Raw genomic sequence first — 144,179 nt, forward strand, 5'->3', positions numbered from 1 at the left:
CTGGCAGCTTTAACATTAAAAGACTGGAGGGCTTGGAATATATTATTCTGGAAGTAAAAGTTTTCCAAAACATTGAAGTGGTGGGTTGGCAGCAGAGTTGGGGGCGGGATAGAAGGGAGGGGAAATTTACATTGTTGTTTAGTTTCAGTCACGTATGACTCTTTGTGACCCCATTTGAGGTTTTCTTGGCAGAGATACTAAAGTGGTTTGCCATTTCCTCTCTGAGGCTGGATTCGAACTCCAGAAAGAGGAGTGTTCCTGACTCGAGGCCCTGTGCTGTATCCACTGTGCCACCTAGCTGCTCTACACAGTTTGCTTGATTTGCAAAAATTCACAGAGCCTTACTCTAGTGAAAGGAATTGTAGAAAACTGCTAGAAGAATTACTGAGTGATTTTGACATTAACAGGAAGGAAGCCATGAGCAATTTCAGTTAAATATAACTGAGAAGAGATTGCATCAAGTGATGTAGATTTCAAGTCTTTGCAGCTTTCTTTATGGGTCTTTTCCCCCAATTTCTGGAAAGTTCTTCCTGGTTCTCTTTCAAAAGGATCACCTTAGATTGCCTTATTGCTTCCATACTTTATTCTTACCCTTATGGGCCTCATGCCCTTGGTCCTACCATCCCAGCCTTTACTAGGGTGTATGGTCTCTACTGTGGTGACATTTCTGTAAAGTGGACTAAGGACCGAAATCAGACTTGGCCAGTCAAATGTCAGAAAACTGCAGGGTGAGCAAAAACTGGAAGTCCATGTGGATGTACTCTCTCCTATAGGCTCAGGGAAACAAAATATGGAATTGAGCTAAGGGGTATATTTGGCTCCAGAACACCAGCCAAGGTTTTGGGTTTATGAAAGAAACAATCATAAAGGTCTTAGCTTGCAAAGACTGTTTCAGTTCCCAAATACTACTGAGTTCACTAAGGTTTGGATATAGCTGCTTCAGTTGAGCTAGCCTGTTGGGTCCTTGGAATTTTCTAGAATGTAATCAGGAAATATTTATGAAACCCTGTACAGGAAAGGTGCAAGGTATCTCTTGTGTCTTAGGGTTCTTAAATTCATAGGAGCTGCAAATATTATTTTGCAGGTTTTAAGATTGTACATGCTTTTAATTTGGGATTAACTACAACACACTTATGTCCACTCACTATCACCTCCACCCACATCTCTAGGCTAAGCACCTGTGAGGACCATGCACCCACTGAACAGAATCATAGAGGGAAAAATGTTTTCACAGGAGTACTTGGTTTCATATGTCCTTCTCTCTACTACTTCTTGTGGGTCCTCTGTTGCCCTGTTGATCTCTTCCACTTCCCAGTCATCTTGTTGGCAAGGGTCTCATAAGCTAATTCATGGAAAGGTGAAAATGGTTAATAAGGTTTAATGTATTAGGCATCTGGTTTAGTCTTGTGGAAGTAACCTAGAGAATGACCTCGTCCAATCGCTTCATTTTACAGATGAAGAAACTAAGACCCAGAAAAGGTAACTGAGCCCAAAGTCACAGAGGTAGTGAGTAATCAACCTGGAATTTGAACTCAGGTCTTGTGACTCCCACTTTTCTTCCCACTCCAACAGGCTGCCAAGGTGTAACGACATTTTAGTAGAAGTAAATACTGTTGGACTTTCAGGTACTGTCTAATACATATTGGTAACTGCCCTCCAGAACCTTAAAATCTAGTTGTGGGAGGGGTGAGAAGACCAGACAGGATAGATATGAAAATATAAATAATGCACGAGATGCCTTAAGGCAATAAATGATTGAATGCCAAATGAGGATAAAATTTCGCAGCTCGAAGGACTGTTTTAAAAGATCTAATCCTTATTCAGAGAGGTAAAGTGATTTGCCCAAACACACTCATATAGTTAAGGGCATAAATGAGACTCAAATCTGTGTCTTCAGTCATCAGGAGAAAACAAGCATTTATTAAGAGTTCATCCTCTGCCAAACACTGCGCTAAGCAGATATCCTGAAGCTGGACCAGGTTTCTTTCTATTAGACTGGCTCTAATAGTGTGAAAAGTTAAAGTTTGTAGGTAGGAATGTATACTGTGGGTCATGTATTCTGGTAAGATAATCAGTAACAGGTTGGAAAGAGTATGGTGGAAAGCTCAGTGAACTTAAAATTAGAAGACACCATTTGGGCCATAGCTTTGCCGTTCATTCTTTGTAACTTTGGGCAAGTCACTTGATATCTTTCTTCATAGCTTTTGACCTCCTTACAAAATCTAAGAACTGGACAAGTATAAGAGGACATCTGGTCCAATTCATATCTGAACAAGGATCCCTTCCATAACACCCCATGCCCAACCCCATCAAGGGACAATTAGCTTTGGCTTAAAGACCACTGGGAAATTACTGTCTCCCAGCTCAATCAATACCTTCCGATTTTGGCCAGCTTTAATTGTTAAGATTATACATCAACTTCTCTGTGCCTCAGTTTCTCATCTGTAAAAAAGGATAAGAACAGCACCTACCCCATAAGGTTGTTGTAAAGATCAAAACAGATAACACATGTAAAGCACCATGTAAATTGTAAAGGACTTTATAAATACTAGCTATCGTTATTATTTTTTTATGCCTAGTGATTTTTGTCACTTCTGCTCATGGTCTAACCCCTGTTATATATGACAATCCTTCAAATACTTAAAGAAAGAATATCAGGCTTCTATGATCTGGTTAGATTTACCTTTTCCCCAAAAGACTTATCTTGCAGTGTTTGGAACAGAAACAAGATAACATCTTTCTTCTGTTGATTCTTTGTGGTCTCATCTGATCCCATGAGTTCAAAGATCACCTCTTAGCAAGTAACTCCTAAATCCAGCCTCAGTCTCTCTCCTACACTAGACAGCTCTACCTGGAGTTCCTGTGTCAAACTTACATTGCCCAAATGGAACACATTAACTTTCCCTTTACCCCTTGTCCAAATCACCTTATTTGTTTTTTGGGTTTTTTTACTATCTTTTTTTTTATATCACCAGAATTTCTCCCAGTAACTTTACCTCTGAGAGAGCCAGCCCATAAAACAAAAATATTTTTAAAGAAAAAAAGAGAAGAAAAAAAATCAGTAAAATTGATTAATAGAGCAAAAAAAGAAAAAGAAAATATCTGCAATGTTCAATACCCATGGATCTTCAACTTATGCAAATGTATCTTTCATATCTCTTCTCTGGGGCCTTGCTTATTCTTTGTCATTTTTCAGTACCTGCTTTTGACTTTTTTTGTGGCTCTTGTTCTTTCTATTTTAGTCATTATGTGTATTGTTTTCTTGGCTCTGTTTACTTTATTACAGCAGATCACATGGGTCTCTCCATGCTTCTGTATTTATCATATTTGTTATTTTTTACAGCCCAGTAATATTCCATTACGTTCATGTACCACAATTTGCTTGGCCATCCCCCAGTCAATAGACATCTAATCCCCTCCTTAGCTCCCCAGTTCTTTGTTATTACAAACTACAATATGCAAATATTAGAAATGTTTATAAGCATAAATTTATGTGTAAATGTTTATATAGAAATATGTAATTTGTAAGTAGAAGTATTTATAAGTACATTCTTAATATTTTGGTTATGTAAGGACTTCCTTTTTATCAGTGACCCTTCTTGGGGTATAAGCCTAGTAGTGGAATCTCTAGGGTGTAGGCATTTTAATCACTTTAACAAATTTCCACATTTCTTTTGAGGATACTGACATCATCCTAGTGAGTCCCTTACTGATTCTTCATGTTAAATCAGTTGCCAGTTCCTGGTGATTGTACTTCTTCAACATCTTTCACATCTTGCCCCTTCTCTCCACTTACCAAACTGCTATCCTCAGTCCTAAGTCAGACCTTCCTTTCATGGGAACTATTATAATAGCTGCCCAACAGGTTTCCCTGTTTCCAGTTTTAACTGGGTATCCAAACTGATTTCCCTGTGGGCAGGGAATGGCTCTTACACCTAACCATAAATTCTTGGAGTTATAATAGCTTGAGTCTCTTGAAGAAGTATATGCATAGACACAGAGGATACTGACCCAAGGCAAGTTGAGAGTGAGGGTGGATTTTACTATTTCAGAGAGAGTGTTCTGAGAAGATAAGCCTGTGCAGGACTTAAGAGACAAAATTCTGGGTGTTGTAGTATTGGCTCAAATGATCAGTCTCCACTTGTTATTAAATGTCTGATTTTCACAGCTGGAATGGGACTGAAATTGGTAACTATTGTTGTTTCTTAAGATCTGCAAAAAATTCAATGAATGTTAAACTTTGGGGGCAGCTAGCTGGTGCAGTGGATAAAGCACTGGCCCTGAATTCAGGAGGACCTGAGTTCAAATCCAGCCACAGACACTTGACACTTACTACCTCTGTGACCCTGGGCAAGTCACTTAACCCTCATTGCCCCACAAAAAAAACAACAACAAAAAAGTTAAACTTCCCCCTATTTTTCCCACCTCCAGAGAATTGCTTCCAAATTTCTCTAATCTTTAAGTGGTTTCTACTTCCTGACATTTTTCATATAAAAGCATTAACTGTCATATATGCTTTGTGATTCATGTTTAAGTTATTAATTGCACACAGAGGGAGCTACTGAAAAGCTTGTAGTATACAGTTTTAAATAAGACAGATGTTTGAATACAGGCTAAAATATCAAGAGTTTTGGCTTAGCTAGGGAGCTTTGAGTTGTAACTGAAAGAATTTGATTTTTGCTTCATAACTTTTGATGAATTTTCACTTAGCTGAATTTAAACTGGATCCAAGTCATATGTCCCTCATGTTGGTAGAAAGCATGGTCTGGCAAGAGAGAGAGAAGTGCTGGAGAGCCATGCTGTCTGTCTTTCTATATTCTTTCCATGTATATGTTGTGGTGTGATGGTTTTGAAAGAGGAGTAGCTCATCCCAATAGGAGGGCAGAGGTGTAGTCTGGAGAGTATTCAATCTACCCACATTCCTAAAGTAGGGGGCTAGAAGAGTTAAGTGCCTCTTTTCACTTTCCACTTAGGTATCCAAACCTAGCCAGATTGTGCCTCCTACTGGTAACAGTGTCTCTTCCCTCCTTAACCCACTGTGCACATAACTTCCAAAATAATCTCCCTAAAGTTTGGCCATGTCATTCCCCTGATAGCATTTCAGTGGCTTTTTATGATCTCTAGGATAAAATACAAACTCTTCAGCTTAGTATGTAAGACCTGCCACAATCTGGCTTCAACCTACCTTTTCTGACTTAGTTCACATACCTTCCCTTCACACACTCCCCAAATAAGCCTTTGTTTGTTGACATAAGATATCTCTCATGCCTGAAAAATATATCCACTTCAAATTTGCCTCTCAGAGTTCTTATTTTCTTTCAAGGCTCAGGTGCCACCTTGTCTAGGAAGCCTTTCTAGATCCTCCTGATTTGTTAGTTCTCATACCTTCATCAATTTCACTTGCATTTTCAAATTTTTGTACATGTCAAGGTCCCATACAGAAGGCAAGTTCGTTGAGGGCAAAAACTGTTTCATGTTAGTCTTTGGAAACTCAGTCTTTTACACAGAGTATCTGTCTACTTAATACATGTTTGTTGAACTGAACTTGAATACACAAGGCTCTGAGTAAGTTTCAGGGTAAGAGGAGAGGCAACATGTTATCTCAGGTGCAGAAATACCAAGTCTCAACTCTTTTCATTTCCGGAAATGCCTTTGAAACAATCACTGAATCCAGCGGCACAGCACTAGCCAAGGGCAACATTTTGTAACAGACTTTTCCCTGCCTTTGAAACTTTGTGAAATGAGACACAGGGACAAGGAAAGAAGAAACTGTATCATTGGATAGATTTCTATTTATTTAGCCCGGCCAATAAGTCCATGGATCAGGAGCTGGAAATAATTTTATTTTCTGTAAGAAATATTACATAAACACAGGAACAGTAATATCACTGTTCTTCACACTACCAGATCTGTGTATGAGGGCAACATTAGCATGTGGTGAAAATTTTTGCAACCTAGGAAAACATTTTGAACCAAAGAGACTTTTAAGACTCATTCCTCAGCACCACCTCTTGAAACGCTTTCCTTTAAAACTCAACTTGAGTTTCTTCTTCCTGAATCCTTTCCTCCTTCCCTTAACTTCTACACGGTAAGAGTTTAGTAAATAGTTGTTGACTGACTTCCCTCCTCAAATTACATTTATCTATATCTACTTATATCTGTATGTGACTCCACAGTTGAAATATAAGTTCCATGAGCACAGGGACTATTTCAGTTTTGTATTTGCATCTATAGTGTTTAGCATAGTTCCTAGCCCCATAGTAGGTCCTTAATAAATGCTCATGCTAGGTTGATACAAAATCCCAACGTTGTAAACTTATGAGAAACCAAACAGGTCAGAGGAATTGCAGACTTTTTTTTCTGTGTGCTCCACCAAAGCCCTAATCTGATGCCTCATGGTTGTAGGGAGGTAAAAATCCTTGGTTCTCAAGGCTATGTCAGTAGAGTTCAAGCTTTGGCATGTTATTTACCAAGTTTTGACCCTTGGCAGGTTACTTACCCCTGTTTGCCTCAGTTTCTTCATCTGTAAAATGAACTGAAGAAGGAAATGGTAAACCACTCCAGTATCTTTGCCAAGAAAATCCCCAAAAGGGGTCATGAAGAGTCAGATAGGATTGAAAAACACCTGAACAGGGGCAGCTAGGTGGTGCAGTGGATAGAGCACCAGCCCTGGATTCAGGAGTACCTGAGTTCAAATCCAGCTTCAGTCACTTGACATTTACTGGTTGTGTGGCCCTGGGCAAGTCACTTAACCCCAACTGCCTCGCAAAAAAAAAAAAAAAAAGAAAAAGAAAACACCTGAACAACTTTGGACTATATGTCTGTGGTCTGAGGTCCTGTCCAACTTCAGAGAAAGAAGTTCAATACTAGGGCATTCTCAGAGTGATGAAAATTTTCACCACAGCAGTTTTTGAAGAGACTCTACTAAGTTATGGAGGTCTAAAACTGAGGATTAAATGAGATATTTGTAAAGTGCTTATAACACAGTAGGTGATAAATACATGCTTGTTCCTTTTCCCCCTTCCCTCAAATATTAGAGAACCGTGATCTGTGTTGGTGGAAGGAGAACCTACTCATAAAATCGATTCTTGAAGTACTGAAATGTATTTGGGTTACAATTTCTGACTGGCAGTTGAATTTAAATATATGGAAATTTACCAACAATAGTTATTCCTTAATGAATAAAAAAATCAGTATCATTGGAGAGAATGTCCCTTTAAGAAGTCAGTTACCAAAATTAGATTACATCTGCATCCTGTAGATCACAGACTTCTTAACCTGGGATCTACAAACTTTTGTTGTTATTGTTATTTGTTCTTTATTCTTTTTTTTTAATCTTAAAAGTATTTTATTATTTTCTAGGTACATATAAAGATAGTTTTCAACATTTGTTTTTATAGGATTTTGAGTTCCAAATTTTTTCCCCTCCCTCCCTTCCCTCTCCCCTCCCCAAGACAAAGCAATGTGATATAGGTTATACATGTATAATCACATCAAACATATTTCTGCATTAGTCATGTGCAAACTTTTAAAAAACAATAACCTGAGAACTGTATTTTAAAATAATTGGTTTCCTTTGTCATCCTATGCATTTTATTTTATGAATTTGCAAACCTTACTCTGAGAAGGGAATTCATAGGTTTCACAAGATGGCCCAACAATCAACTTAATGAAATCCTTTATCAAAAGGGTTTCAATTGTGAATCTTAGCACAATGAATAGATGTTTAAAGTATCCAAGGGGAAAAAATATGGGCACAACAGATCACTTTAGGCCTCTTGCTTTAGTTAAGTAATGTCCATCTTCAAACATAAAAATTGAGATTTGTTGATCAATTCATGCAACCATTCACATCTAACACCACCTCAATTTTTGATTACTCAGAAATCAATCTTTTCCTTTTACACATCTCTCTCTGCAGTATGTGAGTTTCATTCTCTTTAGCAGCTCTCTCTAAGAGCTGAGGAAACTGTGGCTAAACTGCTAATTAAATGGTGACACTGAAACCTGGGATTATCTGTGTGTGTGTGTGTGTGTGTGTGTGTGTGTGTGTGTGTGTGTTCCTCCTGGTTTCTTTTACCTGTCATCCTCAGACAGGTGAGGACTTCAGAAAAGTCCCTGAAACCACTTGCATGACCTGTTTATCTTTGTGAAAGCCCTATTCAATTGTTAATTAGCCATACTTTAACATAATCTGCATATTTCCACATCAGAGTGTTTTTGGAGAGGCCTTCCTGTTTATTACTTTATTAGCTTGGAAGAGCCTCACAGCTACAGTGTGGGAGGCAGACCCAGTATTGTTATCCTTATGTAAGTTGCTTGCCCAAGGTTACACATTAGATCCACTGAAAATACAAGGGAGGAACCTCGTGTGCCTTAATTTCTTCCTCTGCAAAGTGAGTAGATTGGACTGGAATCGGCTTTTTTTTTTTTAATCAGGGGTTCTTAACCTAGGGTTCATATCCCCCCCAAAAAAAGGGGTTTTATAAACAGATGGGGGAAAAACCTACATATTTATTTTCACTAATGCCAGACTGAAATTTATCATTTCCTCCAGTTACTTAAAAACATGATTCAGAAAAGGGACCCACCTGTTTCACCAGACTGCCAAAGGTGTTCGTGACACACAAAAAAATTAAGAATCCCATAAGAGCAACAATATTTAGACCTATCAGAGGCTTCAGAGACTTCCTAGTTGTGTGACCCTGAGCAAGACACTTAACCTTTCTCTGCCTTAGTTTTTTGTAGCACCTAACTCCCAGGGTTTTTATGAGGAGAAAATGAGATGATACGGGGTGTCCCAAAAGTCTTTGTGCAGTTTTAAGCTAACTGCAGGAAGACTTTTGGGACAGCCTGTATTTTTGTAAATTGTTCTGCAAACCTTAAAGTAGTATATACATGCTAGCCATGCTAATGTAGTGACTAGATGACCTCTCAACTCCACTTTATTCTCAAGCTCTTTGAGTATGTCAGATTTGAAGTCCCAGGACCTGAGTTCCCATCTTATTACTTCTGTGATTTTAGGGGAGTCTGTACTTCAGATTGCACATTTTTTAAAAATGAAGGGTGTGGACTAGACCCTTCTGGCTATTGTTCTATGCTCCTCCGAACTCCTTTCTGTCATAACTGCTGTTTATGACTGCTCTACATACCTGGACATCCTTCCATTTTACTGTACTTAAGTTTCTAGGTGGTCCACACAGAGATAGCATTCGACTGGTGGCCTCTACTCTTTCTAAGGCAGCCTTTTTGAGGTTTTCAAACTCAGGCTGACTTCAAGGTCCTAACTGGGAAAATGAAGGCAGGCAGGGGTGCTAGAGAAAGCCACCACATTTCTTCTGGAGCATATTAGCTGATGTCTGTTTTTAAACTGGGCCACGAAGCAAAATGACTTACAAATGTAAGCAATCTGAATCTGTCATATTCCAGTTGTGAGTAGGCTGCAGTGTGTTTGTGATGGCCTCATCCAACAGGTAGCCTGACTGAAACCCTAGATGCTATCTACTGTATTGCCTGGAGGTGAGCTGGTCACGTGAGAGCTAGGGACAACAGGATGCGGCTACCCTGATATCCATCCCTAAAACATAAAAGGACTAGCGGTGGGTGGCCCTCCGTAAGTCACTTCCACACACACCCCGAGGCAGACTCTCGGAGCACTCCCTACTCCAGTCCATTCCACAATCTGCTGCCAAAGCGAATTTCATAAGGGATGGTCTGACCTTGTAACCCTTCTTCTCAATAAACTCCAAGGGTCCCCTATTTAAAATGCCGTTGGCATCCCGGCTCCTTCCGACCTCCCCAGTCTTCTTAAACCTTACTCCTCCTCCCCTCCCCCAACGCAAACTTTGATCCAGACACACCGACTTATGGGCTTTTCCCAATACACTATCCTTCCTCCCATTTCCCGGCATTTTCTCTGGATTACACCCACCCCCCCATGTCCACCCCCGCAAGCGGTCCCTTCGCGTTTCCTCCTCCAGACTTTCTTGGCCTCCAAGACTGACCTACTTCTAGAGGTCTCTCCCAGTCTCCCCCGTCTTTTTCTCTTTTTTTGCAAGTCCGGCGCTTAGCACGGGGTTTGGCACATAGTAAGTGCTTGTTGGTTTATTCCCGCATCCCGGTGGTCCCCCTCCGTCCTCCCTGCCTTGGTACCCAGGAGGGCTCACTCCCTGCTCTTCCCACCTGTTAGATTGCACCCCCAGTTCTGCAGTCCCAAGCGGGCTGGAGCTGGGCGGGCAGGTGCACCCCTGCCTTAGCCCCCTTCCAGCCTCGGGTAGCCCGGGTTACCTGGGCAGGGGGAGCCTGTAGGGGCCGAGGCGTAAAGGTGGAGGTGGTGATGGTAGAGGGGGAGGAGGAGAAAGGGGAGGAGGCGGAGGAAGGGAAGAGGTAGCGCGGGGAGGAGTTTGCTAACTTTCAGTTTAAGGGCATTGTGGGAAACAACTATGGTCTGAAAAGGCTTCACCTGTCACCTCGGCAGCCCGCGGCTCGAGGAGGGGCGGCGGCCGTCGGCGCGTCCCGCTTCTGGCCCGTCCTGTCGGGCAGTTCGGCCGGCCGAGCCCCGCAGCGGCGGGCGACGGCCTTGGCTCCTGCCAATATGGTAAGTGACCGGGCGGCTCCGGCGGAGGGAAGGGACGCGAGGAGGGGAGGGGAGCGGAGCGCGGCTGGAGTGGGGGGCGCGCTGCGCGCTCGCTCGCTCCCTCCCTCCCCGGACTGAGCGCCTGCGGACTAATCGCCGCGCGGGGAGGCGCGCCCGGGGCGAGCGCGAGCTGCGGGCCCCCGCTCCGCGCTCCGTGCGGCGCACCTGCAGTGTCGGGGAGGTAGTTTGCGCTCTGGGGGTCCCTGGGGAGGGAAGGAGGCAGGCGCGTGCGTGTGCTTCCCCGGGGCCGCCTCCCAGGGAGGCCACGGCTTGGGTGCAGAAGTTACGGGCTCCTCCGGGAGGGTGCTGAAAGTCTAGGGAAGGAGCCCAGAGGGTAAAGGAAAGAACACTGCTCTGCGCTTGGCAGATCTGGGTTCAGATTCCGCTTCTGATGCTTACTACTTTGATGAAATTGGACTAGTCACCCAACTTCCCTGGACGGAGTTTCTTTATCTTTAAAATAAAAGTCGGACTGCATGGTTTCTGAGGTTCCTTCCAGCTCTGGTTCTAGGATATTACACCTATGGAGAAATGAATTTGAGTGGGATGGCCGGCGTGGCAACAGACTCACTCTCTTTCCATGGCTCAGTTAGCTTCTTGGAGAGCTGGTGAAGGTAGCGGGCGGAAGGAAACCTGTTGGATTAGAAATGGGGCTGGGGCGAGTTCTACAACTGGGGAAAGAATGTAAGGGCCTCCGGATTCCACCACAAAGAAAACTCCAACTCCTGGGGAAAAAGCTTTATTAGCCCAAAGGAAAATCACTTTCTAGCCGAAGGGCTTCAGTACTTCTAGTGTCCACTCTGCTTTCTGTAATATACGAAACTCGGAAGGGGGACTGACTTTGTTTTGCTCCCTGGATTTTGGGCATAAATAATGAAGCAACTTTCCCCTCAACTCCACCCCTTGTTTAAATTTGCTTTGGAATTTATGATGGACATTTCAACCCCTTCTCTGTTCCCATACTGAATTATGACCTCTGCTTTGAATTTATTTATTTATTTTTTTTATTTGTGTGTGTGTGTGTGTGTACGCTTTGAATTTTTAAATGAACTGAAGAGGATCTTTAACCAGTTTATGCTGATTATGGTTGTTAGAAAAAGGAATCTGGGGTCAGCGAGGTGGCGCAGTGGACAGAGCACCAGCCCTGGATTCAGGAGGACCTGAGTTCAAATCCGGCCTCTGACACGTAACACTTACTAGCTGTGTGACCCTAGGCAAATCACTTAACCCCAATTGCCTCACCAAAAACAAACAAAAAAAGAGAAAGAAATCTGTATCGATGAAGAGCATTGTTGTCTTACACCCAGAGGTCTGATTAAGGGAGGCTATAAGAGGCTACAACTGGAGTAGATAGATGGCTGAGCCTGAGACACTTCAACTATGTGACCCTGGACAAGTCACTTAACCCCAGTTTGTCCTTAATTCACGGGAGAAAGAAATGACACACCACTTCAGTATCTCTGCCAAGAAAACCCCATGCCCGATATTGGCATGCTGTGGTTCACAAAGAATTGGACACGACTGAACAACCCCAAAAGAACTAGGCCAAAAAATCGCCAGAGAAAGTCACCTATTGCCAAAAAGGCCCTTCAGTTCTAGGGAGACTGCCCAGAATGCCTTTTTATTTGCCTAGTCTTCTTGCTAATCTCCTCCTGACTCAAGAATTCTCAATTCCATCCCATTGCTTTTCTCTTTCATTTGGAGAATGCTAAGGTTATTTCACCACGTCCTGCACATAGTGTAGAGTTTCTAAACAAAAGTTTGGTCATTTGACTCATCAAGAACTCAGATTTTTAATGGCACAGATAGCTCTAAAACTTGGTATGTGTACCTGGGTTCTTATAGATTGGAACAAGTTTGAAGAAAGCTCAGGGATTTCTCTGGTTTTCACCGACAGGCTTTATTTGGAAAGTTGCCTTGGTTCTGGGTCTTCCTGCCAACCACTTCAAGCCTTCCTGTAGATTTGCTTTTGATAGGTTGTTGAGGTGAAAGAAATCCTAGAGGTCTTCTAGTTACTCATTTTACAGATAGGGAACTGAAGCTTACTGAGATCTGAATGACATAAAGGCAATAAGTAGCAGAGCAGAAATTTGCACTTTGAATCTTCTTCACTTTACCATACTTTTTCTTAAAGAGCACACGTGTGGAGGCCAAGGCTTGATAGGTTTGGGCAACAATTTTTGTTGTTCAGTCGTGTCCAACTCTTCGTGACCCCGTTTGGGGTTTTTTGGCAAAGATACCAGAGTGGTTTGTCATTTCCTTCTCCAGCTCATTTTACAGATGAGGAAACTGAGGAAAACAGTGACTTGCCCGAGGTCACCCAGATAATAAAATGTCCAAAGGCCAGATTTGAAGTCATTTATATGAGTCTTCCTAACTTCAGGCCTGGCAACTCTGCACTTGGCCTTTAACATTGTTTAGCTCAGTATATATTCACTAGGTGTGCTTCTGAAAAGTAGTGAGGGAAAATTAATTTTTTAAAAAAGTCGTATAAAAGCAGGAGAGAAACCAAGTGGGAGGCCTTTTTAAAGTGAATAGTTAAATTCTCTGGGTTTGGAAATCCAGTTTTCATATTGCATATGACTTATGTAAAGTAAGGCACCTCTGTGCTAAAAAAAAGACAGAATTGTTTCTTTTAAAGCATTTAAGGTTTGAACCTAATGAAATATAAATCCCCATATTTAAACGTGAGTGCATTTATTTATAAGATTCCATGTTCACTTTAAGCAGTGTTCCAGCACTCCTCTCTGGGTAATTTGTAGTCATATTTCCCGTGTTGACAGTAATTCAGTTTTATTTCAAATGTGTTTCTGAGGTAGGAAAATTACCACCTTCCATGAAAATACCGTTATAGTTGCCAAGAGAAACCATGACCATCAATCTGTTGGTACATTCTCTTCAATTTGTTTTCCAAATCTTAACCGTAGTGTATATTACCAGAATGTGGAGGGGGGGTGGGTTATTTTTGCTTTATTAGGAAGTGAGGTTTGATTGTAATATATGGATTACTGAGGTATTGCTCTCCAAAGAATTTTCAAGTACAGGTAGCCTTGAATTATTATGCTGGCTGCCTTTTGGGTATACCTGGAATGCTAATAGTATTACCTATGTAGGGGCATTTCGCTGAAAAATTTTTTAATGGTTGTCAGCAAATGCTTCATTCGTAGGATCCTGAAAGATTAGTTCTAAACTTCTGTGGCTTCATCCACGGTCCCAACTTGGAGATTTTGGTTTAAATTCAAGGTCGTGGCAATCTTAATCTAGTAGTTCCTTCTTTCTCTGATGTCAGGTAATGGCTGTTTGCCAATAAACTCTATGTGACACTGAATGGGGAGGCAGGGAAGGGAGCCGACCTCTGCCCTTGGTGGTATTTGGCTGACGTATGACAAGAGGGGAAGTATGGCCTTTCGGCATTCATTTTCCACTGGTCCAAAAACATCAACACAGGGAATGATTTGTGTACACCCTTCATTTTGCTATTCACATCTGAGATCATGTTACTGTGCTCATTTCCATGTACAGGGCTGTGCAGTGTTAACAATTTGTATATGGTGTCTTAGTAACAGCTAGGAGCATTCTTTAGGGAATTCCTAGTGAATGTTCTCAAAATTGAATATTTGCCCTACTGTATTTGTGATGTTCATTTTCGTCTGCTCACATAGAATGTATTATTGTGAAATAAGATGGAAAAAAGTGAACCTAATCACCTCTACCTTCCCACCACAAATGAGTAAACAAAATCCTTTGAATATTCCCAAAGGACAATATCCTTTGACATATTTCCATTTGCCAATGTTTCAATTTTTTTTTTTAATGTTCCTACTGTTGCGAGAGGTTATCCCTCTATAGACGTAGTAAAAAACTTTTTTATTGGAACTGGAGTAGAGATCCATTCATTTTTCATTTCAAATCTCCTTATTTGTCTTTTGTTTTTTGTTTGTTTGTTTTTGCAGGGCAATGGGGGTTAAGTGACTTGTCCAGGGTGACACAGCTAGTAAGTGTTAAGTATGCAAGGTCAGATTTGAACTCAGGTCCTCCTGAATCCAAGGCTGGTGTTTATCCACTGTGCCACCTAGCTGCCCCCTATTTGTCTTTATATCATAGTTATTCCTACCCCCCCACCCCTTAATTTGTGAGAAAGTAAAGAGTTAAGCTAAGTTTTTTCTACATTTCTAAAAAGTTTCTACAGTGGACAATTTCTATATTATGTATTTTTTAAATGATTTTTTATTATTATTATTTTTGCCGGGTTAAGTGACTTGCCCAGGGTCACACAGCTAGTCTATATTATGTATTTTATTAGAATATAATTGTTATAATTTGTGTGTTTACATATCTATGTGTGGGGACCAATTTTTAATTGGGGAGTGTTAGCTAAGCAACTCACCACAATATTGGGGCAAGGAAGGAGACCAACAGTCTCCTTCAAAACAGAACAGGATTTATTTTAACAAGAACAAACTTTAAAAGAAAAAAAACACAAACGGGATCAGTAGGATGAAGGGAAAGGAAATAAAATGGGGAAAGGGAAATTATACAACCTGAAAAATACCACCACCCAGGACCGCCCAGGAATCAGCTGAGAATACACAGCAGAGCTCCTGTGGCCTTCCAGCTTCCAGCCAGAATGCAGGGGGGGGTGTGGGGTGTGGAGATACCTTCCTCCCTGCACACTCCACACAGCCCCCAGCCAATTGGATGGCCACTCTGACAGGCACATGACTGCCCTCACTAGGCTTCCAATCATTATAATTTTGCCAGGCCCATGTAGTCATCATCGAGTGGTGATAAAAACCTCAAATAACAATTAATTCTTTATATTCCCCCCTTTGTTTTGTCAAGAAACACGGGGTGTTTCCTTGATGGAACAATAAATAATAAACAATAATAAATAAATTTTAAAAAATAACAATATCATAACCAATGCTAACAAACAATATACTAATAACAATATAGGAAAGGGAAAATACATATTACAGATGATGTATATAGGAACAGAAGGAAAAACAAAAATGTCCATTTAAAGTCCTTAAAATCTTGTCTTCAAAGGAGGGTTGAGATATCATCAGGGGAACTGGACTCTGGTCTGGATTCTGGCTGTCTCTGAATTCTGGTTGTCTCTAGAACTGCTGGGTTTTCATTAATCTTTAGCATAGCATTGTCCAAAAAATGTTCAAATTAAACAATGAAAATTCTTCAAAATATACAAAACAAGTTTAAACTTGATAAATATACAGCATATTGGAGTCCCCCCTTTGGAGGATACTCATATCCATATGCAATACAAAATTGAGACAGTTATGACATTACTAATACTTTTTACCCCATATGTCTGGATCAAGGCCAAATTTAGTTATGTGTCCATGATGACACCTGAAAATGTTATGGAAAGGTTACCATACCACATCTTGTGGTGCATAGACATCTAATAATTGTGCTAGGCCTCAGGTGGATGGATTCTGACCATGCCACCAGATTGAGTGGAAAAAAACCAAGTTAAGTTAAACCAGGTGCATTTTTGGAGTGAGAGCTCTACATAGCTGTTCTCATAAGCAAACTATGGACTTCCTGAATGTATTTGGCTGTTCTCTCAGCCTCCATCAGGGTATCATACATGTATCTGTCTCTCCTCCTGTTGTACACATATTCTCTCCAGGGCCTGCAACGTGGAGTTGAACTATCTCCATCAAGCTCATTGTAAGAGCAATTAGTCTCTGAAATGGTAAGTTTCCATAAATCATAAATCTCGTATTAATTTCACCAAAGACAACATGATGGTAAAAATGTGTGCTATACTGTATAACTTAGGATATACTTGAAATATATATATATATATAATCCCAAACCATACCCAGAGTATACATAGTCACAATGACATACAAATGATAAATGGGGGCAGCTAGGTGGCGCAGTGGATAGAGCACCGACCCTGGAGTCAGGAGTACCTGAGTTCAAATCCGACCTCAGACACTTAACACTTACTACCTGTGTGACCCTGGGCAAGTCACTTAACCCCAATTGCCTCACTAAAAAAAAAAAAAGAAGAATTACAAATGATAAATGAATGTAAATGGCTGATATTATTAAACATTATTCCAGAATCTTCATTAAGCAAGTAAACCACATCATCTTGTCCATGAATTCTCTATCTAGTACAATGACAATAACAGATACTTGAAATGATAAACAATTTATCAAAAGGAAATAAAACATCAGAGAGACTCAATATGTTCATTAATTGTCTTATAAATCAAGCAATAAGGTTCAATAACCCTTTCTAGAAGACAGAGCCATGTGCTCTTGGTGGAGAAGTTCTTCACCTGTAGGAGGAAAAGCTTGTTTAAGGTAAGAGCTTATAATGCTAGAATTTGGGGTACACCACATTTTTTAAACTGGTTCCCCAATTCTCTGCATGCCAAAGTGGCAGGGATTTCTGAATCGTCATTGATTCTTCTAATGCTGTCATAATGACCATTATGGTAGAAAATATGGAGTTCTTTAGCATCGGCTTTTTCTGTGCCACAAATTTACCATGTGAGAAATAGTCTGTCCTAGTTGCTACCCACCTCCCTTTCTGCTGTGAGGGAGAGGACAATTCTCTTCTTCAAGTCTGGTTTTTCCTTTATTCTGAATTTCTTTTTGGTGATAGGTGAATTTCATTGTTGCAGTCCACCTGTATATTCTCTTGGTTCTGCCTGCCTAACTCTGCATCAGTTCATTGGATTTTCCCTGTGTTTTTCTAAATCCCTTATATTCATCATTACTACACAGTAACACTTTTTTTTGGTTTTTTTTTTTGAATAAAAGTATTTTATTATTTTCCAGTTACATGTAGGTATAGTTTTCAACATTTGTTAATATAAGATTTCCAATTTCAAATTTTTCTCCCTTCCTCCCCTCCTCTGCTCCCCTAGACTGCAGGTAATCTGATAAAGATTATATATATATATATATATATATATATATATATATATATATATATATATATATATATAAATATAATAACATCAAACACATTTCTGCATTAGTCATGTTATACGAGAAGAATCAGAGCAAAAAGGAAAAACCTCAAAAAAGAAAAACAGCAGCACCAATAAAAAAAGAAATAGTATGATCCAATCAGCATCCATATTCCACAGTTCCTTTTTTTTTTTCTGGATTTGGAGAGCCTTTTCCATCCTGAGTCCTTAGGGATTTTCTTGTACCATTGTATTGGTGAGAAGAATTTAGTCTATCACAGTTGATCAACACATAATGTTGATACTGTGTACAATGTTCTTCAGGTTCTGCTCATCTCACTCATCATCAGTTCATGCAAGTCCTTCCAGGTTTCTCTGAACTCCTGCTCTTCATTTCTTACAGCACAATAGAATTCTATTACATTCATATACCACAACTTGTTCAGCCATTCCCAAATTGATGACTAGCCCCTCAATTTCCAATTCCTTGCCACAACAAAAAGAGCAGCTATAAATATTTTTGTACATGTGGGGCCTTTTCCCTTTTTTATGATCTCTTTGGGGAAAAGACCCAAAAGTGGTATTGCTGGGTCAAAGGGTATGCACAGTTTTATAGCCCTTTGGGCATAATTCCAGATTGCTCACCAGAATGGTTGGATCAGTTCACAGTTCCACCAACAATGCATTAGACAGTAACACATTTTTAAAGGAGTTTTCAGTGCTTCCTCAGTCAATGGACACTCACTTTGTTTCCAGTTCTTTGCTATCACAAAGTATATCTTGGTGTATATTAGATTTATCGGGTGAAAAGATATAGTCAGTTACTATTCTTGCAAAATAGAAAAATGAAATTCAGAATGGTTACAATGCTTTGCTGCTCCCCCCACAATCTCTGTTTGCTTTCATATTGTTTTTTCCGGGAAGGCTGCTTTTCTCTTTTTTTCTTTGGCTTTTCTATGACTTCCTATTTATTGCCTGGAGGAGGAAAAATGCATTTTCTTTTCCTTGCCTGGCTTATTCTATGAACAGTAACTTCACTTTCCTTGCTCTCCAATCCGGTCCAATTGGACGACCGGATTTTCTGTACATAATAAGGTGGCCCAATGTATCTAGTGCTGCTCTTGAGTTCAAAGCAAGTTAGGCAGGTTAAGCAAGTCACTTAACCTCTGTTTGCCTAAATTTTCTCAACTATAAAATGGGGATGTTAACCTGGAAATTAATGAAACAATCAGTAAGGGGAAAATAAGGCCTTTAATCTGGGCTGAGGAATTATAGTTTGTGGTATCATTGCAAAGCAAGAAGCTAGGAATACCCAAAGAGGGGAACTAAGGACAGGGTTTTTATGGGGTAACCGAACAAAAGGGAACTTAATGTAAATGAACCTTTAACAAAAGAAACAATAGAATTGTTCCTGAGTTAAGTATAGATGCTACTTAGAAACTACTTAATGTAGGTGGATACTTTTACATAATAACAAAGTCCGGGGAGTAAGGTGGGGAACCATAGAGAGGGGATATTTTGCTTGGGGAGAGGTGGGGGAGGTCATTAAGTCATTAAGTGTCTGGAATTGACAGAGATTGGTTAGGCCCAGGCAATTCATTTACCTGGGAAAGGGGAGTGGGTGGGGATCAGTCAGTTCTCCGAAAATTTGTAGTTATCATTGATAATAAGAGCACCTGCCTCACCAAGTAATTGTAAGGATCAAATGAGATAATGTTTATAAAAGCCCTTAACGTGGAGCATCACAAGTAGTAAATAGTATAATAGTATAAATTATAATTCCCTGCCTCCTGAGACTACTTCAATTCTACCTTTCAGAAAGAATCCTGGCTTGAAGTCTCAGCTCAGGTGCCCTCTCCCCTGGGAAACCTTCCCTTCTCCAGGCTCCCTCCCACTTCTACCCCAAAGTGCTCTTCCACCCTCATTCAATTTTCCTACAACACTTTGGCTCCATCACTCTTTTTCTCCCATCACACACAACCTTATATTATACTTATTTGTGTATGTCATAGTCCCTGGGGTAGAGTGTAAGCTCGTGGAGAGCAGAAACTGTAGGATTATAATTATAGCTAATAGGTTGGGGGCTGGAAGAACTTTAGAGGCCATTTAATCCACTTTTCCTGTTTTACTGATGAGAAACTAAAGCCCACCCACCCTAAGGTCACTGGGATGTTAAGTGATGAGACATTCTTTTTTTTTTTTTTTTTTTTTTGGTGAGGCAATTGGGGATAAGTGACTTGCCCAGGGTCACACAGATAGTAAGTGTCAAGTGTCTGAGGCCAGATTTGAACTCACCTACTCCTGACTCCAGTGCCAGTGCTCTATCCCCTGAGCTATCTAGCTGCCCATGATGAGACATTCTTTAGACATTCTTTTTTTTTTTTTTTTTTTTGGTGAGGCAATTGGGGATAAGTGACTTGCCCAGGGTCACACAGCTAGTAAGTGTCAAGTGTCTCAGGCCAGATTTGAACTCCCCTACTCCTGACTCCAGTGCCAGTGCTCTATCCCCTGAGCTATCTAGCTGCCCATGATGAGACATTCTTAAAGACCTTTGTTTCCAGAGTGCCCAACAGTTCTGTAATCAGAGAAGATCTTTAATAAATATTTGTTGAATTAAATATACCTATTTTGTTGTTGTTAGATTGTTTCAGTCATGTTCCACTCTTTCTGATCTCATTTTTATGGGGTTTTCTTGGTAGAGATACTGGAATGGTTTTTCATCTCCTTCAGGGTCCCTATTGAAGAAGCAAATATACTTATTAAAAAGCAGCAAGTGACATTGCTTCATAATTTAATTACACAAGAAGATTTTGTGGGGGTTTTTTGTTTGTTTTTTGCTAGTTATTTGATTAAACATATCCCAAGGTTGGCGAAACTACATTCTAATTTCTTCTTTCCATGGACTTTTATTTTTTCCATTCCATCCCAGGCTGTGAAGGTCATTCCAGAAGGACTTTTCTTTGTTTTTTCCACCTGCTTTATTTATTTTTTTGGGGGGGGGGACAGTGAGGGTTAAGTGATTTGCCCAGGGTCACACAGCTAGTAAGTGTCCAGTGTCTGAGGCTGAATTTGAACTCAGGTCTTCCTGAATCCGGGCAGGTTCTTTATCCTCTGCACCACCTAGCTGCCCCTCCCACCAGCTTTATTTCTTCTCTATTTGGGGATTAGGATGCTGAGAAGAGGTAGTGAAAATATTTCCAGTCCCCTTTTTTCTCCATTTTTAAGTCTCTGAAGATAATGATGGGTAAGAGGAGAAAAAGAGACTCCAATTTCATTCTCTGGCTTCTGTTGAAAGTCATCCTTAGCCTTCAGGCTGAAACCAGCATGGCAGGAAGAAAGGTTGTAGAATTGTGTGTATTTCCTTCCCCAACCAGCATCTTCTTCTGCATTAAATTTGTGAAGAGCATATTATTGTTGATTAAGCAAAATAATATTTTGATGGATTAGTAATTATGTGATGGAATGCTTTTTGCTTCTCAGTATTCTCAGTACTTTTTCACTTCTGTGCTTTGCAGCTCTGATCTCATCATTACTGTATAGAAGACCCATCCATACATCCTCATATCCTGTGCGACTCTTGTCCATTTCCTTCCTTAAAGCGTTTCCTAAAAACCTTAGCATTTTCTGCAATTTCTGAGTTGCAAAGGACCTCAGGGCCCATTCAATTGAAATACCTGAAAAGGTTAAGTATGGTATTTCAGCCATATTTAAAACAGTGTACCGCAGCCATGTTGTTGTTGTTTGTCCATCATTCTCAAAGAAGATCATGACATTGAGGTGATATCATGACTTGGCAGAGAATTTAAGTGAGGGAGTGCTGTGCAAGGTCACCAACCTTACTCCCTCTTCCAGAGCCATCAGAAGATGGTCAAAGATGTCTTAAGGCAATTGAGGTGATTTGCTCAGTCACACAACTAGTAAGTGTCTGCAGTGAGATTTGAACTCAGGTCCTTCTACCTTCTATCCACTGTGCCACTCAGCTTCCCCTCAGTAGCAGCCAGGTGACATAGTAGTGGATACAGAACTATTCTTGGGAGTTAGGAATACCTGGATTCAAATCTTGTTTAGATCCTTATTAGCAATATGACCTTGGGCAAGTTACTTCTCTCTCTAGGCCTAGTTTCCTCACCTGTAAAATGGGAGGGTTTGACTGAATGAGATTCCTTTTAGCTCTGTATGATCCTGCAACCCAACAAGTAGTGATCCAGCCTTGGCTTAAAGACTTCAAGTAAGGAGGACCTCATTTCCTGTGGTAGTTTATTTCACTTGGGACAGCCCTTAATTGCTCAATCCTAAATTTGCCTTTGTGTTTGTTATCCATTCTTCCTTGGTCAGGTGGAAGTTGAAGAGGAGAAAATTAAATGAGTAGCGGAACAACAGTACTATCTTTTGTCATCCTTGGTCCCAGCTTATAGGACTGTCCTTGCTCCTTTTCTGTCCATATTTGTTATTGGTAATGTCTTCTAGGGATGCAGGTTCATAGGTATAGAACTAGAAGGGATCTTAAGGTCACCTAGCCTCCATCTCTCATTTTACAAATGAGGAAACAAGACCAGAGAGGTTCAGTGACTATAAGAGGTAAAAGCAACTTGCTGAAAATCCTAACAGGTAATAAGTGGCAAAGTTGGGGTTCAATCAATTAACAGTCATTTGTGAAGCACCTATTCCACATCAATACATACCTATCTCAGGTCCAGGGAGTGCAGAATTAACAATCTGGTCCCTCTGCTTCTTCTAAGGATAAGTCACAAGTAGGGATAGGGCCCCACCTCAGTACAAAGAAATCAGTAATTTGAAAAAATTCATATTAGAATGCTTTTGTGAACTAGCCAATTCTGGTTCCAAGTTCCCTAGATTACTTAAAAGAGGTGGTTCAGGTGCAGCTAGGTGGCTCACAGGATAGAGCACCTGCCCTGGAGTCAGGAGTACCTGAGTTCAAATCCCGGCTCAGACACTAGACACTTACTAGCTGTGTGACCTTGGGCAAGTCATTAACCCCAATTGCCTTAAAATAAAAAGAGGTGGTTCAAATTCAGGATCCCTTGTTGTTACTCCGGGCTCCCTCAGGCAGGCTATTCTCATGATAAGTATCAGGTAAGTGGCAGAAGAACTTTTTTTTTTTTATTTTGGAATTTTCATTTAAAGAGCTGGTATGGCAGAAGTGCTTATGGGATCAGGAAACACAAGCTGTTCCTCCTTTGTTAAGTACAGTCACTTGACTACCACCCTCCTTCAGACTTTATCACTCCCTGGACTATTGCAGTAAGCTAATTGGCCTCCTTGCTTCTCCCTCTCTGCTTGATTCATACATCTGTCCAGGTGATTTTCCTTAATCAGAGATCTGTTGATACCTTTCCCTAACCCAATAAATACCATTGATTGCCAATGACCTCTGCTGACAATGACTCTGATAGTATTGTGCTCAGTTTGGGGTGCCACATTTTTGGAAAGGATTTTTTTTTACAGTTTCATTATTTGTATATGCTTTATTTTAACTTAAACTGTAATTGAAGATGAATAAGGCTGTTGTTAGATTTTAATTATTTTGTGACTAAAATAATTAAAAATTTTAAAGTCAAGAGGAAATGCAAATTTACTTTAAGCAATTAATGTCATAAGAATTTAAATTTCTCCAAAAATACACTTGGAGAAATACTGAATTTCTCAAATATCTGAGCACCTGCTATTTTTCCTACACACTCAATAATTACATCTATTATACTTCAGACAGGCAAGGTGCAAGTTTATAAACACTTTTCAAAATATAACAAACCAGATAATATCAGATTACATGACTAGTCTATGTGAAAACTATTCTTGAGGAAGAGAGGTTGCAATCATACAGAATAGTACTTTAGAAGCAATATGATGTGTGAGTGACCCAATTGGAGGACTCTTCCTTAGAGCGTTTGGCTGAGCTGTGTGTTGTAAAAATAGATTTGTAGGCCTCGGATTCTTCACTGTCTGCTATAGATCTCTTAGTGGTTCCAGAAGAAGACTTACTGACTTTTCCTGAAGAACTTCCATTTGTTCCTGTACTTTTCTGAGTAGAGTTGAGTTTCTTCTCTCTAGAATTAAAGTTTGCTTCTTCACATTTTAAACCCATAACCTTTGATGGTCCTACAGATTCTTCAGTGACATCTGGCTTAGAAGCTGATTTTACTGCCTTTGGTTTCTTGGATTTCTTTTCCAGTTTCATTTTGAGTCGTCTGTCTTCCATTCTCTTCTTTAACACATCCACATCCTCTTTATTGCCATTGAGTACAATGACATCATCTTCTTGAAAAGGGACACCACACGTATGAAAAACTTCAGCTTTGATTTCTTTCAAGGCTCGTTCAGAAAATACACAACCACAGCAGCGCAAAAAGCAAAATCTGTGCCGATCGTTCATCTCCAGACCTACAACGGGGCAAATAAATTGGGCACGCTGGAGGTCATCATATTTATCACCTTTTGTATTTCCTTTATCACCACTCCAGGCTGGATTATCAGAGAGCTTCAACTCTGTCACATTCTTAATGCTCTTAATGTGAGATGCTGCAGGCCCAACAGCTTTGTCATTAGATTTGTCCAATAAAAACTCAATAACTGCATCTTTGTTATAAAGTCTGCCAAGTTCACAAGCTACTATTGGTCTTCTTAGTATTTCTTGGCTTAAAGTACAATAGTTCCATTGGGCCACCAATTCAGCATTTTTGTCAACCTTCTCCACCTTCTCCGGTCCCTTCACCAGCTCGTGCCTTTTGGGAATCGTGCCCCCATCGCAGCCCCTCTCTCCTCAGTTCGATTCGTTTCCGCAATCCTTGGAAAGGATTTTGATAAGCTAGACAGCATTCAGTAGGCAGCCTGGTAGAGAGCTTTGAGTTCATGCCATATGAAAGTCAGTAGAAGATTTGTCACCCTGGAGAAGAGATGACTTAGGAAAGACAGAATAGCCTTTTTCTGTTATTTGAGGGTCAGCCACATGGGAGAAAGGTTAAACTTGGTCTTTTTGGCTGTAGAGGGTAGCATCAGAAGCAACAGGTGGAAGTTGCAAAGAGGTGACTTTGTTAGGGAAAAACTTCCTTAACAATTAGAACTCTCTAGAAGTGGAATGAGTTGCCATGAGAGGGAACCCACTTCCTCTTGAGGAAACTCAAGAAATGGGTTCCCTCTCATTGTAGGTCTTCAAGCAAAGGTTCAATGACTACTTGTTGGGAGTGATGTAGGAGGGATTCTCGTTCATTAGGGGTTGGGCAAGATGTCCTCTGAAGTCCCTTCTGTCTTTGAAATCTTGTGATCCAGTGTTACTTTGTCTTCCTGATTTTTAAAAAATTTTTCATAATTTGAATTTTCATAATTTCTTGTAGTACCTTTAATATTCTGTTTCATTCATATATCACTGTTGATTCAATGACTCCCTAAGTAGCGGACACGTGGTTTCTAAGTTATTAAAAATAGTTCTCTTCTTTCTCGTGGTTTTTCCCTTTTGTTCTGATTGTTCTTTCATAACATGGCTAATATGAACATAATAAGATTGTATTGTGTAACACATCAGATTGCTGTCATGGGGAGGGGGAAGGAAGAGAGGAAGGGAGAAAAATTTGGAACTCAAAATCTTACAAAAATGAATGTTGAAAACTATCTTTACACATAATTGGAAAAAATAAAATACTATCCAAAAAAGTGCTGTTATGCATGTTTTTGTACAAATAAGCCTCACATTGGGGATCACGGGGTCTGAGGGTATGAAGAATGTTATAAATCTTATCGTTATAATTCTACATTGCTTTTTAAGATGGTTGGATCTTTCACAGCCCTGCTCAGCCACCAGTGCTTGCTTTTATATGGACTTAACAACATAGAGTAATTCAGTCTGAGCGTCTTTATTATAAGTATTCATAACAGCATGGGCTAGGTGGGCATTTGTGTGGTGTAAGGTGATAGTCTCAGTGTTTTAAGTTGCACTTTTCTCTCTTTTGGGAGGTACTTTTTTGTAATTTTGAGCATTTTCAGATGCTTTGGTGCATTTCTTTTTTTTTTTCAGGGCAATGAGGGTTAAGTGACTTGCCCAGGGTCACACAGCTAGTAAGTGTTAGGTGTCTGAGGCCAGATTTGAACTCAGGTCCTCCTGAATCCAGGGCCAGTGCTTTATCTACTGTGCCACCTAGCTGCCCAGGTGCATTTCTTCTTTTGAAAACTTTCCACTCATGTCCAGTTGGGTCTTTTGGGTAATCTGCTTTGAATCATTTAGTTCCTTGACTGATGATCCTTATTCTCATTTCAACTTGGGTGGGGAGCTTCCAGGTCACTGAATAACCTTAAGTTATGGGTCTTGAACGTAATATATGTACATAATAAATATTTGTTGAATTGAGTGAATTAGGAAAAAACCCCACCAACTCATGCAATGTTTTTTTTTTTTTTTAGTGAGGCAATTGGGGTTAAGTGACTTGCCCAGGGTCACACAGCTAGTAAGTGTCAAGTGTCTGAGCCCGGATTTGAACTCAGGTACTCCTGACTCCAGGGCAGGTGCTTTATCCACTGTGCCACCTAACCACCCCCTTATTTTTATTTTATTATTATTTTTTTAGTGAGGCAATTGGGGTTAAGTGACTTGCCCAGGGTCACACAGCTAGTAAGTGTTAAGTGTCTGAGGCTGGATTTGAACTCAGGTCCTCCTGACTCCAGGGCCGGTGCTTTATCCACTGCGCCACCTAGCTGCCCCATATGCAATGTTATTAACGAGGAAAAGATGTTAAATAGAAGCTAGGGGGATAGAGTACCAGGCCTGGAGTCAGAAAGACTCATCTTCCTGAGTTCAAATCTGGTCTCTGACACTTATTAGCTGTGTGACCCTGGGCAAGTCACTTAAACCCTGTTTGCCTCAGTTTTCTTATTTGTAAAATGAGCTGGAAAAGGAAATGGCCAACCCCTCCAATATCTTTGCCAAGAAAACCCCAAAGGGGATGACAAAGAATTGGATGCGACTGAAACAACTGAAAACACAGAGTGGCTTTACATTTGGACCCACAAAGTAGTTGAAGCCAGCTAAAGGATGGAAGAGAGAGAGAGAGAGAGTGTAAAGGATTGACATGCCTCAAGACACATTAAGAGGAGAGGCTACCTCTGATGGGATAAGAATTTGGCTTCTAATCCACCTACTCCATTTGTATGTCTCTTCCCAGCAGCAATCTCCCCTGCCTGCCATGTAGAATATAGAACGGAAACTCCCTGACCAGGGACTCTTCATCTTTGTTCATTCATTCAAGAGGAGGAGTTGATTAAAGGCTTGCTAAGTTAGATATGATATACTATGCTGCAAGGTGCTGTTCTCACTCCCCTTCCCTGGAAGAAGCACTTGGGAGGATGGGAGGGGACCTCTGCTTGCTTCCTCATTTATAGGCTATACTCCTGGGGTAATTCTTGTTATTAATGGGCTCATATACTCGCTCCATTCTCCTTATCAGCTCTGCTTCTCTACAATCCAATACATTTATTAAGCCTTTAGCCAAGAATTCTTGTAGTTTTAGGCATGTTTCTGCACTGTTTATGTGGCTTGGGACTCCCCCCCCCCGAATTCTGGGACCAACTCTGCAATGGACACCCCAGGTATTTGGCACTTGTCTACTCAGATGCTGTCTCCAAACTAGTTGAGGAAGTTACCTAGCAATCAGTCAATGAGCATTGAAGAAGCTCCCTGTGAGACCCTGGCCTAACTGTGGAAGATACATAATCCCTACCCTCAAGGTACTTCCCTTCACTTGGAAGAGACTCTTTGTTCCCTTGACTACAGAATGTATGCAAGGTTGGGAGGTAAGGATTAGGTAAGGATTAGGAATCCTTAGGTAAGGATTCTTGAAGTAGGTGGTGTTTGAGTTTAGTGTTAAAGGAGCCTAAGGTGGGGGCAGCTAGGTGGCACGCGGTGGATAAAGCACCGGCCTTGGAAATGGGAGGACCTGAGTTCAAATCCAGCCTCAGACACTTGACACTTACTAGCTGTGTGACCCTGGGCAAGTCACTTAGCCCCTATTGCCCTGCCCCCAAAATACAAAATAAATAAATAAAGGAGCCAAAGGTGAAGGGGAGATGCATGGCTGGCCATTGGAGTAGAGACAATGCAAAGGTGTGGGAGACGGGAGATTGAGTGTTAAATGTGTGGAACAGTGAGTAGGCAAGTATGGCTGGAATGCCTAGTTTGAGGAGTGGAGTGGAAGAACACTAGAAAGACCAGGAAGGTGCCAAGTTGTGAAGAACTTTATATGCCCCCAAAGAGGAATTTAGAATTCATCCTCTAGGCAATAGTGGGGAGACCATTGGTGTCTGTGGAGGTGTGTGTGGTGGAGGGGGGGGGGAGTGACACAATCAGACTTATTTTAAAAATTTTAATACATATTTTATTTTCCCCCCAATTACATGTAAAAACAATTTTTAATATATAAAAAAAGTTTTGAGTTCCATCAGTCCCTCCTTCCTCTCCCCCCTCCCTGAGACTGTAAGCAATCTGATGTAGTTTATACATGGGCAATTATGTAAAACGTTTTAGTTTACATATTATATTAGTATATATATGATTTTTAGTTTACATATTATATTAGTATATATGTTATATTAGTAATTTCATACAAGAAAACTCAAAAGAAAAAGAATGAAAAAAAGTGAATATAATATGCTTCTGTCTGTATTCAAACAATATCAATTCTTTCTCTGGAGGTGGATGGTATGCTTCATCATTAGTCCTTTGGGATTGTCACTATTGCTGAGAAGAGCTAAGTCATTCACAGTTGATCATCAGATGTTAGTTTTTCTGGTATAGGTAGGAATGAATTTTATAGTAAAATCCTACTCTGCTTTAAGATTGTGCTATGGAAGTAAACTTTTTTTTTTTTGGTGGGGCACTTGGGGTTAAGTGACTTGCCCGGGGTCACACAGCTAGTAAGTGTCAAGTGTCTGAGATCGGATTTGACCTCAGGTCCTCCTGAATCCAAGGCCGGTGCTCTATCCACTGTGCCACCTAGCTGCCCCTGGAAGTAAACTTTTAGGGTAAGATTGTGCTAGTGGAGTTCATCAATCAACCAAAATTGATTTATTTAAAAACTCGATTTCATTTTCATCTCAGAATTCTCTCCCTATTACCTCCCCTGACCCTGAATTGAGAAGAAAACAAATCAACCCCTCAAACCCCATTACAAACATGTATAGTCAAGGAAAACATTCCTGTCTTAGCTATGTCCAAAAAACTAAAATACTCAACAACCCCTAATGCCTCAGTGCTTTCAGAGGACCCTGTTCCTGTTCTCAAGCAACTATGAGAGGAAAACATGCACGCACAAATTATATAGAATGTATATAGTCAGTAACTATAAAGTAACAGGAAATGGTAACTTACAGGATTTAGGAGAAATGATGCTTGAGTGGTGCTTTGAAGGAAGCTCGGGATTCTAGGGGCAGCTAGGTGGTGTAGTGGAGAGAGCACCAGGATGCCAGTCAGGAAGACTCATGTTCCTGAGTTCAAATCTGTCCTCTGACACTTACTAGCTGTGTGACCCTGGGCAAGTCACTTGAGCCTGTTTGCTTCAGTTTCATCATCTGTAAAGTGAGCTAGAGAAGGAAAGGGCAAACCACTCCAATATCTTTGCCAAGAAAGCCCCAAATGGAGCCATGAAGAGTCAGGCAGCACTGAACAACAACTTAACAACAACAAAAAAGGATTCTAAGGGGCAGAGTTGAGGAGGAGAGTGCATTCTAGTCGTGGAGACATCCTATGCAGGCAAAGCAATGGGAAACAAAGTCATGGGCATGATGCAATATTGTATAAGGGACAGGTTACAATGGGCCAGGTGATGCACAGTGCATCTAAATCTGAGATTAGTTAAATTCTAAGAGACTCGTCACCAGGAGGTGGGCCAATAAGTGGCAAATTTTTTTTAGTAGTGTGTCATTTCCCCCAAATTACTACCAAGGTACAGAGGGATGGAAGCCTGAATTGGTGGAGGGGCAGCTAAGTGTGCCCCCCCACCAATGAATCCCTGAGCATGGAATAGGCACTTTAAGGAGTGAGTGATTTCACCCTCTTTTGGAAATTTACAGAATGACTTTTTGATTATTCATTCGTTTGTGGATTATCTGCACCAATGCTCTACTCCATCAGTGCAGATGCTTGAAAAGAAACTCAACTGTAGATTTTAGTTTATTTCACTTGTCTTAAAGGACCCTTTTAAAAAATCCTTCTCTTTGTTCCCAAAGCATAGAATACCCTACATCTCAAGAAATGGAGAAAGATTTGGAGTCATTTTGCTTCACAGATTAAAAAGTTACTGCATAATTCCAAGCACCAAAATAATGGATTCTAATTTAGGGAAGGAGTTCATTTCAGAGAAATACAAAAAGCTTTGTTTTAAATATATTTTATAAAAGCTAAATGCTGTCAGGTGTTCTCAGCCTTGGGTCTGTGAACTTTCAAAAACTATTTGTGATTATTGTATTTCAATATAATTGTTTTCCTTTTTTATCTGATGTATTTATGCATTTAAAAACATTATTTTGAGAAGTCTTTAGGCTTTACCAGATTGGTACACTTCAGTGAAACATATTTCTGTACCCAGCTCTATTTGTTTGTATTCTTTCTTCCCTTTGACCAGATAAAAGGAGATGCAAGTAATCACCCTTTCCCCCTACCCTTTTCTCCTTGTTTGTATACACATCTACTCACATATTCAATTATGGGAGATAATTTCCTCCAATCTTCCTTCCCTTCCCACCTCTGTTCTCAGATATTCTTCACCCCCCTTTCAATTTTTTTCAAGGCCTTCTGGCTAATTAGACTCTACCACCTCTGTTGATGGGGTTCTAAGGGACCTGTATATTATCTCCCACGGATTAGAATTTTTTTTTTCTAGGCAATGAGGGTTAAGTGACTTGCCCAGGGCCACACAGTAAGTGTCAAGTGTCTGAGGCCAGATTTGAACTCAGGTCCTCCTGAATCCAGGGCCTGTGCTTTATCCACTGTGCCACCTAGCTGCCCCCGAACTGATCATCTTGTGGCATGATTTCCAATTCCCTTGACTGAACTATGGTTTACACAATCAGAAGCAGCTAGATGGCAAAATGGATCAGATTTCCAGGCCTGGAGTTCTTCCCGAGTTCAAATATGGCCTCAGACACTTATGGGCTATGTGATGCTGGGCAAGTCACTTCACCCTGTTTGCCTCGGTTTCCTCATATGTAGAATGATATGGAGAAGGAAATGGCAAACTACTCCAGTATCTTTGTTAAGAAAACCCCAAATGGGGTCAAGAAGAATCTGACACAACTGAAAACAACTAAAGAACAAGAAGTTTATAGAACTAGATGAACATGACTACAGATGTCATCTGACCAGGGAAAGGAATATATGACAGTTCTATCATTTACCTAATTTTGTACACTACTTCTATGTATTAATTTTTTTTTTTGGCAGCTTCATGCTGGGCTCCTCATTACATACAGTCCACTCAAATCCCCCAGTATTTTGCATCTGAAATGTTTTCTAATTACATGGCTTTTGTCCTGTACCTTGGAAGTTGATTTTCTTTTCTTTGTAAACTCAGCTGTGGGACTTTACACTTATGTCTATTATATTTCATTTTGTTAGATTCTAGAGCCTGTTGAACTCTTGTTGGACTCTCATTGTGGTTTTTTTTGTTTGTTTGTTGTTATTTTGGCAGGACAATGAGGGTTAAGTGACTTGCCCAGGGTCACACAGCTAGTAAGTGTCAAGTGTCTGAGGCTGGATTTGAACTCAGGTCCTCCTGAATCCAGGGCCTGTGCTCTATCCACTGTACCACCTAACTGCCCTCCTCATTATGTTTTAATGTGTTGTCTATCCCTTGTGATCCTCCATAAATTAGGTGAACAACATTCCATCTCTGTCTTTTGTCCAAACCATTGAGTCATTTTAAAAGACAGGGCCCCATGGGGCAGCTAGGTGGTGCAGTGGATAGAGCACAGGCCCTGGAGTCAGGAGTACCGGAGTTCAAATCCGGCTTCAGACATTTGACACTAGCTGTGTGACCCTGGGCAAGTCACTTAACCCCAATTGCCTCATCAAAAAAACAAAACAACAACAAAAGACAGGGCCCCAGAAACTCTGCTATAAACCTCTCTTCAGGTTAATGTTGATTCATTAAATATCACTTTTTGGGTCCAGTGTGTTACCTCATTCCAAATTGACCTTTTATCATCTGGCCTATGGTCTTGATCTTCTCTAGACTCTTCTGGGATTTTGTTTCTTTATCATCACCTCTCTTTACACAGTCTTCAGTATTTCACTTTCCAGTCACAATTATCTACAGATGTGCTTATATTTCCATGCCCTTTGGACCCTTAATTTCCCTGGATTCTTTTGAGTTCCCTTTTTGCCCTCCTTCGCTTTGCTGCCAAACTTCCAAAAGAATTGCTTATTTTCCACGAGGATTGGGGACCATGTCTTAGGCATCTTTGCATTCTTCACTGTATTTCACACAGAGTAAAAACTCAAAAAATATTTGTCAAATAAATGCATTTTCCACTTTTATAAAATGAAAAATGAAGATGGCAAGTAACCATCTGAGGACTGAGAAAGACCTTACCCTTTGATCATGGAAATTTATGTAGGAGAGAGCAGGTATGTGGGCTAAAAGAAATTATCAGACATAGAAGAAAGGAGGCTGATAAAATCAGATTTCTTTTAAAAATGAAAAACATGACCTGTATTATTCTGACTTTGATAACTAAAAGAGACAGGCAATGATGGAGAACTTCCTTTCTGGTTCTTAATCATGGGGTTTGCCATGGAATGGCTGGGCTGCCATTGCCTTTGATCTTCATGCTCTGTGTCAGCTATCTCATTGGCTTTGTACCTCAGGTAGGATTGCTTGAACAGGGACAAAAGGTTATGAAAACTCTTAGGGCCAATTGTAGGTGAAGGAGGGGCTTCTTCCTTTGATTTTCTCCTTGTGCTTTTCCTCTTAAGGCTTCTGTTGCCTGCCTGATATTCTAAGCTCCTAGGTGATCCATTCTGTGGCCATGCAAAAGGCCTGGGATTCTGTTCTAATACATAGAGTGACTCAGAGTCCTGTCGATTTCATGGTCTTGTGCTTGCTTAGGTAAGGGCTACCTTCAAAGGCCAGCTAAATGAATTGAACTTATGTTCTGCATTATATATTAGCCCAGTACATGTATGTGGCAGTGCCAATATAATGCATCCACTCTAGAGAGGATTGATTGCTTTCCTTATAATGTAGAAGGCTTGTAACATGGGTGTCAGTCTGCCACCTCAAAATCAAGTTATTTTGGGATTCCATGGCTAAATAGAAATATCCTAATTCAAGGTGTTAATCTGAATATATGGATCAACTGGATTTGATGGAGGTACTTTATTATCCAAAATTATTTTTATGAAACCCTGGGTTAATAGGAGCAAAATGTCCTTCACCTGAACTCCAAATTGAACCCAGATAGCTAGCAGATAAAAGACCTTACCTAGTGTCTTCTTTTCCCTCAGGATAGTAAGCCCTATCTTATGGTAACATCTGGGTGTCCTTATCCTGGCCAAACCCTTTTTTGGAATCTGGTAATCTTATCATGATGCTCCTGTATTTCCTCTATACTTGTTTTTTTTTTTTTTTTAGTGAGGCAATTGGGGTTAAGTGACTTGCCCAAGGTCACACAGCCAGTAAGTGTCAAGTGTCTGAGGCCGGATTTGAACTCAGGTACTCCTGACTCCAGGGCCGGTGCTCTATCCACTGAGCCACCTAGCTGCCCCTCCTCTATACTTGTTATAATTGGAATTGTTAAACTGCTTTTTGCTCCTGGGTTGATTTCTATATCATGCTATTGAAACTGACAACGCCCTGTAATCAGTGGACAAAAACCATATATACCCTCAGAAATGGGGAGTCTCTGAGCTCTCTTCTTTGGAGGGGAGTCTCCACATGATCATGTGTTATATATTTCTTCTTGGGACAAAAGATCAAATTGATGCTATGTTTTTCCTATCCATTCTCTGATCTGGTTTCTGTGAGGTACCTACTTCTGGTAAGAGAGGCAGAAATAGCCTTCTCTGATCTGGGTGAACAAATTGTAGGAGATATTATTGATGTCTCTGACCTCTTTATTATTTTGTAGGAGGATGGGTACGAAAACTATATTTAATACTCAACAAAGGCACATACTATATTCAAGATTGGCCCTTGTACTGATACGGTGGCATTCTCCCACTCTTCTCCTTGAATTCTCAGCTCAGTTATGCTGGAGGCTAGAAATTCAAGATTGAATGTGAAAGTATTTAAATAAATGCCTTACTGAGTGCCAAGCACTGTGCTCGGATGCTGGGGTAGGAATAGAAAAGGAATAATTCCTGTCCTTAAGGAATTCACTACTCTAATTAGGAGAGACAACATTTATAGCAAGGTTTAGCAGCCTGGAAGTCCCAAAGGTGCAAGAGGAGAAAAAAAGATGAATATTTAGTGTTTTTTTCTTAATTAAAAATATTCCTACCTTGGAGGCATTGATCTAGTTTTATGCAAATGTATTTAACTATATTTTGTATTCATTTGGATACCTTGTGGTATATAATGGCAGGCATTATAATAGCTATCATTTTAATAAATATTTTAAGATTTGCAAATATGAGCTCATTTTACACTTACAATGACCTTGGAAGGTAGATGCTGTTATCCCCATTTTACAAGTGAGGAAACTGAGGCTGAGGGAGGTTAAGTGACTTACCCAGGATCACACAGCTAATAAGTGTCTTATGCTGAATTTGAACTTAGATCTTCCTGATTCTGTGTCCACTTAGCTGCCTCTCATAAATCCAATCTTGTTTTTTGTTTTTGTTTTGGGGTGTGTGTGTGTGTGTGTGTGTGGCAATCGGGGTTTAAGTGACTTGCCCAGGGTCACACAGCCAGTAAGTGTAAAGTGTCTGAGGCTGGATTTGAACTCAGGTACATCTGACTCCAGGGCCAGTGCTCTACCCACTGCGCCATCTAGCTGCCCCCCATAAATCTAATCTTAATGAAAAAAAAAGATCATTGATTAAATGAGGTCTTAGGAATGAATGAGTGTTTATTTTATAAATTCTCGTTGAAGCAGCATCTGATGCTGAAATTATTTTAAGGTAAAGGGAATTCTATATCTGTAAGATCAGATTGAGATATACTTATCCAGCTCTCCCTGGAAGTGTGGACATTCTAGCACATGTATTATCTCCAGTCATTCCACTCTTAGCATAGAGCACACAAAAGTGCGCTTATAAAAGGAACATACTGTATTATCTTTTCAGGGTGGATACTTCTCCTGTGCAAGTTATGTGTATAAAAGAGATCAGTGAGATCTGGCTTAAGGAAAGGGGTTGATATGGGTTTGATCACCTAATCAGCTTGATGAGAGTGGCAGGCTTCTCTGTTCAGAACTTTAGAGATCATCTCTGTGTAGACATTGTGGCTATCCCCATTGATACTTTGTTGAAAGAACCAGAGACCTCTCCTAGTTAAGTCTCACTCACTTAGACTGCTCCCCAAATGAGTTGGTTGGTTTGGAGCCACCCCCTTGGATATCACTAGAGGTTGGCTTTCCCTAGTGGGGGCTTCCTGCAATCAGTTGCCTTTTACTGTGGTGGGAAGAACCATCGGTTTGTGCTCACCCACAAAAGTGATCAGACTCTGATCCCTTTTCTTTTCCTTCTTTCTTCTTCTGCCCCTGAAGGAGGGCAAGGTAATTTCCATCCCTCTTCAGACAATGCATCATTGTGTTAGAGGTAGACATGTACTTGCCTGTGTGACCTGAGATGGAATTTTTGGACAACGTACTTCCCCACCTCTAGCTTTCTCTTTAGAGGATGGGGGGGGGGGTTTCCTGGATAGCTCTAACCTTTGGGTTTAAGGGAAACAGTCCCTCTCGCTAGCTAGCCAATTCGACAGGAATGGAGTGAGTGTGAAGGGAAGTAATATGAAGTGGCAGTAGGTGGGGTAGCTAGGACCCATGTTTTGTAGGGCTTTAAAAGCCGAGCTGAGAATTTGATGGAGAAGTGACATCATAACATCTGTGTTTAGCATACTATATATAGGAAGTGGAGACATTTAATCCATCCCACTCCCACCCCATTTTACAGATGAGGAAACTGAGGCCCAGAGAGGTTAAGTAACTTGTCCAAAGTCAGCAAGAGGTAGTATGTTTTTTTTTTTAATTTTTTTTTTTTTTGCAGGGCAATGAGGGTTAAGTGACTTGCCCAGGGTCACACAGCTAGTAAGTGTCACGTGTCTGAGGCCGGATTTGAACTCGGGTCCTCCTGAATCCAAGGCCAGTGCTTTATCCACTGCACCACCTAGCTGCCCCCGAGGTAGTATGTTTTTAGCAATATCAGTTGTCCTATTTGAAGAACAGGTTGGAAAGGGAAGTTATAAGAAGGAGGGATAATAGGGTGCTACTGCAGTATTCTAGGTCAAAGGTCTTCAAAGTGAGGCCAGAGCCCTGGGTGCATTGATGGTCTCACCTGAGGGCCTTGGCCTGACCTTACTGGATCAGCCAGTTGGAGGGTGGGAAAAGGGATTGTATCTGCAGTAGCCAATTATGGGGCAACATGGTCTAGAGGATAGAAAGCCCACCTTCAAGTCAGGAAGACCTAGGTTCAAGGTTCAAGATCCATCTCTGACACATGTATTGCTCGTGTCAACAAGGCAACTTTCCTAAGACTATAAATTGTTGAGTACTGCATTGTTAAAAGGAGTTTCTTTACTGGGAATTTTTTATGCTAGTGAAATTGCAGATATGATCTTCACCCAACCTCTCCATAACTCACCTGCCCTCCATGCCCCCTGCCCCAGAAAAAAAAAAATCACCACCAAAATAGCTGTAGAATTCAATTCAATTTGATAAAGCACTGCCCTGGATTCAGGAGGACCTGAGTTCAAATCCGAAATCAGACACTTGACACTTACTAGCTGTGTGACCCTGGGCAAGTCACTTAACCCTCAAACCAAATCAAATGAAAAAAGAATTCAATTCAAGTTAATGAGTACTTACTAAGCTTACTATATGCCAGGCACTGAAGTAGGCAGTAGACAAATATGCAGTGCCCCTGCCCTGAAGTAGGATGTGGGAGGGAGGAATTACATTCTACTTGAGTATTTTAAAAGCCCATCCCTTCCTCAACTTCATTTATTTCTCAGTTGCCCAATGGTTCTTTTGAGATACACACATTTTTGCATATACACATACACATATATACATACATACATACATGTATTTACATACATGTGCGTGTTTGTACATACACATACATATAAATTTTTAAAAAGCAAGTCTTAAAATGATAAGATCTTAAAACCATTATTTACTTAGCCAGCTCTGTGCTGGCACAAGCAGAAAATGGTATAACATTTAAAAATCTTAGTCAGGTTAGGCTGGAATCTTCCTTGGCCTTGTTCACACAATTTGTGGCCAACATTTAAGGCAGACATGTCCTGTGCAATTGAATACTTGCTGTGCTCCTCAGTCACATCGTGTCAAAGCAGTAGGAAGAAGGACTCCCGGATGAGGCTGAAGGCACTGTAAGCTTGTAGGAGCTATAACTTGCCTTTCTCCTTCAGGGTGTCTCAGTGATAAGTTGGTTGAAAAATGCAGGAGAGGAAAATGGGGAACTCTCTAAATTATTGATGCCCCCCTGAGACTTCATCACATCAGGCAGCCTCAAGGTTAATTTAGAGATTTTTTCTGCCCTTCATCTTTGAAGGTGGGGGTGTTAACAGTGCCCTTGGAATGTCTTGCTCCATTCTAGCAAGACTGAGCTCCACTGTCACTTCCCATGATTTCCCCCTCCAATTGTTATCAATTGCCCCCCTCCCAAAGGAAAATTACTTCATATTTAATTTATACATAAATCACACATATTTCTGTATAATTTCATTTCCCCTCCCTTCCAGTAGAATGTGATATTCAGCACAGATATATCTGCTGCTGCTGCTATTGGGGAACACACCTTTTCTTACCCCTTAGGTGATCTGGCAGTGTTTCTGTGTAAATTCAGTTCGGTTCAAAAGGCATTTACAACACCTACTGTGTTCTAGGCATTGTGTTAACTGGTGGTAGGGTAGATATAGCACTGGACTTGGAGCTGGGAAGACCTGAATTCAAATGCTACCTCAGATACTTAGTAGCTGTGTTGAATTGCTTTCAGCCTCAGTTTCTTTATCTATAAAATGGAAATAATTGTATCTACCTCTCCTGGTTCTTGTGAGGATCAAGTGAGATAACTTATATAAAATTCTTTGTAAACCTGAAAGCACCATATGGTTGCTAGATCTTATTATTTGTAGATTCTAGGATACAGAAGAAAACAAAAGTCCTTCCCTGCAGGGAGCTTACAATAAGACTAGGGGTGTGTGCATCTGTGTGGTAGGGAACAATATGTGCACAGATAAGTCAATAATAATATATTTTTAAAATACACATTTAAATTAATTTAAATACAAATATATTATAAAATATATTACATTTGCAGAAGTAAATTTAAATAAATATTAATATAATTTCTGACAGGGAGTAATTAGGAAAGACACTGTGTGACTCTGGGCAAGTTGATTTATTCTGTTTGCCTCAGTTTCTTCATCTGTAAAGTAAGCTGAAGAAGGAAATGAAAACTACTCTAGTATCTTAGCCAAAAAATCCTCAGAAAGGATCATGAAGAGTCAGACATGACTGAACAACAGCAAATTAGGAAAGGCTTCATATAGGAGATGGCACTGAAGCTGAGTCTTGAGGAGACCTAGGAATGCCGAGAAGGAGACGTGATAGCATGCCAGGCACAGAGCACACAGCCTGTGCAAAGGTGGGGAGGCTGGATATGGAAGAGTGTGTATCAATCTACCTAGAAAGGTAGGCTAATGGCAGGTTGGGAAGGGCTGTAAGTGCTAAACAGAAGAGTTCATCCTATCCTAGAGACAACAGGGAGCTCCTAAAGCTTCTTGGATAAGAACTGCTTCTTAGCAGACTGATGTGGCAGCTGTGTGGAGGATGGGTATAAAAGAGGAGAGGCTGATGCTGGGAAGTAGATCAGAAGGCCATTCACATAGCCCAAGTGGGAGGTAATGCTGGCCTGAAGCAGGGTGGAGAATTCATCACTATGAGGCTCTCCAAAGTGATTTAGGCTGGTCCTTGATGACAAATTCACACTCCTTCCATCATTGGCTCATGCTTGAAATCTTTCCAGCTTGTCAGGACCAGCCACAGCTTGCTTCTACCTGGGATAGCCTTCTAGAACCCAGGATTTCTTAATTTGCCAAACAGTGTTTTGTGGAAGTATTAAATGAATGCATATAAAAATGGTTTGTGTGTGTGTGTGTGTGTGTGTGTGTGTGTTTTTAAGTTTAGTGTTTCCCAAGTCGAAAAAACTTGTCATTATCACTGTAAACAAAAGTTTGACCTCTCTGGTCTGGAAAAAGGCTTAGTTTCTATTTATCTATCTATTTTTTTGCAGGGCAGTTGGGGTTAAGTGACTTGCCCAGGGTCACACAGCTAGTAAGTGTCAAGTGTTTGAGGTCAAATTTGAACTCAGGTCCTCCTGACTCCAGGGCCAGTGCTCTATCCACTGCACCACCTAGCTGCCCCTTAGTTTCTATTTATAATAAGAATTTCATTCAAATAAGGTGTCTGGCTAAAGAACACTGGGTATTGAAGCAACACATCTAATCCTGCCTTCTAGGAATCCTAGTTTCTTTTTAAGATCCCTTTAAGGCTCAGATCAAGTGCCTCCTTCTACCTGGGGCTTTTCCTTGCTTTCCCTAGTAGCTAATGTTGCAACCCATGAAGTAATTTTCTGTTTATTTTTTTACACATCCTGTATTTACTTATCTCAGAACAATGTTGTGTGTCAAACCCAGGAGAGCCTTAGCCTCTTGGAGGCAGGTATTGTCTTGCTTTGACATTTGTATACTCAGTATCTAGCACTATATTGGAATGCTTGGTGAGTGATTTATTACTTTTTAAAAATTTAATTTTTTTGTTTACATTTTAAATTTGGAACGGTCTCCCTGCCTCTTCACCACACACAAGAGGCCACCATTTGACACAGTTTTAGAAATATATGTAAAATTGTACTAGGCATACCTTTATTTACAAGTGATTTTAATAATTTTTAATCCTTTTATTGATCCCTATGTACTGAGTAGGATCATGATATGAATTATAGTGGAGAGATGGAGGAAAGAGCTCTTAAACTCCTCAAGGGAGCTTTCCTTTATAGAAGACTCACAGCCCTTACTCTGCATTTCCATTTTTTTTCTTTCTTTTTTTTTCAGGGCAATGGGGGTTAAGTGACTTGCCCAGGGTCACACAGCTAGTAAGTGTCAAGTGTCTGAGGCTGGATTTGAACTCAAGTCCTCCTGAATCCAGGGCCAGTGCTTTATCCACTGCGCCACGTAGCTGCCCCCTGTAATTCCATTTTTTTTCAGCCTCTGCTCTGTGTAAGCCGCTTGAGGGCAGGGACTATCTTTTTTTCTTATTTATATCCCTAGTGCTTAGCATAGTGCCTGGGCACACGATAGCCACTTAATAAGTGTTTGTTGAATTGAACTTCATTAGACAAAGAGTAGAATACTAAAAAACCAAGAGAGTCTGTTTCCAGTAGTACAGTGTATAAAGTCACAGCCATGCATCTTCATGAATGAATACTAGACTACAAACCTTTGAGAAGCATTTGAAACCGTCATTGGCCCCTTCCCTCCCAGATTCCTTTCCATCTCTTCTTCATAGGTCTTACATATATTGTTATAGGCTACCCGGCAGCACAGTGGATAGAGTACCAGGATTGGCGTCAACAAGACTCGTCTTCCTGAGTTCAAATCTGGTCTCAGATACTTACTAGCTGTGTGACTCTGGACAAGTCACTTCACTTTGTTTGCCTCAGTTTCTTTATCTGTAAAATGAGCTGGAGAAGGGGCAGCTAGGTGGTGCAGTGGATAGAGCACCAGCCCTGGAGTCAGGAGTGCCTGAGTTCAAGTCTGGCCTCAGACACTTGACACTTACTAGCTGTGTGACCCTGGGCAAGTCACTTAACCCCAACTGCCTCACTAAAAAAAAAAAAAAAAGAGCTGGAGAAGCAAATGGCAAACCACCTTAGTATCTCTACCAAGAAAACCCTAAATGAGGTTATGAAAAGTTGGATATGACTGAAAATGACTGAACAAATGTATGTAGTTGGAGGCTGTTGTCTCCCTCATTAAAAGGGTGGCTATTGTCTCCCTCCTGAGCTCAGGAAGTATGGGTTTTTTCCTTTCTTTGTACCACCATTGCTTAATAAAATGTTTCTTGATTGACTCTCCAGTGGACAGTGAATGGCGGGCACTTTGAAGTTACAACATGACACACACACCATTAGATTCATAAGATTGTGGATACTGAGGTAAACAGACCACTCCTAGATGACCCAGGATGAAACAGGCCTACAGAGTTTAGATGACTTGCCTAGGGCGACAGAGGCTGTAAGCATCAGAAGTGGGACTGGAATCTAGGCCCTGTGAATTTGTAGCCACTATTTTTACCAAAATATAATTTTTTTTTTGCCCCTTGAGGTATAAAAATTATCCTTTATCTGAATGTGTTAGTTGTTTTTTACTATTTTATTAAAGTGCATGTCTTTATTTCTCAAATCTGATCTCTTCCTCTGTGTTTAAATCTGCCCCTAACACTTAATACTTGTGTAATCTTGGGTAGGTCACATACATTCCTTGGCCCTCAATTTCTTCATCTGCTAAATGAGGAGGCTGAGCTAGATGGCTTTAGATCTAAGATCTTTATACCTTAGGTAAGTCAAGCTTCTGTTAAAGCCTTACTTAGGGCTAATCATGATGTGACATATCCCCCATATCATGGTTCTCTTTGAGAATCCTGTTGGGCAACATAACTTCTTCCTTCCTCTCTTTCTCCCCTCCCTTCTCTCCTCCTCTCCTTCTGTCCATATAGGGAATCAATCATACCCTAACCTACAGGTGTTCTGCCCAAAGAATGTAAGTTTTTATTGCTGATACCTCATTAGATGTCTTGGGGTTTATAGGCTAGATTTCTTTTTTAAGGACCATGACCTAACCCAAATCACTCTGGCTCTTATGAACTAATTGGCCAACCTTAGGCGACAGCCCAAGCCTCATTTGGCTATTGTTGGGCCTCATGATGGCTCAGGGTGAGTGTGAATAGTAATTTTTTCTGTTTTGCCCAGAAACCCTGTGGGTCTTCCCCTCCTGTATACATTTATTTGTTTGCTTATTCATTCTTTTGTGCATTTATTATTTTTTGGCTAGTCAAAAGAGGTCTTTTAAAAAAAATTTTTTTTGTGGGGCAATGGTTAAGTGACTTGGGGGGTCACACAGCTAGTATGTGTCAAGTGTCTGAGGCTGGATTTGAACTCAGGTCCTCCTGAATCCAGGGCCAGTGCTCTATCTACTGCGCCATCTAGCTGCCCCCCATAGAGGCCATTCTTGCCTCATTTCTTATCTAATCACTGAACAGGCCTTGCCTTAGGTTAACTGCAACTTGGGAAAGACCATATCTTAAAAAGCCAAGTTCTCCCATTGCATCTGGGGCCATCTCCAGTCTTCCTGATCTATATCTTGCTACTGGACTCAGATGACTCAAGCAGAGAAAGCAAGGCTGGTGACTTTGCACAGCCTTGCCTCACATAAATCCAATTTACTGCAAGTCTTACCATCACTTCCTTGATGTTGTGGTCTTTTTTGTGAATGAAGGACAAACAACAACTTAGGACTAGTAGCCCTGCTCTCAAGTATGATGTCCCATCATACTGTGGAGATGACCCTGGTTCTCCCATCAAGACATAAGCATTGGCAGATCCTACTGAGTTGGGAAGGGACTGAGTACCAGACTGGTTAGTTATAGGCTTCCTTTTGTCCAAAGACCCATCTAGGTAAATGTGGAAAGGCCATGAGATAAATTTCTTTGTCCATCGTGTTCTACTACGGGATTTAGGGGTTATTATCCTTTTTTTTTTTTTTTTTTTTGCAGGGCAATGAGAATTAAGTGACTTGGCCAGGGTCACACAGCTAGTAAGTGCCAAGTGTCTGAGACCGTATTTGAACTTGGGTCCTTCTGAATCCAGGGCCAATTCTTTATCCACTGCGCCACCTAGCTGCCCCAACATCTCAGCATTTTAAATGACTCATTTACCCAACCTAATACAGATAGTGGCAGCAACAAAGTCTCTTTCACCTACCATCTTCTTGAGAGGTTGTATATAAATTTAATGGTTATAAATAGAATGGAAGGGCAGTATTACACAGTGGATAGAGTATTGGACTTGGAACTAGAAGATTTGCAATCAGGTATTATACTTAGTTGTGTGGGACTGTGGGAAAGTCATATAACCACTTAGTGCCCCCATATAACTCTAAAATTACAAATGACAGATGAATCATTGGTTTGCATTATGGAGGGAGTTTCTACATTGGAAGTTTTTGACACTTAACACAGTGCTTGACACATAGATCTGGATTTTTAAAATTCTTATTCGGGGACATCTAGGTAGCACAGTGAATAAAGCAACGGCCCTGGATTCAGGAGGACCTGAGTTCAAATCCGGCCTCAGACACTTGACACTTACTAGCTATTGTGTGACCCTGGGCAAGTCACTTAACCCTCATTGCCCCACAAAAACCAAAACCAAAATAAAGAAATTCTTATTTCAGTGTATTGGGAGAGGCTACTGTTTGAAGGAATGCTTTAGGGAATTACTTTATAAAGAATTCTAATTTATAGTTGTTTTTTTAAAATCACTGATGAAACATTAAATATCTGCTATATAGAAGGCATTCACTATTTTTTGAATTTTCTTAAAGTAGATCTTATATATGTGTGTGTATACACACACACACACACACACACATATATCTTTTATTTTTGACTTTTTTTTTTTTTTTTTGGTGAGGCAATTGGGGTTAAGTGACTTGCCCAGGGTCACACAGCTAGTAAGTGTCAAATGTCTGAGGCTGGATTTGAACTCAGGTACTCCTGACTCCAGGGCCGGTGCTCTATCCACTGCGCCATCTAGCTGCCCCTTCATTTGACTTTTAAAAAATAAAAACAAGTCATTCAATGATGTTAGTCCAGATAGAAGAATTCTTGAAAACTGTACTCTTTGGTTCTGGAAAAAAACAACAATGGATTGGATCTCCTGTTTTCCTCTGTTTCTGCAGATGATCACCCAACTGATTTTCTGTTAATCTAAGTAGATTTGATTTATTACTAATCCTTGAACATGCAAGTTATAAAACTAAACTATGAGGATCTCACCCTCTGGTCCACTTGTCTTTCCTGTGGCAACTTTGCCTCTTTAAAAAGTTAAAATAGATAAATTTTCAAGAGCAATCACTGGTCTGTAATATAATCACAAGAGGAAATGGAATGCAAAAAATGGAGAAGGGTGGGGGGAACCATCAGATAAACACATCAGATTTCTCTTAGATCTGCCTTGAGAAGAATGTTGTGCAGAGCTTTTGAAACCATTTTGATTTCAGAAGCTGCTCTGTAAATAGCAATTATATATTATTATCAGTGTTGCTTAAGATAGTGGTGATGGTGGTAGTTTCCTAATAGTCTATCACTAGGACCTTGATCTCTGAGCTGCTTCTGCAGGTTGTAAATGGTTGTTATTTACCCTGCATAGAAGTCATTGTCTCCTGAACTTTTGCAACCCGCAGCTACTACTGGATGGATCCTCCTGTCTAAGCCACTGCTGGACCGGGAACGAGGGAGAGGAAGGAGGGGACAAAAGCATTTATTGAGTTCCTACAAGGACTGTGCTAAGTGCTTTGCAGATATCTCATTTGATCCTCAAAATGATCCTGGGAGATGGTGCTGTTATTAGCCCCATTTTACAGTCGAAGAAACTGAGGCAGACAGAAGTTAAGTGACTTGCCCTGGATCACAAACCTAAGTCAGTGTCCAAAGCCATATTTGAACTCAAGACTTCCTGACTCCGGACCCAAGCTACTCGACTTGGCTGCACCCAAAAGTGGTCTCTGAAAAATATATCTTGTTTGTTGTTGACCTACTGATAGTTTGATCTGCACAGAGCCTGACATGGTAGTATATAATAAATGTCTAGTGATTGATTGACCTTTTGAAACTCACTATGATGTCTGCATTCATAGGCCCGAAATGGCTTTCATCTGGGGGAAGGGTCCAAGGCCTTCTTCTCAGTGTTGTCTCCTCATTGGGATTCCAAACAGCAGGATGGAAAGAGGGTTCTGAAAGCTCTGGACATCTACTTAGTACCTTTTGGATTCCTTCCAGATCTGGCTAACACAGACTGTTGCCATGTGGTTAGAAAGTTGGGACCAATTACAAAATGTCTACGCATGCTCTGAAGTCCATGTGGGAACTGTATCAGCCAAACATTCTACACATACAACTCTGCAAATTGGTCCAGTATATTGCAGTGTAAATTCAATTCAACAAAGATTTATTAAGTACCTACAATGTGTGAGGTACTATACTAGGCAGTGGAGCTTCAAAGATAAATTGAAACCCCAAACTATAAATAAAAATGTTTATTACATATGGGGGGGCAGGGCAATGAGGGTTAAGTGACTTGCTCAGGGTCACACAGCTAGTAAGTGTCAAGTGTCTGAGGCCGGATTTGAACTCAGGTCCTCCTGAATCCAGGGCTGGTGCTTTATCCACTGGGCCACCTAGCTGCCCTAAAATGTTTATTACATTAAAAAAAAAAAAGATAAAAATAGAATAGTCCCTGCCCACAAGGCACTTACATTTTATTGGGGGTTAAAAAATCAAGTATTAGAAAAATTAAATAGAAAATTTAGTTTGTAACTACCTCTCCAAATCAATCATCTTTTGCAAGTTCCTTCTTCCCCTTTTCCCTTCCTTGATGTCCATGTCCTCAAAGAAGTGGTAATCTTTTTTTTTTTTTTTAAGTGAGGCAGTTGGGGTTAAGTGACTTGCCCAGGGTCACACAGCTAGTAAGTGTTAAGTGTCTGAGGCCAGATTTGAACCCAGGTACTCCTGACTTCAGGGCTGGTACTCTATCCACTGCGCCACCTAGCTGCCCCAGAAGTGGTAATCTTTAGTATGCTATGGCCAGAACACAAATAGTCTTCACAAGAAGCACAATGTACTTGTAGGAAACTAAGGAAATAAAATGGGCATTTGGAGGAAGGAGAATTTTCTTTGAATTTGTTATAAGTTGATATTATTTGACATTATGAAGAATCAATAATTTTAAAGTACTACAAAGGGTTATGAAATAAAATGTGTGTTAAAAACAATGATTCCCATTTTCCCATTTTTCTATCTTGGATTGTAATTAAAAGTTTGCATTGGGTTATTGTGATGATTAAAATAATTCTGAGATACATAGTTTCTGGGTGATTTAATAATTTTTTTAATGCCAGCATCTCAATAAAATGGTGGTCATTTGGCCATTTCACTTATACCAAAGAACCTTAATGGCAGTGGGCTCATAGTTTCTATGCCCTTTGAAGAGTAGGTGTTCCTGAGGGGTGGCAATCTATTCTGATTGGTTAACACACTAGGATGTGGGCTATATTAAAATGAGGGTCAGGGGCAGCTGGGTGGCGCAGTGGATAGAACACTGGCCCTTGATTCAGGAGGACCTGAGTTCAAATCTGGACTCAGACCCTTCACACTTACTAGCTGTGTGACCCTGGACAAGTCACTAAATCCCAATTGCCTCATAAAAAAAAAAATGAGGGTCTTGAGGTACTGTGACCTATGTCACCCAAATGTTGGCTTATCAATTTCCAAATCACCTGTCCCACAAAAGGGACCTGTCTGAGCAAACAAAATAAGTAGGAATATACCCAGGAGGCCAAACTTAGAATTTCTTTTACTATCTTTTTAGATCTTGGCCTGTGTAGATCTTTAAGAGAGATTTCCCACACTGGTTGGTTTCTGAATGAGGAAGTAGAAAAGGGGGAAAAAGCCTTGGTCCTGATTCAATAATTAATTTTTAAGTCTGAAAGAAATAATTTCTCACAATACAAAGGCATTATGGGTATATTTCCATTAAGATAGATAATTGACCATCTTTTCTTTCGCCCAAGCAAAGTTCTAGTAGCAAAATGCAGGAATTTCTTTTTTTATGTGTGTGTGTCTATCTATCTATCTATCTATCTATCTATCTATCTATCTATCTATCTATCTATCTATCTATCTATTACTTTCAAGTCACTTTAAATCGATTGCTGTTGCTCTATAAATTGATCCACTTCCATTTAGTAAACTATCACCTGATAGCAAAATCTCCTTTTTGTAAATTTCCCTACTCTGCTTCTCAAACAACTTCCTTTCACAACTTTTGGGTTTTCTGGAGTCCATTAATGAATGAATCGTTAATTAATGAGCCACAGATTCTGGAAACAATATTGATTAACTAGCATCATTATTACATGGTTATAGGTACAGGGTCAAGCACCGGAAGGGATTTTGGGGGTCATCTAGACTAGTAGTGTCAAACCCGTAGAAATGGGGGTTGCTAAACCAGAAAGAAGGGTCTCTGTGAGCTGTATATTACTTAGAAAACCACATGTTAATATTATCCATGTTCTATTGTACTTTTATTTGTTCTGTTAAATGTTTCCCAGTTACTTTTTTTTTTTTTGGCGAGGCATTTGGGGTTAAGTGACTTGCCCAGGGTCACACAGCTAGTAAGTGTTAAGTGTCTGAGGCCACATTTGAACTCAGGTCCTCCTGACTCCAGGGCCCGTGCTCTATCCAATGCACCACCTAGCTGCCCCTCCCAGTTACATTTAATCTTGTTCCTGCCATGTTTGACCTGGTCAAAGGCAGCCAGCTTATTTTATGCGTAAAGAAACCCGGGAGAATGTTTCTAACAACAGCTTTTTAAATGATCTGATATACTCATTGAGATAATTCTGAAATGAGACATCTCCAGTTTTGCACATGTATAAAGAAATTTAGTTTTAGCTTCAAGTACATTCCAGCAATACCATCTGCTCTCAGAGTCTTGCCAAAGTGACAACCTGCTTCCCTCGGCTGATAAATCATTTAAAGTTGGTTCTATATCAGCACTACAGCTTCATATAGCTTAAAGCCAATAGGCTTTTATCTGGATAGCTTTCTCCTAGCAGTCTTCTTTGTGTTCTTGATTTACTCTGATAGCAAACTCTTTTTTCAAAAATCACAGGGGGCAGCTAGATGGCGCAGTGGATAGAGCACCAGCCCTGGAGTCAGGAGTACCTGAGTTCAAATCTGGCCTCAGACACTTAACACTTACTAGCTGTGTGACCCTGGGCAAGTCACTTAACCCCAATTGCCTCACTGAAAAAACAAAACAAAAAACCCACAAAGTAATTTTCACTGTAGCTCCAAAAGAATTCTGAGTGACTGGGTTCCAAACTGAGTTCTTACTGTTTTTAAGATAGGATCCTAGATTTAGAGCTGAAAGGAATCTTAGTCAGACCCATCTCTGTTTTACAAATGAGAAAATTGAGACCCAGCAAAGTTGTAAGTAGCAGAATAAGTTGTAAGTAGCAGGCTCCCTTAACTCCAAATTCAGCCCCCTCTCTACTCTACAGGACATAAATAAGAAATAATATGTACCTAGTGACCATAAAAGAGTTGATATATCTTCCAAAAGTGCCTAATTTTATTTACAGTAAAGGCAACATCTAGCTCATTATTTCAAGTGTGGGGAAAATGAAGTAACTAAAATATGTGTGTTTATATATTTCTGTGTCTATATCTATGTATCTATCTACATCCAGAGCTAAAAAGTGGACATTTGGTATAGTACCTGACACATTATGGGAACTTGAATGTCAAACCAGAAAAACTGGGAAATGTTTTTGGCATGACTTCCAACAGTACAAAGAGCATTTCCTACTCAACTGTAAATTCTAGTTGTTTTTTCCTTAACTTTAAGAACCTACTCTGTCTAGGGACTCAATTACTTTCTTTAAAATTTTTTAAATTAATTAAATTTTGTGGGTTTTTTTTTTCATATCCCTCTCAGTATCCCTCTCTCTCTTTCCTCTCAGGGAGCCTTCTCATATAATAAATACTATTGGCCTTTTCTGTGCATGTCTCTTTCTGGTTCCCATGCTTAGTTTCAAAACATCTTCATTTTTCTTTAGAATTTCTGTACCCTGTCTTGTGTCTTATTGTTATATGACCTGACCCTTTGTGGTCCTGTTATGGGTACTGATCACTGTGGGTATGAAAATCTAGCATCCTGACTTGTAAGTTATCAATTAACTGGGATCTGAATCCCTCTGAGAGCTCATATCTGAAATAGGGCTTGGGTCTTAAGTTTTTCTATTAACCCTTTTTGTTGCCTCCTACATCACTTCTTTGTACCAGACCTGGAGTCGTGCCTCAGTTTACCTGTTTCTATCAATTGGGGCCCATCTGGGATAATTCAAGTGACCAAGTAAGTAGGTGGAACTTTCACCACTGATAATGACGGGGCAGGCACCCTACCAAATTTTTGGTAGCCTAGTAGATCTTGGTGAAGGGGTTCCCCTCTGACTTGCAGTCACTGGCCTGAGACTGTTAAATGGGGTCTGATGCAAACGAAGGAACTCGGGAGAAAGCTAACTGACAAGGTCAGAAATGTGTCATCACTGGGACACAGAATAAGACCGTGTTGCTCAGGGTCCTACCGGGAGACAGGACAGGGATGGTAAGTCTCAGTCAGGAAGAAAGGTAGGATGTGGAGTCAGAGAAAAACATGAGAAAAAGAAGATCTCACAGCTGTGGTATTCATCTATTTTGGTGTGTATATGTGTGTGTGTTTGGGTGTGTAAATTGTGCATTTGTCAAAGCATTCTATTTGTATGAACAAGAAGTGTTCCTGGTTGTGGTTCATAGGGCTGATTCTAACCCTAAAAAGAGGACTAAAAGCTTTTTGCTCTGGGAGTTGGGGGAGGTTTCAGGATTGTAAATTACTCAGAATTTGAATTGAGGCATTGGAATGTGGATTCTCTGCTATCCATTCACTGGTTTAGATAAGCATTGAGCTGCTGACCATGAGAAAAGGAGTGAGCATATGATTCTTTAATTTCAAGTTTGTTTGAGTTCCCAGGGAACACCTGAATTTTGTAATAGACATTAGTGAAGAGAATCCTCTGTGTCTAACTTTAAAAAAAATAGTGTTTTTAGTGAAATATTGACTAAACTGCCATTTTGCTAGTTTCAGATGATTTAAGCATGTTGAAAAAGTATGAGGAAGTTTGATTTTGTTTTAAGTAAGAAGGAAGAATGGATGGGTTAGGAAGCTGTTTGTTGACCAATATGGTCTGAAGTGCTGTTGATGTGGGATGGAATTTAGGGTCAAATTGATGATGAGTCATCCCAAAAGAATTACAAGACTCAGTGACTCAGTTTCCCAAGTTTTATTACAATACTGTGAATGACCACAGGGAGAGAACCAGAATAATGGAAAGGTGTCTCTCTAATAGTGAAAGAAAAGACAATATGGATAAATTGATTATCAGTCTCATAATAATCTCCACCTTTGGGAGGTGAAAAGGAGGGCCTGTCCTACTCATTATAATATTCTCCACCTTGGGGAGTTCCTGGGGTCCTAAGCCAACCCTGGAGGTGGGTACCTTTTTCAGTGGAGGTGTGTTTTGGGGATTTACACTTTATAAGGTGAATCTGGGGACAAATTTGGCCTTTTCTGCCCATGTCTTTCTGATTTCCATGCTTAGTTTTCTGTATATTAAGGCTTTAGTATCTAACCAGATGCCCAGTAAAGTACAGTGATTTGCTTTTTGTTAAGAGTTAGAAATTACAAAGAAAAGATAAAGAAAAATTCAAGAAGAAAGATAAAGTTATGAAAGGTTCGTGTGATTTCTTTGTGAAATGCAGCTTGGTGCTGCTCCCAGGGCAGAATGGTATTTGGAAACCCTTAGAGCAGATCCTTATCTTGAAAGACAGGAAGACAAAAAAAAAATCTAGAGATAAAAGACCTGGTCTGGCTAAAAAACTGCTGGGTTATTTTATTGGCCTCACTGAAGTTGTATTGTGATCTTAGATACTGTAATTTGAAACAACAACAAAGAGAGGTAATGAGAGAATTAGAAAAGGGCCTAGTAAAAACTTTTATTATAGTAAGTTAATTGAATATTTCCTTTTTGATTTAGAAGAAACTGAAATTCCTCCCTACTGCAAACACATTTGGATGAGTGAGAAAAGGAGGATAGGGGTAAAGTTAACTTTCTTCAAATTAATCTTGGGAAATTCCAGACTTAAAGGTTTCTTTCTGGCTTTGAGGATTGAATAAGAGAGAAATAATTGTCATTTGAAAGTATTTTATCTCATCAAGTTTTGGTGAATATTCTTTTTAACATAAGGATAAATTTTAAGCTGTTTTTTTTTTTTAAAAAAAGATATTTTCAGGATATAATGTGTACATGTTCGATTAACACGTGTGTAATTTAGAAGGCCTGCTGTCTTGTTTGTGAGCTAATTTGTTGCAATGATACTTTATTGATAACAATTATGTTCAAACCTACTGTGATTTGTGAGACTTTATTAATTGATGGGAAAAGTTTTTCTGGGACCTTGAATATTTGAATATTCGAGTTTCATTCTTACAGTTGGTGTGTTCTGGCATATTTCTATTATAAGAGTAGACAAAGTGGAAGTTTATTATTGTAATATTAATTGGTTATTAAAATAATACTAAAGTATCTAGATAACTAGTAAGCTGTGAGAAAGATCTTGCTCTTTTGATCTGAATTTATTGGTATTAAGCAATAGTTAAATTGGTGCCTGAACTTGTCATGTATGATATGTTAGTGAACAATAGTAATTTATGAGCTATCTTATATCACCTTAACGGGGAATCTGAATTTACTTATGTTGCTATTTAATAGGAGTTAGAACATGTGTAGAAACATATGCAAACTAGTTGTTACTTTAAAGATGTTTCCATTGTTCAAAGTAATTCTGAGGTCAGTATCCTATGTTTATGCTTACATGGTTAATACCTGAACCTGTTTTACTATATAGTATTATGTGAAACATTTTCTCATCTGTTCTCTGTATGCAATTTGGGATTAATTATACTTATTCCAACTCTTTTGTTGTTTGTTATTAAGCATCTTAAAGCAAATCCATTTGTTTAGTGTTAACTTAGGGATGAAAAGCATCTATTTAACTTAAGTACAAGTTAGTTAACGCCTGTTATCTAGGATACGTGATCCTTGAGAAGCGGGTTCACTTTTAGTATTGATTATTGCAACTTGCTATTTAAGACAATGTGGGACTGTTAACTATTATTTTTCTGAGTCTCATTCCAGTTATAATCATCAAGGAATGTTGTCATATGACCCATGCTGCCAACAACCCTATGGGGTTTTTACATGTATGCACTGCAGGTGGAGTTCTCTTGGGAAAGGCTGGGAGACTGACATTTTGGCAAAGGCTGAGGTAGGCATCTCCTGACTTGGTTTCCCCAAATATTGCATATGGAATGTAAACTCTCCCACGTGGCTGGTGTTAAGTCTGGTATACTGCACTGGATGTCTATAGAACTTCTACTGGGAGTTGGGAAGCGCTTTTCCCTCAGAGCTTTGTTCTTCTTTTATAGCAAATTCCTATAATCATGTCACTTGATCAGCATAAACACAATATTGTCTCTTCATCCCTAGGTTAATACTGTAATATCTGGGTGAGATGCAGGTATAAGATTCAAGCTCTTTGGCTTAGAAATTCAAGTCCCTTTCAGGTTCTAAACAACTAGAATGTATAAGCATTTAGCCTTGTCATCTGTTTGTTATTAGTTATGCATTTTAAAACTGAATCAAACGTCCCAAGTTTGTTTCAAGAAAAGTAAAGGAGGGTAACTTATAGAAGGTTTTGTTACACCTTTGGAAAGGCCAACTTTAAGTTTATTATGTGATGTGGAAATACCATCTGTCTGTAGAGCATGTCCTGTAATACAAACATGGTTTATTATGGACAACTTATTTAACATGCACTGTTTTGAAATTAATTCTTTAAGTGTCATCTTTAGCCCTTTACTTTGTTTTGTTTTGTTTTTTTGGTGAGGCAATTGGGGTTAAGTGACTTGCCCAGGGTCACACAGCCAGTAAGTGTTAAGTGTCTGAGGCCGAATTTGAACTCAGGTCCTCCTGACTCCAAGGCTGGTGCTCTATCCACTGCACCACCTAGCTGCCCCTTTAGTACTATACTATAATTGAAGTTAACTTGGTAACTTTTATGTAAGTTCATTTGTGGTCATCTTCTTATAAAGGTATTCTGTAACCTAAGTTTTATGTGAGGATTAGATCTTAAACAATTGAGTGAAAACTTTTTGGAGAAATAAGGTCAAATGGATATATATATGTAATTTGGAAAGATTTAAGAGTTCTGTCTTCTGTGGTATTTTGAAACATTTAGGTTATATGGCTCGCATGTATCAAGATAGTGGTAACTCTTTGGTCTGTTGTTAATAATGTTTGTCAGATACAGAATTAGATAAAGCTATAAACAGCCATGTTATAAATTTGTTAAGATTCAGGTAAACTACGAGACCCTGATTTTGATAATAAGGTCAGAACCATAAGGTTTGAGGTAGTTTTTACCACATGGGCTAGTTATTGGAGGAGTAGAATTTGAGAAACTGTACCAATTTGTATTAAGATCTAGAGGAGTCTCAACAAGTAATTTGAAACCAGAGAAATTAATCCATTGAAGAGGTGTCCTGGAGACAAAACATCTTCCAGACTGCCCCAAGAAAAAGAGTTCCAGAGACCAGATAACTACATGGGACATCTGAGATCCAAGATGAAATTGCTAATTGAATGGACACTGGGAGTACATCACTGAAATTACAAATATTAGCTAATGCTGTTAGCCATACTTGCTGTTATAACCTTGGCTGTTATTGACATCAGTTCCTTGTATTACATCTGGGGGTTGTTACCAAAAATATGATGAAGATAGAATTTTCCAAGGAACAAAACACGCAGACCACCACCACCCCTATTGGATTTGTGGCCAAAAACTGCTTACACATGATTCCATTGGACAAGTATATGCTATATTGGGATAATTAGGATTAGGTATTTAGTTGTATGAAGCAGTTAAAGCTAAAGCCACAGAAATTAGGAAAGTAGCTCATGTACCTGTTCAGAAATGGAATTCTTGGTTTGAGTGGATAAATGGTGGATGGTTTTCATGGAGAAATGGAAGGTGGTGGAAGCAATCTTTTGTGTGCTGGCACCTCTATTAGTCATACACTATAGTTATTAAAGTGGTGGAGGGAATTCAGGTAGTAACTCTTTTTTTTTTGCAGGGCAGTGAGGGTTAAGTGACTTGCCCAGGGTCACACAGCTAGTAAGTGTCAAGTGTCTGAGACCAGATTTGAACTCACTTTCTCCTGAATCCAGGGCCAGTGCTTTATCCACTGAGCCACCTAGCTGCCCCCAGGTAGTAACTCTTACTGAAAGGAGCTGAAGAAAAGTATCAAATAATGATCCTTCAATGAGGGATTAAACAAAGTCTAGATAAGAAATGGTGGATAAGATTTACTTCTCTGGGGAGGAGAACTATGGGTGAAGAGAGACACAAATGAAGAAATAGTGTGACCTCCTCAGTAGGCAGGATTCAAGTCCTGGGGGTTTCTTTCCCCCCCCCCCATTTCCAGCATTCCTTCCTTTTTCCTGCTGAGTTAATAGTTAACCAGTAGAGCGTGTTCCTCTCAGATAAGAACAGACCACATAATTTAAGCCCTAGAAGTCTTATTCCCACCCCCAAAATTTTCCTTCCTTTCCCTGCTGAGTCAACAGAGGTTTTCTGAAGTTAAAGAACTAAGAATTGTAAAAATCTCAGGGTCTGGTTGTCTCATGGGGTGGGGGCAGCAGTGGCACCACATCTGGGGGTGGGGGTGGGGGTGGGGGTGGTCTACTTGTTTAGAAGTGTCAGGAAGAATGTGAACCCAGATGGTGGAGGGACCTTGTGTTAAGTGTAGGATAAAAGGAGAACCTTACTGTGGCAAGGTGTACCACTTCTCTGGAGTGCCTGCTCTTTCTTGCAAGATCGTAATAAAATGGCCTCCCTTCTTTGTACAAGACCTGGAGTTGTGCCTCAGTTTACCTGTTTCTAACACCTCTGTTGCTTTATGGAGCCTATACTAAGCAAAAAGTTAGGACTACCACTGAAATAGTTTAGAGCCTCCAGTTAGGAAAATTTCTAACATTTTGGGCTGAGCTTTGACTCTGCCCCAATTAAAATTTATGTTTATCTCTAGCTAATCCTTGGCCTCTTTATGGCTGAAACACAATTTTAGGTTACTGCAAACGTTGAGGTGAAGACATGAGTAGAGTGCTTATAGTGTCTATTAATGAGCTGGGAGTAGACCTTTTCTTGGAATTTCCCTCAGTGTTTGAAGGATGTGACTGGTACACCTGGTAGCTTCAGCCTGAATCTTCTGTCTCCTCCATTTCTCCACTTTCTGCTTCAGTTTATCCCTACTTTTCCTTTCTCCTCTTGCCCCATGTCGAGATTCTTTCCAATTCTGTTTTTGAAGTCCTCTCAGTTTCTAACTCTAGGAGGAAGTTGCTCAGTTCTGCCTTCTGGCTCAATAGATCTTGATAAGGTTGGTGCAGAATAAGTACAAAAAAAAAAAAATTCAGACTCATCTGCCTGGGGGTGGAGATGGAGGAGAAGAAAACTAACACCTGGGAGAATGCTGAGAGGCTCAATAGATCTTGGTTGAGAAATAATGTGTAATCCTTCAAACCACAAATTACAGAATACCAGTCAGTTTTCAAATCCTCATTATAGTATGCTGAGAGGCATTTGAAGGAGGCAGTACTTGAGCTGAGCCTTGAAAGGAGATGAGTTCCAAGATGGATACTCTCCAAGGGAGGGTATTTCATACATTGGAGGACAACTCTTGTAAAGGCACAAATGGGGTGGGGGGGTAGAATGGAGTGTGCTGGAAATAACAAATAAACCCATTTGTTTGGAGGGTGGAATGTGTGAATGAATATAATGAGTAAAAGAGGTTGTAAAGAGCTTTGAATGCCAAACAAATGAGTTTGTATTGTTAACCTGGAAATTAAGGAAACAATCAATATAGGAGAAAATAAGGTCTTTAATGGGGCTGAGCTAGATTTTTTTTTTGGGGGTGAGGCAATTGGGGCTAAGTGACTTGCCCAGGGTCACACAGCTAGTACATGTCAAGTGTCTGAGGCTGAATTTGAACTCAGGTCCTCCTGAATCCAGGGCCAGTGCTCTATCCTGAGCTAGCTTATTGAAAAGCAAGATGCTATAAATACTCAAAGATGGCAACCTAGGACTGGGTTTATATGGGGTAACAGAACTAAGGGAACTAAAAGACTGTTCCTGAGTCAGTTTAGAAACTGCTTAACTACTCAATGTAAATGAACCTTTAACAAAAGGAACTATAGGGCTACTTCAGAGTTAAGTATAGAAGCTACTTAACTCTAAAGAGAAACTACTTAATGTAGGTGGACCCTTTTATATAATAACATAAAGTCCAGGGAGTAAGGGGGGAAATCATTGGGGGGGGGGAGGTGTCCAGAAGTTGATCTAGAGTCTGGAATTGACAAAGATTGGTTAGCCCCAGGCAATTCATTTGCCTGGGTAGTTATCTGTATTTTCTTCTTCTTCTCCTCCTCCAAAGTTGGGGTTAAGTGACTTGCCCAGGGTCACATAGCTAGTAAGTGTTAGGTGTCTGAGGCCAGATTTGAACTCAGGTCCTCCTGAATCCAGGGCCAGTGCTTTATCTACTGTGCCACCTAGCTGCCCAGGTGCATTTCTTCTTTTGAAAACTTCCCACTCATGTCCAGTTGGGTCTTTTGGGTAATCTGCTTTGAATCATTTAGTTCCTTGACTGATGATCCTTATTCTCATTTCAACTTGGGTGGGGAGCTTCCAGGTCACTGAATAACCTTAAGTTATGGGTCTTGAACGTAATATATGTACATAATAAATATTTGTTGAATTGAGTGAATTAGGAAAAAACCCCACCAAATCATGCAATGTTTTTTTTTTTTTTTAGTGAGGCAATTGGGGTTAAGTGACTTGCCCAGGGTCACACAGCTAGTAAGTGTTAAGTGTCTGAGGCTGGATTTGAACTCGGGTCCCCCTGAATTCAGGGCAGGTGCTCTATCCACTGTGCCACCTAACTGCCCTAGTATTTTCTTCTAAAGGCTTCTTGAGAAGGGGAGTGGTATGCTTTAGGAATAATATTTTGGCAGCTGTGGGAAAGATGGATGAGAGTGTGGCAAGACAGGATGCAGGTTGACCAGTTAAAAGGCTATGGTTGGGGGCAGCTAGATGGAGAAGTGGATAGAGCACCGGCCCTGGATTCAGGAGGACCTGAGTTCAAATCCAGCCTCAGACACTTAACACTTACTAGCTGTGTGACCCTGGGCAAGTCACTTAACCCCAATTGCCTCACAAAAAAAGAAAAAGGCTATGGTTGGTCTAGAGATGGTGAAGATGCTGATTAGGGTGGTTCTATAAAGTAAAGAGAATTTGAGGGATGTGAAAACAAAATCCTCGTATCCTTGGTTGAGAGATTTTAATTGGGATTATGCTCTTTGTAATGGTAGTTGAACTATGGCAGAACTTTGACTTCATTAACTATGCAGGTGTGTGTGGATTATATGCAAATACATTTATGACACTTAGTTATATTTTGTAATTCCCCTAATGAAATCCTCCTGGAATTCATATTGCTAGTTCACTGTTTAACTTTTATGATTTGTTACGCCATTTGCCAATTTAAAAACATCTCATGTTGCTGGGCCCCTTCTTAAATACAGTCCTAGTTTGTTTTATTGAGTATTCATTATGCTAATTGCATATGTTGCAATGCTGAGTATAGTGAAATAATAGGAGACAACTTAAACTACCTGTGGTTGCTGTTTTTCATTTTCTTTGACTGAACTGGATGGGGTTGGGACTTGTGTTTGTTTTGGGGGGGGGCATGCTTTCAAGATAATTTTGCATTAGTACATTTGAATATCAAACCTACATAATCTACTTTGAAATTTACATCTTTATTTCTCAACAATTGTTGGCATGAGTTTATTCATTAGATACCTTCTTTGAGGTAGGTAGCTTTGCCTTCCAGAAGTTAGTAACCACTATTTAATGAGCCAGATGACTGAGTTTGTGTAAAATTAATTACATTCTCAATGTTTCTTTAGAGTATGTATTAGCTGGCCAAATTAGATGATTTATAGCTAACTCCTACTGTAATTGTCATTAGTTTGTGCATTATTTGGTTCTCTTGTTTCTCTCCCTTCCGTAGTAACCCTCTTCCACTTTAGTCATTCTTCCAAACCCTTTTACTATTTAATAATTAATAGATAGTTAATCTAATTATAATAGTTATCTCACAGTATGCATGTATGGAAAGAAATGGGCAAAACCATTGGTCAGTGTGGCTATTCTGTGGTGCTTTTGGTCTGAGCTGTGCTATGGAGGGAAAAGATGAAGCTATTGGTTAACTGAAAAATTTGAATTATATAAAGATTTTATTTTATGATATTTAGAGGTAATTGATTAGATTATTTTATTTTATTATTTTTTTGGGGGGGTGAGGCAATTGGGGTTAAGTGACTTGCCTAGGGTCACACAGCTGGTAAGTGTTAAGTGTCTGAGGTCGGATTTGAACTCAGGTCCTTCTTAATCCAGGGCCAGTGCTCTATCCACTGTGCCACCTACCTACCCCGATTATTTTTATTTTTATTACTTTATTTTTAATTTTAAATTTATTTAATTTTATTTTTTGCAGGGCAATGGGGGTTAAGTGACTTGCCCAGGGTCACACAGCCAGTAAGTGTCAAGTGTCTGAGGCCGGATTTGAACTCAGGAACTCCTGAATCCAGGGCCAGTGCTTTATCCACTGTGCCACCTAACCACCCCCTTATTTTTATTTTTATTGTATTATTTTTTTTTTTAGTGAGGCAATTGGGGTTAAGTGACTTGACTCCAAGGCCAGTGCTCTATCTACTGCGCCACCTAGCTGGCCCCTATTTTTATTTTTTAATAAACATTTTTATTTAAAGTTTTGAGTTCCAAATTCTATCCTTCCTTCCTTTCCTCCCCTCCCTACGATGGTATACAATCAGATATAGGTTATATATGTGCAATTACATAAAACATCACCATATATATATATATATATATATATTTTTTTTTTTTTTTAATTTGAGAAGCAATCTGGTATTGATGTAGGAGGCAAAAAGGGGTTAACAGAAAAACCTAAGACCCAAGCTCTAATTCAGATTCACTTTATGACATGTAAACCCCCAAAATATACCTCCATGGAAAAAGGTACCCACCCTGGGGGGTTGGCTTAGGACCCCAGGAACTTCAAATTAGGATAAGTCCTCCCTTGTACCTCCCTAAAGTGGAGATTATTATAATGAGATTGATAATCAATTTATCCATACTATAAATATAACTGTCTTTTCTTTCACTATTCTAGTTCTCTCCCTGTGGTCACCCACAGTATTGCAGTAAAACTTGGGAAACTGAGTCACTGAGTCTTGTAATTCTTTTGGGACGACTCGCTATCAATTTGACCCTAATTCCATCCCACATCAGTATAATGGCTGGAGCAACAGCCTTGGGATCAGGCTGACTTGGATTAAAATCCCTCCTCTGACACACACTTGCTCTATGATCCCTGCTAAATTTCTAACACTGTAAATTTGCAGTTGTCTGCATTGGTAGAGGGAGAGTTCTCACTGAGGGGGAGAGCCTTTCATGTTTTAGGCAGCTAAATGGTACAGTAGATAAGAGTGCTGGACTGAGAAGTCAGCATGACCTGAGTTCAAATACTGCCTCAGATACTTAGCTAGTCAGATATCCCTGAGCAGTAGAGGTCATAGTAAGGTTGTTTGGGGGATCAAATGAGATGATGTATAGTGCCTTGCAACCCTTAAAGCTCTATTAATAATGACAGGAACAGTAGTAATAATAATGATAACTAGCATTTATAAAGTGCTTTTAAGTTTTGCCAGAGCTTTACAAATATTATCTCAGTTTATCCCAGTTTTGCAGATGAAGAAATTTGAGGCAGACAGAGGTTAAGTGATTTGCACAGGGTCACATAAGTAGTAAGGGTCTGAGACTAGATTTGAATTTAGGTCTTTCTGATTCCAAGTTCAGCATGGTACCGTATCCATGCTATCTTTTTTAAATCATAAAAGTATTTTATTATTTTCTAGTTACATGTAAAGATAGTTTTCAACATTTGTTTCCTTCCCCCCTCCCCGGCAATGAGGGTTAAATGACTTGCCCAGGGTCACACAGCCAGTAAGTGTCAAGTGTCTGAGGCTGGATTTGAACTCAGGTCCTCCTGAATTCAGGGCTGGTGCTTGGTCCATTATGTCATCTAGCTGCCCCCCCAACATTTGTTTTCATAAAATTTTTAGTTCCACATTTTTATTCCCTACCTTCCCTCCCCTCTCCCTAAGACAGAAAGCAATCCGATATAGGTTATTTCTTTTCTTTTTTTCAGCAACAAACATTTATTATTTTCCAGTTACATGTAAGGGTAGTTTTCAACATTCATTTTCATAAGATTTAGAGTTCCAAATTTTTCTCCCTCCCTTTCCTCCCCCCTCCACAAGATCGCAATCAGGTTATATATGTATAATCCACAAGTGTTCTTTTTATCAGTTCTTTCTATGGGGGTGCATAGTAAGCTTCCTCATTAGTTCCTTGGGATTGTCTTGGATCATTGCATTGCTGAGAGTAGTTAAGTCATTCACAACTGCTCACTGAACAATACTGCTGTCACTACGCACAATGTCCTCCCAGCTCTGCTCACTTCACTATACATAGATGTTCATTAGTCTTTCAAGGTTTTTCTGGGATCATCCTGTTTGTCATTTCCTGTAGCACAAGTCCATTCCACTACAATCATATAACACAGCTTTTTCCATCATTCCTCAATTGATGGACATTCCCTTGATTCTCAATTCTTAGCCTCCACCAAGAGTTGCTATATTTTTTGTATAGTTTTTCCCCCTTTTCTCTTTTTCATGATTACTATTGTTACCTGTTTCTCTTCCATCCTATTCCCTTCCCCATGATATTTATTCTATTATCCATCATCTTTCATCCTATCACTCTTCAAAAGGGATTTGCTTCTGTCTGTCCCCTTCCCCACTCTGCCCCTCCTTCTTTTGCCCCTCTCTCTTTATCCCCTTCCCCTCCTATTTTCCTGCAGGGTTAGAGAGATTACTCCACCCAATTGAGTATGTACATTAACATTATTCTCTCCTTGATCCAATTCTAATGAGATTGAGGTCTTTGAGCCAATTCTGATGAGTGTTAGGCTCATTTACTGCCCAGATTAAAGAGATTACTCCACCCAGTTGGGTGTGTGTGTGTTAGTCCCTCCTTGAGGTAGCTCTGATGAGTTTAAAGTCTTTGAGCCTTTTCTGATAAGTGTAAAATTCATTTACTACCCTGCTCCTCTCCCATCTCTTCCCCCACTCCATAAGCCTTTTCCTGTTTCTTTCATGTAGGATTTCACTTCTGCCCTTCCCCCTCCCCCAATGAATTCCCTTCTCCCTTCACCCCTCACCTTAACCCTAAAGATGTCATCACCTAGCTAAGTGACACAGTGGACAAAGCATCACCCCTGGACCCAGGAGGATCCCAGCCAAAACCCGGCCCCAGACACAGGACAGTCGCCCACTGTATGACCCCAGGTATGTCCCCCAGCTCCAATTTTTTATGGTACTTTAGGGTCTTGTATTTGAGAGTCAAATTTGCCATTTAGTTCAGGTCTTTTCATTACAAATATCTGAAAGTCTTCCTTTTCATTAAAGTCCATTTTTTTCCGCTGAAAGATAATGCTGAGTTTTGCTGGGTAGGTGATTCTTGGTTGTAATCCCATTTCCTTTGCCCTCTGGAATATCATATTCCATGCCCTCCGGTCCTTTAATGTAGAAGCTGCTAGATCTTGTGCTGTCCTGACTGGGGCTCCACAGTACTTGAATTCTTTTTTTTTTGGCAGCTTGCAATATTTTCTCCTTGACTTGAGAGCTCTAGAATTTGGCTATAATATTCCTAGGAGTTTTCTTTTTGGGATCTCTTTCTGGAGGTGATCGGTGGATTCTTTCAATTTCTATTTTAGCTTCTTCTTCTAGAATTTCAGGGCAATTTTCCCTGAGAATATCTTGGAAGATTGTATCTAAGCTCTTTTCTTGATCATGGTTTTCAGGTAGACCAATAATTTTCGAATTATCTCTCCTGGACCTATTTTCCAGGTCAGCAGTTTTTCCCAGAAGATATTTCACAGTGCCCTCTATTTTTTTATTTATTTGGATTTGCTTTATTGTGTCTTGGTTTCTCATAAAGTCACTGGCTTCCATTTGTTCAATCCTCATTCTTAGGCAATTATTTTCATCAGAGAGCTTTTGTACCTCCTTTTCCATTTGGTCAATTTGACTTTTCAAGCTGTTGACTTTTTTCTCATGTCTTTCTTGCATCACCCTCATTTCTCTTTCCATTTTTTCCTCTACCTCTCTAACTTGATCTTCAAAGTCCTTTTTGAGCACCTCTATGGCCTGAGACCAATTCATATTTTTCTTGGAAACTTTAGATATAGGGGCCCTGATGTTGACATCTTCCTCTGAGGGTGCCCCTTGGTCTTCCTTGTTACTGAAGAAACTTTCTATGGTCCTCACCTTTCTCTGTTTACTCATATTGCCTTTCTTTTACTAGACTTTTAGCTCCTTAAAGTGGGGCACTGTTTCCAGGCTGCAGTATCCCAAGCTTAAGAAGTCCCAGGTGGTATGATTTAAGGAGAATCAGGTTCTTCCCTCACCTGGCCTATTTCCTGGTTCTAGATGACCCCAGACCAACTTGCCAATCAACCAGCTTTGTGTGTTGTGGTTGTTAGCTCTGATAAGCCTGTGCCCCTCCCCCACCTGGGCCACTGCTACTCGAGCCTACCTCCTGGTTCTCAGCAGGGGTGTAAAATCCAAGTTCTGCCTTAGCACCAGCATAGACCCCTGTAGTCTCTCCCCTGCCCAGGGCTCAGCCCACTCACCAGAGTGTGATCTTAGTTCCAGACAATACTGGTGCTTCAGCTGATTCAGAGGCTCTCGGGGCCTTCCTGGGACTGGATCTGTGTCAGGGTGACTGTGGGGTTGGGCTCGATTCCTTTATGAGCACAGCAGCTCCTTCCTTCTGACCTTCCAAGCTGTTCTTGGTTAGAAGATGATTTCAGCACATTCTTTTGTGAGTTTTGCTGCTCTGGGCATTTTCCTATGTAGTTATTTGGATGTTTTTTGCAGTGATCGTGTCATGAGTTCAGGAGCTCACTCTGATATACGTTATATATGTACAATCACATTAAACATATTTCTGCATTAGTCATATTGTTAAAGAAGAATCAGAACAAAAGGGGAAACCCTCAAAAAACAAAAAAACAAAAACAAAAGTAGAACTAGTATGATTCAATCTGCATTCAGAATCCACAGTTCTTCTTTCTGGATGTGAAGAACATTTTCCATCAGGAGTTCTTTAGAATTGTCTTGGACCATTGTATTGCTGAGAAGAGATAAATCTATCATGGTGCTATCTTATTTAAAATTTTTTTTAAAAAAATTATTCATATAACCCATTATCCCCACCCCTTGCCTTTTCCCCATTACCATGCTAATATCAATTGAATGGAAATCTAAATGATATCAAAAAAGCTGCAAATTTCAATGAGGAAGAGCAGTGTTAGGATACTTCAGTTATCCAATTATTCAGTAATTCATTAAGACAGTGGAGTGGTGGATAAGAGTGGACTTGGCAATCCTGCCTCAGAAATGTACCAGCTGTGGGCAGCTAGGTGGCAGGGCAGCTAGGTGGCACAGTGGATAGAGCACAGGCCCTGGATTCAGGAGTACCTGAGTTCAAATTCAGCCTCAGACACTTAACACTTACTAGCTGTGTGACCCTGGGCAAGTCACTTAACCCTAATTGCCTCACCAAAAAACAACAGCAAAAAAACCCCAAAAAACAAACAAAAAAAGAAATGTACCAGCTGTGTTACCATGTAAGCCAGTGACCTTCCTTAAGCCTTTGTTTTCTTATCTGTCAAATGGGACTTCTCTCACCTAGTTTTGAGTCAAATAAGATTAATATGTGTAAAGTATTTTGAAAACTTTAACATGCTGTAAAAGTGGTGAGTTTTCATTATTAGACCGTATGTATGACTGCTTTCTAGAGTCATAACTCAATGGAAACTATTCTCACCAAAGTTACTAAGTGACTTCTATTGCCAAATCTGATGGCTTTTTCTCAGTTCTCATTTTTTTTTTCCACTTTCTCTACTGGGTTTTGATTCTGTTGACCGCTCTTTTCTCCTGGACATTATCTCTTCTCTGTTTTTCTGACATTACCCTCTCCAGGCTCACCTATTTGACCACACTTCTGTCTCTTGCTGTCTATCGTCCACATTCCCTTAACTTTGAATGTTGCTCAAGGTTCTCTTCTATGTTCTTCTCCTACCTCATCATTTCCAAAGGGATCAAGGTTTTCATCTTGTATACATATGATTCTGACCAGCCCCAGGCTCTCCTTGTCCCACGCCCCCACCCCCTTACCTATCCCTACCTCTCAGCTTCAATCCTTCACAAGGATGTACATTTTCATTTTCTGTTACCCATGCCTGGACCTCTTTCCCTTTTCATTTATTGGCTTCCTTCAAGTACCAGCTAAAATCCCAACTTCTAAAAGAATCCCTTTCTAATCTTTGATACTGATGTCTTCCTATTATGGTTATCTTCAGTTTATCCCATATCTATCTTGTCTCCTCCATTATCCTGTGAGGTCCTTGAGAACACAGACTGGTCCTTTCTTTTTCTTTTTTTCTTTCCCTTTTCCCCTCCTCTCCCCTCTCTCCTCTCCCCTCCTCTCCTCTCCTCTCCCCTCCTCTCCCCTCCCCTCCCCTCCTCTCCTCTCCTTTCCTCTCCTCTCCCCTCCCCTCCTCTCCTCTCCCCTCCCCTCCCCTCCCCTCATTCTGTGCATTGTTATCATGCCAGTGTGGCATATTGTGAGTACTTAGTAAATGCTTGTTGACATATCATCATTTGCTATTTCAAACTCTCAGAGATATTTCAGACTTAGCATATACAATCAGAATCACTTGATGCAGTGGTTACTTTTGTTTAGCTTTTTATTATCTTTAGTATTCTATCAGGATGGTTTGCTTGGGGTAGAGGAAGTTAGAATGCCATATTTGGAAACAAGGTGATGTAAAAACAAAAGATAAGAGTTAAAATTTTTAATTAATTAGGTATTATTACTAAGCATCTTAGAAAAACAAACAAACCCCAAAACCCAATTGTCCCTTTCTTCTCCAGATAGTGCATCTCTATCTGGACTGCTATAAGTAGGGAGGCTTGCCTTACCTCTAGGGTTGGGAAAGAGTGGAGAAAATAGTCACTTAAATAATCTAAGGCTGAAGAGATTTCTATTTAAAGATGGGCTAAAAAGACTGGGTTGCTTCATTTTCTTTCTTTAAACATTCTCCTCCTTCTACCCTCCCTTTTACTTTTTCCCCCCTTTTACTTTTGAGGACAACAACCATCCTCCTAGTCCCCTATGCTGACAACCTAGGAGTCACCCTGAATTCCTCACTCTCATCCATTCCCCTTCCCCACCATATCCAAGCTATTGCCATGACCTGCCAATTTCATCTTTGCAACCTCTCTTGGGTACAGCTCCTTCTCTCCTTTGACTCTGCCACCACTTTAGTGTAAGACCTTGTCCCCTTCCGTCTTAATTATGGCAATAGCCTGCTGGTGGGTCTACCTGCCTCGACTGTCCCTACTCTAATCCATCCTCCATTCAACCACTAAAGTGATTTCCTAAAGCATATGTCCAATCATATGACCCTACTACTCACTAAACTCCAGTGGTTTCCTGTTACCTCCAGGAGAAAATACAAAATGCTCTGTTTGACATTCAAAGGCCTTCATAAACTAGCCCCTCCTACTTTTCCAGTCTTCTTTTCTTTTTTTTTTAAATTAAATTAAATTTAAATTTTTTTCCAATTACATGTAAAATTTTTCTCCCCACCCTCCCTTCCCTCCCCCCTCTCAAAGCCAGCAACAATCCAATATAGGTTATACATATTTCCACATTAGTCATGTTGTAAGAAAAGAATCAGAACTCCAGTCTTCTTACACCATACTCTGTGACATGTACTCTTTGATCCTGGCTTCCTGGGTGTTCCAAGAACAAGGCATTCCATCTCTGCTCCAGTAATTCTCTCTGGCTATAGCTTTTGTCTGGAATGATCTCCTTTTTTCTATCTGACTACTGTCCTCCTTGGCTTTCTTTAAGTCCTAAGTAAAAACTCATCCTCTTGAGGAAAGACTCTGAACCCCTCTTAATTCTGGTACCTTACCTCTGTTAATTATTTTCTATTTATTCTGCATATAGCTTGCTTCCTATGGATTTTTTTGCATGTTTTCTTTTTCTTTCTTTCTTTTTGGTGAGGCAATTGGGGTTAAGTGACTTGCCTGGGGTCACACAGCTGGTAAGTGTTAAGTGTCTGAGGCTGGATTTGAACTCAGGTCCTCCTGACTCCAGGGCTGGTGCTCTATCCACTGTGCCATCTAGCTGCCCCCACATGTTTTCTTTCATTAGATTATAAACTCCATCAGGTTAGGCATTGTCTTGCCTCTTTTTGTATTCCTAATACTTAGCACAGTGCCTGGGACATAGTAGGATATTGATTGATGATTGAAATCCAGAACAACATGAAGTCTGTGGGTAGGAGGAACATAGACATTTGGGAAATCCCAAGTCCTAGCTATTAGCAGCATGTCTTTTGTTTTGTTTTGGTTTTTTTTTGTTTGTTTGTTTGTTCTTTACATATAAGTTATTTTATTTTTTCCGTTACATGTAAAGATAGTTCTCAACTTTTGTTTACACAAGCTTTACAATTTCAGATTTTTCTCCCTCCCTCCCCTCCCTCCCCCCTCCCCTAGACAGCAGGTAATCTGATATAGGTTATATCTATATATCTATATACATGTACATATAGATATATCTATACACACATATATATATACACATAATAACATTAATCCTATTTCTGCATTAGTCCTGTTATAAGAGAAAAAATCAGAGCAATGATGAAAAACCTCAAAATAGAAAAAAAAACAACAGCACCAAAAACAAAAGAAATAGTATGGTTCATTCACCATCTATACTCCACAGTTCTTTTTTTTTTTTCTTGGATTTGGAGATCCTCTTCTATCATGAGTTCCCTGGAACTCTTCTGTACCATTATTAGCAGCATGTCTTGAGGTATAAGAGATAAAATTAGGACAGAATATAGAAAAAGAAATCTAACAATACAACAGGTAATTAAGCTTATTCCCTATAAGAGATGGTATAGATTTAAAACCAAAATATTTTCTGAAGCTGTAGATGAGGTTCTTCTCCTTTCAGGCCCTTTGCATCTTTCTCTTTCTCAAGGCACATATGACCTTAAACTCTTGAAGGATGATGAGTTGTGGCAGGTCGTGATTAGCCTGGAAGGCTTCAGTTATAGGCTCAACAATGAACCGTGTGTCTGTTTTTCAAGGACCAACCAGCAACCCAGGGAAACTGATCTACCAGAAGAATATTGGCTACCAAATGTTGACATATGTTTTTTGGCTGAGAGATGATCAGAACAAAAGCATAAAATAACCCCCTCCTGCTTCTACAAAGTGGGTGACATTTAGGAAAACAGCAAAATCTTCCCATAATACAAACTTTGGTGACACTATTAGGGATAGACTCCTGGACTGGGTGTACTATGGTCATTGTTTTGATGGTGGGGAAAATCTTTAGAATTGATTGTACTTAGATGCCAATAGTATAAGGAGCTGTGTGTGACCATTTAACTTTAAGCAAAAAAAAAAAAAAAGATAAATGAACTAATTTATAGTAAATGTCCTTTGTCTTGAATAATCACCCTTAGACTTTGCAAGTTGGAAGGGAACTCAGTCACCAGTCTATCTAATTTCTAATTTAAGCCCCCCCCCCCCCCCCCCAACACACTGGATAGATGACTGTCCAGGCCCTGCTTGGTTTAGTCTGTTACAGTTGGGGGTCAGGTTTAATTGTTAGGTAGGTTTTTTCTCCTGGCATCTAGTGTAAATTTTTCCTTCTTTGCAATTTCTATCAGTTGTGACTGGCTACCATTTCTAATGGAAATGTCACAATTGGTTCATGATTGGAATTGAAGGATGGTGCCACAAGAAGCCTGAGTTCAGTGAACAATGGAAATCAGTGAGACAAAAAATTAATTGCCCAAGGTTACACAGCTGGTTCGTTCTATCTATCTATCTATCTATCTATCTATCTATCTATCTATCTATCTATCTATCTATCTATCTATCATCTATCTGTCTATCTATCTATCTATCTATCATCTGTCTGTCTATCTATCTATCATCTATCTATCTATCTATCTATCTATCTATCTATCTATCTATCTATCTATCTATCTATCATCTGTCTGTCTATCTATCTATCTAACCTATTTAATAGAAGAGTGTACTAAAGAAATAAGAGATCTTTGAAAGCTACATGTTGGCCTCTGTTTGACTGCTAGTGTTGGGAACTACCTTGTGAAGCTACTATACATAGATCTATGGGCATGATATATTAATAACTTAGGGTATGGTATACTCTGAGATCTCGGTATTCTTAGATCCAATTCCTATTTATTGGCACTCTTCCCCCTCTTGAATATTCAGTATATCTTTTGTGTTTTCTTCATTGTGTACATTGTCTATTCCTCCCCAAGTGATCCCTTCCCCTGAGTAGAATGTAAAACTCTTTGAAGGCAGGGGTGGTTCCATTTTGGGGGATCTTTATATTCTTCTCCTAACCGGTAGTTTATACATAGAATTAGTGCTTAATGAATGTTTATTGAATTAATAATAGCTAGCATTTACATAGCACTTTAAGGTTTGCAAAGTGCTTTACAAATATTACCTCAGTTTATCCTAATAACAAACTGTGGGAGGTGGGAGGTAGGTGCTATCATCACCATCCCATCATCATTCTCACTTCCATTTTGTTAAGGGCTCAAATTCTAGCTAGTCTGTCTAAAATTAGAAGCTTTAGCAAGTTAGACTTTTAAGCATTTATTAAGAAGAATAAGAATTTGGTAAAGAGAGGAAAAGGCCTACGTTCATCTATCTATTAAAGGGAGAGCGCATTTCTAGCTCCCTTCTCCTCCAGAGTCCATAGGAAAAGAGCCTCAATAAGAGCACCAGGCTCTACCTTCTTCCTCCCACAAGCAAACGTCACTTCCTAGCGCCAAAGAAAAGACGCATGGTCTTGCCCTCAAACACCTTCACCTCATGGCGGAGCTTTTCTACAGTAAGTCTCCAGCAGGTGGCGTCATTCCAATTATTACAATTTTATAACTGAGGAAATAGGGACTGACAGTTTAAGTGACTTTTCCAGGGTTACACAGCTAGTAGGTGGACTGGATTTGATTCCTCAGTCAATCCATCAATGAAAAACTGATTGAATAATTATTGGACAGCTCAGTGGTACCACAGTGCACAGAGTCCTGGGCCTGGAGTCAGGAAGACTCATCTTCCTGAGTTCAAATCTGGCCTCAGACACTTTCCAGCTGTGTGACCCTGAGCAAGTCACTGAACCGAGTTTGTCTCAGGTTCCTCATTTGTAAAATGAGCTGGAGAAGAAAATGGCAAACCACTCCAGTGTCTCTGCCAAGAAAACCCCAAATGGAGTCTGACATGACTGAACAAAACAAGGGCCTGTTATGTGACAGGCACTGTGCTAAGTGCTGGGATTCACAAAAAGGCAAAAGACAGCCCCTACCCCATAGGAGCTCATAATCCAATGGAGGAGACAGTGAGCAAGCAGATATGTACAACAAGCTATTTGAGAGGAAAATGACCCCTGCTCAATACTTTTCTGGAGTGAAGTGTCAAAGGCTCTTTTATTTTTTTCTCGAGAAAAGGCACCCACCTCAAGCAGTGATTCAGTGTGAGTGAAAAGAGTAGGAGTGCAGAGGCTCTTTTTGTCCTATTCCCCTAACACATGTTAAGACCCTCCCTCCCTTATTCACCATTGGCCGGTTACTAGAGAGTTACAATCTGGTCCCGAAGTCTAGCTAGTCAAAGGGCAAATTTAGAAAACCGATTTACATAATTATTCAATGTCTTCATACCCAATTGATTTAGAGTATTTCTCAATTCATTGGTTTTGCATATCCTCCTTCCAACTAATTCCCCCTCCACAGGGATTGTCTCATGTTACCACGTCCTGACGTTATCTTGGGGAAGTTATACTTTACCCAAGCTCGAGTCTCTCTTTTTACACTATAGATAGGATAAATAGGAAAAAAAAAAAAATTGAAGAGGAAAGGCACTAGAATTAAGATGGGTAGATGTAATTTTGGCTAGAACTTGAAGGAAATCCAATGATAGAAATGAGGATCGAGAGTATTCCAGACATGGGGGACAACCAGAGGAAATGGGCGGGGGGACCGGGAAAGAGAGAGAGAAAGGGAGAGAGTATGCCCCTTAAGAAGCATTTTTTAATGATGGAGAAAATTGTACATAACTGGGGAAAATATAAAGTTTATACAGTTGGAGTTCCTGACACTGATGGAATCACTTTGTTGTTGTTTGAGGAACCAGGAATGACTTGGTCTGCCTATTTCACAGACTTAGAAGGGACATTAGAAGTCATCCAAGCCAACCCCATCATTTGAAAGAAAACTTGAATCTCCAGGAGGTGAAGGCATTTGCCCAAAGTAAAATAATTTGCAAATGAGATGAAGATGAACAAGAAGATATTTTGAAAAACCATCAAATGGAGCATAAATGTCAGGAGGTATTTCTAGTTAAATTGATATCTTATCTGATGGGGCAGGTTTTTTTGGTTCTGTCCCTGCTGATGCTAATTGTTCTCTTACAATTCAAAACCCTCCCCTGTGACATACTCCAGTGGTGCCTTGGGCTGAGAGTCCTGAACCACCTAAGACCAAACTTCTTCCTGATACCAATCACTCCCTAAGAGATTAAACATTAACACCAGATACAGTATTACTGTTGTGATCTCTGAATACCTGTTATTATTTTCCTTTTACTTATACTGACTAACCTGGGTTTAAGCTTTTCCTAGCTTAGTGGTTATTGTCTTGTGGGTGACTCACCTGTGTTCCAGTTAATTAAACTGTAACAGTACTCTTGAGTGACGGCCAAGATTCTTATCATATTTAAAATTTCTAAACCTATAACTGCTAAAAAAAAAAAGTGAGTGTGTGTGTGTCTGTATGTGCGTGCGCGTGTGCATGTGCATGTGAGAAGGGGTTCGGCAAGGTAGTCTTATGTATCAGCCTTTGTTTATTCACTTAGCAAATATTAAGTTATTGAGTAATTGCTGTGTGGAGGCCCTGTACTAAATGTGAATAACATATCCTTTTCTTCTCACAGAACCTAGTCAGTCAATTTAAGTATTTATTAAACACATAGTATGTGAAATGTACCAGGCCTGGAGTCAGGAAGATTCATCTTCTTGAGCTCAAATTTGGCCTTAGACACTAGCTTGTATGACCCTGGACAAGTCACTTCACTCTGTTTTCCTTAGTTTCCTCATTTGCAAAATGAGCTAGAGAAGAAAATGGCAAACCATTCCATTGCCTTTGCCAAGAAAACCCCAAACAGGGTCATGAAGAGTCAGACATGACTGAAATGACTGAATCACCACAAGGACTAAAGGCAGTAACGTGACTTCAGTACAAAATAGGGCCATGGTTATACATGGTTTCCTCATATATAAATTAAAGTAGTGGAGCTCTGTAGTCCTGTTAGCTGCCTAAGTCCTAATGACTCTAGAACAGGGTTTTATATATATATATATATATATATACACACACATATATATACACATACATATATATATATATATATATTTGTGTGTGTGTGAGGCAGTGGGGGTTAAGTGACTTGCCCAGGGTCACGCAGCTAGTAAGTGTCAAGTGTCTAAGGCCGGATTTGAACTCAGATCCTCCTGAATCCAGGGCTGGTGCTTTATCCACTGTGCTACCTAGCTGCCCCCCAGAACAGGGTAATTCTTAAGTTTTTTTGTTTCTTAGACCTCTTTGAAAGCCTGGCGAAGCCTTCTCAGAATAATGCTCATTGTCTACATTCATAAATGACAGAAATGCTAAGTTTTAGTTATAGATTAGTGACAAGAAAGCTGTCTTTCTCCCCATATTCAAGTTCCTGGATTTCCTGAAGTCTGAGAGGGAATCCCAGATAGATAGAACAAAAAAGGTAGGAGAGTGAAGTGGCAAGTTGCTGCAAAGGAAACTAACAAAAAAATGCTGATAGATGAGAACAAGGACCCTACCTCCTAGGAGCTATAGCACTCACATTTCCATGACAAATATGTACTGAGGTTTCTAAGGCCTTATCAAAATAATGTCAAAGATATAAAATAAATTTGCTGCTGTTTAGCTGTTTTTCAATCATGTTTGTGACCCCAGTTGGGGTTTTCTTGGCAGAGGGTGTGGAGTGGCTTGCCATTTCCTTCTCTAATTCATTTTACAGATGAGGAAACTGAGGCAAAGAGGGTGAAGTGGCTTGCCCAGTGTCACACAGCCAGTAAGTGGTATCTGAGGCCAGATTTGAACTGGGGAAGATGAGTCTTTCTGACTCCAGGCTTAGGTGCTCTATCCATTGTGCCACCTAGCTGGTCCTATTAAAAAACCAAAACACAAATAACCAAACAGCACACTTCAAATAAAGGAAAAATATATTTAAATTATCAGTTTCTGTTCACATGATCCTGATAAAAGAGACATCATTTATTCTAAATAAATTTAATCTGATTTACAGTTTTGATAAAGTACTTAACTAATAACCTGAAATCATGTACTTAAGGAATAGTCATGTTGGAGTATATAATGGGAGAAGTATACTTGACTAGAAAATTCTGTTGTGCTATTACCATCGGATGTGAAAGCCCAACATTACACCCAAAAGAAATGGATGGGTAGTTGAGGTCTGGAAGATGGGACTATAGAATCAGATAATCTTCCAGCCCCTTGTTTCCACATTCATATTCTCCCCTCTCCCCCCACCCCCAACTTTAAAAAGTTAAAAGATGAGGCTTTTATTCTGATGTTGAAAATATCTTACTTTTTGTGGTCAAGTCTAAATTTGTGGTTCACAACCACACCAAACAAGACTCAGCCAATTATACTAAATATAGTTTTAATGGGACCAGAATTTAGGACAATGACTCATCAGGAAGGTGGTGAGCAGGTAAACTCCCACCCCCTCAAAAGTGGGAATATTCTCACCTTGTATTGGCTATCAGAACAAAGGCCTTACTTTTAACCTTTATAAATTGACCACTTTCCTCCTGTTCATACCCTCTCCATACACATTCATATTCTTATAAATCAAAAAAGACAGAGAGGTAATGGGATACTCCCAAGTTGGGAATTTTGCAAAGGAAAGGTTAATTTCCAGGAAACAACACTGCTAACATCCAGTACGTTTGGGGAACAGAACAAACAACCTAATGCCCTCTTTGTTAAAAGTTTAAATTCATGCAATGGAAAGATTTCTTTCATAGGAAATATATTCATTTTTATAATCATTGTAACATGACACTATCTATCACTTGCTATTTGTGTTCTCACCTGTCTTTAGTCATATTTGATGCTTCATGGCCCCTTTTGGGGTTTTCTTGGCAAACAAGGTCAAGTGACTTGTCCAGCATCACACAGCTAATAAATGTCTGAGGCTGGATTTGAACTCAGTCTTCCTGCTTCCAGGCCTGTTCTATCCACTCCACCAGCAAGCTGCCCTGTTCTCACCCATATGCCTTTGCTGAAAGTGCTCGGTCCTCTTTCCTTTTACCTCTTTCAGTCCTACCTGTTCTTTAAGGCATAGTTTAACTTCCATCTCCTAAACAAGGAGAGAAAGTAGCTTTTCTGCTATAGATCTGTGTTATGTTGGGAAAGTCACTTAATCTTGTGCCTCATTCTTCATCTGTATAAAGGAGCCATAGAGCTGAGGGAGCTCAGGCTTCTAGGGGGTCTAGATTTCTCCATGAACCCTTTCCTGACCACTCTAGCACAAATCCCTCTCCTCTTTGAACTCAAAAGCACTTGAGCCCTTAAAAGTACCATTCATTTGGTACTTGATAATTATGCCACCTTATATCATCTTACGTATTTTTGTCTGCTTCTTTAACATTTCCCCGTTTGTCTTTTTTCGTCAACTTCAATGTAGAATCTTGAGTGTTTTTGTGTTCTTTTGTCCCTTACTGCGTCAAGCTCGTAGAAAACACATATTATGTACATATTATGCATTTTAATGAATGGTTGATTATTCTTGTGCATATTGTTGTGTGAAGCTGGCAATATGGCTTCTGAGGTATTATTAGTCTTTGTTTTTTATTATTAGTCTTTTAAAGAGTATAGAACATGAATAGTATTGAATATTGCATATATTGTCATTGCTATATGAAAACTCTCTGGTCAGCAGGGTAGGCTTGGCACCTCATATGATCTTGTTCCCCACTGCACATGGGTATTCCATGAAATTGGAGGCAGGTAAATGTCAATAGATTCCCTGTCTTCACTCCTATTCATGAAAGTCATTTTTGGGTCCATCTTCTAAAGGTGAGATCACCATGGTCCAGTGTCAAAATCAGTTAAATTCAGTAAGTTGTTGAATTGGTATCCAACTTTCTGCATTCCGCAGGTTAGCTCAATTTCTATTTTAACATCTTGGGATCCAGATTGGTTATTTTTAAATTATTTTTTATTTTTATTTTTTTCTGTTTTGTTTTTTGCTGGGCAACCGGGGGGGGGGGTGTTAAGTGACTTGCCCAGGGTCACACAGCTAGTAAGTGTCAAGTGTCCGAGGCCGGATTTGAACTCAGGTACTCCTGAATCCAGGGCCGGTGCTTTTATCTACTGCGCCACCTAGCTGCCCCCCAGATTGGTTATTGATCTAGCCTGTGGCTTTCCTGAAAGTTCATTTTTGTCAGTGGTGGCCATAGAGTTGATATTCTAGAAAAAGACTTAATCCTGAGGGCCACAGGATTCGGATCTAATTTGGTCCGGGAACTAATGGAGATGCTCAAGGCCAAAACCATTCTAATATACTGTCCTTGAGGGTACTTAAGATGGCAGATCATCTAAGTTTCATGTGTGCCTTTTCAAGCTGCTAATGATAGGAATGGCTTCCTTTAGAGATGTTTTGGTTCAGCCATACGCCTACATGAATTTGGGCAGCACTAGACTGACCCAGGGAAGATTTTGTCCAATTACTGCACTAGATATTCCCTAGCTGCGATGCAACCCGTAAGGATATTTATTGTCTCTTGTGAGGCAATTTCGTGGAATTTATTTTTATCATCAGTGTGAATTTAAGCTCATTTTAAAAGTGTTAAATCAACTATGACTTTAAATTAGACTTAAGTGAATTCTAGGGGAAAAAAACCCCTCATATTTAATTACTTCGGTAGAGACCTGCAAACTTTGACTTCCTAAGTTTTAATTACTTCGGTAGAGACCTGCAAACTTTGACTTCCTAAGTTTTAATTACTTCGGTAGAGACCTGCAAACTTTGACTTCCTAAGTTTTTGTGCTTCCCTCCATTAATGTTGGTCAAAACACCTTTCTGTCTGTGACTTAAATGGTCTTCTGAGTTACTATGGCCCAAAAGAATAAGTGATCTTTGAAAGTTTGGGTGCCCAAAGATTTGGGAACAAAGTCAATGCCTATCCATTGGAGGAATGTCTAAATGAATCTTGATCCCTGAATGTAATCGAACATTACTGTGCCATGATAATTGACAAGTTATTCCAAGCAGCATGGAAAAACTGAGACTGATAGAGAGAAAATGAAGTAAGCTGCACCAGAAAAACAATACACTCGATGGAAATGTTTATTTGTAATAGTACAGTTCCTGGTACTTAATAGGCCCTATAGAAAAGCTTATTTCTTTCCCACCTTCCTCTAATGGAATGGTTCCCAAAAGGGGAAATTTTGAGCTCTGTAATTGCCAAGGTTGGGCCTGGAGAAGAGTTGAGGAAAATGTACTCCTTTCCTTTCTTGTAAAGGTATAGGGGACTGGAGAACATTTCTCTTACTGTCATTTGAGATTCAGGATTCTGAGGGACAGTACAAGGAAAGATGAAGCATCACAAGATAGAACACAAGGCAGGAGTGAGTTAAGAAAAAGTAAGACAAGCCAGCTTTACTGAAGCTTTACCCAGCAGTTAAAGGTAATTAGGGAGGATGGCACCAGGTGAGGTCAATTGGAAGACCGTTGGAAGGGAGGCAGGAAAGGGAGTAGATTTTTAGTAGTGTTCTTCTCTGTGTCAAGCAGAACCAGGCATGGTGGGTTAGGGGTGGGGAACAGAGCAGGGAGCCAGGACCTGATGTATGAGGTCCAAATTCTGGGACTGGCACTGATCCATGCTGAAGAGAATCCACGGGGAATTGGCAACTGGCTCATTGCTATTCGAAGGCAGGAAGAGGGACTTTGGGCTGTTGTTGCAGGCCGTCAGGAGGATAACTCCCTGGATTTGAGAACTCCACAGAGCGTTCTTCCTTCAGCAAGATGGGGAGACTACTGAGGTATTGAACAGTTTTGAATATTGCATATATTGTTACTGCTATGTGAAAACTGCCTGGTCAGAATGACAGGTTTGGCAGCTCATGTGATCTTGTCTCCCACTCCACATGGGAATGCCTTTTTATGTCTTGATATTCAAAGCCTGTCTCTCTCATTTGGGAGGCCTTGCAAAGGCTTGATTAAAAACAACTTTTGAGACATTTATGTTCCAGAACAGGTTGAACAAGCTGGCCTCTGTGATCTTGTAATTCAGTGATTCTTAGGGGAGGCTGATATTTTGATTCGGTTTTGGAAATGTATTATTCAAATACACTCATTTGAGTCATAAAAGAGAGTACCTGGACTTAGGATATTTCTTCTTTTTATATATGGTTATTCAGTTGTTTTTATTCTGTCTATTTAAGATTTCTCTTCCCAAGTTGTGAAGTAGTCCAAACATTCTGGAAAACAATTTGGAAATAGGCCTATAACTGTAATAGGGCCATAAAATTGTTCATATTCTTTGACCCAGCAACACCACCACTAGGTTTGCATGCCAAGGAGATGAAAGAAAAGGGAAAAGGACCTACATGTACAAAAATATTTAGAGCAGCTCTTTTTGTGGTGGCAAAGAATTGGAAATTGAGGGGATGCCCACCAATTGGGGAATGGCTGAATAAGTTTATGATGGAATACAGTTGTGCTATAAGAAGTGACTAGCATAATAGTTTCAGAAAAACCTTGGAAGACTTATGAACTGATGCAAAGTGAAGTGAGTAGAACTAGGAAAATATTATACACAATAACAGTGATGTTATTATATTATAACAGTGAAGATAATTAGCTGTGAAAGACTACTTTGAAGACAATGATCGAAGACAATTCTAAAGGACCCATGATGAAAAATGCTATCTACCTCGAGAGAGAACTGATCAACTCTGAGTGCACATTGAAGCATACTTTTTTGGGGGTGGGGGTGAAGCAATTGGGGTTTAGTGACTTGCCCAGGGTCACACAGCTAGTTAGTGTCAAGTTTCTGAGGCTGTATTTGAATTCAGGTACTCCCGATTGCAGGGCTGGTGCTTTATCCACTGTGCCACCTAGCTACCCTGTGCCACCTAGCTACCCTGTGCCTGTGCTTTTTGAATGCATTTTGGTTAGGATAAACATTTCTGTTAATATGCCTTGTCATGCCATTTATAAGAATTAGTTAAAAATGGTTTGCTTCTTATCACACAATATAAAAAAAACACAGAAGATTTGCAGAGCTGTTATAATGTTGAACCATGAGGTGAGGTTGCAAGAACTGGAATGATTTCATCTGGAAGAGAAAATTGAGGGCAAATGTATTCATGTCACTCTCTTCAGGTATTTGAAGGGCTATGAGTGAAAAATTATTTTCCGTATTTCCTAGGGACAACACCCAGGGAAATTGGCTTAAACTGTATCATGAGAGATTTAGGTGAGCAATGAGGAAGATTTCCAACCAATAAAACATGGGATTGGCTACTAATTGAAGCTGTAGAATCTTGTTTTTATGGTACAAGCCTGATCAGCCTTTAAAAGAGTAAAAAATTGTCAAGTTCTAAATAGTTGTCATTAATTCCTTTCTTCTTCTTCTGCATATCATAAATGTGATCAATAGAATGGAAAGAAGATCATTAAATCCTAGAGCTTGGTTTTAGGATCTTGGACTTTTTTTTGGGGGGGTGGCAATGAGAGTTAAGTAACTTGTCCAAGGTCACACAGCTAGAGGGTCTTGGACTTTTGAGCAAAAAGTTCTTATAGATTATTTAGTCCAACTCCCTCATTTTATGAATAAAGCATCCAGAGCCTAGGGGTGAAATGATTTGTCCAAAATCAAGCACATGTTCAATAGAAAAGCAGGACAGGTATTTTATTTCCCTTTGTTTCCAGGGCAGTGATATCTTTATTTCCAATTGTTTACAAAATGGATGTCTTACCTACCTTTTCCTCTGTGCTCTTTTTTTTTTTTTTTTTGGTGGTGAGGCAATTGGGGTTAAGTGACTTGCCCAGGGTCACACAGCTAGTAAGTTTCAAGTGTCTGAGGCCGAATTTGAACTCAGGTCCTCCTGAATCCAGGGCTGGTGCTCTATCCGCTGTGCCACCTAGCTGCCCCTCCTCTGTGCTCTTTTAAGAACTGGGGTTCTTTGTAACCTGGGTTTTTTGAACTTTAAAAAGAAATAGTTTGTTAACTATTGTTTCTGTATGATTGGTTTTCTTTAAAATCCTATTTTATGTTTTTTAAAATATTATTCTAAGGAGGGGTCCCATTGGTTTCACCTGGCAGCCAAAGGGGTCCCAGACACCTCTAAAACTAGAGAATGAATGAATATGACTTTACATCTTCAATGTCTTGCTACTACGATACATTTCTGCCAGACCTTAAAACGAATGTGATGGTAGAAATGTTTCCTGTAGAATGATAATACCTTTCCCCAATTATATCCCACTCTGAGCTTCTCTAAAGTTTTGTTTTCTCTAATAATAAACTTTTTCATTTTACAGGTGATGACAGCAAAATATTTCAGAGTAAATTAGACTTCAGTTAATTAAAAATTGTAGTCACGATATGAATGAAATTTAAGAGCTTGTTGCCAGAATTTAATCTTGTTATGAATAAATTCTGTGTGATTCCTTTGAGCAAATAATCATGTGGAAAAAATGCCTATATTTGTAGTCATTTCTCTCAATACCCCCCTTTAAGTCCTTTGAACAATATACAGATTTTTATTGACTTTACTAATCTGAAAGAAGGCCACACCCCTAAAATGAAATCTTATGATCATAGATTTAGAGCTGGCAGGATCTCAAAGGTCATTAAGTCCAACTTGCTCATTTTATAGGTGAAGAGACTAGTATCTGAGGCAGGATTTGAACCTATGTGAAGTTTAGTGCTCCATTCATTATACTATGTTGATGGTGGAGGGAGGTAATGTACAATAAAAAAATTACATTTTTGTTTTTCAGTCATTTCAGTTGTGTCAGACACTTTGTGATCCCATTTGGGGTTTTCTTGGCAAAGATATTAGAGTGGTTTGCCATTTCCTTCTCCAGCTCATTTTACAGATGAGGAAACTGAAGCAAACAGGGTTAAGTGACTTGCCCAGGGTCACACAGTTAGTGTCAGAGGCTGGATTGGAACTCATGAAGATGGGTCTTCCTGACTCCAGGCCTGGCACTCTACTCACTGAGCTACCTTGATGCCCTGTGAACTTGGATAGGAAAAAAATTACATCTTTAGTTTCACTAATTGAAATTTAGTTCTTTCCATTATGAATGTAGACAATGAATATTATTCTAAGAAGGCTTCTTTACTAGATTGCTAAAAAGATCACAACAGAAAAAAGGATAAGAACCCATTTTCTTTCTTTTCTTTTCTTTTTTTTTAAGTGAGGCAATTGGGGTTAAGTGAATTGCTCAGGGTCACACAGCTAGTAAGTGTTAAGTGTCTGAGGCCGGATTTGAACTCAGATACTCCTGACTCCAGGGCCGGTGTTCTATCCACTGCACCACCTAGCTGCCCCCATTTTCTTTCTTTATTGTATGTGAGGCCATTGGGGTTAAGTGACTTGCCTAGGGTCACACAGCTAGTAAGTGTGTAAAGTGTCTGTGGTCGGATTTGAACTCAGGTCCTCCTGAATCCAGGGCTGGTGCTCTATCCACTGCACCACCTAGCTGCTCCAGAACCCATTTTCAAAGGCTAATCTATAGGCTTTTAAAAATCCCTTAGGAATGAGAAGAGAGAAGGACACATTTAAAAAGCCTCTTTTAAAAATAAACTGGGGCAGCTAGGTGACACAGTGGATAAAGTACTGGCCTCTTGGAGTTAGATGGACCTGAGTTCAAATCCAGCCTCAGACACTTGACGCTTACTAGCTGTGTGACTCTGGGCAAGTCACTTAACTCCAACTGCCTTAAAACAAAACAAAACAGAACAAAACCCATGATATTTTAAAAACTTACTTCAAAAAATATTTTATTTTCTATTATTTCCATTTCTACTTCTGTTATTTTAAAAAACAAATAAGAATATGATAACATAACTGACCTTGATGCTTACAATCCAAATAAAGAATGGGATATTAACTTCAACTAATACATGGGGCTTTTTTCCCCCCATCTCTCTTCTTTTTATGTTTAATTTCTCCTCTATCTTTTCTCCCCTTTTCTTTTTTTTTCTACATTTCTCTTCCAATCCTACCTTCTTGTCCCTCTCAAGATATGAAACTGAAGCATACTTTTTCTTATAGAATTATATTTTGTAGTCTTAATTTAAAAAAGGAAAAAAAGATGTTGAACTTCTGTATTTATCTCTTGAAAACATACCAAAAGGGAAGTGCTTTTTAATTTGTATATTTGTCTTAATTAATTTGTTACCCCTCATAAGTGAGTAAACAAGTAAACATTGGCTACCCAGCTCATGGATAAATACCTTGGGTTTTTGTTTTTGCAAATAAAATATTGTGTTTTGTGAAGCAAGACAATACTGAATTGACATACAAGGTTATGTACATAATGGCACATTTTTTTTTTCCTCTGTCTTTTGATGACTGGAAGACTTTCATGCAAATTCTATTTTCTCTAGATTGGTTGCTGTTGAGAATTTGGTATTACCCCTGTGCTTTTTTTTTTTTTTTCCCTAGATCCATTTCATATTGCTGTTCAGTCGACAAGGGAAATTAAGACTGCAGAAGTGGTATAACACACTGCCTGATAAAGAGAGAAAAAAGATCATCCGAGAAGTCGTACAGATGATTCTGTCTCGTGGTCAAAGAATGAGCAGTTTTCTTGACTGGAAGGATCTAAAAATTGTTTATAAAAGGTATGAGTGGGGGCAGCTAGGTGGCTCAATGGATAAAGCACTGGCCCTGGATTCAGGAGGACCTGAGTTCAAATCTGTCCTCAGACACTTGACACTTACTAGCTTGTGACCTTGGGCAAGTCACTTAACCCTCATTGCCCCACAAAAAAAAAAAAAAAGAATAAAAGGTGTGAGTAATTTAATGAGAACTTTTGGGTTTTGGTCAAGATTTTCATGATTTGTCCTAAACTTGAAAATTACTCAGTTTTCCAAACCAGTCCTACTTTTTGTCCCAGACACTGCAAAACAGAAATCAAATAGTCAAGCCATGAATAGAGTTAGAGAATGCTAAAGATCATTAAGTTTGTTCTCTCTATTTTACAGGTGAGGAAAATGAGGAACAGAGAGCTTAACTTTCTCCGGGTAACACTGCAGTGGTAGAATTAAAGATTCCTATCTGTGGCTCCTCTCTCCCAATTCAATGCTGTTTCCCTTAAACCAATATAGACCTTTCTTCTACTATAAGAAGGAAAGATGGCCAAACTGTTTGCAAATAACCTTGAAAAAGTCTAAAATGGAGAGGTTAGGATATCTGAGATGGTTGTGGGGACATAGAGTGGGTGATAAGAATTCTCAGCAGGAAAACAAATATTTAATGATTTAGATATCGGGTAAGGCTTATAAGCTGAAAGACCTGCACCTGAAAGAATTCCAAAATCTCAGGGTAATAAAGGAATTTAGAGGCCCTGTAGTTCAGCCAACACCTGAACAAAAATTGACACTAGAACATACTCAAAAAGGGGTCATCCAGCTTTGTTTGAAGGACTGGATGGTAACCCATTATCTACCAAGGCATTCCATTCCACTTTGGGGACAGCACTAATTGTTAGGAAGACTTTCTTTACGTTGAACAAAAATGTGCCCCATTGCAACTTTTTGCCCATTTAAAAACAAAACAAAACACTGTCAAGCAGAATTTGACTTCACTCTTCCAAAGCTGCCCTATTAAGGTCAGGTTTATCGTCCATTGGTTCTTCTTCAGAGACTCCTTCTTTGGGAAGAATAATAAAAGAACAAATCACATTCCCTTTTCTGCTTCTCTACTCTGTTACCCAGTTAAAAAGGAGCATAGTACATATCTTGTAGTTCCCAAAGAAGATAAAAAGTCACTCCCATTAGCTCTAATAGATTCTTACATTCTGTGAGCCAAGCCAGTAGAACAACTTTAGGAACCTTAAAACTAAGTTGGAGTGCTTTATTTTTACAGATAAGACACCTGTGGCTTGGGAAGGTTAAGCTCTGGTTATGAACTGCAAGAACCACAAGATGAACTCGAGTGTGTTGCAGATTTAGGTTCTTGGAGCAGAAAACTTTGCCCAAAGGAATGCTTTCCAGTGGCACTTGCTCCATCTCGCTGGCCTGCCTGAAACTTCTTTCATGATGGATACAGTTGTGTAAAATGGAAACACATTCATTACCAGTGGAAACAGTGCTCAGTCTGAGGGATAACATTTCAACACCATCATAGAATGTTCCGCATTTTAGAGATGGGGAAGGGAGGCCAAGAGGGGTCAAGTGACTTGCCCAGGGTCATACAACCATTAAGCGGTCCAGCTAGGATTTGAACTAAAGTATTATATCCCCTATGACACCTAGCTACCCAATTCAGATTTTGCTCTGTCTGGATAATGGAAAGGCAGTTGGTGAATAAACATTTCTTTGATGATAAGTAAAAGTTCCTTGGAAAGGAAGTAAAATATAACCTTCCAAATTTTATTGGGAGCAAATATCTCCAAGGTGTTCAATATTTCAATGGATTCTAATTTCCTTATTCTCTCTATTTCTAGATATGCTAGCTTATATTTTTGCTGTGCAGTAGAAAATCAGGACAATGAACTGTTGACGCTAGAGATTGTTCATCGTTATGTGGAGTTACTAGACAAGTATTTTGGAAACGTAAGTTTCATTTTGGTATAAGCATGAAAATGAACAGAATCATTCAAGCAGCATTCACTACCCTCTTCTATATTTTTGTCATTATTTCTTCATCTTTGAGTCTGTACATGAAAATGTCAAATAAGTCCAGAAGTCATACATTCTAGCTTTATGTTTAAGCTGATCACTTGAGACTTCACTGCCCTCATGATATTCACAATTTGTTGTCCAGTCATGTCTTTGTGAACCCATTTAGGGTTTTCCTGGTAATAATACTAGAGTGGTTTGCTGTTTCCTTCTCTAGCTCATTTTACACATGAGGAAACTGAAGCAAACAAGGGTAACTGACTTGCCCAGGGTCACACAGCTAGTCAGTGTCAGAGGCCAGATTTGAACTCAGAAAGATGAGTCTTCCTGACTCCAGGCCTGGTGTTCTGTGCACTACGGCACCACCTAGCTGCCCCTCCATATATAGCATAAGTATTTTAGAACTTCATATTTCCCCCTAAATCCATTCCTCCTCCTAAATTCACTATTGCTATCGAGGGTACTACCATCCTTCCAGTTACTCACATTTACAGCCTCAGTGTTTTTCTCAAGCCCTCATTCTTACTGCCAATATTCAGTCAATTGCCATTATTATAATAACAACAGCTAACATTTATATAGCACTTACTATGTGCCAGGAACTTGACAATTATTATCCCATTTGATCCTTAAAACAATCCTGGAAAGTAGGTGCTGTTATTATTTGATTGATAGTAACCATAGCACAAGCCTCAGGTTAGTGCTAGAAAGTGGTCATAGAATCTCTGTATATCTGTTTGCCAAAAGAGAGTGCTTATACAAATAAAGATTAGCTCCTTAATGCCAATCACAAAGCAAAAGAAAATATTTATTACTAGAAATACTTGAAAGGAAAACACCATCATTTGTCTTTTCCTGTTTCTTAGCCTACCATTTTAAGCTGCTATTATCTGTGCCTGGCATATAATAGGAGCTTAGCAAATGTTGATTGACTTAACTATTGCCCTTGTTAGTGATAGGATAAGATTGCTTCCCATAGTAGATTTTCTTATACTTTTTTTTTTTTTTTGCGGGGCAATGAGGGTTAAGTGACTTGCCCAGGGTCACACAGCTAGTAAGTGTCAAGTGTCTGAGGCCAGATTTGAACTCAGGTCCTCTTGAATCCAGGGCTGGTACTTTATCCACTGCGCTACCTAGCTGCCCTCTTTCTTATACTTTTGTAACTCGCAGGTGATGCATTGTCTCATACTTTATGCTTGAACATTTTAGCATCATGATACCCAAAGACCTGCTCAAAAATAATGCTACATGAAGAAAGGTTAACAATAAAATACTATGGCTTATTCAGATTCATGAATTATGGAAAATTATTTCCCCATCTGATAGAAAGTGAACTTGGTATTACTTCCCTACTCTTTTTTTGTGACTTTTGGAGGGTTGGGGAGTAATGTAGGATAGACTTTCATTTATATAATTATGCTGATTGGCCTTTGTAGCTCTAGTTAAAAGTTTTATAGGGGTTGGGGTAAGCTTGTAGTACTTGTACTACAAATAAGTTCTAGCTTCTCTTGGAAATAGTAGGTTTCATATCTGTTAAAGACATCCCTCCCTTCCCCCATTTCCTTTGTGCTCAAAGATTTGGACTATCTCTCATCCCTCCCCAAATGTCACTAAAAGAGTGGTTCCGGATGTCCTGCTTTTGTTATCTATCCTCATAATACTGATATGGTACCACAGTATAAACCACATCTGACTGAAAGATGAAGACATTATAAGATTTGATTGTGCTTACTCTTAGTTGACTATAAATAACAATGGCTCACATTTATATAATTCTTTTTTTTTAATATATTTGTAACTATTAATTAATTATTTTTACACATTGTTTTTTTAAAACTTTGTTTTCCAAATTTTCTTCCTCCCTCCCTCCTCAACTCTCCCTAAGAATTCAAGCAATTCAATATAAGTCATACATGTGCAGTCATGCAAAACATCTTCACATTAGTCAGGTTCTGAAAGAAAATAGACAAAATAACTTTAGAAAGAGGAACTAACAAATAAAATTATACTTCAGTCTGTATTCAGATAACATCAGTTCTTTTTCTGTTGATGGTTTGCATTTTTCATACGTCCTTCTGATAGCATTCTAGTCATCATTTCTATCAGTTACTATTGCTAACTGTATTACCCTCCATCCTATTCCCTTCCCTTGATATTTACTCTATTTTCTATCTTCTTTCATTCTATCTGTCCTCGAAAGTGTTTTGCTTTTTACTGCCCCCTACCCCAATCTGCCCTCCTTTCTTTCTCCTTTCCCCCCCTTATCCCCTTCCCTTTCTACTTTCCCTCAGGGTAAAATATATTATTATACCCACTTGAGTGTGTATGTTATTCCCTTTTTGAGCCGATTCTGTTGAGAGTAAGACTCACTCAGGGGCAGCTAGGTGGCTCAGTGGATAAAGCACTGGCCCTGGATTCAGGAGGACCTGCGTTCAAATCTGGCTTCAGACTCTTGACTCTTACTAGCTGTTTGACCCTGGACAAGTCACTTAACCCTCATTGCCCAACAACAACAACAACAACCAAAAAAAAAAAGAAAGAGTAAGACTCACTCACTCCCCTGCTCCTTTCCCATCTTCCCATCTACTCCATAAGCTTTTTTTTTTTTTTTTTGGTAAAAATTTTTCTCTTTGCAAACCTTTTTTTTTTTTAATAGTGAGGGTTAAGTGACTTGCTCAGGGTCACACAGCTATTAAGTGTCAAGTGTCTGAGGCTGGATTTGAACTCAGGTCTTCCTAAATCCAAGTCTAGTGCTTTTATCCACTGCGCCACCTAGTTTCCCCATCCATAAGCCTTTTCTAGTTTGTTTTATGTGAGCCACTTTACCACCTTCCACCTCTCCCTTTCCCTCTCTTCCAGTGCATTCCTCTTACCCCTTAACTTTATTTTAAATATGTCATCATGGGTCAGCTAGGTGACACAGTGTACAAAGCACGAGTCCTGGACCCAGGAGGCCCTGAGCCCAACTCTGGCCCCAGACATAAGCCACCCCACCCTGCCTGCCCCACAAAAAACAACGATAAAGAAAAAATAAATGCTTTACAGATATCATCCCTTCATATTCAATTCACACTTGTGCCCTCTAAGTATATTCCTTTTAGCTGCCCTAATATTTAGAAAATTCTTATGAGTTAGAAGTATTATCTTCCCATGTAGGAATGTAAATAGTTTAGCCTTTTAATATCCCTCATGGTTTCTTTTTTCTTGTTTTCCTTTTTATGTTTCTCTAGGGTCTTATATTTGAAAGACAAATTTTCTATTCAGTTCAGGTCTTTTTATCACGAATGCCTGAAAGTCCTCTTTTTCATTGAAGTCCCATTTTTTCCCCCTGAAAGATTATAATCAGTTTTGTTAAGTAGGTGATTTTTGGTTGTAATCCCAGTTACTTTGCCCTCTAGAATATCATGTTCTATGCCCTCCACTCCTTTAATGTAGAAGCTGCTAGATCTTGTGTTATCCTGACTGTAGCTCCACAGTATTTGAATTCCTTTTTTCTAACTGCTTACAATATTTTTTCCTTGACCTGGGATCTCTGGAATTTGGCTATAATATCCCTGGAAGTTTTCCTTTTGGGACCCCTTTCTGGAGGTGATCAGTGGATTCTTCCAATTTCTATTTTATTTTCTGTTTCTAGATTATCAGGGTAATTTTCCCTGACAGTTTCTTGGAAGATGATATCTAAGTTCTTATTTTGATCAAGTTTTTCAGGCAATCCAATGATTTTCAAATTATCTCTCCTGGATCTATTTTCCGGGTCAGCTGTTTTTCCAAGGAGATAGTTCATATTGCCCTATTTTTTTTTATTCATTCAGATTTGCTTTATTATATCTTGATTTCTCATAAAGTCATTAGCTTCTACTTGCTTTATCCTAATTCTTTTATTATTTTTTTTTTTGGTGGGCAATGGGGGTCAAGTGACTTGCCCAGGGTCACACACAGCTAGTAAGTGTCAAGTGTCTGAGGCCAGATTTGAACTCAGGTCCTCCTGAATCCACGGCTGGTGCTTTATCTATTGCACCACCTAGCTGCCCCGCTTTATCCTAATTGTTAAGCAATGATTTTCTTCAGAGAATTTATGTACCTCCTTTTCCATTTGGCCAATTTGGCTTTTCAAGCTGTTGACTTTTTTTTTTTTTTGCGGAGCAGTGAGGGTTAAGTGACTTGCCCGGGTCACACAACTAGTAAGTGTTAAGTATCTGAGGCCTGATTTGAACTCAGGTACTCCTGAATCCAGGGCGTATGCTTTATTCACTGCACCACCTAGCTGCCCCTGTTGACTTTTTCTTCATGACCCTCCTGCATCACTCTCATTTCTCGTTCCATTTTTTCCTCTCCCTCTCTAACTTTTCCCTCTATTTCTCTTACTTTATCTTCAAAGTCCTTTTTGAGTGCTTCCATAGCCTCACACCAATTTACATTTTTCTTGGAAGCTTTGGATGGAGGAACTCTGATTTTGTCATTATCTTCTTCTAAGGGTGTATTTTGATCTACCTTGCCACCAAAGAAGCTTTGTCTGCTGCTTTCTCTGCCTGCTCATCTTGACTGTCTATTTCTTGGCTTTTAACTCCTTCTTAACATGTAGCGCTGCTTCCAGGACACACTGACCCAAGCTACAGGGGGTACTAGGGGGTATGATTAGGCTTGTTCTCAGTCTGCCTGGCCTGTAAGTAACCACGGCCCACTTTCTCTTTAACCTAGAAGCAGAAGTCGGATTGAAATCTGATTCTCTATGGTCAGAAGTTTGGCATGCCTGTGCCCCTCCTCCCCAGGCCACTGCTGCTCAAGTCTGCATACTAGTTCTGAATTTGAGCGCTTTGCCTTAGCTCCAGCAGACATTACAGCTATTTCCCCCTGGCCATCTGCTGGATCCCCTCACTGGTCCCTGAGCCGATTTTTAGAAGAAGCTGCTGAAGATTTTGAGGCTCTGGAGGCGCGGCCTACCTGTAGGTGGATCTGCGCTGCAGGCTGCGCTCTTCTCTCACCCTGAACAGCAGATGATCCCAGTTGCCTAATTAAGCTGTCTTTGGCTAGAAAATAGTCTCACTCTGTTCTTTTGTGGGTTCTGCTGCTACAGGAGTTGTCTTATGGCATTATTTTTTTGAGGTATGTGGACAAATTTTTCGGGAGCAGGGGAGAGTCACAGCCTTTCCTCTGCCATCTTGGCTCCACCCACTCATATAATTCTTGATATGTATTATCTCATTTGATCTTCAGAACAGCCCTTTGAGTTCATCTTCCCTCCAATGGTGTAGATAGAAACCCATCCATACATTGTTATCCTGTAGTGTGCTTCTTAATATTCTCTCATATACTCTTCATGAGAGGGACATTCAGGGTATTAAAGAGTTGTTCTATATCTCTCTTGACATTGGTGGCTACAAATGATCTCTCCATCAGTTATTACATACTCTTTTTTTTTTATTTTTTGGTGAGGCAATTGGGGTTAAGTGATTTGCCCAGGGTCACACAGTTAGTAAGTCTTAAGTGACTGAGGTCAGATTTGAACTCAGGTACTCCTGACTCCAGGGCCAGTGCTCTATCCACTGCGCCATAGAGCTGCCCCTATCACATACTCTTGATACATGTCTTATATGACATCCTATATGCATGTTCTCCCTTGTAATTCTTTTTGGGTCATATATTGCATGCTCTTTATGCCCACCACACACTTCTCCATTGCCTTTTCCATTGATTTGCAACTTTTATTTCTAAAAGACTTGAAACCTCACTGAAAAAATATTGATGTTGAAAAGATGGGCCTTGTTTTCAAGAGAGGGTTGGGAACACTAAAAGCTCTGTATAGTTTCCAAAAAGTAATTCATCCTTCCCTTTCCCTCCTATTCAGTAATGGTCTCATTTTATTTTCTATCTTCACTGTCCAAGGTGTAGACCAAAACAGACTGAGACCAGTAGACTAAGTCTGTGGACTGTCCATACCACCTCATTTCATAGTATGAATAATTTTTTTCCACTTGTTTTTTTCCATTGTGGATAGTTAGGCCAGATTTTTGTGTGGGGTCATGGATCTCATTTAGGGGGCTCTGCAGTATTCTGGAGCTTGATATAGTCAGCTCCATGTTGTCTCAAAATAGAAGACCCCTTCCTTTGGGGCTCAGGCTGGACTTTTCTTCATAGCTATGGCAGACACCTTTGTGAATATCCTTCTCCCCATTTTATGCCTTGCTTGATGTTGCTAACCATGGGGGTAATTGAATAGTTATCTGTTAACATTTTTTTTCAAGAAATCTTGTAGATTATGACATTCATAATTTTTCTAAATAAAGTTTATTATTTCATCATTTCAGTTGTGTCCAACTCTTTGTTAACCCCCTTTGGGGTTTTCTTGGCAAAGATACTGGAATAGTTTACCATTTCCTTTTCCAGCTCATTTTAAAGATGAGGAAACTGGTGCCAACAGGGTCAGGTGAATTTGCTCGGGTCACACATCTAGTAAGTGTCTTGAAGTCAGATGCTAAATAAAGTACTTTAAAAAAAAATTTAAATGCTAACTACCTTAAGAGTCAAAGTATTTACTTTAAAATTCTTTTTCCCCCCTCTTCCCACCCAAGTCTTGCTTATTTTTTATAATTAAAATACTGATGTATTTGCATCATTTAAATTTTTTACAAATGTACTCAAGAAAAAATTTCCCCCAAAATTGCAGTTGTTGGTTAGGGAACTATTGAGAATTATAAATGAAGCCTCTAGGACAGGGTGCATTAATGTGAAATTCAAAAACTTATTTTTAAAATTATTTTGATAACTGTATTTCAATATAATTGGTTTAATTTGTAATCCTATGTATTTTGCATTTGAATGAACTTTATACACTCAAAAACATTATTCTGAGAAGGAACCCATAGGCTTTACAAGACTTCCCAAAAAGGATTCATGACACAAAAATGGTTAAGAACTCCTGCTCTAGAATTTGAAATATGGTTCATCAAGACATTTTCCCTTGGTTTTCCCGAGAAGAAAAAAAATCTATTAGGTTTTCTACTTAAGGAGGTTAATGCCATTCCTTACTCCTCAAACACCAACATTTTGCTATTTTCTTTGACTTATCTGTAGACATTTTATATATAGATTTAACTGTTATTTTTAGGACCATATTATTTAACTTTTCCTGGTCCCACTCCCAGATATTCTTTTTCATTCTCATCTTTTGGTCAATGTTTGGTCAAGTCATTTATTGGCTTACTTGTCAGATGCTTATTTATTGCTTGCTGTATGTAGACGACTTACTACTAGATAGGGGGTGAAATAACAATGTTCAGCTAAGGCAAACTTCAAACCTTAGAGACTTCATTTATAATTCTCAGCTGTTTCCTTACCAAAGAGCTGCAGATATTTAAGAAAAGTTTACTTGATATTTAACTGGACCTTGTCCCTGTCCTTGTGCAGCTTATAGCCTAGTAGGAGGGTGAAGTTTCAGAACAGATTCATTTCCTACCAGCTATACTTCTGGTATCATCATTCCCCCTCCAAGACAAGCTCATTACCAGGGACTGAGGTTGCTTCAGCTGTGGTACTCACATATCATCAGTGTCCCCTCACTTGCCTCTGTCCCTTTGATTAAAGGCTGAGGGCAGAGCAAAACCAAAACCAAAACCAAAAAACTCTTCCCAAAACCAAAGAGGGTTCAGAAGCTCAGCTAGCTCTTCATTTCCCTCCAGCAGCACTGATTGGTTTTGACTCCACAGTCACTAGGTATTCTCCTGTAGTTCCTCACTCACCCCACTTTCAATTTCCTTTTGTGTATTGTCTTTCCCCTGTTAGATTATAAGCTCCATGAAAACAGGGACTGTTTCTTTTTCTTATTTACATCTCTACGGTAGTACAGTTATTAGCACATAGTAGGCACTTAATAAATGTTTATTGTATTGTAACTGATTACATAGATAATTTGAAATGATGTAGGCAGTAAGTCAGTGAAAAATGCAGTCGTACTTTGCTGTAGCATTGAATACTGGATAACTGGAGAAAGTTAAAAAAGTTAGCGTCTGTCCTCTACTTTGTTTTGTCATATTACTTTGTCCCAAATTAACCGAGCTGTGCTAAATGTGAACTAGAATTGACTTTTGGTCTCTGCTTATCTGGAAAGATTTGAGTCAGAGGCCTCAAGACAATATGTTGGTTCTCAAGAGAACCTGACTCACTCTTTTTACCAGTAATGAATTCGCTAGAAGGGTCAGAGAAGAGTGAACTCTTCTCTTGCTTTAATTTTCTATTTTATCTCAGAAGAATTTTAGCACTTTTTTTTTCTTTTCTCGTTTCCTTTGTTTTGCTGAACCAAAATTCAGGGTGATGACAGTATATTGGTGATTAAGGCCTTATCTAAAACTGCTTAGTTTGATGGCATATGACCCTCAGATGTTCATTAATATTGTTGATGATAAGTAAAGGCTTCCGGCATTTCTCAAACATTGTTCTGTGTCAGTAAAAAGAAATTCCTTTTTGTAGCCTTTTTCTTTGAAGGTTTCCTTTGAAACATTTCCTCCTTGCTCCCAAGGAAGAACTTTTCAGAAGCTGTTGGGACTTTAAAAAGCCTCAGATATCTATTAATAAGATTATTAAGAATTAATAAGGGGTAAAAATCAGCACCTTTCTCTGGCTAGGGAAAAAAAAAATCTTGCTCTTTATGTAAAATTCTGTCTCCATTATAGAATATTAAAATTCTAAGTAATTCTATGAACATTCAATTATTCCATTTTTATTAAGTGATGAGGAAATAAATTCTATCCCCCCTTTTGTAGGGGTTAAAATGATAAAATGCCTCAAAGTCATGAAGAAAGTGGGGGTTAGAACAGGGAAGAAGTCTAAATAGAGAGTCAGAGTACCTGAGTTTGAATCTCAGTAATCTCACTTAGTACCTATTTGCCCTTGGCAAGTATACTTGATCTCCCTGGGCCTCAGTTTCCTCACTTGTAAAATTTGGGGGATTGAATTAGATGGTCTATGATGTTTCATCTAGTTCTACATCTCTGATCCTATACGTTCCCTTTAGACCAGGGTTTTAGTATACACTTTTAGATATATCTAAGGTTATACATATGAGGGTTCAAAAATATTTGGGGAATTTACCTTCTAGCTACAATTCTGTCTTATTCAATACATTGAACTTTTAAAAAAAATTAGTATTCTTTACTAATGTAAATTACGTGTAAAAACAATTTTTAACATCTATTTTAAAAACTATGAGTTCCAAATTCTCTCCCTTCCTCCCCCCCCCCCCCTTTGAGAAGGTAAGCAATTCAATATAGGTTGTCCATGCAAAACATTTCCATATTGGTCATCTACGTGGAGCTTTTGCTATTACATACTATTTGCTGACAGGGACCCTAGAACACATCTAGTCTTGCTCTGCCTAACATTTTCCAGATGAAGAATCCAGAGCTGAGGGGCAGCTAGGGGGTGCAGTGGATAAAGCACCAACCCTGGATTCAGGAGGATCTGAGTTCAAATCCAGGCTCAGACACTTGACACTTACTAGCTGTGTGACCTTGGGAAAGTCACTTAACCCTCATTGCCCCTCCCCCCCCCCAAAAAAAAAAAAAGAATCCAAAAAGGAGTCTTAAGGGGCAGAGCCAGAATTCCAGCCCAGACCATTTTACTGCAGGTCTGGAGCTCTTTCTCCTACACCACGGTGGTTGTCTCCTCATCTTGCCCATCTTTATTTTTCAGCTCTTTTGACCTTTGGTGACTGTAGATTTCTCAGTCTTTAGTGTATCTGCCTTGGTTTTAGATCCTTAGATGCTCTGACTTCTATGAACTGAGTTCTTTAATTCATTCAAGAAATGTTTATGGGGCAGCTAGGTGGTGCAGTGGATAGAGCACTGGCTCTGGAGTCAGGAGTACCTGAGTTCAAATCTGGCCTCAGACACTTAACACTTACTAGCTGTGTGACCCTGGGCAAGTCACTTAACCCCAATTGCCTCAATAAAATAAAAATTTTAAAAAAATGTTTATTAGGAGCCTCCTATGTTTCAAATGGGTAGGTAGGTGGCAAAGTGGATGGGGTTCCAGGTCTGGAGTCAGGAAGATTCATCTTCCTGAGTTCAAATCCAGCCTCAGACATCTATTAGCTGTGTGAATCAGGCAAGTTACTTAACCTTGTTTGCTTCAGTTTCCTCATCTGTAAAATGAGTTGGAGAAGGAAACAAAGAACCACTCCAGTATCTTTGCCAAGAAAATCCCTAATAGGGTCATGAAGAGTCAGAACAACAGCAACATGTTTAAGAGAAAGGGTTGGAGTTTTTTGGACCTCGGATCTGCCATGTTTTTGGTTTAAGGACAGCCCTGTGATATAATGTAGCCAAGTAACTTATGCAATTTATAGTCTCTAAACTTGCCTGGGTCATTGAGAAGGTAAGTGACCTGCCTGCCTGGGGGTCCCGCAGTCAGTTGGCATCAGCAAGTAGAGATATCAATAAATCAGAAATGGTCCCTACCCAGGAGTGGGTTACATACTATGCTGATGGTGTTTGACTTTTATCTTAGCTACCTGTAGTACATACCTATTGTGTGCACTGACATCCGATAGCTCTATGTTTCTTCCTCTTGTTCGGCTCCCTACATCCTGGTATCTGTTTAGAGACCCCAGCCCTACCACTGTCCACCATCCTGCTGCATCAGAGTGCTACAATGCAATAGTCCAGGAGGCAAATGGAAGCTACCACATAGGAGCGGAAAGAGCTGGATTTGGATTTAGAGAACCTAGTTTCCAGGCTTGACTATTGTTTACCACCTGTGGAATCTGAGGCAAACCACTTCTCCCTGGGTCCCATTTTCCTCATCTATATAATGTGGTACTAGATGACCTTGTGAGGACTCTCCCTCAGCTCTGTCTAGAATTCTGATTGATGATTCATCTAGCAGATGATAATGAAACCGAGAGCCTTAGAATTAAGGTATCACCACCCCACTTAATCTTGTGGTTTGGAAGCCGTGCTTCCATTTAAAAAGCACTTGGTAAATGGAGAAATGCTATGGAAATGTGAGATATCATTAAGATAGTAATTCTCAGTGACAAGCCAATGGCCTAGTGGATAGAGAGCCTGCCTTGGAATATGGTATACCTGAGTCCAATTCCTGCCTGTCACCTACACTGTGGGCAAATCACTTAATCTGTCATTGCCTAAAGCAAATCAGTTGCTAATCTATTTGCTAATCAGTCAGTTGCTAATCTATATCAAGGGAAGAAGGATTTCCCATACTAGGATTCCCTAAGCTGATGAAAATACAGGTCTAGACAAAAAGAAAGAAAGAAAATCCCCCAAACAACTCTGAAAATAATTTCCAATAGTCAAATAATGGGTCCACATATTTCTCTTGAGCCTCTATCAACGTGTTTCATTCTACTTACGGCACATTTTCCCCCATTGTTGTGGGGCTCATGGGTAGGTAGAATATTTTAAATATTTGTGGGCAGCAGAGAGTCCCTGCACATTACACAAGGCTCCTCCTGTCAGTGAAGAATAAAGAGGAAATAATGTCAGCAACCAAGTTTTGCTGAAATGGCTGTTTGTTGTCATGGCCTTCTGTTAATTTTTTTAGATTCTCTTTGATTCAATTGAATCTGTCAATGAAAACCAATCTCCTCTTGGAGCCTGTAAGTTTATGGACTCAAATCTTTAAAATATTGAGCCATTTGCTGAAATATCTGTATCCAGTAATGTAACTTAATGCTTTAGGAACCAGGAAACCATTTTTCCTGGAAGCCATTTATTCTCTGCTACTGTGTAGATATTGTTTCACTTATGTGGGCTTAGCTGCCTGGTGCCTGTGAAAATTTTATGTCTGATAGAATTTTAAATGAGAAGAATTGATGTTATAGGAAATGACCCTCCCTGCCACTGCTATCCTTTAGCAAGGAATTATATCAGCCTTTCCAAATGAATCCAAGTTTGCTTCAGCCCATTAGAGAACATGAGAAGAAATTAATAATATGGCAGTGATCCCCTTCTGAGAGAAAATCATTATTCTATTTACCTACCCGTTTGACCTTGCCCAAAGCTCCTTAAGCCCTCAGAGTACCTTCTGGCTCTAGATCTGTGATCTTGAGGCCTGACAGCAGAAAATAGCAATCTAGGAAATCAGTTGAGACAAGTTGATTCCCAGAGGAGAAGTGAAAAATTCACAAAAGTTCTGTAAATACATCAGGAGTGGTTTCAGTGTCAGTTTGTACTGTATCAAGAGGATGTCTGAGATGACAAAGCCTTCAGATCCTTCCCCCAACCCACAGAATTCTGTGATTTCCTGAGGGCCCGCAAAGGAACAGCATAAGCCCTAAATGGTGAGCTGCTGTAGAATTTTTTTGTTTGTCATCCATCCAAGGCCTGAGAGGCCGAAGCCCTGCATTTGTTTGTCTGTTCTTGGAATGCTGTATTATTTTGTAACCTTAGTCTGCCACAAGGGTGCATCCGCTGAATAGATTTGCGATTTGGACAGACGCCGGCATGTGAATGTTGACGATGCTGCTGCAGGTTTGTCTTATGTTTGTCTTTATCCCACCAGGTCTGTGAGCTGGATATTATCTTTAATTTTGAAAAGGCATATTTCATCCTTGATGAGTTTATAATGGGTGGAGAAATCCAAGAAACCTCAAAGAAAATTGCTGTCAAGGCTATGGAAGACTCTGATATGTTACAGGAGGTATGTAAGGGCAGAGAAACATGAGGAGGTTTTTTCTTGTTGGGGAGGGGTTGGGGAAAAGAGAAAAAAAGAAGCTTAATTATCCTAGGGCCTGTTGTTTAAAGACAGGTTGTTGTTTGTGAATAAGGAGGCCCTATAAACCAGAGGAAAATGCTGTCAAAGGTAGCCATTTTCTGGTGCTATTTTTAATAAAACCTATTTTTATAGCTTGAAAAATTAATCTTGGTAAAATGTCTTCTGCGCTGGGGAAGGCAATTCATTCTAAATCACCATGCCGTTTGTCAGAGGTATTAGGGCTTTATTATTAAAGGTGGAGTTTATCATTTTAATTAAAAATTTTCAGCACCTCCTGGAGAGAGCCGGTATGATTGTTCCTATTTTCATAAATAAATTGGGAGCAGAATGGCTTAAGTTCCAAGGTATAAATAAACAGGGATCTGCACCCAGGCTTCAATGTCTGCTTCTCACACTGAGTCCACAATGGTTCAGATGGGATAAAGTGCAATGCTTTCAGAAGCATGATGGGAAATCCTGAGATGTCACAGTATCAAAGCAAAGGTGGCCAGAAGGTGATGCTCTCTTTTGTGATAAGTGCCTTCCTGCCATGAGTTCAACCTCCTCCCCACCAGAACTTGGGGCTCCTCACGATCTACCCTGGGCTCAAGTAGGTCAACTTTGTCCTTAATTATGTCCAGATCCAGGCCTCCTAGCACTCCAGGCTATTTCTTCCCCATAGGCTTTGCCCTCCCCTTTATTGCTGCCTTCCCTCATTAGAATGAAAGCTTCTTGTGGGTAGAGACTGTTTTGCTTGCTTGTATTTATTTGTATCCTCAGGGCTTAGTTTTGTGTTTGCCACATAGTAAGTACTTAATAAATTTCCTTTCTCCCTTCCTTCATTTCTCCCTCCCTCCCTCTCATTTTTCTTCCTTTTTCTTTTCTTTCTTTCTTTTTTTTTTTTGTGAGGCAATTTGGGTTAAGTGACTTGCCCAGGGTCACACAGCTAGTAAGTGTCAAGTGTCTGAGGCCAGATTTGAACTCAGGTCCTCCTGACTTCAGGGCCAGTGCTCTATCCACTGTGCCACCTAGCTGCCCCTCATTTTTCTTTATTATTTGTCTCTCCATCTATCTGTCATCTTATATCTCTCTCTTTAAGGGTAGGAAGGAACTGTTAAATTTTTGAATTTATATCCTCAGGGCCTGGTGCAGTGACTCTGATACAAGGTGGGTTCTTAATAAATTGATTTGGAAGCAGGAGGCCAATCTAGTTAATGGTCTCTTGAGACCTGTGAGAAAGGAGCCAATATTAGGCAAGGTCTTCCTAGGAAATGAATTTATAAACCACCAAGCTCATGATCAGTGATGTGATTCCTGCCTCTTTGGTATAGCTGTACTAGGGTGAGTAGAGGCTGAGATGGTCACTGAAGTGTAAGGGCCCTAAAAGGGTTGGTGTGTTCCCTAGGGCAATAATTGTGAGGCAGTAGAAAGTACATCTGACTTTTTTGTTCAGATAACCTAGGTTTGAGTCCTAGGTTTTCCGTCGATTAGTTCTATGACCTTGGATTTCATTTTACTTCTTATCCCCATCAGTAAAATGGTAATAATACCTGTATTACTTATCTTATAGGATTATCATGAGGATCAGATGAGATAATGAATGTAGGTAAAATGCTTTGGAAACCTTAAAATGACTGTTATATAAATGCATGTCACTATTTTTTCCTACAAATTGTTTCTAGGACCCTTAGCAAATAGTTTAAACCTTATGTCTACATTATATTTATGCACGGACCATAGGAAAATAGTTTTAAAAGGTGTTTCATGAACCAGTGATTTGGAAATCCAAGGAAGGTAGCCATCTTTGAAACCTGGTGCTCTTGGGCTCCATCCTCTGGTATTTTTTTTTTTTTAAGGTACGATGAGCTTATTGAGGTGAATTGAGCCTTGCATGACATAGGGCCAGTATGTTCTGAATTGTGCCCTGTAGGAAACACTGACATTGTAGGATATTTGATAGTTCCATTTCCAGTTAAAGAAGCTATTTTAAGAGGTTACTTTCAAAGTTTTGTATTCAGGTTCCTGATCAAAGTCATATGTCTAGCAAGCATTTGTAAGAGCCAGTAGCAGTTTGCTGGGCTTTTTTCTTTTTTCCTTTTCCTGTCCTTACTGTGAAGGTTTAGAGGGAAGACACAGGGCATTCATGCGTTGACAGAAAAGGACTGACTTTCCTCTAAAGCTGTGGACCCATGGAAAATGCCTAGAAATCACTGAGTTGGGATTGTTGGAAGAACTATGGGGAGGGTGGAGGTAGATTTTTGCTAAATGATAGCAATGAAGGAAGCCATAGTTGAAAGATGAGTAATCAAAAGTGGCTCAGGTGCATTGGTCAATGGTGGCTATTCAGTGTCCAGGAACTGGAATAAAGGTCTCTTGCACTTTGGACCCACCCTGGAAAGGCATCTAGGCTGTTGGGACTTCACTTATTGGTGTTGCATCTTTTGGCCATACTCTGACCTGAACCCATTGGCTCATTTGTGAGTCTACTACCTATAATGATTCCCTTTTCTGTTTATTGTGGATTTTGTAATAAAGTTGCTCTATATGAAAATGTTTTGGTAAGTTTTGTGGTTTCAGAACATGAGCCGAACTCAGTTGCTAGAGTGACTTCTGGGTGGGACCAGACAGGAACTGTAGGGGGTAATATTTATTAAGGAGCTCATAAAATTGAACTTTAGTCAGTGAGTCAGTTACTTTCCCCCTACCCAGTGATTTGTGTCATGAGTAACATTATAACCTAATAGACTCAAGCTGCAAAATTAGTGGGTATGAAGGAACTCATCTAAGGGTAAGAGAAGCCTTTGAGTCCCCCCCCAAAAGAAAGGGCCCCAAAAGAACAGTCAGTGGCAATGGAATCAGTGTAGTGTGGTACAAATGGCATTGGCTATGGAGATGGAGGACTGGGCTAATCACATAAGTTTGGCCAGATCACTTCTCTGACCTCCAGCCACTAGGAGCATGTGTAAAATGGGGTAATGGTCCTTATGCTTCCTATCCCATGGTCTTGTTCTGAGAATCAAATGAGAGAATGGATGTAAACTATAAAGTACTATATACCTCCAAAGATCCATGGTTTCATCTTTGTTAGTAGCCTTTTCATTAAAATAGAATATAGTCCCTCCATGCCTTAGGAAATGGTTTCATGGGTTTCTGTGGCACCTCTTCTTCTCCCCCCCCCCCCCCGCCCCCGCCCCTGTCCCCAATCATCAATTAGTAATGAACCATCTGGTGATGAGCCCCTTTTCACTGATATAGGCTGCTTCACTCCCAAGAGAATGCTGTCACTTGAAGTGTGACGTACTTGAAGTCTTTGAGCTTGATAGGATCTGTCAGAGCTAGAGATCACACTGGCATTATCTCTGAGATCCCAACGACAGTTTTGTTTCTTCATGAGGTGTTTACTGAACTTGTGTTTGGGAAATTTCCTCATCCTAGACTTTTCAAAGGCAAAAATTATTTCTTTATTGTCAGACAAAGACATTACCCTCCCGAATATTTCCGTCATTTGTGGGTGGGGGTAAATATGTGGAAAGATCATTGAAGAGCCACAGGCTGCTCGAACATACCGCTTAGTCTATTGACAGGTAATTGTAGAGCTTAACCCTGACGAAGCAGAGTTAATGTCAGAGACTATTTTTGTCACTTTTATCACTGTCCCCCAACAACAACCTACATCCCTCACTGATTCAACCTGTGGACCAAGATGTTAGTCAAAATATGGAATGTTCTTTCAAAAGCTAAGCACTATGGAGTGTTTGGAGAAAATTGTGACCCAGGGTCCATTTCAGCAGAACTCTGACCTCATGAAAATAGTGCCATAATGCAGTGCTGTTGACTGAGTGAAGTTTATAGCAAAGTCCACCCCAGTCATGGTCTTTCTATGAGTCACCTCCTTGGCTTTGCACTTTTATTGCTGCTCTGCTGATGATCAATAGTCTTTAGTCTTCCCCAAAACTCTAGCATAAATTCTTTTTTTTTTTTAAGTGAGGCAATTGGGGTTAAGTGACTTGCCCAGAGTCACACAGCTAGTAAGCATTAAGTGTCTGAGGCCAGATTTGAACTCAGGTACTCCTGACTCCAGGGCTGGTGCTCTATCCACATAAATTCTTAAAATAGATTTTTTTTCATTCTCTTTGAACGAGCTCTGAAAATGATGAGATGGAAGTGTGGGTACAGGTCAACAAGGAACTGTTGGTGATGAAGAAACCATAGGTGCCCTTTGAAGGGTATTGACAAATCACTGGACTCTGATTGTAGCAACAAAGATGATGCCAGTTTTTTTAAGAGTGAAAAAAATTCACTGGGAAGAAGGCTCTCCTTCAGCCTTTGATTTGCTCCTTGGTTTTGCAGCTAAGGCAGCCATAGCCTACAGCCCAAGAGGGTCAGGAAGTGGCAAATACTTTACTTCGGCTCATTAAAAAAAAAAAAAAAAGAAGCAAATGAGCAAAAAATCCAAAACCCAACATCTTCAGTATGGCTCTAGGAACTTTTTCAAGGATTCAAGTTCCAGGAATGTTGCTGGGGTCAGTATCCATTCAGACTTTTTTCCCATGCCATCCACCTTTTCATCTGCATCTCTAGTCACAAATTCAACACATCATAATCCTCATTGGTTAAGAGGGTGACTCTTAAAAATTTTTCAAAGTATATTCAGTACCAGTCATTTAAAGAAGGCAGAGAAGTACATAGAGCTTTTGGGAAAGATTGGCATGGCGATGGGAGTGGAGGGAGCTGAAAGTTTAGTCATTTTTAAAGAGCCCTCAGCTGTCTGCCATTACTTATTGCTGCAGGTGTTTGAATAGCTAAGGTTTTTACCATCTCAAAGTCCCCTGGATCTGTCAAACTATGGCCATAATGCACTGCTCTTGGCTGAGCACAGTTTATAGTGAGGTCCACCCATTCATGGTCTTCCTCTGAGTCACCTTCTTGGCTTGGTACTTGTATTACTGCTAAGTACATTCTGAGATGTGAATGGTAAGAGAAAGAGTCAAGGTGTAATATCCTGAATGGTGGCAGGAATGCCGTTTTCATGAGAAACTTGTACTAGATGACAGTTGTATGAATACCTCTGTGGCCTTTCTATCCAATATGCTTGGGTGGGTCCCTCAAGGATATCTTAGTGTAAATTAGGGTTAGGGTTATGGCAATAATATTACTACAGAAATTGATGTTGTAGCTAACACATTGCTCATCAGCTCTTTATTTCTTTTTTTTTTCCTGATAAAAGTATTTTATTATTTTCCAGTTATATGTAGAGATAGTTTTCAACGTTTGTTTATATAAGATTTCCAATCAGCCCTTTATTTCTTGACTGTGTTCAGAATGTCTAGTCTCGGAACATTACAGAGCTACTAATAAACTATTTTCCTCACATGTATACATCCTTCTACACACGTGTGAGAGAGCTCAAATGTACAAATGTGGCATCTCTTCATTTGAAGAGAATGTATTATCTTTTATTTGTTTTTGTTTTTGTTTGGCAGGGCAATGAGGGTTAAGTGACTTGCCCAGGGTCACACAGCTAGTAAGTGTCAAGTGTCTGAGGCCGGATTTGAACTCAGGTCCTCCTGAATCCAGAGCAGGTGCTTTATCTACTGTGCCACCTAGCTGCCCCCAAATGTATTATCTTTTAAAATAGAAAGTTACCTTTTAGAATGTTTGTTTTTCATAGGGCAAATTGAACTGAAAGTTGTGATTTTTTTTTCTGATTAATTTTGTTGATTTCATTTTTCTCTTTTAGACGATGGAAGAATACATGAGCAAACCTGCATTTTAACTGAAAAAATCCACTTGACAACCCAATGATGCTGCATGTCATAAATCTGTAAAACTTCAGCTGGATGTAGTTATTTTCTGATGTGCCAGAGCCTTATGCCAAAAATAACTTAAATGGATTGTGTGTGAAACTTCTTGGATACTTTGGGATACTGTATTCAACTAGCAAGACTTAAAACTATAGTTTATTTGTAACAGGTGCATAACTATATTATTCTCTGTACATGAATTCTCTCGACTGCGGAGCTTAAAATCATTCAGTAGATTGCATATTTTGTTTGTACTTTGCCAGCAAAGTAATAATTTTAAAGTATTTTTGAGAAATGAGATACGCTATATTTTTGCTAGTATTCTCAAAGAACAAGTTGGCAACTGTTTTGTAAAAAATATTATGAATGTATTGCCTATCTTGGACTTAAAACAATACTTTTTTCTAACCGAATAGTTTGTTTTTATTATGATTTCATAGTATGTCAAAGTAATAAAAGGTCAGTTATTAGATAACTGGTCATATTATATATATATGCATGTGTGTACATATATACATGTATGCACCCCCATATATATGTATATGTATATAAAAAAGACTTTGACAAATCTCTAGCCCCTTGTAGCAGGCTTGACTGTCTTCTTTTAATTTTTTAATTCAGGCTTGACTTTGAGGAAATAACAGCAATGACAAAAACACAGCTCCCTATCATTCAAAACAAAAGCAAAAACCTTTAGGAGAGGCTGTCTAGAAATTGTTCTAATAAAATTTTGGCAGTTAGAATTGTAAAATATCTGAAGTATCCCAATTTGTATTTTCACAAAAAACACCTAATTTCAGATTAGAAGGGAGTTACTGGAGTGGTCATTTAGTCCAACCTATACTCCAAACTTACTAATTTACAAGAATGGTTTTTTTGTGTGTGTGTGTTTTTTTTTTTTTACAATTCAAATGATTTGAGTGACAGTGTCTATGACTTTCCTTGAGACATGTGATAGGATGATTGAGTTGGCTTCCCTCATGCACACAGTATAATACCCTGGGAGTCCAATCAATTCTTGCTGTTGACCATGGTGTCAACACTTCTCTCTTTGGATGCATAGAGAATTCATGTCCATTAAAAGGAGACAACTGCATACTCAAGGATAGGAAAGCCTCCAGTTAGTAAATATTTTGTCATTTTAAGTCACAATTTTCTAATGTCTTAGGACTTTTCTGAATTTTAATTTGCACCAAATGTTTTCCTTAGTAACTGAATAATGTTAGTCTGGAGGTTTCAGTTCACTCATATTGCAGTGATTAGAGGGACAATCATGGTTCGTTTTCCTGGGAGATGAATCTGCCTACTATGTGGGTGTCTTTAGGAAATTTTGGATGGGATGACCTCTCAAGGGATTTACTAACACTAAAAATTGCTTTTTGTTTGTCTTAGTAGACATGTGCACACATTGATTACACAAATTCCTGGTTGATAAGACAAAAAACATAGTAGGTAAGGTGAGTTTTAATACATTTTAAGTTTTCCCCCTAAATTAACATCATTTATAAACATTATACACATCAACACTAGAAATGCTTACTGAGTTTTATAGATGTTTCCTTGAGTAATCACTTGACTTCAATCAACATATCAAGCTTCGATTTTGCTTGATCCATTTTTCATCCCTTGGTGTACTTGGAGCATTCATTGACCAGTTTGACAGTTAAAAATTCATCATCCAGGACTTTACTGCCTAAAGAAAATAAAGATGAAATTTTGCAAGGACAGTCTCTCTGTAAATCCTTTATCAGAAACCTCATCACAGCCTTCTAGATTTTTGAGGGGTATTACTTGATATTGCCTTTTCTCCTTTAGATAAAGTTATTTATTGAGTCTCACTGGTATTTAGGGACAATGTACTAGGTATATAGAAGTATAATGGGACCCCCTTATGTCAAGATCAGCAGCAGGCATGGGCATGTTCTCAACACAACTGAAACTCACAACTGAAGAAATGCTTGAGACATCACTGTAATGTCCATTGTGGAAACTTGGTGTCCATATATTGGGGCTGGAGGGGGTGGGGGTTGAGGAAGAGAGAGAGAGACAGAAAGACAGAGAGGGGGAGAGAGAGAGAAAGAGAGAGAGAGACAGACAGACAGAGACAGACAGAGAGAGAGGGAGAGAGAGAGAGACAGAGACGGGGGGGGGGAGAGAGAGACAGAGAGAGAGAAAACAGTAAACATTTAACTTTTTATGAACAAGGTGCTGTTCTATACAGATAAGTAACTGAGGAGAGAAAGTTTATTAGAAACTGGAGCAGTTAGGGAATGCTTCACAGAGAAAGTAGGCCTTGAGCTTAATGAACAACAAATGTTAAATTTCTTTTGAATGCAAATCAAGATGAAAAAACAACAATTTCTGCCCTCATAATACAAAAAGGTTGTCTTAAATCACTATAAAACTAAGACTGTTTAAAACAAGAACTGAGAGGGGTAGCTAGGTGGCACAGTGGATAAAGCACCGGTCCTGGATTCAAGGGGACCTGAGTTCAAATCCGGCCCCAGACACTTGACACCAGCTGTGTGACCCTGGGCTAGTCACTTAACCCTCATTGCCCTGCCCAAAAACAAAAACAAAAACCAGGAACTGAGAGTGCTACAATACTCTGCAATGGCCAGACCAAAGCTGGAATACTGAGTTTGATTCAATGAATGGTATTTAAGAGACACATTGACAAACCCAAGCAGGCTCAAAGCAGATGACCAGAATTGGGAAGAGTTGGGAGCTATGTCATATAAGGAAAGATTGAAGGAATTTGGAATGTTGAGTCTGGAAAAGAGAAGGCTTCAGGGGAATGAGATAGCAGTCTTCAAATATTTAAAGGGTTGTCAAGTGGGAGAAGAATGAGATTCACTTAATCTTTCAGCTAACATAATCTTTTGACCAGCCAAGGGGCTCCTTTTTGCTAATCTGTTTTCTGTTATGCAATGTCTGGAGAAATACAAGATAGCGCCACTCCATTTTAGCAAGGAGATTGGAAAGATGTCTACTGCTTCTCTTCCTTTGTTGTTCTGGTAAGTGTAGGCAAAAGCACTGCCATCTTATCTTAACAAATGATCCTGTTGTTTTCAAGCCATCAGAAGAGTACCTTTTTCATAGTTAATCACCATATCTGCTCTTGGACTTTATCTGACACAAACTGTAGTATTTCTGTCTTAATAGCGGAAGATTTCCCTTGTTTCACCACCCTTTCTCAGCAAAAACTGACTTTTAAAAATAAACTAAAGGTTTATTCAGAGAAGCAATTGTAATACATTCCTGCTTGTGCTCTGAACAAATGTGGTGCATACTAAATGATTATTGATTTGTGTGGTGTTTATCCCGGCTAAGTCTATATGAAGATGGTCCAGACAAATCATTTTTAGCAACACTGATTCTTTTTGCAATTACAGGGGATAGACGGAGTGGTACGGAAGTTCTAACATCAGAGGGCCTAGGTTCAGATTCAACCTCTGACATTACTTTTGTCCCCCCCACATGCCTGAATTCTGTCTTCGTCTCTACCTCCTGGTATATGCCTTCTGCATAATATCTTTCTCCATCTCTTTTTTTATTTTGAAAAATTGTTATTGATATCTTCTGTTTCTTACATCTTCATTACCAGTGTCTTTCCTCTTCTCTTCCCAAAGAGATATGATAAATAGTCATGTTTTAAGGAGAGGAAAAAAAGCTAGTACAACTGATGAATACATTCAAAAAGTCTGAAAATGTGTAATGTGTAACACCTGTAGATTCCTTACCTCCGTGAAAGGGTGGGTTGGGGATGTCTATTTATCTTTCTTCATTTGAGTCATTTAAAATCTTTATAATTCTGATATATTTACTTTTGATTTTGGGGGTTGGTGGTTCTTTACATTTACATTGTTGTCATTATTGTGTGTATATTCTTTTCTTGGTTCTGCTTACTTTGCTCTGTATCAGTTCTCTATATTTATCACACACACCATTTCTTATAGCACACTAATATTCCATTACATACATGGACCACAATTTATTTTTCCATAATTCATGGGGACTTTCATATTACAAAAAGTTTTGCTATAAATATATTTTATGTAAATGGGAACCTTCTTATTGGTGACTTCTTTGGGGATATCATCATAGCAACAGTCTGGTTAAAAGAATATGGACTTTTCACTAAAAAAATTAAAATTAAAAAAAAAAAGGGGGCAGCTAGATGGCGCAGTGGATAGAGCACCGGCCCTGGAGTCAGAGTACTTGAGTTCAAATTCAGCCTCGGACACTTAACACTTACTAGCTGTGTGACCCTGGGCAAGTCACTTAACCCCAATTGCCTCACTAAAAAAAAATTTTTTTTTTTAAAAAAGAATATGGACTTTTTAGTCAATTTATTTACATAATTTCAAATTGCTTTCCAAAATGGTTACATGCAACTTTTCACAGCTCCACCAACAATATTAGTGGGCTTATCGTTCCACAACTCCAAAATTGACTATTGTCATTTTTGTCATCTTTTATCAGTTCACAGGATGTAAGGTTACACCCCAGAATTGTTTCAATTTGCATTTCTCCTATTATTAGTAATCTAGAGCAATGGTGTTAAATAGAAACAGGGACCACTAAATTGAACGTAAGGATTCCTGCAGGCCACGTGTTGATTTAAAAAACCACAAATTAACATGATCTATCTTCTATTGCACTTTTGCTTATTTTGTTAAATATTTCCCAATAAGGGGCACCTAGGTGGAGCAGTGGATAGAGCACCGGCCCTGGATTCAGGAGGACCTGAGTTCAAATGTGACCTCAGACACTTAACAATTACTAGCTGTGTGACCCTGGGGCAAGTCACTTAACCCCAGTTGCCTCACCCCCCCAAAAAAAAATTTCCCAATAACATTTTAGTCTGGTTCAGGCTGCTCTGCTGGGTAGTATGTGTGACACCTCTGATTTAGAACATTCTTTCATGTTTTTGTGAATACTATACAATTCCTTCCTTCCTTCCTTCCTTCCTTCCTTCCTTCCTTCCTTCCTTCCTTCCTTCCTTCCTTCCTTCCTTCCTTCCTTCCTTCCTTCCTTCCTTCCTTCCTTCCTTCCTTCCTTCCTTCCTTCCTTCCTTCCTTCCTTCCTTCCTTCCTTCCTTCCTTCCTTCCTTCCTTCCCTCCCTCCCTCCCTCCCTCCCTCCCTCCCTCCCTCCCTCCCTCCCTCCCTCCCTCCCTCCCTTCCATCCTTACTGACTGACTCATCTGTTAAATGAGTGTGTTGGAATATAACTGTTTTCTTATATCTCTCTTAACTTTAGATCTCTTCCTGTATTGACAGATAAGAAACTCGTTAAGTCTCATCAATCAATTTTTTCTAATAACTTGGTTCTTAGTATTCTTAGTAGTTGGTACCAACCCTCCTTTTAGTGAGACCAATTTGCTTGACATGGGAGTAAGAGTTTGGATTAGATTCTTGCCCACAGAATATTTAACTCAATGGAAATGGATGCTGACCACTTGTCAAAAAATGACACCAGGTGTCCTGTTTAGGGAAGAGTTCTTGTGGGACATTGTATTTGAAACTATTTTGAGCAGGACTCATAATAGATGGCTTGCAAACATACCTATATATACATATGCACCTCAATATTTTTCATTCTTGATCCATGTAGGTATGTTTGATGAACTATATTGAGTGGTCTGGTACATTTTTTGTTGTTGTGTCATTTCAGTTATGTGTGACTCTCTGTGACTGAATTTGGGAGTTTCCTGGCAAAGATACTGAAGTGGTTGTCATTTCCTTCTCCAGATCGTTTTACATATGAGGAAACTAAGGCAAGCAGGGTTAAGTGCCTTGCCCAAGGTCACACAACTAGTAAATTTCTGAGGCCAGATTTGAACTCATGAGTCTTCCTGATTCCAAACCTATGGATCTGTCCACTGAACCACCTAGCTGCCCTGTGATAGTTGCTACACATATTTTCTTTAGTATTGATCCTGATGCTAAAGATAGTCATCACACAATCTTCTTATGAACATTATTTGCTCATCAAAGGGACCTTTTGTGGACAGGTTACATATTGATGGCTTATGGCTTCAAGTACCTAGGCATTTTCTTTGCCAACTAACTCTTCCATATGCAGTTAGCCACAAGCTAATCTGAGTCTTTACCACCATCACCATATGTTTTTGAATCATCACTCCTGGAATAGAATTTTTTTATGCTTTATTTAGGAAGAGAAATTTTTGATTTAGAAAAAAAAAACAGCAGGAGACAGAAGTACAAAGGTCCTACAACATAGGTCCATAGTTCAAGAGCTACATGTGACCTCAAAGGAACCTTTATTCCAACCATCTTCACATATAAGGGAACTGATGCATCTAAAATTTAAGTGACCTGCCCCCAAATCGCATAGGTAGTAAGCAGGAGACCCCATATTTTTAAAGTTTAAATTTAGTTATTTTTTAAAATTCTGAATGGCGACACAAAAATGTATAGTTTCATATATAATTAATCAACAAACATTAGGTACCCCCTACATACCAGGTGCTGTACTAGGTGCTTTAGATACAAATGCAAGGAATGAAACTCCCTACTCATAGGGAGCTTAAATTCTAATGGGAAGAGGGGAAAACTAAACAGACATGTAAATATGTACAGAATAAATGTAAAAAGAATAGATGTAGGTAAATACAAAGTACTTAAATTTAGACATATGTAGTAGTAGTAAATAAATATTGACAAGGATGGTACTAGCAGCTAGGGGAATCAAGACAGGCTTCATGTAGAAGACAGGAGTTGAGCTTCATCTTGAAGAAAGGGTAGTAGTAAATAAATATTGACAAGGATGGTACTAGCAGCTAGGGGAATCAAGACAGGCTTCATGTAGAAGACAGGAGTTGAGCTTCATCTTGAAGAAAGGTTTTTTGTTTGTTTTTGTTTTTGGTGAAGCAATTGGGGTTAAGTGACTTGCCTAGTGTTGCACAGCTAGTAAGTGTTAAGTGTCTGAGGCTGGATTTGAACTCAGGTCCTCCTGATTCCAGGGCTAGTGCTTTATCCACTGTGCCACCTAGCTGCCCCCCAAAAGAGGTATTCTTAATGGGGTGGCTGTTAGAAGGGAATGTATACCAGTCATGAAGGATGGTCAATTCAATGGCACAGATAGGAGATGGTGTCGTGAGAGAGAGAGAGAGAGAGAGAGAGAGAGAGAGAGAGAGAGAGAGAGAGAGAGAGAGAGAGAGAGAGAGAGTGTGTGTGTAACAGGAGAAAAGTCTGCCTGTATTGCAAAATATGAGAGGGCACGTATGTATGTCCAATGAAACCAGACAGTTGCCGCAATATTATAAAAGGCTTTAAAAGCTTATCAGAGGAGCTTTAATGAACTGGAGTTTATTGAGTTGGAGAGTGACTTGGTCAATTTTGTGCTTGTGAAGTAAGAACAACAACAACAACAAAAGGATTATACCAGAAACCTTGGGTCTCTTGTTATGTACTGTCTGCTTTCCCTTTTAGGTATATAATAAATCCATCATCCATCTTTCAATGCTATCCTGCTGGTCTCTGTTTCTTTCTGACTTTCTGATCTTTTGCACATTTAAAAATGTTAAAGGACACTCTTATTCCTTTTCCTTTTTAACTAGTAATCCTATTATGAGCCCCTTCTATCTTCCACCTCTCTCCAATTAAAAAAAAAAGAAAGAAAACTCTAGTAGCACAAATATGTAGTCAAGCAAAATAAATTTACACTTTGGTGGTGTCAAAAAAGTATATCATTCTGCACCTTGAATCCATCGGTTGTCTGTGAGGAGATGGGTAGCATGTTACATCTTTGGTGCTTTGAAACCATGGTTGATCATTCTCTTAATAAAAGTTCTTAAGTCTTTCAATGTTGCTTTTATGTACATCATTGTTATTTAAATCAATCTCCTAGTTCTGCTAGCTTTGCTCTGCATCAGGTCATACAGTCTCAGGTTTCTCTCAGACCATTCCTTTTATCAATTTTAATGATACAGTAGCATTTGATTACATTAATATACCAAAATTTGTTCATCTATTTCCCAATTAATAGGTGCTCCCTTAGTTTCCAGTTCTTTGCTATAATAAAAAGAACTGTTTTACATTTTTAATACATACAGGCATTTCTCTTCTTTCTTCAATCTCTTTGGTGTGGATAGACCTAATGGAGATATTGCATGACCAAAGGGCATCCACAGTTTAGTGACTTTGGGGGCACAGTTGCAAATTTCAAAGGCCAGATTCCCCCTCATTCCATGATCTGTTACCACTAGGTTGTGGTACTTCAGCTGTAACTCTACTGTCCAACATAACACCTTCAAGAAATCTGAAAAGACTCTTGGTTTAGTGGTTGTGATCATAGGAACAAAATTAAAATTAAGCTTCTGTATGTAGGACTCAGAGGAATTTTAGTTCTCAGACTCAACCAATAGTCCTTTTGACACAAATCATGGAATCATAAACTCAGAGTTGTAAAGTGCGTCAGATATGACCTATAGTGCAATCCTCCGCTACATAAAGAATCCCTCCTATGTAAACATCCATCCAGCCTCTTTTTTTAAGATCTCCAGTGGCAGCATTTCACTTTTGGATATCTCTAAATCTTAGGAATTTATTATATTGAACTAAAATCTGCCTCCTTGCTAGTCTGTTTAATCCTATTTCTTCCCTCTGGTCAAGCAGAATAAGCCTAAATTAAAACAAACAAACAAACAAACCCAACTTTAATATTTGAAGTCAATGATTAAGTCTCCCTTCCCCTCCTGCAAGTCTTGTTTTTATTCCAGGCTAAAGTATTCCTACTCGCTTTAATTGTCCTTATGTTACATAGTTTTGAGTTCCCTCAGTATCTTGATTACCGTCCTCTGGAGGCACTAGTTTGTCAATGTCTCTTAAAGCACAGTGTCTACCACTGTACCCAATAATCCAACTGTGGCCTGTCTAGGGAAAAGTGTAGCAGGACAGTGTGTGTCAGTCAGTCATGAACATTTAAGTATGTACTGCGTGCCAGTCATTGTGCTGAAGGCTTTGGATACACATAAGAAAAAAGAAAGACAGTTTTTGCCCTCAATCAGAAAAGGAAACTAAAAGGCTGGGGTGAGGGAGGCCTGGGGAAAAGTATATGATGAAGGATACTTGGTAGAAAAGTCCCAGAATAGTGTGACCAGGTGAGAAATGAGGAGATGTTGGGTTTTGCTTTTGGGGTTTTTTTTTGGCTTGGGGCAATGAGGGTTAAATGACTTGCCCAGGGTCACACAGCTAGTAAGTGTCAAGTGTCTGAGGTCGGATTTGAACTCAGGTCCTCCTGAAAGGAAGTCCATGATTTCACCCTCCAATTAGGGAGGTAGAGGGTGGTGATGAGATGGAGTACCAAGGCTGATGGCATCTTACAGGATGATAAGGTTTTCCCAATGTGAAGACAACATAAAAAGAGACTAGGCATCAGAGCACTGGAGGTGGGAGTTGCCTTAGCCACATTTATTCACTACTTTAAAGTCAGTTAACAAGTATTTATTTATTTTTGTGGGCAATGAGGGTTAAGTGACTTGCCCAGGGTCCCTCAGCTAGTAAGTGCCAAGTGTATGAGGCCGGCTTTGAACTCAGGTCCTCCTGAATCCAGGGCTAGTACTCTATCCACTGCACCACCTAGCTGCCCCGGGGCCAGTGCTTTTTTATCCACTGCACGACCTAGCTGCCCTCAACAAGTATTGGTTAAGAGCCTATTATGTAGCTGCACTGTGCTAATCATTCTACTGATATGCTCTTTGTGTATACCCACTCTTTCCACTGATACTGAGGGTACTTGTAAGAGATTGGAGTCTAGGTCTGTGGAGGTGGGGTGGGGTGGCAGGGAGTATTTTGCAGTTAACTGTTCTTACAATGCCATTTCAGTAAGTACCTTTGATTTGAGATAATTTTGTCAACTGGCTGACTGTTAAAGGTAAGCTCCTGTAGGAGTTTTTGTACTGTATTGCTAGGAATGCTACAAGTTGGAGACAGGTAGCCCTAGAGGAGTATTCCATTCTCTTCCTCTTCCTCTCCCTTTCTGGAATGCAGTCTCCTTCTTTATCTCTTCCTCATAAAATTCCTCTTTTTTTTAAAAGATGCTGCTTAAAGCACCACCTTCTCCATAAATTTCTTTCTGATCCCCTCAACAGCTGATGCCTTTTCTACAAAACTACCTTGTCTTTAACTACTTAAAATTTTGCTTTACAGTTATACTGTATATACTTATATATCTTTGCTGCATCCTGCATTAAAATGTCAATTTGTTGCAAGTGCAGATTTGATTTATTGTATTTATATCCTCAGCATCTAGCATGGTGTAGTAGGTGTTAGATAAATATCTTTGGATTCATTGATTAATTGGGTCTGGGATAGGGAGTTTATTCCTAATAGAAAGAAAGGTTAAGCAAAAAGAACCGCAGTGCTCATTTAACAGGATGATTAGAACAGAATTCAATAGGAACTTAGGACTGTGGTTACAATCAGTTAGGAGGCAACATTTCATGGGATCATAGACTTCCAGCTGGAGGAATCTTACAGACCATCTACTTCAACGAGGAAGTTGAGGTTAATAGATATTAGTAACTTTCCTGGGATCACACAGCTAAGTGTCTGATAGGGGACTTGGGTTCAGGTCTTCCTGACTTCAAACCCAATACTCTATTCATTGAGTAACCCATCTACCTCATCAGAGCATAAAGTCAACAAGTCAAGCCAACAAGCATTTATTAAAGTGCTTATCATGTGCCAGACACTGTGTCAAACACTGGTAATACTCTTACAAGCAGGAAAAAGAAAAATCCCTGTTTTCAAAGAGCATGTATTCTAATGGGAGAAAGCATAAAAAAGGAAGTTGAAAAGGTATAGGGGAGATACTAATCACATTTTCTTGTTATTCCAAATTTGATAAACACCAAAAAAACCAACCAACCAAACAAAAACAACAAAAAAAACCCCATTTCCAAAAAAGAACAGAAATAGAGGATTATATATGAAACTATGAATCTATATTAAATACAAAATGCTTTCTTCTTCAAAGTAGTCACCTTGGGAAACTTGAAGCTTATTCTCATGATGCTGCCATTGCTTAAAACATAGCACAGCCCTCTCTTTTGGAATTGCCTTCTGAGACTATGGCATTTTTTTTTTAAATCATTCTCATTGATAGCAAATCTCCATCCTTTGTGCATGAGTTTGGTTTTTATAAATAGCCCCAAATCACTTGGAGTGTAATAGCATTTTTGGTTTAAAAAAAAAGTGTGATTGTAATGTGGCTTTGTGTGTCTCAGAAAAGTGTCTAACAGCAGTTTTGTAGAGAAGAGTGTGAGAAAATGTTTGGGCTAACTACTCAGAAAAGCTTGCCACATATAAATCCAAGCTCAAATAGAAAAAAGATTTAAGGGGGGGAAAATAAATAAAATTTCAACTGTCTGTTTTAAAGGGAGAGATAGATTTAGTTCTCTCTTGTTTATATCCTAAATTTAGAAAAAACAAGCCAAAACAAACATTTCCAAGCATAGTCACTGATTTCCCAGAGGAATCACAAAATGGCAGAACCAAGGGATCTTGGTGATCATTTAATTCCATCTCCTCATGTTTCAGAAGAGGAAAATGAGGCTCAGAGAGATAAAGTTACTTGTCCAAGGTGACATAGCAAGTTACTGGCTAGAGTCTAGTTCTCTTGACTCCCAGCCCAGAACTCATCTCACCATACATCTATTATTATGGATGCTTGTGTGAATGGAACTGAGTTAATGAAGTCACAGTCAGGTGCTTTTTTCTGACATAAATACCTGACAGTAAGAAAATAATTAGATGAGGAGGGTGATGAGTGGGTAGATGATAAGTGGGTGAAGGAGGTTTGCCAAACAAACAGCTGGGGAGAAGTATGGATTCTTTACTCATCATGTCTTTGCATAATAGGCTCCCACGTAGGCACAATATTCAGAACCTGGCAAAGAGAACGCTACAGACTCAGGTATGTAGGAGTCGGCAGGAAGAAGGAAAGTAAGAAAGGGAGTGCTGGAATTGGAGTGCTGATTGCTGAGCTAACAATGCCAGTATGCTAGGAAGAGCCCGTTTGAATGAATAAAGGAGACCATAGGACTGGCTGGACAATCTAAGGGGAGATGGGTGGATAAAAAGGACTTAGTTTTTTCACCGAGCTATTGAGTGTCCTGTATCAAATTTCTCTGTGACTTTGTGTTTTTGATTGTTAGCCAGGGAACATCATAGTTTACAAAGAGTTGAATACTAGTATCAACCCCTTAGGGCAATGGAAAGGTGCATTGTGGGTATGAGTATGTTGCAACACACAACAAATAAGGAGCTATATAAAGAAGGACTGGAGTGAAGGCTATCATCAAAGAGATGTATGATTGGGAAAAAAAAAGAGACAGTTTGGACATGTAAGGATAAGCAATGGATAGCCAGTGTGTGCCACTGATAGCCTCTGTTAGGAGAAGGCAAGGATGGCTGGCAGCGTGCAAGGTAGGCCCTTGTAGTGAATTTGTGTGAGGATCATATACTTATAGCTGTAAGGCATTTCTGGGGCCAACTAGTTACAAATGAGGAAACTGAGACTTGGGGAAGTCAAGTGACTTGAGCCTAAGGGCATACAAATAGTAGGTATCAAAGGCAAGATTTGCACCCAGGTCCTCTGACTCCAGAATCAGTGGTCTTTCCACTGTGCCACCCAGGATGGGCAGGCAAGCATTCGTGGGCTGTAACTTGCATGATTGGAGGAACCATTCACAGCAATGAAATTAAAGATCTATCCAAATTTTTGAGTACTTGAGAAATCTAGTTCAACACTTTCTTAGAATAATATTATACTGGAACTGGACTTTATAAATAACCAGGTTTCAATACAATTCACCTGCTTGGTGCAAAGTACTGCTCAATCCTCTGATTTTATAGGAAGCAGAGACAGAGAGAGTAATGACCCAGGCAGAGACAGACAGAGTAATGACCCAGGCCATGAAGCATATTGGTGACAAAGTCAGTATTAGGTTCCTGAATCAGACCAGTACCAAATCTTCTACATCTTGGGCAAGTTAGCCTTTACTATTGAGTAAAAATATTCCTCAGGAACAGGGGAAAGTAAATAGAGTTTATTTTTGGTTCTAAGTCACCTCACCTCTTTCAGAGCTTTCTGATTCCTTTTTTGGTCTTCCTTTGGGGTCCATTAGGTCTGCCTTCCTTCACGGTATCACATGTTCCTTACTTTTTCCACCTGTCTACTCCTTATTAGAACTTATCTATTCCTGGGTCCCATTTGTAGTTAATTTTCTAATGCAGCAATGGACGTTAACGAGATAATATATAACTGATGCTAAACATTTAACATGGCTTTCTGGAGAGTGGGAAGAACACTTTAAAGTCAGAAGACCTGGGGCCAAATCATGTTTCCTAGCCGTGTGAACTGGGACAAATCACTTTTCCAGGCCCTTTGTTTCCTCCTCTATAAAATGGATATATTAATGCTTTATTTCACTTACCTCCCAGGGTTCTAAGAAGCAAATTAGATAGTGTATGTAACGAACTTTGAGACTGTAAAATTCCAAATAAATTCCAGATAGCATCATCATTATTCTTTTCTTTCCTCAGTGTTGGATCTAGAGTCAAAGGAATTCATTGGACATCCTGGGTCTTCTAGTTACTACTTGTATCATCTCTGGCATATTGCTTAATTTTCTGGGCCTCAGTTTCCTTATTTGTAAACTTTCAGACGGCTTTAGAAAGAACTAGATTTGGACTAGATGGCCCATGAGGGCGTTTGATCACTCTATCTATGATCTTTAGAGCCTTTGAAAGATTTCAGAAAGAAAAAGAAAAGAAATAAGACATTCAGAGGGGAACAAGATGGGGCATTTATAGAATCCTCTGATGTATTCATTCATTCGACAAGTATTTATTAAACATCTCCAGTGTGCCAGGTACTGTGTTAACCTTAGAAATTCAGACAAAAATGAAAAAAATCCCAACCCTCAAAGAGTATACATTTAAAAAAAATTTTTTTTGGGGGGGCATTCTTTGACTCCTTTCTCTTCTTTTTTTATTTTTATTTTTGGGTGAGGCAATTGGGGTTAAGTGACTTGCCCAGGGTCACACAGCTAGTAAGTGTTAAGTGTCTGAGGCCAAATTTGAACTCAGGTCCTCCTGAATTCAGGACTGGTGCTCTATGCACTGCACCACCTAGCTGTCCCAAGAGTATACATTTTATTGGGAGAAACAGCTTTTATATAGAAAAACAGCTTTTAAAATATAGAAAACAGCTTTCCTATAGAAAAAAAACCCAGCTTTTTATATAGAAAAACAGGGGCAGCTAAGTGGTGCAGTGGATAGAGCACTGGCCCTGGAGTCAGGAGGACCTGAGTTCAAATGCAGACTCAGACACTTGACACTAGCTGTGTGAGCCTGGGCAAGTCACTTAACCTCAATTGCCTCAAAAATTCTTTTTTAAAAAAGAATAACAGCTTTTATGTAGAAAATTAAATACCATCCTTATAAAAGTAATTTCTAGGAGAGCACTAATGGTTTTGGGGATCAGAATAAGTTTCCTGTAGGAAGCATCACTTCAGCTGAGCTTTGAAAGAAGGCAAGGATTCCAAGAGGCAGCAGTGAGGAGAATTCCAGGCATGGAGGGAGGGACGGTTTGTTCAAAGGTATGGAGATGGGAAATGGAACATTGCTTATAAAGAGCAGCAAACAGGCTACTTTGCTGGACTAGGGTTTTGGGCAACAAAGCTGGAAAGGTAAATTGAAGTCAAATTGTGAAGGGTGTTAGAAACCAAACAAAGGAGTTCTTTAACCTAGAAGCATGAGGGATCCTATCTGGATCCTATCCTCCCATACTATCTTTGATTATGACCATATATGTCCTTTGGCAAACTCCAGAGAGGTGAGGACCTGCTTAATATCTTTCTATCTATGGTACTGCATATTATAGTTACTTAATAAATGTTGAATTCCAGATGCAATGTGGAAAATGATCAGCAAAGCCTAGACGACTGTCAAAAGAAAGCCAGGGCACAGACTGTCATGTTGGAATTCATCTTCTTGATTGTTGGGAGCTTCCTGCATTCCTAATTGGCTTCTTGTTTCCCAACTGCTGGCTTCCAAACTTGGTCTGTAGTCATTCCATCTGCATTTTGGCTGACCCACCTCAGAACTCAGCTCTCTTGCCATGCTTTTTGGTCCCGGTGTCTGGCCCTTCCCCTATGCCATTGGATTCCCCGGTTACTGACAGAGTGCTCATACTGAACTTGCCCACTGGTCACAGCAGCTGGCAATGGTTAATCCTTCCTTCCTCTGCACCACAGAGGGACTTGACAGCAGGACTGGATGGAATCATCCATCTGGCCCCATCATAACATAATTCTAAATTTGAAGCCTCAGGCAAGACACTAGTTTACTTAAGTAAAGCAGATACTTGCTTATTTATCTGATGTATTTATTCAGTACAACTTGGTGGTCCCATCAGATAACAGGACAGAGGATGAAAGGGGGAATTTTCATAGATAACCTATCCTTTGGTGAGCAGAACCTCTGACCATCATTCTAAAGGAAGAAACAAACAAATCCCTGGAGAGAAAAAGGAAAGAAAAAGAGAAAGTGGTTCAACCAATTCACTAGTTTTATTTGTGCAAGGTTTATTCCAGGAAATCTAGTTTCAGGAAGCCCAAGTGTCTTTCCCAGAAAATGGTTTAAACTGTCTTATGAGAATACTTCTGCAGGTAAATGAAATGTGATTGATGTGGTAAATGAAAGCCCCTCAAAGACCAGAAGAGTGCATATTGGATGCCATCTTGCATCATATTTTTTGTATTTTTAATAAGGACTTGAAGAGTCTCATCTGAATTCAGGGTAGAGAGCTACTGGGCCTTGTTCTGGATCTGGGCAGGAGTCTTAATCTGGGGTCCGCAAATCTCTTCGAGGTCTGTGGATAGATTTCAGGGGCATTGTCAACTTAATGGGAAAAAATGACATCATTATTTTCACTGATCTCTAACTGAAAATTAGAAAATTAGGGAGAAAATAGAAAATTAAGAATATTTCCTACAATTATGAATTTTTAAAAAGACATAAAAAAGAACAAAAAACAAACCAAACAACAACAACAACAACAAAACCCCATGATTCTGAGAAGGGGTCAGTCCAAGGGCTTCAGCAGATTACCAAAGGGTTAAGAGTCCTTGACCAAGGGTTTGCCTCCTGTTCTATATCAAGTTTTCATTTCAGTCAGTGCCTATTGTTCTGGCCTCTCTGATCCAGTTTTATCTGGCTGAACCAGGAACAAGAAACATTTTATTCAAGATTTTCTTGTTTCAGCTAAGATATTTCACCTGTGCAGTTGCATGCCTCCAGCAAATTCAAAGCAAGATCTTTTCAATCTTTTTAAAAATGGGAAATAGTGCCTCATTAGGAATGGGGGAGGAGAATATTCTCTATGACCCACTGGGCAGTAATTAAAACTACTAACAATGTTGTAGAGCTGTTGCTAGGTCTGAGGTAGGCTGGTTCATTTTTCAAAAAAAGAATGGATCATCTATGGTGTTAAATAGGAATTTTTACCTCGGACAAAGTCTCTTGGTAATGACATGGTGAATGATTCAGGCTGTTTTCTCTCTTTGGCATGCTAGAGGGATTTTTGGGTGGCGGTGTGGAGGAGGGAGTTGGGGTACGGAAAGAGGTCAGTATATCAGGTAAATTTGAAACCCTGATCCTCAACAATAACACTGGCTTTAGGGGATCCAGTAAGAAGCAGGAAAGACCATTAGGCATACAATGAAATTAGACTTTTATTTGGGAAGACTGACCATAATTCTGGTTTGGTATGTCAGATTGGGTAGACCAGTTACATTTTTTTCACCTTTAGTTTTTCTTTTTTCTTTTTCTTTTTTTTTTTTGGGCAGGGCAATGAGGGTTAAGTGACTTGCCTAGGGTCACACAGCTGGTAAGTGTCTGAGGTCACATTTGAACTCAGGTCCTCCTGAATCCAGGGCAGGTGTTTTATCCACTGCGCCACCTAGCTGCCCTTCACCTTTAGTTTTTCAACCAATAAAAGGAGTTTCATAGTGATGCTGCAGGTTGTAGAAGAGAAAAATGATGGAAAGGGAATAAACAGGATCATAAATCTCTTTGCAGATATGGATCAATAACCTAGGTAGCCTATTTCTTAAATTAGACGTTTTACTAAAAAATTAACAGTGAACATAAACACAACCAACTAAACATTTTCAGTAGCTGTTAACATAGAAGTTAATTAACTAAAGCACAGTGTCATTAAAAAGTTTCAGTTACTATTTCTAGGCTCCATCGGGATTTATGGTCTGCCTCCTTTCCTCTTATGTGACTCTAGTTGATGAGTATTCTGCACCGCTCCCCCCGCCCCCTTTTCATTATTTCATAAAGGTCTTTCCAGCTTTTCTTTTATCCGTAGTGCTTAGCATAGTGCCAAGCATGTAGTAAATGTTTAAGATGATGCTCATTTCTGATGATGATGATATTTGCTAATCTTCATGGCAGAATAGTGTTCCGTTATGTTAATGCAATTCATTTTAATGCCATTCCAATATTGTTGGATTTTTAGGCTGCTCCCATATATATTTATATGTAATACATACACACATATATATATATATGGGTCAGACTTGACAATTATCCCACCCCACTCAAAGCCCTGTAAGTGCTTTAATACCCAAAGATGCTATAATACCTTTACTAGGTGAGGACATACTTCAGTTGTTTACTTGGTGTGAACAAAGCTTAGATACCTCCACTGAATGACTATCTATCCTAGGTAGTAGGCTAAGTGCAAAAAACCCTTGATCAATTTAGATGTCTTGAAAGTCACTGAATGATTTGGAGTAAAGTTGCACAGAAAGTGTGTTAATATTTGAGGGAACGTGGTGTTGCCTTGTGGGTCCCCCATAAAGTAGCAAGGCATTTATGAATTGAGAAATTCAAAGAAATGAAGAGCCAGGGGATAGCAGTTCCAGCTAAACCCCTGAGAAGGAGCTACTTGGGGTTAGGTTTGGGGATAAGCCTCTGCCTCTGGGGAGAAGCTTCTGCCTAACTCTAGTTTTCCTAGGAGGGACCTTGTGATCTTTTTCTTTTCTTTTTTTTTTTTTTTTTGTTTGTTTGCAGGGCAATGGGGGTTAAGTGACTTGCCCAGGGTCACACAGCTAGTAAGTTTCAAGTGTCTGAGGTCACATTTGAACTCAGGTCCTCCTGAATCCAGGGCCAGTGCTTTATCCACTGCGCCACCTAGCTGCCCCCGGGACCTCGTGATCTTCAGAGGATAGGAGGATTTGGATTTTTTTCATTGGCATCCTGACATCCCCAGGATACAAAAGATATGGCATTATCTGCACTGAGACATATAATACCTAAGGTGGACATTTTGAGGACTCCAACAAACACTCTTATTTTGCAGACAAGGAAACTGAGGCCCCAAGAGGTGGTGTGACCTACTTAAGGATACACAGGTAATAAGTGACAGAGCTAGGTTTCAAACCCCAGGTCTTTCAACTCTACATACAATGTTCTTTTTATTATATTATGCATAGGTAGGTGCTGAGTAAACTGAAGGTGCAGTTTGCCAGACATTGTGGTTGTGAGAACTTTGCTAGAATGTCTGATCCAGGAGATATCTATTCCGATCTCACAGCTGACCTGAGGCTCCTGGGGCTGCCTTAGGACTGTAGCATTAGATTGAGATGATAATAGAGGACTCACCCCAGTTCAGGACTAACTAGTCTGTGGGTTAGACCTTTAAGTTAGTGAATCAATCAGAAGACCAACTTATTCTTTTTCTTCCCTTGGAAATATTCCTGTGGTGTCTAAGTAGTTACATTTTTTTTTTTTAGTGAGGCAATTGGGGTTAAGTGACTTGCCCAGGGTCACACAGCTATTAAGTGTCAAGTGTCTGAGGCCGGATTTGAACTCAGGTCCTCCTGACTCCAGGGCCGGTGCTCCATCCACTGTGCCTCCTAGCTGCCCCTTAAGTAGTTAAAATTACTAAAGAGGTATAATAGTCACGGCCGCATTTGGTGACACTCAGATGCCAACAAGAAACTATCAACCTTGCCTGTTCTCCTTCCCTCTCCTTTCATTTGTTACTTAGAAAGTGGCAAGGAGATATCTAGGATAATTTGGATGATTTGGTATTATTTTCAGAGCAGGAATGGACAATGACACCCCCAAACATGCCAAGGACTTTCTCTTTTTGTTGAATCATTGAAGAAAAGGAGTAGAAGAAGTAACTCATGTCCACCGAGTTCTGGGATTCCTACCTCCCTTCTCACTGTCCTGCAGCAGTCAAACAACTAATTCAAATGATCTCTTGCTGGTCCGAGAGAGAGGATATCGCCTCTTTCTTGGTCACTCTAGTGAACAAGATGGAGGGGATGAGGGAAGGCAGAAATCAGAACCTCAGACTACATTGTCAGATATGATTCTAGCCAAGTGATTCTGGGATCAGTAGTTAATCCTTAAGCTCTGAGAAACCTGACTCCCTTCTGGTACACATAAATATAGACTTAACCAAGGGTTTTAGCCTTATTTAGGACACAGAAAGTGAAGCTATTTTCTCTTGCATCAGTGTTTAAAATACTACCCTAAGAAACACACACACACACACACTCACACATACACACACACACACACGTACAAAGTCAAGTTTAGGCTGTATTGCACTCATTTCAAGATTGGCGGTCATTATTCACCATTTGGCACATAAGTAAAATCTTTGCTAGCTAAGGTACTTTCTGGGCTTTTTTGGTAGCTTTGATGTAGCAATGAGTTTATAATGTTTTAACTTCTAGATGAAATTATTATGGTTGATGTTGATATAATTTCTGTGGTCTATTTCCCATTGAAAATTTTTAGTAACTTGTTTAATTCAAGGTTAAATCTTCTCAGTTGCACACCATTATTAATTTCCTTTATTTTTGCTTATTATAAATTTTGATTGATAAACTTGGATGTTTTTCTGAGCTTGGTTCTGTCAGGATTCCCATGCCAAGACCACCCCTCTATTTGCTATTAGGAGATACCCTATTTTCCATAACTAAGGCCCAGTAAGCAAGCTGTGCCCTGAGCTTGGCATAACAACAATCCTTTGTGCTCACCCTCTGGATGAACTCAGCCACAGCAAAATCCCAGAATTGTTTTACACCAGCACCAGGTGGTCTCTGACCTCAAACAAGCACTTGCAATACCCATAGTCCGGTCATGAATCAAACTTGTCTTGTTGTTACCCTTCATTGTCAAGGCTACGGCTCACTGAGTAGCCCTTGATGTGTGTGTGTGTGTGTGTGTGTGTGTGTGTGTGTATACATATATATATATACATACACACACACACACATTTATATATACATTTGCCCATACTCAAAGTGGGTCTCCTACTACAGGAAACCCCAACACATGTGGCTAGTTTCCCTCCTCCAATGGAATAAAGAAACCTTTTTGCTTATAACCACTGTTAGCTCTTTTGTTTTGTTTTGTTTTATTTTGTTTTTAGAGTTAACTGTGGTTTTGATAGCCTGTGTGAACTCTCATTTTTTTTTTTTTTTTAGAGTTAATAGTGGTTGCAAAACCTCCTGACTCTTTGGTCATTTGTTCTCATGGTTGACAGTTCTGATATGTTGATAGTTTTATTGTGCACAGACTCTTGCTTCAGGAATAATTCCCATGACCATAAAAAAAAAAGACCTGTTAAAATGTAGTCCATTTTGGGGGCAGATAGGTGGCACAGTGGATAGAACACCAGCCCTGAATTCAGGAGGACCTGAGTTCAAATCTGGCTTCAGACACTTAAGACTTAGTAGCTGTGTGACCCTGGGCAAGTCACTTAACCCCAATTGCCTCACCAAAAAACAAAAAAACAAAACCCAAATAAAATATAGTCCATTTTATTCTTTGCAATGCTGTTTAGTGCTCATCATATCTAGAAACATCCAAATTTTTTTTTTGAAGAAAGTATTCATGATAGAGAAATCTGCAAAATAATCTGGTTTTGGCCTCTCATTTCTTTTTCCTTTACCATCTGGACCCACATCTTTGCCCTGAAGTCATCAAGTATAGGAATGTATGTTTTTATCACTGGAATGGGGGTGGGGATCATGTCAAGTTCTTCATAGAATTTCTCTATTACTTTATTCTTAGCAACTGATGTTGGTGCATAAGCTGTAGTTATTTTCATGATAATCTTTTAAAAATACTTATAACTAATATTACACTATGTGAGAAAATAACAGGGTTTTGGGAACACCCAAAGGCCCCCTCAAGGGGATTGATTGGGTTGAGCTTGATTGGATCAACTGACTTCTCTGATTAAGTCACTTAAAGTTAATTCAATTAAAACACCTGCAAGATGGTGGAGGAAAGGCAATGAGCTCCCAAACTCATGACACTATCACTCCAAAAAACATCCAAATAAGGCCATAGGAAAATGCCCAGAGTAGCAAAACTCACAGAAGAATGTGCTGAAATCATCTTCTAACCAAGAATGGCTTGGAAGGTCAGAAGGAGGGAGCTGCTGTGCTCACACAGGAGTCGGGCCCAACCCCACAGTCACCCTGACACAGATCCAGTCCCAGGAAGGCCTCACCAGAGAAGGAGACCCCCAGAGCCTCTGAATCAGCTGAAGTACCAGTGTCGTCTGGAACTAAGCTCACAGTCTGTTGAGTGGGCTGAGCCCTGGGCAGGGGAGAGACTACAGGGGTCTATGCTGGTGCTAAGGCAGAACTTGGATTTTACACCCCTACTGAGAACCAGGTGGTAGGCTCGAGTAGAAGTGGCCCAGGTGGGGGAGGGGCACAGGCTCATTGGAGCTAACAACCACAACACACAAAGCTGGTTGATTGGCAAGTTGGTCTGGGGTCATCTGGGACCAGGAAACAGGCCAGGTGAGGGAAGAACCTGATTCTCCTTAAACCATACCACCTGGGACTTCTTAAGTTTGGGATACTGCAGCCTGGAAACAGTGCCCTACTTTAAGGAGCTAAAAGTCTAGTAAAAGAAAGGCAAGATGAGCCAACAGAGAAAGGTGAGGACCATAGAAAGTTTCTTCAGTAACAAGGAAGACCAAGGGGCACCCTCAGAGGAAGATGCCAACATCAGGGCCCCTATATCTAAAGCTTCCAAGAAAAATATGAATTGGTCTCAGGCCATAGAGGTGCTCAAAAAGGACTTTGAAGATCAAGTTAGAGAGGTAGAGGAAAAAATGGAAAGAGAAATGAGGGTGATGCAAGAAAGACATGAGAAAAAAAGTCAACAGCTTGAAAAGTCAAATGGAAAAGGAGGTACAAAAGCTCTCTGATGAAAATAATTGCTTAAGAATTAGGACTGAACAAATGGAAGCCAGTGACTTTATGAGAAACCAAGATACAATAAAGCAAATCCAAATGAATAAAAAAATAGAGGGCAAAACCACACCTGCCTGGCCCTCAAGAGGGTATGTTCTCAGAGGGTGGGAACTCTGGCCTCAGCATGGGACCACCTTCAAGTCCAGTGAACCAATGGATTGGGTTGATGCTAGCCAATTAGCTTAAAACAGTGTGTAAGGACTGCCCCTTCTCCAGACCCAGAAAAAGCTTCCGCACACAGTGGCTCTCAGTTAGACTTTCTTGGAGGTGCTCTTGGTGTCAGAGAACTTGGAGGAAGAAGTAGGCTCTATTCTCTCCTCTAGGCTAGATAGGCCTTTCCTTAACTTTCAGAGACAAGTATGCTCTCTTTACTAACATTTAACATACTTTAATAAATGCTTAATGCCCCAAAGCTGGTGCTAAAGCTTCTAATTTATACGTAACAACTATATTAGTAGCCTCAGCTAATTTTCCCCAAACTTGGGACAGAAATAAAGTGACCACACATATAGTTTTACACACTACAACTACACGATAACCAAAATTTTCATGAAATAACATTTCTTGGACCTTTTAGGCATATGATAAAGCATATTCAGCCAACTCTTTTCTTTTTCTCTTCAAGGAAGACTTGTCAGTCATCTTACTATTGAGCTGTAACTTTTCTTTTGCTTCTTGTTTTCTGTATAGCCTAAGGGTCAAGATTGATATAGTCCAGTGACTCCTACAATGCATCTACTCCTTGGTCGCACATTTAGGGTATCAACCGTCAAGTTAAAGATTGTTTATAATCTAAAAATGTTGTGCTTCTTAGTACTCTCTGCCCCTTTCTCATCACTGGCAAAAGTGGAAGGGGGGTAGCATAGGCCTAAGGGCCCTTTAACATTTCCCCTTGTTTCATGGATTGCCATGTCCTCCCCCCCCCCCCCAAAAAAAGTTAACAACATAATGTGCTTCTCTATGAAGAGATGAGCTGTTTCTTAGAAAATAGACTTGGTCAGGGGCAGCTAGGTGGTGCAGTAGATAAAGCACCAGCCTTGGATTCAGGAGGACCTGGGTTAAAATCTGGCCTCAGACACTTGACCCTGGGCAAGTCACTTAACCCTCATTGCCCTGCAAAAAAAAAAAAATTAAAATTTTAAAAATAGACTTGGTCTGTTCCTGGGGCCATGCTCCAGAAATATATGCAAAATAAATATGAAGAGGATAAATACCTAGTTCACTAGAAGTATACTAGAAGATGTGTTCCTTTTCATGTGTATTTTCATTTCATTTCAACTTCCTGCCAGTTTCTCTTTTAAATGTTCCTGGAATAATTTGACTTAGCTGGCTCATTGCAAGCTCTTCACAGGCTTGTTTTCCCTTCAAATGTTTTTCAGTGTTGTGTGAGGTGATATTCCAGCAATCATTTATCATTCTCTTCCTTTCTGCTTTGAAAACAGCTCCCATATTTCTTTATTTGGCAAACCAAATAAAATTTTTGCTGGCTGAAGTAGTTTGCTAACTCTTTCATCTGCCTCATTTATGAAACCTATTTTGAATCTACTAAATTGTTTGAGAGAGGATACAAACTCTTAGAAAAATTAATGGACTTTATTATTATTATTTGAAATTTTGTAATAAACATTTTTATAGTTTTGGGTTTCAATTTTTATCTCACCTTCCCTCTCTCCTTCCCCTCCTCCCTGAGGTGGCAAGCATACCTGTATGATGATGCAAAGTATTACCATATTTGTCATTTTGTACAAGAAAACTTGATTAAAAGATAAAAAATGAAAGAAAGTGAAAAATAACATGCTTCCATCTGCTCCATCAATATCAGTTCTTTCTTTGGAGATGGATAGTAGGTTTCATCAATAGTCCTTTGGGATTGTCTTGGATCATTGTATTGTTGATAAAAGTCAAGTCATCCATGGTTCTTCATTAAAAATATTGCTGTCTCTAGGCACAATGTTCTCTTGGTTCACTTCACTATGCATTATTTTATACATGTCTTTCCAGGACTTTTTTTTTTTTTTTTTTGCGAGGCAATGAGGGTTAAGTGACTTGCCCAGGGTCACACAGCTAGTAAGCATCAAGTGTCTGAGGTCGGATTTGAACTCAGGTCCTCCTAAATCCAGGGTCTGTGCTTTATCCACTGCGCCACCTAGCTGTCCCCAAAGTGAAGGTTATTTAAGGATGGGAGAGACCCAGGAATGTTTGTAGGAAGCAAGAAAGCAACTGGTAGAAGGAGACTGAAGTGCCATGAAAGGAAATGAATGATCACTGTTGAAAGCTCTTAGCAGAAATGGGAGATTATGGGAAGAAGGGTGGAAGTAGGGAATTTAGTTTTGACTAGGAGAAGGGCTACCTCTTCCTCAAAGACTTGACCAAAGAAGGAGAGAAGAGGTGAACATAAGTTAAGACTGGGAAGGCAGGAAAGGAGGTAAGAGCAGCAATGAAAGACTTGAAAGACAGGGAGAAAGGTAGAAACTAGAGATTATAGGAAGAATGAAGCACAGGCTTAGGAGGAATGAGGTGGACTGTGGAAAGAGAGGATCAGAAAGAGCAATTTCACAATTAGAGACCTTGGAAGAGACACCATTAAGGGTGATCATCTTTTAGATGTGGGGTAGAGAGGAATGAAGATATATGTAGGAACAATTGAGATTGATGATGCTCAAGGGTCATCAGCGTGCATACTGAAGACCTCCAGTTTTAGGACAGGAATAAGGTAGAGAGGAAGACTGAGTCAGAATGAGATATTCCTGGAAGTTAGTACATTTTGGCAACACAGATCTAGATTTGGGTATTTAGTAGAAGTACAAGAGGCCCCTGTTACATAGGCTGGGCTAGCTTTTTCTTTTTTTCTTTCAATTTTCTTTTATTATTTTCCAGTTACATGTTACATATAAGGATAGTTTTCAACATTTGTTTTCACTGGATTTTTAGTTCCAAATTTTTCTTTTCTCCCCCCTCCCTTCCCTCCCTTCTCCCCAAGATGGAAAACAGTCTGATATGGGTTGTATATGTACAATCACATCAAACATATTTCTACATTAGTCATCCTGTGAAAGAAGAATCAGAGCATAAAGGAAAACCTCAAACAAGAAGGGAAAAAAAACAGCCCAAAAGTAGAAACAGTATGATTAAATCTGCATTCATAATTCATAGTTCTTTTTTCTGGATATTGAGAACATCTTCTATCATGAGTTCTTTGAAACTGTTTTGGATCATTGCACTGCTGAGAAGAGCCAGGTCTATCCCAATTGTTTCACACAATGTTGCTGTTACTGTGTACAGTGTTCTCCTGGTTCTGCTCCTCTCAGTCAGCATCAGTTCATGTAAGTCCTTCCAGGTTTCTCTGAACTCCCCCTTCTCATCATTTCTTACAGTACAATAGTATTCCATTACATTCATATACCACAACTTGGTTAGCCATTCCCCTATTAATGGACATTCCCTCAATTTCCAATTCTTTGCCACCACAAAGAGAGCTGCTATAAATATTTTTGTACACGTGGGTCCTTTTTCCTTTTCTATGGTCTCTTTGGGATATAGACCTAGCAGTAGTATCACTGGGTCAAAGGGTATGAACAGTTCCATAGCCCTTTGGGCATAGTTCCAAATTGCTCTCCAGAATGGTTGGATCAGTTTACAGCTCCACCAACAATGCATTAGTGTTCCCATTTTCCCACAGCTTCTCCAACATTTATTATTTTTGATTTTTTGTCACATTAGCCAATCTGATAGGTGTGAGGTGGTACCTCAAAGTTGTTTTAATTTGCATTTTTCTGGTCAACAGTGATTTAGAGCATTTTTTCATATGGCAATAGATAGGTTTGACTTCATCAGAAAACTGACTGTTCATATCCTTTCACCATTTCTCAATTGGGGAATGACTTGGATTCTTATAAATTGGATTTATTTCCCTATATATTTTAGAAATGAGGCCTTTATCAGAGAAGCTGGCTGTAAAAATTGTTTCCCAGTTTTCTGCCTCCCTTCTAATTTTGGCTGCATTGCTTCTGTTTGTACAAAAGCCTTTTAATTTAATGTAATCAAAGTCTTCTGTCTTGCTTTTCATAATATTCTCTATCTCTTGTTTGGACATAAATTGTTTTCCTCTCCATAGATCTGAGAGGTAAACTATTCCTTCCTCTCCTAATTTATCTATGGTATCACATGTCTAAATCTTGAATCCATTTTTGACCTTATTTTTGCATAAGGTGTAAGTTGTTGGTCTATTCCTAGTTTCTGCCATACTGTCTTCCAGTTTTCCCAGCAGTTTTTGTCAAAAACTGAGTTCCTATCTCAGAAGTGGGAGTCTTTGAGTTTATCAAACAGTAGATTACTATAATCATTTACAACTGTGTCTTCTGTGCCTAACCTATTCCATTGATCCACCACTCTATTTCTTAGCCAGTACCACATAGTTCTGATGACTGCCGCTTTATAGTATAGCTTCAAATTTGGTACGGCTAGCCCACCTTTCTGAGCATTTTTTTTCATTAATTTCTTTGATATTCTTGACTTTTTGTTTTTCCAGATAAATTTTGTTATTTTTTTTCTAGCTCTACAAAATAATGTTTTGGTAGTGTCTGATTGATATGGCACTGAATAGGTAAATTAATTTAGGCAGAATTATCATTTTTATTATATTAGCTTGGCCTATCCATGAGCAATTTATATTTTTCCAATTACATAGATCTGTTTTTATTTGTGTGAAAAGTGTTTTGTAATTGTGTTCATAGAGTTCCTGGGTTTGTCTTGGCAGATTCCCAAGTATTTTATATTGTCTACTGTTACTTCATTTATTTATTCATTCATTCATTTACTTATACATACATACATTATATATATATATATATATATATATAAAATTTATGTTTGGTTTTGGGTTGAGGCAATTGGGGTTAAGTGACTTGCCCAGGGTCACACAGCTAGTGTCAAGTGTTTGAGGTTGGATTTGAACTCAGGTCCTCCTGACTTCAGGGCTGGTACTTTATCCACTGCATCACCTAGCTGCCCCTGTCTACTGTTACTTTTTTTTTTTGTGGGTCAGTGAGGGTTAAGTGACTTGCCCTGGGTCACACAGCTAGCAAGTGTCTAAGGCTGGATTTGAACTCAGGTCCTCCTGAATCCAGGGCCGGTGTTTTATCCACTGTGCCACCTAGCTGCCCCCTACTGTTACTTTAAATGTAATTTCTCTTTCTATCTTTTGCTGCTGAATTTTGTTGGTCATGTATAGAAATGTTGATGATTTATGTGCATTTATTTTATATCCTGCAACTTTGGTAAAGTTGTTAATTGTTCCAAGCAGTTTTTTAGTTGATTCTTTAGGATGCTCTAAGTATACCATCATATCATCTGCAAAGAGTGAAAGTTTTCTTTCCTCCTTGCCTATTCTAATTCCTTTAATTCCTTTTTCTTCTCTTATTGCTATAGCTAACATTTCTAATACAATATTAACTAATAGAGGTGATAATGGACATCCCTGTTTCACCTCTGATCTTATTGGGAATACCTCTAACTTATCCCCATTACAAAAAATGTTTGCTGATGGTTTTAGGTAGATACTGCTTATTATTTTAAGGAACGCTCCACCTATTCCTATGCTCTCTAGTGTTTTTAATAGGAACGAGTGTTGTATTTTGTCAAATGCTTTCTCTGTATCTATTGAGATAATCATATGATTTTGGTTAGTTTTGTTATTGATGTGGTTGATTATATTAATAGTTTTTCTAATGTTGAATGAGCCTTGCACTCCTGGTAGAAATCCCACCTGGTCATAGTGTATTATACTGGTGGTCACTTGCTGCAATCTCCTTGCTAATATTTTATTTAAGATTTTTGCATTGATATTCATTAGGGAAATTGGTCTGTAATTTTCTTTCTAGGTCTTGGCTCTCCCTGGTTTAGGTATCAACACCATATTTGAGTCATAAAAGGAGTTTGGTTGAACTCCTTCATTTATTTTTCCAAATAGTTTGTATAGTATTGGAATTAATTGTTCTTTAAATGTTTGGTAGAATTCACTTGTAAATCCATCTGGCCCTGGAGATTTTTTCTTAGGGAGTTCATTGATGATTTGTTCAATTTCTTCTAAAATGGGCCTATTTAAGGATTTAATTTCCTTTTCAGTTAACTTGGACAATTTGTATTTTTGTAAATATTCATCCATTTCATTTAGATTGTCAAATTTATTGGCATACAGTTGGGCAAAATAGATCCTAATTATTGTTTTAATTTCCACTTCATTGGTGGTGAAATCACCCCTTTCATTTTTGATACTGGTAATTTGGTTTTCTTCTTTTTTTTTTTTTAATAAAATTAACCAAAGGCTTATCTATTTTATTGTTTTTTTATAGAACCAGCTCTTAGTTTTATTGATTAGTTCTATAGTTTTCTTGCTTTCAGTCTTAATAATTTCTCCTTTGATTTTCAGGATTTCTAATTTAGTATTTAGTTGGGGATTTTTAATTTATTCTTTTTCTAGCTTTTTTAGTTGCATGCCCAATTCATTGATCTCCTCTTTCTCTTTTTTATTCATGTAAGCATTTAGAGATATAAAATTTCCGCTAAGCACTGTTTTGGCTGCATTCCAGAGATTTTGGTATGTTGTCTCATTATTGTTTGACACACTCATTCTTTTTTTTTTTTTTAAATGAGGCAATTGGGGTTAAGTGACTTGCCCAGGATCACACAGCTAGTAAGTGTGTTAAGTGTCTGAGGCCGGATTTGAACCCAGGTACTCCTGACTCCAGGGCCGGTGCTCTATCCACTGCGCCACCTAGCTACCCCGACACACTCATTCTTTAGGATGAGATTGTTTAGTTTCCAATTAATTTTCAGTCTACCTTTTCATGGCTCTTTATTATATGTAATTTTTATTGCATCATGATCTGAGAAGGATGCATTTACTATTTCTGCTTCTCTACATTTGACTATGAGGTTTTTATGCCCTCATACATGGTCAATTTTTGAGTATGTGCCATGTACTGCTGAGAAGAAGGTATATCCCTTTCTATCCCCATTCAGCTTTCTCCAGATGTCTATCATATCTAACTTTTCTAATATTCTATTCACCTCTTTAACTTATTTATTATTTATTTTGTAGTTAGATTTATCTGATTCTGAGAGGGGAAGGTTCATATCCCCCACTGGTATAGTTTTGCTGTCTATTTCCTCTCATAACTCATTTAACTTCTCCCCTAAAATTTGGATGCTATACCACTTGGTGCATACATGTTTAGGATTGATATTACTTCATTATCTATCATACCTTTTAGCAAGATGTAGTTTCCTTCCTAATCTCTTTTAATTAGACCTATTTTTGCTTTTGCTTTGTCTGAGATAAGAATTGCTACCCCTGCTTTTTTGACGTCAGCTGAAGCATAAAATATTTTGCTCCAATCTTTTACCCTTTATTCTATGTGTATCTCTCTGCTTCAAATGTGTTTCTTGTAAACAACATATTGTAGGATTCTGATTTTTAATCCACTGTGCTATTTGCTTCCGTTTTATGGGAGAGTTCATCCCATTCACATTCACAGTTAAAATTATTAACTGTTTATTTCCCTCCATCTTCTTTACCCCTTTGTTTGTACTATTTTCCCCTTCTTTCACCCTATTCTACTTGTCCAGTGTTTTGCTTCTGACCACTGCCTCCTCAATCTGCTCTCCCTTTTATCAGCTGCCCTTCTTTTTCTTGCTCCTTTTCCCCTCACTTGTGCCCTCCCTTCTATCAATACCACCCCCTTTCCCCTTCCCCTTTTATTTCCTTAAAGAGTAAGCTAAGTTTCTTTATACAAATGGGAGTGTATTTTATTCCCTTCCTGAACCAAATATGATGAGAGTAAGGTTGCAACAATGCCCACCCCTCCCTTCTTTCCCTCTATTGTAATGGGTTCTTTTTGTTCCTCTTCATATGATGTAATTAACCCCATTCCACCTCTCCCTTCCTCTCCTCCCCCTAGTCTTCTTTTATTCTGCCCCTTAAGTTTCTTTATATCATCACATCAAGGTTGATTTAATAACAGTACCTTAACAGAGATACAGATCCCAAGAGTTAAAAGTATTATCCTCCCTCATAGGGATGCAGGCAGTTTAACATCACTGAACAACCTTTCCCTCCCCCCCACCCCACCCCTTGTTTACCTCTTTATATTTCTCTAGAGTCTTGTATTTGGAGATCAAATTTTCTGTTCAGTTCTGGTCTTTTTCTAAGGAAGCCTTGGAAGTCCCCTAATTCATTGAATGTCCATATTTTCCTCTGAAAGAGAATGATCAGTTTTGCTGGGTAGTTGATCATGGGTTGTAATGCAAGCATCTTTGTCTTCCTGAATATCATATTCCAAACCCTGCAATCCTTTAATGTTAAAACTGCTGGGTCCTGTGCAATCCTGACTGTGGCTGCATGATATTTAAATGGTTTCTTTCTGGCTGTTTGGAGTATTTTCTCCTTCACCTGATAATTCTGGAGTTTGGCTACAATATTCCTTGAAGTGTTCCTTTTGGGGTCTCTTTTAGGAGGTGATTGGTGGATTCTTTTCTTTTTTTTGGTGGGCAGTGGAGGTTAAGTGACTTGACCAGGATCACACAGCTAGTAAGTGTCAAGTGTCTGAGGCCAGATTTGAACTCAGGTACTCCTGAATCCAGGGCTTGTGCTTTATCTACTGTGCCACCTACCTGCCCCCGGTGGATTCTTTCAAAGATGATTTTATCCTCTGATTCTACAATTTCAGGGCAGTTCTCCTTGATAATTTCCTAGAATATGGTGTCTAGACTCTTTTCTTGATCATGGCTTTCAAGTAGTCCAATAATTCTCAGATTATCTCTCCTGGATCTGTTTTCCAGGTCAGTTGTTTTTCCAATGAGGTGTTTCACATTTTCTTCTGTTTTTTCAGTCTTTTGATTCTGTTTGACAGATTCTGGTGTCTCATGGAGTTATCAACTTCCATATGCTCAATTTTAATTTTTAAGGCCTTATTTTCCTCAGTAAGTTTTTGTACTTCTTTTTCCATTTGGCCAATTTTTTCTCCCATTTGGCCAATTGTATTTTTTAAGGAATTGTTTTCCTTAGTCAATTTTTGTGCTTCTTTCTGCAGTGTAACTCTCATTTCTTCTTCCATTTTTTCCTTCTACCTCTCTTATTTGGTTTTTAAAAACCTTTTTGAGCTCTTCAAAGAAGGCTTGTTGGTCTTGAGATAAGATCCCACTTGTGTCTTCACTTGTAGGTGTTTTGACCAACTCATCTGAGTTTGAGTTTTGGTCTTCCCTTTCACCATAGAAGTTGTCAATGGTAAGGGTCCTTTTTTGTTTATTGGTCATGTCATAGCCTATTTTTAAACTTATAAAGTTGAAGTCTGCTCCTGGGGCACAGGGTTCACTGTTGCAAGCTTCTTACTGCTCTCAGCTGTGTCGAGTTGCAGCAGTGTTGAGCTGTTCACTGAGCTGCCCTGTGCTGAGCTGAGCTGCCCACTGAGCTGGGCTTTGCTGAGCTGCCCACTGAGCTGAGCTTTGCTGAGCCGCCCTCCCCTTTCACCCAGGTGAGACAGACCTTTCCCAAAGTCTTCTAAATTATCTCAAGTAGCGGGATTGTGTCTCTCTTTTTGTAGGTTCTGTAGTTCCAGAATCTGTTTAGAGGCTTGATTTAATGTTGTTGTTGAGGGAAATATGGGAAAGCTCAGCTAAGTTCCTAGTTTCTCTCTGACATCTTGGCTCCACCCCCCTGGGCTAGCTTTTTCAAAGGCCCTCTGTTATACGGGCTAGTCTCATCTTTCCTTAAAAGGTATTGAAATAATCTTTGACACTTAATTGGTCCAGAAGACTAAGGCCTGAACCATTTATGTAGTTTCCTGATGGCCTAAATACAAAAGGCAGCACCTGAGAAATCAAAGGCTCCTCTTTAAGGCTGTACACAGACTTCTGTTTGTTTGTTTGTTTGTGGGGCAATGGGGGTTAAGTGACTTGCCCAAGGTCACACAGCTAGTGTCAAGTGTCTGAGACCAGATTTGAACTCTGGTACTCCTGAATCCAGGGCTGATGCTTTATCTACTGCGCCATCTAGCTGCCCCCGTACACAGACTTCTGACCGGTATGGCAGCATTGCTAACTTCAAGGCAGAGAAACTGACCAACTGAATCAATGCTGTGTCATTGCTAAATATCCTTTCCATGCCATTGTTAAATAAACTTCCTTTTGTTAACTCTTAGATGGTCTCTGAATGTCATTTCATAGGGTCATAGATCTAGAGTTAAATGGGGCCCCAGAGACCATCTAGTGTAACCCCCTATTTTTATAGATAAGAAAATTGAGGCCCAGGGAAATTTAGCACCTTGTCTACAGTCACTCAGGTAGTATGCACCAGTGGGAGCATGTGAACCCAGTTCCTTTGATGTCAGAGCCATTGTATCCTCAGACCAGCTTGTCAGGTGGAGCTTATAAAGGAGATGTTATGGACAGAGGGAGAGAATTTTGAAGGAGGAGAGGGTGTGGAGCGGCTGATAGAGGGTCTATAGGCGACTGTGGACAACTCCCCTTCACTTAGTATATTGAGGGACATAAGGAGAGTAGACAACCAGGTTTGCAATGTTTTCTGGAGAGTGCTAGAGCAAAGGTAGGATGAAAAGGAGTTTTCTTTTTTCTTTTTATTAAACAATAGATCTGGGGGCAGCTAGGTGGTGCAGTGGATAGAGCACTGGCCCTGGATTCAGGAGGACCTGAGTTCAAATTCGGCCTCAGACCCTTGACACTGACTAGTTGTGTGACCCTGGGCAAGTCACTTAACCCCAATTGCCTCACAACCCCCCCCCCCCCCCAAAACAAAAAAACCCAATAGATCTGGAGTCCTATAGGTCACGATGGAATAGGGATTGGAGTAGAGGAAGGCATGGACTTTGGAGGGGTAGTGTTGAGGGAAATAAGGATGAGAGGGGTGGGAAAAGATAGCAGACAGATTTTTGCTTCAGCATACAGTAACTCTGAATCATAGGCTTCATGCTGGTATATAATAAATACTTTCTTTGAAGAGGGTCAGAAGGGACTGGAAATATTACGCAGGAAACTATCACAAAATATGAAATTGACTCTAAGAGCAGACAGGAAATAACTATTTACAGACAGCAGTAATTTCAGGATCAGCTGCTTGAGTGCAGACAGATCATCAATGGGTGAGTAAAAGTAAAAAATCAATACTGAATTAGGGGAAAAAAAAGGATAATAATGAGAAGAAAACACTATGTAATTACAGCAGTTCCAACCCAACTTATTTAAACAAGCTTTTATTTCCAGAAAGTAAGAAATAAATACAGGTAAAGGCTCCATGTAATCAAATGTTCATTTGGGTAATATAGATAGTAGATACCATGGGATTTAAATAAAGGAGAAACATGTAAACTGGAGTATTTGAGGGAAGCCATATAGAAGATGAGAGTCTTGAGGTGTCAGTCAGACAGCAAGCATTTATTAAGTTCTTACTATGTGTCAGGCTCTGTCCTAAGGGTTGGAGATACAATAGGAGACAACAAGTTCCTGCCTTCAAGGAGCTTACAATCTAAAGCCAAGGGTGGGGAGGCAACATGTAAATAACTAGGCACAGACAAGATATATACAGAGGAAAGGCACTAGCACAGCACCATCTGGGGATCTGGGAGAGGATGCCTACAGAAAGTGGGATTTGAACTGAGCCAGGAAGTGGAGGTGAGGAGGAAGAATATGCTAGGCATGCCAGAGTAAGGGCATGAAGAGGGAAGATAGGGAATTGTATGTGAGGAACAGCAAGTAGTCCAGGGAGACTGTGTTATAGAGTGAAGGAAGAAGTAAAGTGTAAGAAAACTGGACAGGTCAGAAGCAGACAGGTTGTGAAGGGCTTTACATGCCAAACAGATTATTCAATTCAATTCAAATCGGAGAGAGAAGTCATATGGTTATATCGATAGATGGTTCCTACCATCTAAGTTGTGGCTTGTCTACCTGCATTACCACAACTTCCTGTCCATTCCTAATTTTGTATTATAGGATCACAGAATCAGAGAATTTGAGAGTTGGAATGGAACTCAGCAGCAATCTAGTTGAGCTTATACACAAAAGGAGGTTCTGTTCTAACATTTCCAACAGTTGGTCATCCAGCTTTTGTTAGCTCAAAGGAAATAACATATATTAAATGCTTTGAGAATATTTAAGCACTATATACATGCTTATAATTGTTATTGTCATTGTTGTTACTATTATCCTTTAAGAAGGGGGAAAGGGGAAGTTAGGTGGCACAGTGGATAAAGCACCGGCCCTGGATTCAGGAGGACCTGAGTTCAAATCTGACTTCAGACACTTGACACTTACTAGCTGTGTGACCCTGGGCAAGTCACTTAACCCCAGTTGCCTCACCAAAAAAAAAAAAAAAAAAAAAGAAGAAGAAGAAAAAGAAGGGGGAAGAAACAAACCACTTCCTGAGGAAACTCATTTCAAGTATGGCCAAATATGTAGAGGTAGAAGGGAATTAGAGTTCATTTTGTCCAATCCCCTCATTTTATAGAAGAGGAAACTGAGATCCAGAGAAGTTTAATGATTTGCCAAGGGTGACATAGACAGTAATTGTCAGAGCTAGAATTCAAATTCAATCCTTGGACTCCAAATTTAGTGCTCTCTGCTACACTGGTTCTGGTTATTATTATTGAAGGATCCTTGACTTCTATATAGATGACCTGAATGTCTCACCTTCTGCACGTCTATTTCCTTGACCTTTTTCCTATTTCTGATTCTTGGAAGTGCCTCTCATATATTCTTTCTTGCGTTGCTTGTTCCCAGTATCCACCTCCCAATTCCTGCTCTGCTGATGCCCATGGTCTAGGTTCAACAAATCTTACTCATCAAACTTATTAAGTGCCCATGATGGACTGCAAAAATACTCTCTGTCGTCAATCAACCAAACAAGCACCTACTATATGCTTGCAGAAGGTACTGGGGATACAATGAATGAGATAATTTCTATTTGTAAAGAGCTTATATTCTAATGGGGGGGTCCAATAAGGACACACATAATACACACACAATATATATGTACATACATTGTGTATGTGTGTGTGTGTGTAAGGAGGGAGAGAGGGAGAGAGAGAGGAGAGAAGGAAGGAGGGGGAGAGAGAGAGAGAGAGAGAGAGAGAGAGAAATCGAGATCAAAGTGACAGCTCATGTGTAGGAAAACCCACCTGTGGGGAGGTCTATCATTTTCTAGCTTGAAAGGAGGCAGAATAAGTATTTCTAGCCTCTTGTTCCCCAACTCTCCTCTAAGGGAGACATTTATTCCTGTTAGGAGGGGAAGTACGAAGTTGAGGCTGGAGACTGCTCTGCCCTCCTCAGAGAGAGGGTGTGCTGGGCTCAAAGTTTATCTGTCTGCTCCCTTAAATGTTGCAAGTTTAGGGGATGTAATCACGTTTCATCAAACTTCTGATCACTTTGTCAATTTTTTGGCAAAGGGGGACCCCAATCTTGACCTCTTTCCCACCAAATACCACTTCCACAATGAAAATGCATAGAGAAGAACAAAAACAAAAGAAAACAAAACACATTTATCCAAACTGGTTGTTGTTGTTTGTACTTTGTACTTGAAGAGGATCATGACATTGAGGTGATGTCATGACTTGCACTGAATTGGATTTAAGTAAGGGAGGGCTGTGCAAGGTCACCAACCTCACTCTCTCCTTGAGTCATCTGGGTTCACTGGCAAAGTATATATCGGGATGGCTGGGGATAGCTTCAGATGTTTAAGGCAATTGGGGTTAAGTGACTTGCCCAGTGTCATATAGCTAGCGTCTAAGGTGAGATTTGAACTCAGTTCTCTTGACTCCAGGGCCATTGCTCTATCCAGTTGGTAGCATAAATCAGAGAAGGCATACATAGAGGAATATATGCTAGAAAATACAGAGTAAAGGAGTTTTCTCAATGAGAACAAGATAAAGCAGCTCAACCAAGACAGAGAGTCCTGGATCTCACCCAAAAGGAAACTCCTCCCACTATCTTTAGGGTAGCAATCCAGGAATAGGGACATAATGGAGATGACCAGTTTCTCTCTCATGTTTTCTCAGAGTCTTTTTCTTCAGCAACCTGAAGTGGGGGTTGGCCTCTTCAGCCAAAAGGGCCACAAATGACTGGATGCTTGAAAAATTCTGAAGAAGATCCAAAGCTCAATAAGTCTCAAAGGGGACAGGCCCTGAAGAGTTCCAAAGGGAGACTGGATGGAGAATGAAGCTCTTTCACTTCTTGCCATCTCAGCTCCATCCCTTATATAGGGCAGGGTAATCATCTTCCATACCCACTAAGGAGAGAGTCCCATACCAATTGACTTTGGGACTGGAGTTGAATATGGAAAGTAATAAAGGCAATACAAAGTATTTAAATATAAACTACTTTGAAGAAGGACATTAACAACTGAGGGGATAAGGGAAGACTTCAAGTAGAAGATGGTGTTTGAGTTGTATCTCAAAGAAAGAAAAGGATTCTCTGAGGCAGATATGAAGGGAAAGTGTATCCCAGGCATGGGGGATAGCTAACACAACTGCACAAAGATGGAAGCTGTCCAGAGGAACAGAGACAAGGTCCATTTGCCTGGATTGCAAAGTGTGGGACAGAGTAATGTCCGATGAGGCTGGAAAGATAATTTGTTTTTGTTTTTGCTTTTTTTATGGTGGGGTAATGAGGGTTAAGTGACTTGCCCAGGGTCACACAGCTAGTAAGTGTCAAGTGTCTGAGGCCAGATTTGAACTCAGGTCCTCCTGAATCCAGGGCCAGTGCTCTATCCACTGTGCCACCTAGCTGCCCCCGGCTGGAAAGATAATCTGGACCAGATTGTAAAGGGCAATAAAAGTTAAGAAGTTTATATTTGATGCTTGAGCAGGCATATTGTGAGGATCAAATAAGTTAATGGATATAAAACACTTTGCAAACCTTAACATGCTATAAAAATGCCAGTTCATCATCATCATCATCAATAATTATTAATTATTCTTATTTTATTGTCACCAAGCCTCCATTCTGGTAATGACTTTATTTCCTGAGCCTTCTATTGCACTTCTGCTCCATTCAAGCCTATTTACAGAACAACACGGAGGCATGTTGGTGAATTGTTTAACAATTTTAATCTCCATATATATAATTTATTTTTTTGCGGGGCAATGAGGGTTAAGTGACTTGCCCAGGGTCACACAGATAGGTATTTCCTTACATTTAATCTGCATTAATCTACTGTTTGATAAACCCAAAGACTCCAGCTTCTGGGATAAGAACTCACTATTTGCCAAAAACTGTCAGGAAAGCTGGAAAGTAGTATGACAGAAAGTAGGCATAGACCAACATTTTATACCTTATACCAAAATAAAGTAAAAATGGGTACATAACTTAGACATAAAAGGTATTATCATAGGGAAATTAGGAGAGGAAGGAATAGTTTATCTCAGATCTGTGGAGAGGGGAAGAATTTATGATTAAATAAGAGATAGAGAATATTATGAAATGCAAAATGGATGATTTTGATTACATTAAATTAAATTGGTTTTGTATAAACAGAAGCAATGCAGCCAAGATTAGAAAGAAAGCAGAAAGTTGGGAAACAACTTTTTACAGCCAGTGTTTCTGATTAAGACCTCACTTCTAAAATATATAGAGAACTGAATTTATTTATAAGAATACAAATTATTCTCCAACTGAGAAATGGTCAAAGGATATGAACAGGTAGTGTTCAGATGAACAAATTAATCTTATGAAAAAATGTTCCAAATCACTATTGATTAGAGAAGTGCAAATTAAAACAACTCTGAGGTACCACCTCACACCTATCAGAGTAGCTAATATGACAAAAAAGGGAAATGATAAATGTTGGAGAAGATGTGGGAAAATTGGAACACTTTGTTGGTAGAGTTGTGAACTGATCCAACCATTCTGGAGAGTAATTTGGAACTATGCCCAAAGGGCTATGGGGCTGTGCATACCCTTTGACCCAATAATACCACTACTAGGTCTGTATCCCGAAGAGAACTTGAAAAAAGGAAAAGGACCCACATGTACAAAAATATTTATAGCAGCTGTTTTTGTGGTGGCAAAAAATTGGAACTTGAGAGGATGACTATCAAATGGGGAATGGCTGAACAAGTTGTGGTATATGAATGTGATAGAATACTATTGTATTGTATAAGAAATTATGAGCAGGCAGATTTCAGAAAAATCTGGAAAGACTAACATGAATTGATGCTGAGTGAAGTGAGCAGAACCAGGAGAACACTGTACACAGTAACAACAACATTGTTCGATAATCAACTGTGATATATAGTGGTCCAAGGCAATTCCAAAAGACATCATGGAAAAATGTTCTCCACATCTAGAAAAAGAACTTTGGAGTCTGAATGCAGATGGAAATATACTATTTTTACTTTATTTGTTGTTATTTTTTTCTTTCTTGTGGTTTTCCCCTTTGGTTCTGATTCTTCTTTTACAACATGACTAATATGGAAATATGTATAACATGATTGCACATATATAACCTATATCTGATTGCTTTCCATCTTGGGGATGGGGGGAGGAAAGGGAGAGAAGAAAAATTTGAAACTCAAAATCATAGAAACCCAACGTAAAGAAATCAGTATAATGACACAAAAAAGGAAGTCTATGTTGGATTTCCTCAAATCCACTCATCTCAGCTACACTAACTGCATAGTACAGATGAAGAAACAAATTGTCAAGACACCTGGGGTCTAATTTTTGGCTTTGTTATTAAGCCAGGCATTCTTTACCTTTTTTTTGTGTTTTGAACCCTTCATAGTAGTATACAGTTTAATAACAGAGCATTATTCCAAAATGCTTTGTAGAATGGTTGCACCAGTTCACATGTGGAACTTTGCATCAATGTGCCCCTTCACCATTTGTCATTTTTTTGGGGGGGGGGGTAAGCTTTTCCAATCTGATGGGTGTGAGGTGAAACCTCAGAGTCTCCTTGATTTGCATTTCTCTAGTTAGTAGTGATTTGGAACATTTAAAAAAATATTGCTATAGATAGTTTTCATTTCTTTACTTGAGAACTGTCTTTTCATATACTTAGACCAATTTATCAATTGGAGAATGGCTCTTATAAATTTGAATATGTTCCTTATATGTCTTATAAATGTGGCTTTTATTAGAGAAATTTAACTGCAAAGATTCCCTCCCCCCCAATTTAACTGTTTCACTTCAAATCTTACCTGTATTGGATTCATGTATGCAAAACCTTTTATTTTTTGTAATCCAAATTATTCATTTTATCTTCTGTGATTTTCTATATCCAAAAAGGGATATGAAATGTTGGTTATGAACTCTTTCTCATCCATAGATCTGAAAAGAAATTCCTTTTTTGTTCCTCTAATTTATTTATGATGTGACCTTTTATATCTAGGTCACATACCCATTTAGAGTTTATTTTTAAGGTGTGAGAGGTTGGTTTAAATCTAATTTTTGCCATAATGCTATCCAGTTTTCCCAACATTTTTTTTTTTTTGGCGGGGCAATGAGGGTTAAGTGACTTGCCCAGGGTCACATAGCTAGTAAGTGTCAAGTGTCTGAGGCAGGATTTGAACTCAGGTCCTCTTGAATCTAGTACCGGTGCTTTATCCATTGCCCCACCTAGCTGCCCCTTCCCAACAGTTTTTATAGTAAATATACAAAAATATAAAATAGTGAACACTTACTCCACTAGCAAGAGTCAGAGGGTTTTTTTGTATCAGACTACTAGGTTAATGTTTGCTTGTGTGTGTTGTATACCTAATCTGTTCCACTAACTGAGTCCCCTTCCCCCCCTTTTTAGCTAGTACCAAATTGTTTTCTTAAATGTAATAAACATTTTTATTTATGGTTTGGGGTTCCAATTTTAATCCCATTTTTCTTCCCTCCTCTTCCCCCTCCTTGAGGTAGCAAGCAATCAGATAGATGTTATACATGTATGATTATATAAAACATTATCATATTGGTCATTTTGTACAAGAATTCTTGGTTTGTATTATAGCTTTGAGATCTGTCACTGCTAGGCCTTCTTCCTTCCTAGTTTTTAATATTATTTCTCTTGAAATTCTTGACCTTTTATGCCTCCAGATCAATGTTATTATTTCTTCTAGTTCTATAAAGTAATCCTTTGGCAGTTTGATTGGTATGGCATTGAATAAGCACATTGATTGAGGTAGCACTGTCACTTTTATCATCTTGGTTCAGCCTACCCATGCTTATAACTAATCCCTCCCTGAATCTGCTCTACTTTTTACTCCCCACTTTCCTTCTTCCTGTTCCCTTCTGTATCCTGGTGAGTTGGCTCTACTTCTAAATCAAATTCCTTGGGTTTGTATATGTGTGTATATTCCTTTTGATGAGTTTGGATGAAAGTGGAGTTCACTCTCAACCTTTCTACATTTGTATAGACCTCTACCTCTTTCTATACTCTGATTAAATGGGATAATAATTTCTCCATCCTTTCTCCCCCTTTCTTCTAGTGCATATACACTTCCCTTCCCTTCCCTTTTCTTCTTCCAACATCATCAAAATATAAAGAAGCCTCTCTTAGGCCCTCTGATTCATCTGACTCCCTTCATGACTCCTGATGCTATTAGTGTTCTGAAAGAACCCCTGTATCATTCTCCCTTCTCCCATCCATTAGAATATAAAGAAAATATCCTTAGAGAGTTTATTCTGATTATCTTCTAATACTTCTCTTGTATTTGTATACTTGTATTTCAAAATTTCTTTTTCAGCTCCTGTCTTTTCATTAGAAAGACTTGGAAGTTCCTTATTTCATTGAAGATCCATTTTTCCTCTTGTAGGGAAATACACTCAGTTTCTTAGGGTAAGTTGTTTTTCGGTTGTGGCCTGTAGATTTTGCCTTTTGGAACATTGCATCCCATGTTTTTCATTTCTTTAGAGTAGTAATCGTTAACTCTTATATGATCCTGATTGTGTTTCCTTTATTTTTCAATTCTTTCTTTCATTCATTTTTCCCCTCTGATCTGAAAGCTCTGTATTTTAGCAATGACATTCTTAGGAATTTTTATTTTGTGGTTTCTCCTAGTAGTTTACAGATGGATTTTTTTTTCTATTTTTCCATTGGCCTCTTATTCTAACATGTTTGACTATTTTTCTTTTAAGTTTCTTAGAAATAGCCTATCCAGTCTTTATTTATTTAGGACAGGTAGTCCAAATGATTTTTAAGTTATCTCTTCTTGTCCTGTTTTCCAGGTCTTTTTTTTTTTTAAATAGGAGATACCTTTTTTCTGCTATTTTTTCAATCTTTTGATTCCATTTGAATATTTCTTCTTGTCTCTTGCACTTATTTACTTCTATTTAATCCATTCTAATTTTTAAGGAATCTATTCCTTGGTTAAAGTTTTGTGCCTATTGTGTTGTTGTTAATTCCAAATCTCTTCTTAATTTTATTTCTTTTACAGTCATTTCTTCAATTGTTTTTCTTTCACTTATAATATCAATTTAAACACCCCTTTGAACTTATATCATTTCTTCTAGGAATTCAAACTCATCTTGTGGGCGAGCTGTGCTGTTCTTTGAGATTTTGCCTGTGGGCATTTTTTTTAATCATTCTTTTCTTCTCAGTTTGTGTCTTGGGCATCCTTGGCTTCATAATGTATCTGCTTCTTATTCTTTTTTTCCCCTTCTAATTTTTGGTGCTGAGGTTTTACTCCTTTCCCAGGGATCCAGTGGCTCCCAATTGCCAATAGGATCACAAATAAATTTCTCTGTCTGACTTTTAAAACCCTTCATACCCAGACTCCTTCCTACTGATTCAGTCCTGTTACATTTTAATCCTCTCTCCATCCTCTGTGACCCAATGACACTGGCTTCCTTGCTGTTACACACATGTGGCAATCCATCTTCCAGGCCCGGGTATTTTTATAGGCTGTCTCCCATTCCTGGAATTTTCTTCCTCCTCTCCCCCTCTTTGCTTCCTTGGATTCCTTAAAGTCTTATGTAAAGTCCCACTTTCTACAAAAAGCTTTTTCCACTTCTCTTTAATATGAGTGACTCCCCTCTGACATTATATCTAATTTACCCTTCCTATATCTCATTTTTTCATAGTTACTTGAATATTGTCGCATCCATCACACTGTAAATTCCTTGAGTGGGGACTGTTTTTTGTATCTTTAGTGCTTAGCACAGTACCTGGTACATAGTAGGCACTTAATAAATGCTCTAACTAACTAACTAACTAACTAACTAACTAACTAAC

The 144,179-nt window shown here is 39.4% G+C and overlaps 2 protein-coding genes across 3 annotated transcripts; one reads left to right on the forward strand and one right to left on the reverse strand.

Moving 5' to 3' along the window:
• The first annotated feature begins 10,483 nt into the window (after nt 1-10,483).
• On the forward strand, nt 10,484-101,692 carry AP1S3 (adaptor related protein complex 1 subunit sigma 3). Of its 2 annotated transcripts, none has more exons than XM_043997889.1 (5): nt 10,484-10,597; nt 80,924-81,102; nt 82,929-83,037; nt 95,620-95,757; nt 101,552-101,692. In XM_043997889.1, exons 1-5 carry the CDS (start codon nt 10,595-10,597, stop codon nt 101,585-101,587), a joined length of 465 nt encoding a protein of 154 aa, XP_043853824.1. In that variant the 5' UTR covers nt 10,484-10,594; the 3' UTR covers nt 101,588-101,692. The 2 variants fall into 2 exon arrangements, with proteins under 2 accessions (XP_043853824.1, XP_043853823.1); XM_043997888.1 differs by lacking the exon at nt 10,484-10,597 and adding an exon at nt 70,368-70,503.
• On the reverse strand, nt 23,293-26,830 carry LOC122745934 (replication termination factor 2-like). Its single transcript, XM_043991393.1, has 2 exons — nt 26,743-26,830; nt 23,293-24,372 (listed from the first exon to the last, which is right to left on the reverse strand). The coding sequence occupies exons 1-2, from the start codon at nt 26,828-26,830 to the stop codon at nt 23,450-23,452; spliced, it is 1,011 nt and encodes a 336-aa protein (XP_043847328.1). The 3' UTR covers nt 23,293-23,449.
• Nucleotides 101,693-144,179: the final 42,487 nt, after the last annotated feature.

The sequence above is a fragment of the Dromiciops gliroides genome, chromosome 3 (genome assembly GCF_019393635.1).
Source record: "Dromiciops gliroides isolate mDroGli1 chromosome 3, mDroGli1.pri, whole genome shotgun sequence".
Classification (NCBI taxonomy): domain Eukaryota; kingdom Metazoa; phylum Chordata; class Mammalia; order Microbiotheria; family Microbiotheriidae; genus Dromiciops; species Dromiciops gliroides.

What these genes read in the sequence shown, in the direction of transcription:
- LOC122745934 (XM_043991393.1), bottom strand. Translation starts at nt 26,830, where the DNA reads ATGAAGAGTCCCTGGTCAGGGAGTTTCCGTTCTATATTCTACATGGCA. An exon ending in GGAAGAGACATACAAATGGA is followed by an intron (nt 24,373 to 26,742) that starts GTAGGTGGATTA and finishes CGAACTGAGGAG; the next exon opens with AGAGGGGCTGCGATGGGGGC.
- AP1S3 (XM_043997888.1), top strand. Translation starts at nt 70,483, where the DNA reads ATGGAGCATAAATGTCAGGAG. An exon ending in TGGAGCATAAATGTCAGGAG is followed by an intron (nt 70,504 to 80,923) that starts GTATTTCTAGTT and finishes TTTTTTCCCTAG; the next exon opens with ATCCATTTCATATTGCTGTT. An exon ending in TAGACAAGTATTTTGGAAAC is followed by an intron (nt 83,038 to 95,619) that starts GTAAGTTTCATT and finishes TTATCCCACCAG; the next exon opens with GTCTGTGAGCTGGATATTAT.